Consider the following 123,289-nt stretch of genomic DNA (forward strand, 5'->3'; position numbering starts at 1 on the left):
GCAACAACAGGAAACGCCAGCTGGAGACAGTGGCGGCAGCAGCGGGACAGAGTGGTTGGGGACATCGGCAGTGGCGGCGGTAGGACACAGGAGGTGGGGATACGGGAGGAGCGGAGGCCAGGGGAGGTTGTGGGGAGGAAATCGGGGGATGGGGGGACCCTATTTTTTATTTTTTTTAAAAAAACCTTACCTTTCTGGTGGTGTGCTCCTGTGCACGCTGACCCCTTTAACAACAACAACAACAAAAATGGCAGACGCGACAGGACTTCGTCACATCTGACATGTAGATAGGCGCGACGGCCTGTGCTAATTGTAGCACGGCCTTGCCACACCTGAAGCACCAATTTTCAGGTAGGTCTAGCAAGGCCCACAGTCTGTCTCCGCCCCCACTCCCACACAAGGCATTCTTATATAAAAGTCAGGACTGAAATGCAACTTACTTTCTTTGACCAGCTGTGCAGATTTGTATCTGACGTTTGTCAGGCTGGCCTCATGGAAAGCCACACCATTGTGACTTCTCTGAGGATACTGGGAGGAAAAAGAGACAAGCAGGCATTCTCAGGAAGGCTATTGTACACTGAAAGGGGATTATCACACTAATGCTGTATTTGGATCAGCAATCGTGTGCTGTTAATATGCAATAAAATAATACATTGTGGATAGTGGGGGCTTAGCCAAAAATATTGCAACTAAACATTGACCTATTAATGAGTGATGAGTACCAGCAGAATCTTTAATTCAGAGTTTCCAGTTATGAGTTTCAGGTTTGATACAATAATAAGAAACTTGGAGACTGCACTGTTAACTAATTCACTATTGTGCATATTTAACTTGCTATGAAAAGTAGCAGGTCTTCCAAGGGGAGAAAAATAATTTAAAAGTATCTGTTCTAACCAGATCTTAAACAAATTTAGGAGAGCCAGTGTAGTGTAGTGGTTAGCACCTTGGACTGGGACTCAGGAAATCTGGGTTCTAGTCCCCACTCAGCCATGAAGCTCACGGGGTGGGTGACTTTCGGCCAGTCATAGGCCGTAGCTAAACCTAAGGTTTATCCCAGGATTGTCCTGGGGTCAAACCTGTTCATCTAAGTGTCACACAGGGCATCTAGTGCTCAGGCAGGGGCGAACCCGGGATGATCCTTGGTTAAACCTTAGGTCTAGCTAAGGCCATTGACTCTCTGCCTAACCTACCACTCAAGGCTGTTATGAGGATAAAATGGAGAGGAGGAGGATTATGTCTAAGCTGCCTTGGATTACTTGGAAGAAAGGTGGGATATGAAAGTAACATACATACATAAATTAAACTCCATTCATTTCAAAGGAATTTACTTCCAAGTAACATGCTGCAGGTAGAAATCTTGTATTGGAAGGAGAATAAAAATGAAAATCCCACTAACTTTTCCCCATCCTCTCTCATACAAATAATTGGCAAAATAGATGCACAGTTATCTTAGCCAGTTATCTCTAGCTAGAAACCATTTTTCCTGTACTAAACCAACACTTGCTGCCTCATCCAGAAATCCACCTATACAACCGGCATTTCAAAGGCCTATTTATTTACATCCTCTGCCCACATTAGGAAGCCAGAGGGATAAGGAAGTGCTGAACTGAAATGGGCAAAGATTCAAGCACCAGCATCTGTTTGCAACAAATGTCAGTCCTTTTGGTAATTTAGAGGGAAAGCTATTATTTCAGGAAAATATTGTCTCATGGAAGAAAGCAGTGCTTTTAGGACAGAGTTCCTTGAGTTTTCCCAAAACACTATCATCAGAGATGAATGCTTTTGACTTCATTACACTAAAATGAATTGATTACCTCACTTGGTGATGATGAATGGCATGCATTTGAAATCCCCTAGAGAATCTTCCTGTGAGGAGATTGCATGAGCAATCTGAAACTAGGAGAAATGGTAATTGCAGAATTTGATCAGACTCTGTTAGTGAAGATGTGGTAAAACGTGACATTTACACAGGCACACGTCTTATTAACATTTAATGGTGCACAAACCTGGATATGCTTGACAAGGAATCACAACTATACACTTGACAAGGAATCACAACCAACCCCAGTTGTCAGACAAATGTATTACATGTGTGCTTGCAAATGTGTACACTTTTAGGAACACACTTTTTTAAACCCATTGATTGACACCTAAATGAAGCACATCTACGAGAACTCCTTCCCTGTATTGTGTTGCACATTTTTGTGGATATGGAACCACTCCGTTCAAATACTCCAGGGCCTAATCTACACCAAACAGGATATAGCACTATGAAAGTGGTATGAAAGCGGTATATGGTATGTGTCAATGGGCCCCAACAGTTTAGTGCACTTCAATATCACTATAAATCAGTAGTGTGGATCCTGCCTTTTATATACTGCTTTCATACCGCTTTCATAGTGCTATATCCTGCTTGGTGTAGATTAGGTCTAAGGACCATATGGAGGAATGTGATGTATGTAACTGTTTATGTTTTGAAAAATATTTTTGTGACCTCTAATGATAAACCCTCTCACTGTCAGGTTTTGAGGCCTTGTGAATGGTAAACCCGCAAGGATGTGCTTCTGAATGAACAGAAGAATTGAGGTGGATGTGTCCAAATTTCCCTGAAATATATGAAACTGTAGCTCCTAAATCTTTCCCATTTTTTTTCATTTCCATGCAAATTGTGCAAGAGAACTGTATATTTAAATGTACATGTGCCATTCACAATTGACAAACCATACATTTATTTTGAGCATAGCTATTCATAACTGAATACCAAAAGTATGGCCCCGTTCAGACAACACGCTAACCTTAATGCATTCCATTAACCATGTTGTGGTTAAGCAGCATGGTTTAACATGTTGTCTGAACGGGGCCTATATGAATTAGCCCTAGGTGTGCTGCCTTACTCTGGGTTGGACTATTGGTCCATCTACTTTATTTGTGTAACATCTACACTTGCCTTGTAATGGCTCTTCAGGCTCCCAAGAAGAGTTTTTTCACTGCCCTAGTACATAAAATTCTTGTAATGAAAAATGCCAGGAATGTTCTAGTAAATGATCTACTAAAATGATGCATTTGAAAGGGAAGATCATTATTGGGTGGAGCAATCCTATGAGATTTCTCAGATTCCCCTTTCCAACGCCATAGACAAGTTTAGGAGGGGGACTACACAATTGGATTCCCCCCCTCCCCCCGGCCATCCCTTTGAGGCTGCCATGGAAAGAATTGTGCTGCCTGCATTCCAAGGTTGCAATAACAGCATTGAAGAACATCATGCAGGTCCAAATGTGGTTTTTCCAGTAACAGGGGAGGGGAGAGACCTGGATACAAAATATTCTATAGATTAAAAATTTAAGAGGGGGACAGAGAGGCAAATAATAATCTTTGGTGTACATTTACTCCAAAATAAATCCCAGTATTCAACGAGGCTTACTTTCAAGTAAGTGTGTATAGGACCTGGGTACATATCTGGTGTTCTTCCTGGATTACAGTCTGATGTGCTGTTTACATCGATTCTTATCTATACATTAATTCAACAGACATTGTTTCAAAAAACATTGGCAAAGCAAAATCCATCTTTTCAACGAAGTATTTGCTTAAGGACATTTTCTCTGGGTCTGGGATCAGTGAGGCACATATAAGGCAAGCATCCTCTCTAAGAAATTGCTTTAACAAATGATGTCAGATTTTATGTTAAAATGGGGCAAAAAGTGGGGAGGCATGGTTTTGTGAACTGCCCAGAGAGCTTCGGCTATAGAGCAGTATAGAAATGTAAACAACAACAACAACAACAATGGCTGCAGACAGCAGTTTCATAGGATGTTTTCATGCAGAGATATTTCAGGTGCACCAAAGGCCTGCAAGCCATGATAGTTGCTTGTGCAAAACCTGCCCCAGTTTTCTGCCTTTCCGTGCAACATCTACAGGAAATTGGAGGTTGTGCAGTCTGCAAGGGAAAGCCAGCAATGCGTGCAGGAAAACCCCCATACCACATGATATCTGTTTTTGAGAGTGCTGCTTTCTATGCTTTCCAGTGTATGCGTGTGCTAAAGCACAGGCCAGGAGAACAGGAAATTCCTTCTGTGGATGCACTCACAGACTAGTCTGCTTGGAAAGAAATGTGTAGCTTTCAGGAACACTAACATCAGGTATGATGATGATGATGATGATGATGATGATGATGCCAAACCCAAGTTGGCCTGGCTTGCTCCTTTGCTTTTCACAGCAGCTTTGTCTGCAGATGGTAGAGGAAGCTCTGAATGACAGCAACCTTCTATGCTGGGTCCTCTTCAGGTGCATTAGACTACAACTACAATCATCTGAACCAGCATAGCCATTGGCTAAGGTGGCCTGGAATTATGGGAGGTGTAGTCTAAACCTGGAGAGGTCAAAGCTGCTATTAAACCAGGGGTGTGCAACCTCAGGCCTGGGGGGCAAATCTGGCACCTCTGGGGTCACCAGTTGGCCACCCCCTTTCCCCAACCACCTATTATGTAGCAGCTTCCTGTTTTTTGTGCGATCCACTCCCCCACCCCATTCTAAAAGTTTGAAATGCATCTCTTAAGGTAGTGGTCTTCAACTGGTGGTCGTGACCCATTGACATCAATCGGATTTAAATTAGTCATGACTTAAGCCCCATTGATTTCAATTGGTCTGCTCTAAGTGTAACTAAGTTTGAATCCAATATATCGTATTTTTTATTGTCAGGGACAAAGGAGAGGTGCTTGTGGGATTTTCTGCCTCAGGTGCTAAATCTGTTCCTTATTATCAGGGAACTGCCTCACCCTGCCTGATAATAGGGCCGGGCCCTGATGGGAAGGGAAAGTATGGGATGCTGGCGGAAATGTTGTATTTCTGCCTGGACCCAGGGAGAGCACTGCCTTAGGCAGCAAAATGTCTTGGGCTGGGCCTGCTTCCCATATAAATTAGGGCTGTGCAGAGCCCTGCCCCCGCCGACAGCTTATAAAGTTGTAAAAATATTCCAGATGTCAAGAGTCCCACTAAAGTCATGAGGTGTTCTGCTAGACAGAGGCAGTGTTATGTCAATCAGATAAAGAAGAGTAAAAAGTTCGAGGGACATCCTGTACCAAAAAGCAACTGGCACACAATTTAAAATATAAGCACAGGTACAGTACCTATTCAATAAATAATGTTTGGAACAGACATATAATGCTGCAGGTAGATATGGCAACTCAATCGTTTAAGACTGATATAAGAACAGCAGATGAGATCTGCTGGATCAGACCAAGGGCCCATCTTGTCCAGCATTCTGTTCCCAGAGTGGCCAACCAGATGCCCCAATGGGAAGCCCACAAGGACATGAACACAATAGCACCCCTCCCTCTAAGGTTGCAATTTTACTTGGAAGAAAGTTCCCTTGAACTTTGTGGGACTTATTTCTATCAGTTTGCACAGGGGACAGCAGACATTCCATTAAGGAAGAAAAGATGCACAATGCCTTTTCACAGACCGTGCTAGGAGCACCCACCATTGCTTCCAGATGAGGCATTTAACCTACAATCATCCTGCCTCCTTCAAAGAATTTTATAGGAAGGGACTGGGGTGGGGAGATGATGACATCTTCCAGTTTTCCCATTGCTTCTTCCAATTTTTATTTTCCTGCACAAAATCTGTTAAGAAGAAAAAGACCATAATAGTCTTCAAGCTGGTGTCTTAAAACCCTTTGGCTGTGTTTAAGAAAAACCTCTTTTGTACCACTGGTGGCATCACCACCGTTTTCCTTTTGTTATTTGAGATTTTTAACAGGAGAGAGATGGAAGAATGAAAAAACACCCAAGAGCCTCATGGCAGTTGAAAGACCAAGACATTTATTCTGACAGAAGCTTTTTGTGGAGTGGATTCCAGTCCAGAAGAGCTTCTGTCATAATAAATGTGTTAGTGTTTTAAGGTGCCAGGAAGCTCTTTGGTGTTTCTGCTGCAACACAATCTACCACAACTACTTCTCTTGGAAAGAGAGAGAGAGAAACATAATACGTAAACGATTTTAAGTGAGTTCCATGTTGCACAGGTGGGGTTGGTCATGGGACTTGGAACATTAGAATGTTTTTAGGATGTTTTAAGGATGTTTTAATCATGTATACTATGTTTTTAATCAGTTTTTATGTGTTTTATATTCGCTGTTGTTCCCTGCCTCGATCCAGGTGGAGAGGTGGGTAAGAAATAAATTATTATTATTATGGGTTGAAAAAGTTAATGGCTATGGCACCACACAACAGTTTGTGTAGAAAATGCTCCATTGCTCCCATCTAGCACAGAAAGGACTGGACATGTCTCCATACAGGGAGAAAGGTGACATGGCAACCAGAACAAGCACAGTGGAGGCTGATGGCTCTGATGCCAGTGGGGCCATGAATCCGCTCTGGCGTTCAGTCAGAACCAGAAAGAACTTTAATGGAGCTATCCAAGGTGCTGTGCCTGTTTTGGGGGTTGGGTTCAGCACCTTGGGCGACTCCTTTAGAGTCCTGGCTGGTTCTGTCTGAACCCCAGAGCGGATTCACAGCCCAACTAGCATCGGAGCCACCAGTCTCCATTGACTGGCGGAGGTGGGACGACACTTCCAGGCGCTTCAGACGTTGGCACCGAGCAGAGAGGCAAACGCTCCTGCTGCCTACACGGCCCTAGTGGGAAGGGGCCAGGCAGGACGTCGATTGGAGGGCGCGACCCTCCAGCACTCCGCTGCTCGACTCTCGGCGCCTGGCTCCCGAGAGACAAACCTCTCCTCCTTCCCCAGCCCCACAGCCAGCCAAGCAGCGACAGCGGGTCACTTTTGTTTTCTCAGGACTTCCTCGTAACTTCCTGCCTACCCTGGGCTAGTCAGCGTGGGGTGTGCGTGTGTGTGTGTGTGCGTGTGGGGTGTGTGGAGGGCGATACCAAGTGCCGAGCGGCAGCGGGAGGCGCCAAGTCCCTCCAAGCCAAACCCAACCGTCTCAGGGAGGCACCGTCTCTCTTCCTGCAGGCGGCTCGCCGTCCTTCCTCGCGGAGGACAGGTGAGGAAAGCGCTGGGGGCGCGGAGCTGAGAGCCTCTTTCCCGGGCAGGCCACCCCTTCGGTGCTGGGCTTGGTCCGCTCTTTAATCCCATATGCGCTCGCAGCGGGGTGAGCGCCGCTTCTTTCCGCTGCGGGCGTAAACCGGAGCGGAGGTTGTGCCGCTCGCGCTCGGAGCGTTTCCTGGGGACTCGGGGTAGTGAGTAGTTGTGGTTGTTATACGCGCTATGGGGCAGTGAGCGCCGCTCATTTATAGCCGTCTGAGGAAGCTCCACGCTGGCCGGCTGGAAACTTCTCACACGCTCTCTGTGTCTCTCTTCTCCCCCCCCCCGGCACCCCCGCCGCCTCTTTCTTCTGCTTCCTCCCCCTCCCTTTGCTTGTGTGACTCTGCAGCTCGTTTCCTCTTGGGCTGTTTCTCGCCCTTCCCGCTCTCCCTCGCTTTGCTCCCTCGCCAGCGTTGAAGCGGAGCCGCTGCCACTGTGAGGGAGTACCACCACCACCACCACCACCACCACGCCAAAGGCGGAGTTCCTTGTCCCCAACACACGAACCTGCTCTTTGCAGCCGCACTCGGTGTCCTGCAAAAGCGGCAGCTCCTGCGAGAGGGAGAAGAGCGCGCAGCCAGGAGACTGGTAAGGGGGCTTGAGCGCACAGCCGGGGTGGGTGTGAGTGGGCTCTTGGACTTATTCCACCATTCGCTGCACGGTTCCCTCCCTCCCCCTTCTCTGGAGTTGGTTGTTTTCTTTTTGTTCCCCTCCACTCGTGATCCAGCACATCCCTCGCCCAAGTGAGTTACTTAATTTGACTCGTGTCCTCTTTAAATCTAGAGAGTACAACTTGACTATCCAGGTTTTTGCAACAGTGTCGTCATGGGGCTTCAAGTGCAGGCACTGACACACACACACACACACACACACACACACACCCGTTAGAAAAGAAAAGAAAGTAAAGCGGCAAGCATGGGGTGATGAGTTAGGATCGAACACTATGTAGCGAGGTATGTTGACTTCTTGGAAGCCTCTGGCCTTACCTGGATTAAAGTGACGAGTTTTGACAGGGAAGAGCTTACACTTTTCCGGCTGACTTCGAGGGTTCCTGCCAGCAGCATTTAACCCCCCCCCCCAAAAAAAACCCCACCACCCACCACACGACTCCTGTGAGCCTGCTTTCCATTCATTTTGCAATAACGCTGTTGTGGTGTCTTTGCTTTTGGGGGGTTGCTACTTCGTGATTCGTGGTTGTTTTAAGTAAACTGTAACTTCCTTACATGCCAGAGAGACCTTTCTTGCTAGCGACAAATACCTCTTCCAAATAAGTGCCCCTCCCAGCCACCTCCCAAACGCTCAGGTACTTAATGCTGTAGAAAAGGTGATGATCCTTTCCTTTGGACTGTAGAAAACAAGAAGTTTTTCAGTCTTGTAAATCTGAGTCTGGGTGTTTGGTGTGTTGTGATTGTGAGTATGCAAGATCTCCAGTGCAACAAAAGAATATTAGGGCAAAAGTTATTCAGAGTCCACAAAGCTTGCATTAAGGGTAGTTAATATTTGACTGGATGTTCAAATGCATAAATATTAAAGCTGCTACAAACTTTAAAATGAAGTTCCTAGTAGCTGCTATTCTCTAAATTGCCCTGTCAAAATCTTTGCTTCTCTTTTTCTTTGTCTTAAGTAGTTTAGTTTCTTTTCAGATAGAGAACTTAGCTGGATGTATATCAATAAATGGAAATAGTTTTTAAAATCGAGGATTTGTGAAAGGGATTTTAATGGCCCCCTTCCTGGAAAGTGCTTCTTGTCAGAATTGGCTAGATGGCTTATTGAGGCAGTATACTTGCATCTCTGGAAGGATTTCTGACATTTTGAATTTCTTGGGAGATGACATTTAAAATAATCCACTTGTTCTTTCAAATGACTTTCCATACGAACAAACTTATAAGCAACAAAACCTAATCTGTCAGCATTTGAAATAACACGTACCAGGTGCTTCCAGATGAGACTTCTTTTGTGCAGTTGCCCTGCCTCAATCACGGAATTTTACAGGGAGTCCAGAAAATGATCTCTCCCGTTTGTAACCCTCCCATATGTTCCCTTCACTCCTTCTGTCTTTTTCTCCCCCTTGCAACAGAAAATTCACTAAAGTGGGAAGGATGGAATAGCTGCACAATTTCTTTTGTTCAATGGAGCCGTCTGAAAGGACCCACAGTCCCTTTTTGGTTTTCATCACAGCTAGATAACTTTATCTCTCTTTTCCTTTTTGATGGATAGCTTACACCTCTAGCCTAAACGCATCTGCTACTTGTAAGTGGCACTGATTTCACCAGAGTTTACTTGCACGTAACTGCAGGATCACAGCTATGAAGCTTGATGCTGTTTTTGTTTATTTATTCAGAAGTAAGTCCTAATGCTCTCAAGTATAAGTGTGCACAGGACTGTATCATTAATATGTTACCCGAACATGAAATCTTAGCCCCCCAAAAGTTAACCAATGGTATATCAGGCGGTATAAATGCTTTTTGCAATGGATTGGGCTAGGAAAGAGATACATTGCTCAGTCTCTACACTTTGGGCCCTTTCTGCACCTAAGAGTTATCCCAGGAAAATGGAGGGATCATCCCTGCCTGCTCTTGGGATCCCCTGTGTGGCATTTGGATGCACAGGAACAATCCAGGGATGATCCTGGGGGAAAAGGCAGGTGTAGAAACGGCCATATTCACGTTAAGGGGCCATCTTGAACTCAAATCTTCCTATACTTAAAATTAAGCTATAATGAGAGTGCAGAGAGTCTTCTGTAAACTACTGTTGTGATGTGGCTTGCCTTGCATGGGTTCTTGCCAATGTCCCTTCAATGCTTCCTGCTGTCAGTAAAGAAAAGCTGTGACAACAGTTAATCTGCAGTGACTTTGAAGTGCCCTGCCTATTGGTCTTTGCAATCTGCTTTCCCCATGGGATGTTGGTTTGTATGATTAACCCATGCCTGTTGCCCTTATATCTTTGTTTGCATATTCCTGGGCACATGCCAATCAAAAAAAGACTTCAAATGGCTAACTTCTTCCTAGGCAACCTGAACCACAACCTCCCTCCCTCTCTGTTACTTGATGCTCCCCTCATGATCCCTAGTCCCCCTCATAAATTCCTAATCCAGCGTTCCCCAACCTGGTGTCCCCCAGATATTTTGGACTACAACTACCACCATCCCTATTCAGCATGGACTGTGGTCTGGGATTATAGAGGTTGTAGTCCAAAATATCTGGAGAGTACCAGGTTGGGTAAGACTACCCTAATCTCTGGCCAGTTCAAAGTTAGATGGACCAATGTAAATGGAAAGACCCTCTAGGAAGGGACTGTGCCACATGTGAATTCTGTACAGCATCATTGAGCATGAGAGGCATGAGGGGAAAATGAAGAGGGCCCTAGTTTGCCCTGACTTAAGACATGTTCAGTTTTTGTGTCTGATTTGCTTTGTACTTAGTAGTTTAGATGTTTGCGTGCTCTGACAAGCAAATTTAAGAATGACTGAATTCTCATCTCCAGCAAGAGATAAATGATTCGTTGGATGGAGTGTTCCAGAGAAGTGGAATTTCAATTGAAAATAGAAATCAGGTTCTATCTTATTTTTCATCGGATTAGTTAAAAAATGCTAGTAGAGACATTTGTGGGCTATGCACTCTTATTAATATGGTGCTGCTCAGCCTTTTCAACACTACATTTTTTTCTTTTTGCAAAGTTAAAGAAATACATTTAAGCTTAGTGAAACAGAAGTTGTTTAATATTTCTTATGGACCAGTAATTTATTTGCTGAAATAAGAAAAATGTTTATCTTAAGGCAATTTAAAACAAAGTTTTGGTCACTAAAAGAGAGAGAATAGCACAGCAGGAGGAATATTTGTTGTTTATAGCTCAACAAATTTGGAAAAGTCAATTTTACGGAAAGGATTGGGAGTTGCTTTGCTTTTGCTTAAATTCTGTTCTGAATTTCTAGATTTAGAATACTTTGAGAAACTCTTCTTCGGATTTGCACCCTTAATGTGTTTTTATGGAACTCTCTTAATTTTGCAAATGCATCCAGCTCTCTATCCACTTAATCCCACCGATGCCAATAGGTTTTATGACATATAATTGAAAACAGAATTCCATCTAAAATCTACTTTGTAGAATGTATTCTTTACAGAATCATTTGTGCCTGTGTTGTGCATTATGAGTGTGAATTAGTAGTAATTGCAATTGGTTTTTCAGTGAATGGAGCTGAAACATAAATTCTTGGTTGTTTTGTTTTTAATTTGGCAAGCTGTTTAGTTTTTATACTTAATAAAATACTTCAACTCTAGTCTTGTTCCTTTACATATAATATACATCAGAAATATATATTGTTTCAGGGCATATGAGGCAATGAGGAGGGAGGGAGCTTAACTCACAGCGGACTTAATTTCTGCTGGCAAGGAGTCATTTATCTCTTCCTCAGAGTGACCGTATTAGTAAGGTAATGTTGGCTGCCCTGGTATCTGAGCTATAAATTCTTTGACTACTTCTGCATGCAGAAACCATTCAGTTAAACTTTAATGAATATTATATGTTTTAAATAAATTTGAATTCCTCAGTATTCTGCTTTTCTGAATTTTAAATAATGTACAAGATGACAAATTATTTTAACAGTTTATTGCTTAAAAAAAAAAAGTACTAACGTTGTGTTCCATATAGGCTTGCTTATTTGATTATTGTAATTCAATGTCTTCCTCCAGTTGTCATGCTGCACTCTATAGAGCTAAAATGAAATAAAATTTGTAAAATAAAATTAATAGAGTGAAACGCTCTCCTTCCCCCGCAGGAGAAAGGAAACAGCACATGCTAAAAACACATGTTTAGAAAACTATCTTATTTCAGGTAGTGTTTGTTATTGTATGTGGGCCATTGGATTTGTAGGTTCGGACATCCATTAATTTTGCCTGAATGCTTTTCTTTGTAATATATGAATTCATTAGTGCTGCAAGGTTCATATTTGGAAGCTAAGTGGCTTTTTAATCAGAAGTACATTAATTCCCCTAGAGTGCACTATCTGGGGCATGTAGTTCCTACTAAAATGTTATGTATAACTTCTAATTAGACGAGTGAGGCCTACAAGTTTTCCTGGCAACTGAATGGTCACCCACAAAGTCTGATCTGTGACTCCTGCAGTAATTTCTTTCCTAGACAGAAAAAAAGACACTTCAGCTTTGTCTATTTATCCTCTAGTGTCTAGAGGAATAATAACGTCAATCTATTTTTTAAAAAAGTGTATCCTGTTTTTCTAACTGGAGAGGCTCCAAGTGCCTTTTGTTAGAACTAGGAGGAAATGGGTTTCTGGGGATCCAGTGGACAGGAGTAGACGTGATGGGATCCTATGCACACATTCCTTAGTTCCCCTGAGTGGATTTCCATATCCCTGTAATTATCCTTTTCTGTGTTACATCAAAATTAATATCTGAATAACTCTGAAGTAAAATACATAGAAGACTCTGCAGGCATTGGAATTCTGAATAACCCAGGGCCAAAAAAACCCCCAACAACCTAAAATTAGATTTACCTAAGAAAATAAGGATGCAAATTAATATATATGAAAGTTTTCTTTTTTTAAAGAAAAAATACTATATGATACTTTATTGCATCCGCAGTTTTACACTCTACTAAGAAGGATGAAAGGCATGCCACTCTAATACACATTAACAACATAAGTTACCTCAACTTATGATTTAAGAAACAAAGTTTTTACCTTCAACTCTCTAAGAGATTTGGACTGGTGGCTGTGGCTGGTGGCACATTCAGCTGGTGGCTGTGAAAAAAACACACCATGTTGGCTGAAGCAGGAGCATTATTGGGGAAACACATAAAGTAACTGACAGTTGGATTATGTATTGCTCTCTCATTACTTGGCCTCTTCCATTGCACCAGGAGTGCAATTGGATGCATGCCTTAAGTTGTGATTGTTTTATTGTTTAAGCAGAGAGGCTGTAGCTCAGTGGTAGAACACTTGCTTGGCATGCAGAAAGTATCAGGTTCAGTCTCCACCTTCTCCAGGTAGGACCATTTTTGCTTTGTTGTTATTGTATGGGAATTATTACAGGCTGATTACATATGTCTTTCCCACATTCACCTCCCTGCAAGAAGGCAGCATACTTAGTGGCTGGGGAAGACCTAGATGAAGTTTCCTGTTCACAAAGTGACATTATTAGTGTGCTCATCCATGCACGATGGCATCACGTCATGCAGAAGCAGCTCCCATGCTGCTGACTGAATGTGTGAAGGTGCCCTGAAAGTCTGATATTTTGCCTGAAGAACTCAATATTGAGTGTGTATATACAAATCAACTGTTAACATATTTCATTTTAACAAATGTTAAAATCTCTGAAAAGCAGATGACAAATCTGGGCTCTGTTCCAAGAGAGAACATGTGTGTGTGTGTGTGTGTGTGTGTATGAGTGAAGAGAGAGAATAAATCTATGTGATATCTAGCGCACATGATTTCTTTATCTTACTTACTTATTTAAAATATTTATAAGCCATCTTTTAGGATAAGCCTTCCCAAGTCAAAACCTGAAACTACAAAACACAATAAAACAATAATAAAAATGATGATCAAATAAAAATTAACAGCTAAAACTGGAACAGAGAGTCCCATATACACAACTACCCCAGTAGAATCCTAATTTAATTATGGGCCAAGGCAAACAGGTGAGTCTTTAGGGCTCGCTTGAAGACCTGTTTTGATGGAGCCTGGCAGACATCCCTTGTAACAGAGTTCCTCAAGCAGAGGCCCCACTACCGAGAAGACCCAATCCCTTGTGCACACCAGCCTAATTGCTTTTATATGTGGGCATTCAAGTAAGCCCCCTAATGCTGATCTCAGAGTGTGGGCAAATTGGTATGGGTGAAGATAGGCTGGACCTAAACTGTCTAGGGCTTTAAAGGCAGGGCTGGAAACATACTGGCAACCAGTGTAACTGATACATTATAGAAGTTTCATAATCCAACTGCCCAGTGCTTACCAGTACTTGAGCAGCTGCATTTTGTACCAGTTGGAGTTTCCAACCATCTTCAAAAAGAGCTCCATAATACACATTATAGTAATCCAGTCTGGATGTCACTGGAGCATGCATAACTGAAGCAAAGTCTGTCCTCTTCAGATAGGGTCTCAATTGGTATGCCATCCTAAGCTGGTAAAAAGCACTTCTGGCCACCATTGCTACCTGAGCTTCCCCAGTTAGCAATGAATCCAGAAGAACACTCATATTTTTAGAGTGCAAAGCCCTTTTTATCTCAGTAGTGGCACTGAATTCCTACTAAATACTTTCTTCTCTATATACTTTCTCTAAATACTTTCTTGCATTTCCAGTGCTTCACTTTGAGCTAAGGAAAGCAATGTCTATGGAAAGAAGGTAGTGCATAAGACAAGATATTGAACACTATTCTACCAACCTATCTTTGAAGTTCCTACAGGCTACATTGTATAGACTAGAAATGGAATTTTCATTTGTGTGAGATGCATCTCCTTTGCATGTCTTACATTTTGCTAAGCACTCTTGTGCAGATCAGCTGTAGTATATACTCTCTGTTTCTGTTAAACAAAAAAACCTTTGTGGTGAGCAGTCTTGACCTATTTAAGTTCTCATATAGACAGTTAGAATTACTGTCAAAATACGAAAAAAAAAAAATTTAAACAAAGATTGATGAAGTGCCTGGGATGAGGAAATTCATTTTGCCAGTGCCTTAGATTTTTGGCATCTTGGCTGTGTAAACTCAATTTATAATTGTTAGGGAATGGGGGTGGAGTGGGAGGAGTGTGTCTTCTTGAGCCAGAAATCAGGTATGTGCGTGGGTGTAAAGCAAGCTGACCTTTCCATGGTCTTTATTTTAGTTCATTTCAGGGCTGAATGTGCTGTTTTACTTCCGGATGCCTTTGCCTTATAGTTATATGCTTGTATTTTTCAGTTTTATAAAAGTGTGCTAAAGAGAACCGCTCTACATATGGTTGAGGTCCCATCTGCTTGTGGGAAAGAACCCTGGTAGTTTCCAGCTGCTCTAATATCTGCAATCCGTCTTAATTTTGCTCAGCTGTCCATAATTTACTTTCTGTTCTTTAAGCAGCTTTGCTGTAATCAACAGTGTGTTTCCTAGAATTGCCTGCTGAAAATCATCGATAGCCTTGCATTATATATTTGCGCATTGTAAAGAGCAGAGGTTCTCACTTCCCTGTTAATGCATGTCCTTCAATCCACCAACTTGTGCATGTAGGCGAGTAACCTATCATCCCACTTTGCTGTGCACTGTTCAAGAGGTAGAACTTACTCCAGCTTAGTGTCACAGCTGTATTGTGGTTGCCCAACCCATCCATATAATTATAGCCAGATTTGTCCGGTTTGCTTCAAGCCTTCAGCATCAAACCTCAAAGCTTTCCATGCTTCCCTGAGGTATACAATGTATATATTAAATGCATTATAGGATACAGAATGAATTCGACTGTGAGAGTTGATTAGTATACATATTTGGGAAAGTTGCAGTATGTTAAACATATTCAAGTTGCATTTCCACTAAGAATTTCTTATTATGTATCTTGGGGAGGAGTCTGGTAGCACAGAATAGAAGTGGAAGTGAGAGATTTTGAGGGGGAGACAACTGCATTTCTGGGTTCATCTACACCTGCAGCCCTTTGGGGTGTGGGAAGGGACGATCATGGAGTTTTCCATTTCCGGGATAGTTGCTCAGGGGCCACATGCCAGTAAGTTGTCCCAGAAGTAAAGAAAGACGTTCTGGGGCTCCATTTAAAAAAAAAAAAAGAGAGAGAGAGAGAGGAGACATTTGCGCAATTGCGCAAACGTGATCCTGTGCAAAGTTGAGATTTAAAACAGTGCTGGAAGACACCAAGGCCTTAGCTAGACCTACTGTTTAGCCCGCAACAGAGGGGGGAAGATCCCGTGATGTGTTTATCGCGAGATCCCTCCTCTGTTTACATGCGACGCGCAATGACCTCAGAAGGAGAGGCATCGTGCCCACCAGTGTAAAAAAAATTAAAGGGGCAGCAGCACATGAGCGCTCATGTGCTAAAGGTAAGTTTTTTTAAAAAAATTAAAGTACTTTCCTTGCTTCCCCCACCCTACCCCCGATGGGCGCAGCTCCCAGCTCCTCGCGAGGAACCACACAGAGCTGGGTCACTCCACGGCTCCCGCCTACATGTTCCGTGGTCTCAGGCTCAGCCCAGGACCGTGGAAAACATGGGGCCAAAGGGGAGGGCGAGATCCTGGGGCAAGGGAGGGATCATCCCTCCCTGATCCCGGGATCCCCTGTGCGTCATGTGGATGCACAGGGACGATCCCGGGGATTACCCCGGGATAAAGCCACATCTAGCTATGGCGCAAGTCCCATCCCAAAGATGGCAAAAATGTTCACCCCTGATGCCCACAGATTCCCCTTGCACAGCCCCGTGCTTGTTTCCACTTCATGGGGAAGAGGGAGGACCCTGGGAGGAGGAGCCTCACCACCTGCAGAGCTCGGGATGGTCCTGGGATGGCAGGAAAAACTGGGGAAAAAGCAGTCTCAGCTATCCCAGGAGAACTGAGTGGTCGTCCCTGGTTCACCCTGGGATCAGCTGTGCATCATTTGGATATGCAGGGGTGACCTCGTGACCACCCTGGGGTAAATGGCAGGTGTAGATTAGGCCATTGTCTACTGCATGATCCTTATTGACTTGAAAATAAACCCCACTGTGTTAAATGGGACTTACTCACAGAAAAGTGTGCATAGGATTGCAGCCTTAATAGGTAAGTAGGAAGCAAAATATGAGATATTTTCCAGATTGATCTCTCCTGTTTTTCTGATTTATTGCAACAGGCATTCATGCATACACTTCTTCAAAAAGGGAGACACCAGCATATGTTTTCCTTAAAAGTAAAAAATAACAACAACCCTGCAGTGTATACAGAATGTGGGCTTGTGTGTGAAATGTAGATACTTTTGACAAATAATAGCATTCTTTTCTGACCCCTTTTCCTTCCCATCCCCCCAACCAGAGGTGGTGAAGTTATTCAGGACTGTGAATGGGAAGGGCACCACAACCAATTTATTGCAAAACAATCCCAAATTGCCTTGCAGAAAAAGCATGAGTTGGGAACCCTGAACTTCAGGTGATGCAACTACAGTAGCATAATCATTTCCACTTCCCCATAGATGTTGAACAAAGCACTCACAATGTTCTGGGCTCTGTCTACCCCTACCTCCCAAATGTGTAAGCATGCAAAATCTTGTTAATCTCTAAACTAGATCGCTTGCTTGTTGAAACAATATTTTATGAAAACAAATCGGCCAAGGGCTGACTGTTTGGCAGGCTTCCATAAGTAGAAGTGAATAGGGGTCCTTGGCTTGCCTGACAAATAATAGCTTAACATTGGTCTACCACCACAGTCTCCCAAGGGCAGTTGGAAGACCATTGACTGTAGGACTTCAGGTCAGCCCTATTCACTTGCTTTGGATGTCCATTGTTTGAAGTCAGTGAAAAAGAATGAGAAGACACAGGGCATGGCTAGACCAGGGGGGTGGAGGGGGATGATCTCTTGATATGATGATTGTGAGATCCTCCCCCTCAGTCTACACATGGCACGCGACGTCTCGGGAGGACGTAGGACATTGCGCCCACCATTTTTTAAAAACACACACACAGGAGCTGGAGCACACGAGTGCTCCAGTGAAAAAGTAAGTAAAAAAAAAAAAAAGGCCCGCCCCCGCTCCTCCCCACCCCCAATGAGCACAGAGAGCTTGAAGAACTCCATGCCCTGTGCCTGCTTCCCGACTCCTCGCGGTTACTCACGAGGAGCCGGGAAGAAACAGGAATGGCTGCCCACACGTCCCGCAGTCTCGGGACGATCCCAAGGCCACGGGAAAAGCCAGGATTAAAGCCGTCCCGGCTATCCCAGGGCAAGGGAGGGATCACATGGATGCACAGGAACAATCCCGGGATGATCCCCGGTATATCACCTGATGTAGACATGCCCTTCATCTAGACATGCCCATAAATATGCTTTCCTTTCCCCCTCCCAAATTGCTTTCTGAGTTCTGTGACTGCTTCTGAATGAACCGGACTCTGCCTCAGCCTGCTTCATCTTCTTCTGTTCATGTATTGTTGCCCTTTGCCTCTTTCTAGATGCCTTTAAATACATGACAGAAAATATAATAGCCTCTGTGTCTCCCGTAGTGTTAAAAATGTTTTTCTTTTTAACATTTGAAGGAGAGATACTTGCATGTAAGCATGCAGGCACATCCATGTAGGAGTTTCAGCCAAATGCAACTCTCAGGTGAAGATGAGCATGTTCTGTCCACGGGTAAGGGCCATAGCTCAGTGGTGGAACATGTGCTTTTGATGACAAAGACCTTATATTCAGTTCTTGACATCTCCAGGTAGGGCTGTGAAAGATCCTTGCCTGATACCCTAGAGAGCTGCTGTAAGTCAGTGTAGACCAGGGTTAGGCTACGTAGTGTCCTCCAGATGCTTTGTAATACAAACAATAGCCATGCTGGCTGGGGTTAATGGGTGTTCTAGTCCAAAATATCTGGACGACAGCAGGTTGCTTACCCCTGGTGTAGACAGTGCTGAGCTAAATGGACCAATAGTAGAAGTCATTAGAAGTCATCTTCTGATGTTCCAAATATTGCTGTAAAAGGTATGGTTGATGTGTGCAGTGGAAACATAGGGACCCATCTCCTCCTTCCATGTGTAAATCTGTCCTTTGGTTCAGTATTGGATTCCTTTGCACTCCTTGTGCTTTGCGAAGTTCTACTTAGAATTGCAAGATGTCATTTATTTTAAACCCTCCCCCAGTGTTCCTTATTTTAGAACGGCATCACAAAAATGTTTGTGGACTTTAATCATGACATTGGCAATTTCTTAGGGCAAACTAGCTGATGGACAAGCAGAGGGGAGCTGGGGTGGGTTGCACCCAGTTCTTACTGGTTAAACTGGAAAATTCATGAAAGCTGCTGAGTCATTTAGTCGTTTCCTAAGTTTAATGAAAGGAGTGTTTTAAAATTAGTTTAATCTTGAACCTCAAGGTTCATGCTACTTGGCATCCTTGAACAGAAACTGCCCCAGTGGCCTGGAACATTTTCCTGCAGCTGAACACAGTTAAGTGACATGTGTAAATATTTCTGCATGAGAAAAAGATAGAAGACCAACTGACCAGGGTCATGGCTGTTTGGGGAAAATTCTTGGATTTGGCAGAATCTACTGTCTGGTCAGATGGCTCTTGGAAGGAAATTCCATATAAAATGGGAATGCTTGTTTGGGATTATAGCCTTTAGCACAGATGCAGGAAAGGACAAACATGGCTAGGAAAGGATGTGGAAACTTTTACAGAAAGGCAGAGCCAGGAAAGTCATTGTTGCTGGTGTCAAAGGCATATTCATGTATTATGATCTGACTTCAAAGGTCATACAGATACTACTTTATTGCCAAGAAATAATAAATCGAGGCAGGCCTCAAGAAGGAAAAGTTTGTTGTTTTGGCTGCCATGTAATAGGAAAATTGAATTTAACAGAAGATAATTGATGGCATTAATGCCTTAATCTAGGGCAAAATATTTTCCCCTCCCCCACATTGGAGCAAAACTTGTTTTTCCTTGGAGTGGTCAAAAACCACCCTGGTAAATCCTGTGCTGGCCTGCTTATTAACCTTACTCACCTTAGAGAGCTATATTCTGCAGTGTCTGATTTCATTTTGTATGATTTTGATGTGGTAATCCTAAGTGTTGTGCTACTCTTGTTCTTGTGAAACCCACCTTGCTTTTTATATTATTTTCATCTAGGATAAAAATGTAATTCCAATAAGCTCAAACTGCATTTATACTGTTAATGTAGGTTTCCATGTGTGGCAGCTTTTTTCTTGCTAGTCTGCTGATTGAACTGACCAGTGTGTGCATCAGGGTTGAAAACTGTTTTGCTGCATGCCTTAGTAGTCGTTACAAGAGTGTACTTTTGTTTTCCTAAATGCATATTTATCTCCCTCTACCCTTATTCATTTGGAAGCTGTTTTACCCTCCATTTACCCTCCACCAATCTGTTTTTCTTTAATTATGGGCAAGAACTTTCCACCCCCCAAAATCTCAGTGTTTAGAACAGGCTTAGCTAAAACAAATTACATTTTATAGTGAAGATTCATTATTTCAGTGTGTGTTCTGAATATTAGACCTGTTGTGCTTCCAATTGATAGCAGAAGTGTGAGAGCATTTGAGCACCTAATTCCAGTGCCTCCTAAGCCTTCAAAGGGGGCCACCACGTCCACCCTTTTCTCGAAAACTTACCAGGCAGTGGTGACAAGTTAGGCCATTGCTAGACCAGGGTTTAGCCCCGGGGTGAACCCTGGGCTCGCCCCTGTGTGTCCAGACGACGCACAGGGGATCCCGGAGTCAGGCAGGGGTAACCTTCCCTTGCCCCGGGGTATTTGGCTACAATTGTAGCGCGGTATTTCCCGCGGTCTTGGGCTGAGCCCGAGACTGCGAGCATGTAGGCCGTTCCACCGCTTTTCCCGGCTACCGCAGTTACTCGCAAGTAGCCGGGAAAAGCGGCGGACAGGGCGCAGCGCTCCACAGGAGCGCTGGGCCGATCTGGGGGGGGGGAGCCAGGAGCCAGGGGAGAGCGGGGAAACCTTTTTTAAAAAAAGAAAAACTCACCTTGGTCGTTGGTGCGCTCCTGCGCATCCGGCCCTTTAAGAATGAAAAAAATGGTGGACATGTAGACTGGGGCAACAGCCTGCGCTAGCTACAGCGCTGGCTCGCCCCTCCTCCTGACCGGACTTTCAGGTAGGTCTAGCAAAGGCCATAGTCTCACAATGAGGCAGGTTGGCCTAACTTTTCACTTATGCTGTACTTTGCAGCTGAGGCAACATCCCAAATGTTGGGATTCCAGAAAGTATAAATTTTCTAGGGCATCCTGTTAAACTATATTTTTCAGTGATCACGACACATTTATGTTGCTGTGGTGGCATGCTAGGGCATAATGGATACATTGATGCTAGCCATTCTTGTTGTCACTTCTATATAAACTGTGGGAAAGAGTAGAGTTGGCTATGTGATGGTATGCAGGACCGAGCCCATTATGAAACTCCGCAAAACTTTTGGGGAGCTTGAGTTCTGTTCATAATCAGATTGAGGGTTCTGGTTTTAAAGATGTGTTTCTATACCTCCTTACACAATTTGTCACCATCCTTCTCCCCCCCCCTTTCATATCATTTATATCCTTAGTGGAATGATGAGAGATGTAAGGGTCTGAAAGGATGGAATATTCTGGGGGTCATCGTCTCCGTCACTCTATGGCTGCGTTCGGACAACACAGTAGTCAATGATGGGTTAATAGTCAACTCCACTGTTGGTTATGGAGTGGATACTCCCCATGACATGATTAAAATCAACCATGCTATGCAGTAAGGCCAACATCAAGTTGACTGTTAATCAACGGTGTGTTTGATTGACACATCCCCCACCCTCTCTCTCCCTTCAGCCCTCCTGCTTGTATCGCATCAGCTATTGTGAGTTCTGCCAGCTGGATTATAGCGGCAAACACTGCTTTGGTCATTCTTGCCAGGGGACTCTGTAGTTACTGAAAATAACCAACTGTGTGCGACAAAATAGCCAACAGTGCCCAACACACAACACAATAACCAACAGTTGTTCAAATAATCGACTCTGCACAGCGTTGGTTATTTGCGTTGGTCATTTTGCCAAACTGTGGTGTGAAAAAGTCCTGACAGACAACACAGTAACCCCCCATTGACTATTTAACCCACCGTTGACTATTTAACTCACCATTAGTTATCGTGTTGTCTGAACCCAGTCTTAATAATCCCAGATATTTTTTGTAGCTGCAGTACATTGGTGTGATTTCAGGGAAGCATGTATAACTGTACACACATCCCTTACTGGATGTTATTTCAGCATTGTGCAAAAGTAATTGGAGTTACGTTCATTGTGGTGTGGATTGTTATTGGCACTGGGATTCATCTGCATTTTATTGTTCAGACTTCGTGCAATGTAATTGTGGTGCTTGATAATCTGCGTTAACTAACTGTCTGAACAATTTGGTATAATTGATCCTAAACAAATGCCTGAAATATTTTGTTGTAATTTGCAAATTGAACTGCTTTAAACAATTCATTCATTTTTCCTACATTGTCATTAAAGGGGTTAAAAAAATATACCTCCATACAGGTTCTGAATGTATCCTATAATTTTTCTCTCCTAATTTAATTTGGTTAAAGCAGTGTTTTACGACCTTGAAAGGCATTTTTTGTACTTTGTGCCATGAATACAATTTACATAAATTACTTGGGGCTGAAAATAAAATTGAATTTAGTGCAAATGTTTACCAACAATTTAGCTTTCATTTAAAAAACAATGTTTCTCAGCCCTAATGGTTGGCAGCAAGAGCTTGAAAGTTACTGTGAAGTACTTCCTGGGAGCTCAAATCACAGGGCTCTGACTAGGATTTTCATGGATCAGGTAGTACAGATTCTATATTTGACATCTCTGGAGAGAACAATTAGGTTGCTGGGCACAAGGGATACAGCCTTCTTGACAGTGGCCCCACAATGACTACAGGCCTTTACGCACCTATTTGCTGCCTCTTAAAAGCATACTATTGTGCTGCTGGTTTGCTTTCTTGACTTTATTATTGTTCTGCTGGGCTGAATGTTATTGTACTGCTGTTTTTATTGCTCCTTCGTTGTTAATTCCACCATTGTTCTAGCATGAAATATAAGTGGCTTTGATACGTTGGAAGCCGCCTTGTGAGGGTTTTACCCTAAAAGGCAACCTAAAAATACCTTACATAAATAAGTACTTTACAGAGTATCTCTAGTAACTCTAAAATCAATTGTTACCATATTTATTTATTTATTTATTTATTACATTTCTATACCGCCCAATAGCCGGAGCTCTCTGGGCGGTTCACAAAAATTAAAAACATTCAAAGTATAAAACAACAGTATAAAACCGTAATATAAAATACAATATAAAAGCTCAACCAGATAAAAACAGCAGCAATGCAAAATTACAAATTTAAAACACCAAGTTAAAATTTATTTATAGACTGTTAAAATGCTGGAAGAATAAAAAGGTCTTCACCTGGCGTCCAAAAGCATATAATGTAGGTGCCAAGCGAACCTCCTTAGGGAGCTCATTCCACAGCCGGGGTGCCACAGCAGAGAAGGCCCTCATATGTTGTCAAACCTGGGGGCATATGTGGCGAGGGAGTGGGATTGTATCTGCTGGGTGTACTGCAGGCCTCTGTGGATGCATACAATTATTCCTACATGCTACAGTCACCTTGTGGCGCCGTGCCTGCAAAGTGGTGCACCTTTGTTTACATGACGCAGCTGCCAATTCACATCCACATCATGGTTTTCATCACGAAACTGTGCATTTTCAAAGTCTCCTTTTACCGCTTATTTTTAGTTTCCTCCACTGTTGCCACAGTTGTTTGCGCCTGTGTCAGTGGTGGCTTAAGTATGGCTTAGGATGCCTCACCTGGACACACCTCAGTGCATGAGTGAAGCATTGTGAGACTGAAGGGTAGGGGACAGGTGAGTGTTTTCAAATGACAACATTCAATTGTGGAATGAAAGCAAGGATAGTCCATGAACTGTAGCTGTGTAGGTGCACAGATAAAAGTTTTTAATGCTGCAAAGTTATGCAGAGGTGTTTTTAAAAACAAAAAAGCCTTAGACAGTTCCACTGTCACTAGATCATGATTGCACATTATCACTATGTGACAACGGTGCTGCAAATTTTCTGGGCAGGATAGTCTATGTTCAATCCTCTCTGTATCGCTGTCATTGCCACTTCGCAGCTGTGATGCTGTGAGTTTTGGGTGGGATCAGCAGTGAAAGCGGCACTGTAGAGCCTGCCTCCCTGGGATGACTGTGGTTTCCCACTAGTGAGTACAGGCCAAACACATAGGTGTAGAACCTCTCTTGCTTTCAATCTAGCCTGTCAAGATCAGGGTAGGGGTGCCAGCCAGAGCTATCCCAACTGCCCCTCTGCCCATTCATGTCAATAAGTGAAGATTAAGGTGGGGCGCGTGTGTGTGTGTACTAACCATTTTAAAAGGCATCCCTAAAATCTCTCTCAAACGGCAAAAGATAGCAAAAACAAAAAACAAAATCAGGACAGTTGGAGACTGCCTTTAATTGTTTTATGCATTGAGCTTCTCTGAACAAATAGCTCACTACTTAGATCTACCTTAAAGTGGTTGAATTTAATCGAGCCCGCACAGGTTGCTTAGCCAAATAAACTGGCTTGAAGCATGTGATTGAAAGGGTTTTGGCTCTCTCATATTCTGGCCAGGCAAGAAGGATGGCTCAATGTGGGATTACAAATGTTGGATGAGAGTGCTACGGAAAGGTCAAGCCCTGGACAGTCAAAACCTCTGGAAGCTTCCTCTGACAGATGCTACAGCCCTTTCCCCTCCTTATTCCCTTATTAAATAAATAAGGCTTCTATGGATTTAGATTGAACCCCTGCACAGGGAAGAGAGGACTCTCTTCATGAAGATGTGCCCACTGCTGTTGCAGCTGCCACAGGATAAGCAGTACAGCATGGGCATATGGCCCAGTTCTTATATCGTAAACAACCCAGGGTTAACAAAACATGGGTTGCTGAACATGCAGTGGGAGCAGCTGTACTGGTTCCTGTGTGTTCTTCATCCACCAAAAACCCAGAGTTCTGGGTTTGGACGCTTGCAGTGGGAGTGTGGGAACTAGCATGTAAGCTTGCTTCCTCTGCGTTTGTTCGTGATGTGTGAACCAGGTCTATCAGTCTGTCAAACATTTTCCAGTCCTGCCAGTCCTTTTGTCATGGCTGGCCCCGAACATTATGTTGTTGGAAGTAGAACAGGTAATGGTGGCCCCATCAATTATGGAATGATCTCCCCAACGAGGCTTGCCTGGCGCCAGGTCAAGACTTTTCTCTTCTCCCAGGCATTTAACAGCATTTAGCAACATATGCTGAGTTTGTTTGTTTTTAACGGACCCCAGAACTGTTACTTTTAAATGGATATTTTTATGCTTTTGATGGTTTTAAATTTTGTATACTTTTTAATGTTCACTGTTTTAAACTTTTGCAAACTGCCCAGAAAGCTTTGGCTATGGGGCGGTATATAAATATAATAAATAAATAAGTCAAAGTGTATATTATTCAAGTCTGCCTACATTGTTTTGGCAACTGAGGCAGAAAATTCCACAAGTGCCTCTCTCTAGGAGTAAAAATACATATTTTTTATTTATAATAAAGAAGTATCAGTTTCCTGCCTTTCCATGACACCCTAAATCAGCTACCTGAGGCAAGCGCTTCACTCTGCAAGATGCCATTCCAACTCTCTGGCATGTGGAAGCATTACCAATTACTGGTGTGTATGTCCACAAATGGGATTTAATGGAATAATCTCAGGTACATCACCCTAAACAAGAGTTTACAAAAACCAGTAGGATGGTTGAAACATTTCAAAGATGCATGGTTGCTTTAACATTTCTATGGATTTGGGAATTTTCTAAGTTTATTTTGTATCCATACAACTTGTTTATTCTTTTAAAGAAGAAAATATCAAGATAAAATCAAGATGGTAGCCTCTACACTAAGAGTGGGCAACTTAAGGCCCTCCAGATGTTTGGCCTACAACTCCTATCAGACATAGCCAGCATATCCAGTCATGAGGAATAATGGGAGTTTTAGGCCAAAACATCTGGAGAGCTGCTACTTGAGTCACCAGTGGTCTACAATGTATAACACAATGCTATTGCAAAATTATGGTAGTGGCACTGTGAAAATATAGTACCCACATGCTATTATACACATATGCTACTATCTGACAGGTGAATAACATGCCACAAATATTTTCTTAAAACCTGATTCTGTCTTTTCTCCAGTAATTTTTAATTCCCAGATGTTCAAGGCTATAACATTGCTTGCTTTTATTACTTTCCTACTCTTGTTAACAAAAAAATCAGTTATACCTTTCAATCTAATTTTGCAAATGTTTTTAATTGAGATTTTACCTGGAAAAAAAATTTCAGCAAATTAATTTCCTACTTTCACCCATTTTCTCCCTCCCTCCCTCTCCACAAAGCTGTTATTACATTTTGTGTTCGGAAGAATTAACTTTAACAGTTAGCTTCCTGGGCAACTGGAAAGTGCAGTCAGTAGAAAATGATCAACTTCCTGAGCAATTAATATATATAAATATAATTCTGTTAACTTTATTGGAAACAGTTTAGCATTAAAAGAGGAAATGAACTAAAGCAATGGGTAAAATTCTATCCTTTGGTATCTGTATACTCATTTTTTTCTTTCATTGGTTTCCGACTAACGAATGTATATTAGAGGAAGAAGGAAAAACAATAAATCTCATGTGTGTCCTTCAAAGGTTGCAAAATTTGACTGAATGAGAACTAATATAATATTGCAACATTTCCTCTGATTCTCCAAGTTCTTCTCATAAAAACATTGACATTTAGAGAGACTATCTCTAAAAAAAAATGTTCTAGGGACGTTTCAGCCTCAATTTATTCTATGCAAGGTGTGTCTAGAAAGATGTGTAATGTGGTTTATAAATGTAGAAATGGGAGGCTGCCGTGAATTGTATTGAAGCTGCCTTCATGTTAAAAAGCAGGTAACAGAGTTACTGTTAAATACTTAGCAACTGATGGGAAGGGTTGGTGAGGAAAGAGATCCGGTTAGTGGCAATATTAGCTTAGGTTGCTCCCTCTATGGCTTTGCTTGGCATATGAATGTATGAACTTGACTTGGAGTTCACCCCTAGCCTCCGTACTGGCTACTGAGATAGTGAGCTGCTCTCTAAGGCTTTGGGCAGAAAAGTTTTTCCCTACACTGCTCCTTGCGATGCCAGGGATTGTGCTGTATTGTGCAAAGTATGTGTTCTATTGTGCATGCAAAGTATGTGCTCTATTACTGTGCTATGGGCTCCATGAGAAAAGAATTCTGAGTATCAGGTTCCCCAGTGAACATATTTGAAGTTGCTGCCTAGGAAACTAAAATGTCTTTTCAGCCCATGTCCCCACCATTCCTCCCCACTCCCCAGATGCTATGAAACTGAAACTGAATTGCAAATTCTGCAAAAGTGCAACCAAAACGAAGTATGTGCAAGTTCTATAAAGATGCCTAAATCTGTATAATGGAGTCAACTAAATGGATTTGCTAATAGCGGTGGTATTTCAAAATTTGTGCCACTGTTGCTTATGCCACGCCATTTAGTGTATGTGGCAATTCAGAGTATCAGAGAAAGGTCCCATACCCAAGGCACTTAAAATATAAAATAGATATGGGGAAGGGAGAGGCAAACTAGGGAATGGGGTGGGGTGGGGGGAAGTCAGCAAATTTCATTATGCATGATGAAAGCTTGCATAGAGTTTGGGGAAGGGGATTTAAACCAAAAGCCATATAGAAGAGGTGGTATTTGAGTAGAGAGTTTATGGAAGGGGGGAGAGGTGGTAATTAGTTCGGGTGGGGGAGTTCCATGCTTGGGGCACAGCAAGGGAGCAGTGGGCAGAGTTCCTTAAATCTATATTGCTTGGTTATTTTGTCAATTGAGCAGTACAAAATGTTACTACGTAATGGGTAGGATCAGGTACATGGTAATCTGGAAGCTCGCTTGTTTTTGAAGCATAAGTAGACCACAACAGAACTGTTTGTTCGTTAAAAATGTGTGTGTTGAATGTCAGATTTCCACTGAAAGTCATGTATTATGTGTTGAAGGAATAGTTCTTGTTTAAACTTGGCTAACTCCATGTGGCTGTCTTAAAATATTAGCTGCTGTTCACTTTACTAAAACTTATTGCAATAGTTCCTAAGACTGTGTCATCTTACATGTCTGCTTCAGAGAAAGATCCCATTAAATCCTTGGGATAGACATCCAAGTTAATGTGTTTTAGCATGTGGGTTCTTCTTATCAGTAGAAATTTTAATAATGTACTTATTTTTAAAATGGATTGGTTCCTTGCAAATACAAAATGACATATATAAAAAGCATCCATTAGTAGTGTTGAAACAAATTATCCTACAGTAGTTTAACAAAGCATTCCAACCCCTTAACATGAGGGATTTTACTAAGTTGAATGTTTTGATAAGCACAATACGCCCTTTTTTGGTTTGCTGCAATCTACTTAAGGGCTTTATCACAACAGAATTCTTGCTGGTTCTTTTCTATGTAACATCTCTCTTCACCCTGTAGTTTGATACTCTGTGAACTTGTCAAGGATTGTGGTAGTTCTTTGAATTTTTTAGATAGTACTGTTTAAAAAGCACTCGTTGATTTAAAATAGTCTAAACTTTGCATGAAATATTTTGGGATTTTCTTAGAGCCCTGTAAGCATCATACCTTGGTTTGTATCCGATAGTGTCATTTCATGAGTGCAAAATCACAACCATGCTTACAGAAATCTTGTTTTTATCCATGCAGAAGTGCAAAATCTAATGCTTTGATTCTGTTTGTGCAAGCCATAATAATAATGACAACAACAATAACAACAACAACAACAATGATTTATTTCTTACCCGCTCTCCCTCTGGATCAAGGTGGGGAACAATACAATACATAAAACTGGTTAAAAGAGCATATAAAACGGATACAATATTAAAATAACAATCAACATTTTAAGCCATTGAATAGGCTGTTGCACAACCTAGTATGACTTCTTTAGACTAGGGCCTTAGCTACCTGTTAGTCCGTGACAGAGGGGTGAAGATCTCGCGATGGTTTTATCACAAGATCCCCCCCATTTACACGTGGCGCGCGACGACTTCAGATGGAGAGGTGTTGCATCTGCCATTTTTTAATTTTCTTAAAGGAGCAGTAGCGCACGAACACTCGTGCGCAAAAGGTAAGTTGTGTTTTTTTTTAAAAAAAAAATACTTTCCCTGCTCTCCTCACCCCACCCTCGATGGGAGCAGTGCTCCTGAGGAGCGCTGCGCCCTGTGCACGGGTCTCAGCTCCTCGTGAGGAATCGCAAGGAGCCAGGACAAACCGCGGCACCCGGCCACAACCAGGCCTAAAGGGGAGGGCAAGATCCCGGGGCAAGGGAGGGATCATCCCTTCCTTATCCCAGGATCCCCTGTGCATTATGTGGATGCACAGGTCTAGCTATAGCCTAGATGTTGCTTACACTAGTTTTGGTAACGCAACTGCTAGCAGAACAATGCCAACTCTTGTAATTTTTCCACTTACATAACATTGGCTATAATCTAGAACTGGCACAACAAGGGCAAGCAACACCTAGTCTAATGAAGTCGTAATGAGTTGTGTAACACCTTGTGCAAAGTCTTGTGCAACAGTTTGTGAAACAGCTTGCACAATGCCTTGCACAGCAGTTTTCATAATGGTTGCACAAGCAGAATCGAAGTATTGGATTTGACACTTATGCAAGGCTAAAAACAGTTTCTGCAGGTCGTAGAAGCTTTGCGTTAGCAGAACGTCATCATTGGATACAACCCCTTGAAGTTAGCGTAGCTTGGCATTTTGTGCATGACTGCCAAAGACTTGATATGGTTGCATGAAAAGATCCTTAAAGCAGCCATGCTTTTGCAACCTGAAGGCAGTTCACTATCCATTTTTAGATGCTTTGGCTTAAATGGAAAAATTCAAAATTATGACAAGTTAATAAAGGGCAAATAGACTGTAATGGTGTCTTTTGGAAGGAATATATTTGTGGTACTGTAATATTTTATTAACTACACTGTTGACTTTTTAAAAAGCATATATAGTAATTACACTTGGCTTTTCCATTCAGATCAACTCAACAGGGGGGAAAACACAAATTAACCGAAAGGCATTGTGAAACTGCAGCTCTTATTCTCAAAATGGGGCATAGGAAGAAACATGAAGCCAAGTAATCCTCAGATTTACCTTCTTAGATTTATTGAAGAGAAGACTTTTGTCATGTCACTTCCCCAAGACCAAATGGAATGGGAGTCTTCAAGCATCTGACTTTCTCACTTTTGGCAGGGTGTTGGAAGGAAGGAAAGAAAAGAGACAGTAGAAAATGGGCCCATGAGCCACAGTTTGGTTTGTTGCACTTGGGAAAGCTCTTGGTCTTTTCCACCTTCCTCCTTTTGTCTGAGAATGCTCATGAGAGCTAGGTTTGAGAAGAGTTTGAGAGCAGAGAGAACTATCTACCTGGCATTTGTTATTTTTATACAATTATAATTGTATATGTGTATCAACAAGTGATAAGGGTTTTCTGGATTTTTTTTGCAGCCCAAATTCAATTGGGATCTCTGATGTAACATATTTAGATTACTTGGACTTTTATTTTAACATTCCCTGTTTAAAAATATGGATCTGTTCTGTGTTCATGTGTGTGATTTTATTATATATAATAAAAATATTCTCCTAGGGATAGTCACATAAAAATATTAATTACAACTTTGAAACTTCCCATTTTAACTGATATAAAACCCATTCTTTATATTACTAATTAATTTTATAAAACAATATATTTTTTGAAAGGGGAGAACTTCCACAGAAAAATATAATAGCAGAAAATATTCCAGAAAATTTCCTGAGACCCATTTCTAGTGTGAACCTAAACATTTGACAGTTGGTGTAGTTTATTCCATTAGTTTAGTTAAATGCTGAATAGCCAGACAGGCTTCTGCATATACAGACTAAAAACACAAAGCAGGAAAGATAAAGAGTATCAATATATCATCCCCTCAAAAATTAATCTAAATATAATAATAGCAAAATAAATAATAATTTCACAAACTGTCAACAACTGTTTGTATACTAAAACTTACTAGATTAGCTAAAATAGCTTAATTGCCTATATTATCATATGCAGAGATAAAAGAATGCATCTTCCTTAGAGTCAACTGAACAACTTTAACAATATGGTATGTCACAAAATAATCTGTCCCTGTCAATAAAAGTAATGTTTTGTTTAAAGGGTTTTCTCTAATACCCACAGTAGGGAGCTCAAGGTATTGAGTCCTCAGATCAAGATACAATGAGCATTCCAAAAAAAAAAAGGGAGCCAGATCTTCTACCTTCTGGCATTCAACTGAACAATGACTATTTGCCCTAAATTGGTCACTATAGCATCCCTGACCCTCCATTAACTACAGAGTGTTTAATCTGCATTTAGTTAAGAGCCCTATGGGCCAGTAAAAGTCATACCGTTATAGGGTTGCCATACATCCTGGAAAACTGGGAATGCCCCAATTTCCAGGAGATTCTGAAATGTCCCGACCGGCTGGGCAAGAATCCCAGATTCCTGGTCCAGCTGGCTGGTGAAATTCTGACTTCCAAAATGGTGCCTTGAGCCTGTTCAGCGAAGCGGCAGCAGCAGAGAAAAAGATGCATCAATCTGGTGCTTTTTCCAGAGCATCACTGCTCCTCCACAGGCTCATCTGAGTCACTCACCGAGACTCACCTTATTGCGCCTGTGGCTGCATAGAAGAGGAACAACAGCGAGGAAAGGTGCACGTGCTCTCCTCAGGCTACCTGAGTCCCATGCAATGCAAAGGAGTTTGGTGAGCTTGGCTGGTTGTGGTCAGACCTTTAGGGTAAGTGCGGGGTGGAGCTGCTGGGTTATTTGTCGGAGAGGAAAGAGAGTTTTGTGGGGGACAGGAGGGAGGGAGCGAGTGGGGGACAAGGGGGTGAAGGAGATGAAAGGAGAGAGGGGAGAAAGGAAAGGAAAGTCACTCCCTCCAAAAATTGCCTTTCAGAAATCCACCTCCTTAGATTTCGGCTGCAAGCCTCAAATCTGTTACTTGGAAGTAAATTGCAGTGAATTTAAGATGTCTGGTTTTGCAGTAGTTGATGTTTTAATTGAAAAATTGGGCTTGCAAAAATAAGGCTTTCCCTAGACCTTTACATATTGCTCAGTTTTTTTAAAAAAATCCTAGCCCCTCCCCCCAAAAAATTGTCCCAGTTTTGTCGATTCAGAATATGGCAACCATTTTCCATTAGCAAATCCAAGTGATAGTGTAACGAAGTCATAGAATCTTTATAGACCAAGTTGTAACTCTTCAGTGGGAAAAAATGAGTATTCAGTCTGAGACCGAGGCCGTGCTTACACCAGCCATTTATTCTAGGATAATATTGATGTTGTCCCTACCAGGCCATATGATGCACAGCTGATCCCGCTGTGATCTTGGCTCCACCACCCAGTTATGCAGGAATATCGCTGATTGGTTTTGTAGTGTTTTCTCAGCTCTCTCACTACAATCCCAAAGTCTGTGGCTGGTGTGACCCGCCTTCATGAAGCTGTTGCTGGTCGGCATGAGCTCCTCGCTCAGCAAACAGCCAACCCAGTGTGAGGGGCGTGTGCATGGGCATCAGCGTGTTTTATCACCAAGTGTTTTTTTAAAAACAAATATATTGCTGCGCAGCAGCACATTTTTGACACAGTACCCCCTTGTGTTGCTACGTGTCTACGCTGGTGCGCATCTCTCAGGAGTTATTATAAAAAAAAATGCCCCATACCCATCTGCCTAGTCCTGCCTGCTTCTGCTGATACACATTCGGAACTGCCATCACAGGGCACACGTTCTCCTGCAACGGCTCTCCCTTACTTGCATGAAACTTCCCCTTACGTGTGCCCTGTGAATGGCGATTGCGTATCCAGGAAAACTCGCAACCACCCCTCCTCCCTTGCAAAATGGCAGTAGGTGTAGATGACGCTTTAGTCAAACAGGCACTTGATCATCTGTTCTAAGTTTGAGGCTTAGTTGTTTGGTCCTAACAACAGTTGATATGGCTGTCAGTGCTAACAGGTTTGTTTCTGGCTAGAGATAGGTTGTTCATGTTGGTTTTTGGTTCATGGAATTGGTGTTTGGAAGATATCTGTGCACCTAGATTGTGAAAGACATTTAAACTTAAGGAGAACATCTGGGGAAGCCTATGTATGTGATAATAAGACTTGGTTTTCTTTGGGAAAATGCTATATTGTTTTGACATCCTTTCCAGGCCATGACAATAAACAGAAATTGATAAACAAAACCCCAATGAAGCCCTGTCTGATCCATGAGAGGGGAAAAAATCCAAAATCCACAGATAAGCAATATCTTTATTAGGATCAACATCACAAAAATTGCAAACTTTAGGTAGGCCTTGTAGCTACGAGGTCTGCAATTTAGATAGAAATAGTCTCAAAATGGAGATCTGCAGGCTGAATGAATTAGCTAGTGGTAGATGTTGCAGGTTTCTGATTATTTTCAGATTGCAAATCTCCATTTTAAGACTGGGGCCTTAGCTAGACTTACCTCATAGTGCGCGACGGAGGAGGGAAGATCTTGCGTTGTGGTTAATGCAAGATCCCTTCTCCGTTTACACGTGAGGCACAACGACCTCAGGAAGAGAGGTGTCGTGCCCGCTATTTTTTATATTTTTAAACGAGAAGTAGTGCACGAATGCTCATGCGATTAAGGTAGGTCTTTTTTTTAATTTAACTTAATTTCCCCGCTCCCCTCACCCTACCCCCAATGGGCGCAGCTCCTCACGTGGAGCTGGGTAAAACCACGGCAACGGGCCACACGTTCCGCGGTCTTGGGCGCAGCCTGAGACCGCGGAAAAACCGGGCCCAAAGGAGAGGGCTCTATCTCGGGGCAAGGGAGGGATGATCCCTCCCTGATCCCGGAATCCCCTGTGCGTCATGTGGATGCACAGGGACAATCCGGGGGTTCGCCCCATGATAAAGCCCGGTCTAGCTAAGGCCTGGGTCTGTCTAAACTGCAGACCTCATGGCCTGGCCAAAGTTTGGACTTTCTGTTTCTTCCCCCATCCCCTGCTTTTTTGGACCACCTAGCTTGGTGAGTTCTTGAGAACTCAAAAGCTTGCACAATCATGTGGAATTTGACTTGGTCTTAATAAAAGTATTGCTCAGTTGTGGATTTCAGAAATAGATAGTTATGGAAACAGCGTGCCTGCATGCAGAAAGTATGAAAAAAAATCTTTAGACAGTACAACGGTGTAGGTAGAATGTCTGAAATTAGCATGGGGGCTTTTTCAATAAGAGCATTCCCATTCAAAGATGCCAATTCCACTGAGAAATTGACTTATAACTGGAGGAAATCATGAGCACAGAGCTAACATTAATAATAGTATTGATTTGCACTAATACTCTTTTACTCTGAAAGTGGACTTTGAAGAGCAAGGTTATGTTTTGTTTATTGTTGATTATATGGCTATTGATCTGGGATATTACCAGCAAGCAGAAAATAAATGGATATAAGACTGATGATAAAGCAAAAGTAGGTAAAGAACAAGACATCCTACTCTTTCTCTCTTCCCTCTCTGCCCCAACCCCCGGTAGAGCTGAACTGATCAGAATGATGGAGCATTTTCTTACAAAGGGAACTTTAAAACTTTCTGGCTTACTATTTAAAAGTAAAAACAAATGATAGATGGGGTTTGTGGTGAAGAGTAAATGTTGTGGAGAAACAGCTTGATCATCCAATGAAGTTGGTAAGGCAACACTGTTATACTGTTATACAATTAGCCTATTCAGCTCATTGCTACAGAGGTTCTGATGGACGCCAGAACAAATGCCTTTTGTAGAACAGATATATACCCTTGGAAAGTTAATCTTCATGATGAAAGGTCACATACTGCTGACTACTATATTCTGAGATCAAGCAACCTGGTATGGATAACACCATAGTTCTCTACCCGAGAACTTCCCTGTGTCATCTGCTCTCTGTCACTCTGAGGGCTGAAAATGTCTTATAAAAAATGAAAGCTGAGATTCCTAGGATCCCAGATTCCATGGCACACTTTCAGATCTGCACACATACAGAAGACCTTGTCTGGATGTGCAAAGACATTCCACACATCTTTGGAGAATGTCCATTCTCAGTCAGATAAGGTAGACTGTACTATGATAAAACACCAATGAGAATGGCTATATTAGCCTTCTTCAACTTGGTGCTCTCCATATGTTTTGGATTTCAGACCCCATAAGCCCCAGCCCCATTAGGTCAGGAATCCTGGGAATTGTAGTCCAAAGCACCTGGGGATACATCTTGATGAGGGGTTTGCCCCGGGGTGGATCCGCAGTGGCGGCAGGTCATCTATATGACGCAGCTGCCATTGCAAAGCCATCCAGGGCAAACTCCCTAAGATCCAGTTTTAAAAAGTACTTACCATGATTTTTTCTCTTAGAGCGAGGTGACCGCAGCATCTACCGTCTGTTGCCTTGCTTTGGAGCAGTGTTGGAGGTGTGTCCCGGCCGATGGCGACCCCTGATTGGTCGCCCGGCAGGGACAGGGGGCAATTCAGCGAGCTGAATGGCTGCTGGACCACCTCCACGCCTCTGAAGGCCAGTACAATTAAACAAAAGTTCTTAAAATAACAAATACCTGGAGCTGAACATGGTGAGGGGGCCACCGAGCAAGCTGCCCGGCCGCTGCACCACCTACGTGCCTCCCCGGGCCAATGGAGGAGCATGGTTAAAGAAAGAATAAAAATAAAATAGCACCCAAGCAAGCCGCCCGGTGGCTGCACAACCTCTGCATCTCTGCGCATTGACCCAAAATCATCATCATCAACAAAAAGGAGTGGCAACTTTCCTCCTTTGTTTTGGGTGGGGGACGAGGAGGAGGAGGGAAACAACGGTGGGGGGGGAGCTCCAGCGCCTGTGCAATGACACGCTGTAGTGTGCAGGCGCGGGCTCCTTCCTAAAAGCCCTGCACTTGCCATGCAGTTAACGAGGAGGAGCGCAAATGCGGGGGATCGAGGACCCGTTGTGCAGATGCGCCGCACAGATGTGTGTTGCAGATGCAGCCTGGATGGTACCATGTTAGGAAAGGCTGATTTATGTATTCACAACTCAGGGCAGACTTCACACACACAAGAACCCATCATCATGTGCTGGTTGTTTGCTGAAAGTGCAAATCCTTTCTTGCTCCCGGGGACTCCTCTCCCAAAATGCCTGGCTCTGAGGAAGGACCCATCAGAGGCAGGCATTTTCGCCTGGTTGGCTCCCTGCAGAGCCGCACTGGCCACTTTTTACAGCCGATGCAGTTCTTCAGAGAGCAGTGGCAGGGAGATGGGAGTGTGTGTGCGGGGGGAAACATGGCAGGTGGTGGGAAGAGGTTGGTGAGGAGACATGGAAGGTTGCTGGAAGATACAGTTCAAGGGCCAGGGGGAGACACAGCAGGGGGCTTGGACACACTGTGGGGACAGCAGTGTGGGGTGTGTATGCGGGTGCAAATGTAACAGAGGCACATGTGTACTTTTTTTGTCTACGACAGTGGGAGACCTTGTGCTGGCCCTAAGATATGCTCTTTTTAACCCTGACTTCATTGACTCCTTCCATTTATGTTTACACCTCTGCCCTTTTTAAAGGCCTGGAATTCTGGAAAGGCAGCAAGTGCTATTGATTAGTAGTGGGTGGACTGGGATCTGTCTTGAAGCAGTGTGCTGAGCCACTGTAGCGTAGTGGCTAAGGTGTTGGACTGGGAGTTGGGAGATCCGAGTTCTAGTCCCCACTCAACCATAGAAACCCACTGGGTGACTTTGGGCCAGTCACATACTCTCAGCCCAACCTACCTCACAGGGTTGTTGTTGTGAGGATAACATGGAGAGGAGGAGGATTATGTACGCTGCCTTGGGTTCCTTGGAGGAAAAAAGGCAGGATATAAATGTAATAAATAAATAATACATAAATATAGGTCAGTGTCCTTGAGCTTCCTATGTCAATAGGCAATGCTTATTTTTATTTCCAAAATCTCTTTCTGGTGTGAAAGCCTAAGTAAAGGTTCCACACAAAAAAGTCACAAAATGGGGTTACATTTTGAAACCCCGTATATATAAAATCTTGAATGTAGTACTGATGTGGTGGAAGGATGTGGGTGGAAGGAAGATGCTGGTGTATCTGAAGTCCCTCAATAGCAGATAGAAGACCTTGGTTTATTTCTGTACTGGATATTTTATTTCTATTTTGGAGATAGGCCAAGTTGTGCTTAATTTTTTTATCCATTGAAGAGAAGAGGTGCTAGAGTCTAAACTGAATGTGGATTTATTTGAATAAGTTTCTATAGATAGTGAATGTTGAAATATATTTTAATGGTCAGGTTAATCATGTTAACGTGCTCTGTGCGCGTGTGTGTTCATCTTTTTTCTGAGAAGCATTATGTATATTACCACCTTTGATTCCTTTCTTATCAAATGTACTACCATGTTGCATAATATGAATACATTGAAAATTACTTACCTGTCATTCAAAAGCATTGCATATACTATACGAGCAAGAATAACCGCTCCTAAAACTATTGGTCCCAGCAGTGATTTTATAAAAACTTTAATCCCTTTTCAGGAAAGTGTTATCTGTGTGGTCTGTGGCATCATTCTAAACTTTAACCTGTCCCAACATTCTTAAGGGGAGAGGACTGTTATTGCTGCTGCACCTGAAATTTGCTTTCTCTGCTGGGAATGCTGAAAGGGAACAATGGAAAAAATAATCATAAACTTATTTGCCAGAATCAATATGTCCTGCTTTCGTAAAATTTGAGGTGCTAAATGAGAAAACTTCTTATAGCCGGTACTGCTCTTTAATAGCCTCTAAGTTAGCAGTGATTATTTTTTACATGTTATAAATGATCCCTACCACCATTTTGGATAGCAACCGGATGGAATTTTAAATCTGAAAGTAGGGACAAAGTGGGGTTTATGAGAAACATTTTAAGGTCTTGTTGAGATTTGTTCAATCCTGTTGGGTTGTATATGACAGTGTTCCCCAACTTGTTGCCTTCCAGATGTTTTGGGCCTCAACTCCTATCAGCCCCAGTCAGCATAACTAATGGTTGAGAATGCTGGGACTTGGAGTCCAAAACATCTGGAGGTCACCAAGTTGGGGAATGCTAGTGTGGGACTAACTGCTTCACAATACCTAGAGTACTTGTTCTCGTGTTATGGAGAAACTGTAAATTAAATGGTTAGTATGAAGTCATTCAAAGTCTGTGACTAGAATTAGCTCCAGGTCTCCTCACCCACATACAAACACCATGTGTTAGAGAGCAAACTGTCACAGCTTTAAAATAAATTAATACAAATTTCAAATAATAATTTGGAATAATAATCTCATTAAGCCTAATGAGATCCTTAGGATACATTTTCAGAAAATAGTGGCATGATAGTTGCAGATTTTGGTTGAAAGCCTTCAAGATGGTTTCATAGATATTCTTGATATGGTGTCCCCAATGGAAATGGAATTTGAACTGGTTGGCATAAACTTTCTGTGTAATATTCCTATGATAACATACATTTGTGAAAAGGTTGAATTAAGACATCTCTCTAGCTTCAAAAACAGAGGCCTTAGCTAGACCTACCTTATAATCCAGGACGGAGGAGGGAAGATCTCACGTTGTGTTTAACGCGAGATCCCTCCTCCGTTTACAGGTGAGGCGCGATGACCTTAGAAAGAGAGGCGTTGTGCCCGCCATGTTTTATTTTTTAAAGGAGAAGTAGCGCAGGAACGCTCGTCCCCTGAAAGTAAGTGTTTTTTTAGTGTAATTTACTTTCCCTGCTCCTCCCACCCTAACCCCGATGGGCGCAGCGGCTCCGCGTGAGGAATTGTGTGGGGCCGGATCAAACTGTGGCAGTGGGCCACATGTTCCATGGTCTCGGGCTTAGCCCAGGACCATGGAAAATGGTCCCAAAAGGGAGGGCTGTATCCCGGGGCAAGGGAGAAATGATCCCTCCCTGATCCCGGGATCCTCTGTGCGTCATGTGGAAGCACAGGGACAATCCCAGGGTTCGCCCCGTGATAAAGCCCAGTCTAGCTAAGGCCTCAGTCTGGAGCCTGACTTGAGTTAGGACATAGTAAATCTGTTCCACAATTGTCCTACATTTGGAACATTATCCCGGTGTTTGTTTTCGGTATGATGCTATATTCTGAAGAGGTCTTGGTGGATTGTGTGTCGTGTCCTAATAGCTGGTTGCTGCTACCTTGCTCAATAAAATTTTTCAGGAACTTTTATTTTCCTATAGTACCTGCTTTGGAGATGCAACACGATATTTCAATCTCCTGTGGAATGGCTTCCTTAACCGATGTGATCGAAGCCATAACTTGCACTATTTTTATTTATTTTTTTCATTTATTGAGGTGGTTGGAGTAGGTGTTTTTGCCTTTGGGTGCATCGGACATGATACATTCGTCAAAGTTGTATTAAACTTGTGCAAATGAGATGTGTAAGTGGCATGTTCAACTCAGCAGTTATTTTCGGGAATAATATAATTGACTCATTGGTCTATATGCAGCTGGAGTAAAGTCTTCAATATTTTTGTTTCATTCCCAGGCAATAAAGTTTGTTAATAAGGCATACTTTTTGTGAGATCCATGGTGGATTTGGAATGGAGAAGTGCACTGATGAATTTTAACATTAAGGTGTCTTCGGTTAAATGATAAAACATAGCCTTATGGAGTTTTAGCAAGATTAATTTTGTTTTGCTGGAACTATTCATGTTTATATCATTGTTTGTCAAACTGTTTAGTATTGTCCTAAGTTAATGCATTTTAAAATAACATATAATTGAACTTTGTGCCTAAGATATTCCCTTACTTCCTGTTTTCTTGTGATTTCCTTTGTAATATTCCTCTGTAGCTGGATGTAAACAAAAAGTGTAATTAGTATGTGCCCTTTGAGTCTTTGTAATTTGTTTCAAGGAAGAACTTTATAGTGTCATTCATACAGTTAGCACTTATTAATGTGCAGTTAATGAGGCTAGCCAGTAATGTGAAATGTTGTGAATAGATTCTGGGGACAAGTTGAGGGAATCAGAATATGTAAAATAGAGTAATAATAAAAGTGATACAGGTTTAAAAAGTTTTTATTTAATAATTTCATATTTTAGTTTTCATTGTGGTGAGAAGCAAGTAGCAAAATGAATTTTAAGACATTTAAGCTGCTGGGTAGGTTGACACAGCTGTTGAAATAGTTTATCTGAGACTTCCACCAACAGAATAGAGGAGTAGGTTGACAAGTGATAAAATAAAATAAGTTCATGAATTTGCAGTGCAAGAAATAACTTGGAAGCTAGGGATGAGATGTCAGCAAAGCTGAAGGCTTAGAAAGGAGGAGAGTGGTTTTAAAGAACATAATACTGAAGAAATTACAAACACTGGAAATTGGAGTGATTATTGCTGTCATATAAGGAGCAAGTAGTAGGTAAAATCTGAGGCATGATTTAAATATGTTACTGAACATTTAAGAAGCTTAACTGTGGGGGATCCTATGCACCTGAAATATTGTTGTAAACTACTATTATGCCATTGCCCCTCCCACTGCATCCCCTTCCATCTGCTGTGGAAGGTTGAAGGCACCTCAACATAAGAAGAGCCATGCTGGATCAGACGTAGGGTTCAACTATTCCAGCACTCTGTTCACACAGTGGCCAACCAGCAGTCAACCAGGGACCAACAAAGCAGGATATGGTGCAACAGTACCCTCCCACTATGGTGACCATATGAAAAGGAGGACAGGGCTCCTGTATCTTTAACAGTTGTATTGAAAAGGGAATTTCATCTTGATAAAATAGTTAAGAGCAGAGACACCACACTGACAACAAAGGTCCGCATAGTTAAAGCAATGGTATTCCCCGTAGTAACCTATGGCTGCGAGAGCTGGACCATAAGGAAAGCTGAGCGAAGGAAGATAGATGCTTTTGAACTGTGGTGTTGGAGGAAAATTCTGAGAGTGCCGTGGACTGCAAGAAGATCAAACCAGTCCATACTCCAGGAAATAAAGCCAGACTGCTCACTTGAGGGAATGGTATTAAAGGCAAAACTGAAGTACTTTGGCCACATAATGAGAAGACAGGATACCCTGGAGAAGAGGCTGATGCTAGGGAAAGTGGAAGGCAAAAGGAAGAGGGGCCGACCAAGGGCAAGATGGATGGATGATATTCTGGAGGTGACGGACTTGACCTTGGGGGAGCTAGGGGTGGCAACAGCCGACAGAAAGCTCTGGCGTGGGCTGGTCCACGAAGTCACGAAGAGTCGGAAGCGACTGAATGAATAAACAAACAACATTTGTATATATAGAGAACCTGGTGAAATTTCCCCTTCATCACAACAGTTAAAACTGCAGGTGCCCTGCTATCTTTAAAATCTGGTCTCTCTAGTATAGCTCCTACACTATTGTGATGAAGAGGGAATTTCACCAGGTTCTCTATATATACAAATGACACCTGCTGAAATTTCCTTTTCAATACAACTGTTAAAGATACAGGAGCCCTGTCCTCCTTTTCATATGGTCACCCTACCTCCCACCCATGTCCCCCAGCAATTGTTGCACACATGCTTACTGCCTTGGATACTGGAGGTAGCACATAAGCATCAGGACTAGTAGCTATTGATAGCCTTCTCCTCCTGGAATTTATCCAACGCCCTTTTAAAGCCACCCAAATTGGTGGCCATCACTACATCTTGTGGTAGTGAATTCCACAATTTAACTATGCGCTGTGTGAAGAAGTTAAGTTTGTTTTTAATGGACCCCAGAACTGTTGTTTTTAAATGGATACTGTTGTTTTTATACTGTTTTTATGTTTTTTAAATTTTTGTATACTTTTAATGTTTACTATTTTTAATTGTTGTAAACCGCCCAGAGAGCTTCGGCTGTGGGGCGGTATATAAATGTAATAAAATAAATAAATAAATAAATAAATAAATTTGTCCTGAATCTCCCACCAATCAGCTTTATGGGATGACCCCAGGTTCTAGTATTTTGAGAGAGAGAGAAAGAGAAAGAGAGAGAAATGTCTCCCTATCCACATTCTCCACGCCATGCATAATTTTGTACACCTCTATCATGTCTCCCCTTAGCCTCCTTTTTTCCAAGCTAAACAATCCCACTTCCCTCATAGGGGAGATGCTCCAGCCCCTTAATCATTTTAGTTGCCCTTTTCTGCGCTTTTTCCAGCTCTATAATATCTTTTTTTAGGTGTGGTGACCAGAACTGTACACAGTATTCTAAGTGTGGTTGCACCATAGATTTGTATAAAGGTAGTCTGATATTGGCACTTTTATTCCTTTTCTTATAATGCCTAACATGGAGTTTGCCTTCTTTACAGCAGCTGCACTCTGGATTGACATTTTCATTGAGCTGTCCACCACAACCCCAAGAACTCTTTCTTATTTGGTCACTACCAGCTCAGATCCCATCAGGTTATACTTGAAGTTGGGTTTTCCCCCCCCCAACGTGCATCACCTTACACTTGCTTACATTGAACCGCTTCTGCCATTTGGATGCCCACTCTCCCAGCTTGGAGAGATCCCTTTGGAGCTCTTCACAACCACTTTGTGTTTTAACACCCTTAAATAATTTGGTGTCATCGGCAAACTTGGCCACTTCACTGCTCACTCTTAATTCTAGATCATTTATGAACAATTTATGATCATCATTTATGGGCATTTTTAGCCTGGCGAAGAGAAGATTGAGGGGAGACATGATAACGCTCTTCAATTACTTAAAAGGTTGTCACACAGAGGAGGGCCAGGATCTCTTCTCGATCATCCCAGAGTGCAGGACACGGAATAACGGGCTCAAGTTACAGGAAGTCAAATTTTGGCTGGACATCAGGTAAATCTTCCTGACTGTTAGAGCAGTATGACAATGGAACCAGTTACCTAGGCAGGTTATGGGCTCTCCCACACTAGAGGTCTTCAAGAGGCAGCTGGACAGCCATCTGTCAGGTATGCTTTAGGGTGGATTCCTGCATTGAGCAGGGGGTTAGACTCGATGGCCTGTTAGTCCCCTTCCAACTCTACTATTCTATGATTCTATGATTCTAAGTTGAAAAGAATTGGTCCCAATACCGATCCCTGTGGGACCCCACTATTTACTTCCCTCCATCGGGAGAATTGACCATTTATTCCTACTCTCTGCTTTCTGTTCTTTAACCAGTTACTGATCCATAAGAGCACCTCTCTTCTTATTCCATGACTGCTAAGTTTGTTCAGGAGCCTTTGGTGGGGGGACTTTATCAAAGGCCTTTTGGAAGTCCAGGGGCTTGTCTTGATGAGGGGGAAAGCCCTGGGTGGATCCGCAGTGGCAGCAGGTCATTTATATGACGCAGCAACCATTGTGGAGCCATCCCAGGGTATTCTCCCGAAGCTCCGCTTTTTCCTTTGAGCAAGGTGCAGTCATGTGTTTGCCATGTTTTTCCTTGCTCCGGTGTTATAGCAGAAGCATGGCCCAGCCAATGACGACCCGTGATTGGTCGCTGTCGGCCTGGACATGGGTAAGGGGCGGGCCAGCGGAACTTGCAATTAAATAAGTTTTTTTAAAAATTTAAAAAACTAAAGCCAGGTGCGGGCATGCCAGGACAGGGGGAAGGGAGTGCCCCAGTGAGCCGAATGGTCACCAGGCCACCTCTGCACTTCCGCAGGCCATCAGGGCTGCGAATTAGAACAAAAAGGTAAAAAAAAGTAAAAGAAAATGGAGCAGGGAGCCGACTCCCCCTTCCACGACTCAAGTGCGGGATGTTGGATCACGAGGCGCCAATGCAACCTTGTATAGACATGGCCCAATTAAACAATGTCCACCTGATCACCACTGTATACATGTTTGTTGACACTCCCAAAGAATTCTAGAAGATTAGTGAGACAGGCCCTGCCTTTGTGGAAGCCGTGTTGCGGTAACTTAAGATAACACACTATGGCAAAGGTTGCATACAATTCAAGTTGCTGCAAATCTCTTAGATCAAAGATTCAAAGAACTAAATTGTTGTGGTGGTTTGATTGGATTTCTAAACAAGTAACACACTTGATGTTAGAAAAGTACTTCCAGAAGTTGCAATATACAGAACAGGGATTTGTTCCAGAAGTGTAATCTCAGAGAAGAATGTATATTGCTTCTGCAACATAATGGAAGCATTCCATGTAACAGAGTGGCCTCTGCCTTCCCTTGCTTCTATCTGCTTCAGGTTTTACCACCTTCTGAATCAAGTAAAATAAGCTAAGCATTTTAGTTTGTTTCTTCACTGAAAATGCAAGAGTGGAGAAGCTTCTTTCAATCCATGCAACTGTCTATATACTGAGTCCCTAAAGCTCAAAATGAACATTCAGAATCTGAGGCCTTAGCTAGACTGGGCGAAATCCCGGGGTGAACCCCGGGATCATCCCTGTGCATCCACATGATGCACAGGGGATCCCGGGATCAGGGAGGGATCCCTCCCTGGTCCCGGGATCTTGCCCTCCACTTTGGGCCCGCTTTTTCCATGGTCCCGGGCTGAGCCCAAGACTGCGGAACATGTGGCCTGTTGCCGCGGCTTGACCCAGCTCCGTGCAATTCCTCACGCGGAGCCGTGAGCTGCGCCCATTGGGGGTAGGGTGGGGGGAGTGGAGAAATTAAGTTAATTTTTTAAAAAAACTTACCTTTGTGCACGACCGTTCATGCGCTCCATCTTCTTTTTTTAAAAATGGCAGGCATGACGCCTCTCTTCCTGAGGACGTCGCGCCTTACGTGTAAATGGAGGAGGGATCTTGCGTTAATCACAACACAAGATCTTCCCTCCTCCATCGTGGGATAGATGGTTGGTCTAGCTAAGGCCTGAAAGTTTGGATCATTCCAACATTGATTCCAAATGAAGGACATTTCCAGGAGTTTTTTAGTTCAGCTGCAGCCAAAATAACAGAGTCTTGTGGCACCGTGGGAGGTGTGTGGGCGCCCGTCCCAGCTTCGTCCTGCCTCCTCGTGAGTAAATGCGAGGAGGCGGGAACCGGGCATGGAGACGGAGCTCTTCAGGCGTTCTGTGCCCATCGGGGATGGGGAGGGAGTGGGAGAGGGTGTTGGGTTTTTTTTACTTACAGTTTTGTTGGAGTGCAAGTGTGCTCATCTCTGTTAAAAGAAAAAATAAAATGGCGGGCACGACATCCCTCCTTCCTTCCACTTTTATTGCTCCATCCCTTCATTACATGGCCAGGATACAATGAGTTATCTTAGGCACACCTAAGTGTTTGGGCATACCCAAAGGGATTATTTCTTTGAAGAGTAAATATTAACCTGGTCCCCAATGCCATGTTACAGATCCTTTTCTTAAAGTCTCCGTTCAAAAGTAATTTGCCATGTGAGAAGAGGAGGTGTTGTTTGAGAGAATGAAACCAAAGCCCCTTTGGAGGCACAGAACTAGTGTGGCTCTTTGGATTTCTGACATTATACAGATCTCTAAAAGATATACTGAACAGAGCAAGTATTATGTGCATAATGCATTTCTTGTTATTAAAGTACTGGATGTATTCGCAACTTCCCCCACTATTTCTGTCCCACCCACCCCTTTTTTAAAAGGTTTATTTTCCATAGATTGACATTTTTCTAGAAATTTTACATACCTAGATCACTGACATAATATGTTTTCCACAAGAGGTTTACCAGTAAAGGTGAGAACTCAATTTCTGGAGAGTTTGAAACAACAGATCTGTGCATTTAGAATGTTTCATTAATAGCTTGCTGCTATGATCCTAAGCATGTTTACATAGAGGAAATTCTTATTGTTCGTGAAGGGACTTGTTAAAAGAGAGAGAGAGAGAGAGAGAGAGAGAGAGAGAGAGAGAGAGAGGGTGTTTATAACATAATCTGTTGGGGGTTGGGTTTGCTATAAGAGCTCTGAGGTTGGGGAAAACCCTGATAAAATATTTAGTTTTGCCATATACTGAACGTCTATATTATATACATTGCTCTTGTAGAAATTTGATTTCAAAACTGAGCATTTAAGAAGGAAGAAAAAGGATGAACTCTGTCTTCCTGCAAGCCTTTGCTGCTGTTTCAATGCTATTCCAATGTTCATCCTTTAATAGCATGGGATTACACAGCATTATCATCTTCAGATTGACTCAGGTGGCACTATTTTTATTTAATCTGTATTAAGGTATCATTGTGCATCTTTGGTCTTGCAATGTAGTGGTAATGCGATTTGCTATTTTTATAAAAAATCTACATGGCTGAATAAATCCCATCACTACCATGAACTACAATGCTTTCCATTTTCTTCCTGTTGATGAGGAGCTGCGCTCTGAATTTTTATTTACAATTAAACATTGATTGTTGGTTTCGGTATAGTCCAATCTCTTTTTAAACTTGTGGCGCAGCGTTTCCTCATTAAGGTGCACAAAGAGATCTGAGAGTATTGCAGTACGATATCAAGGAAAAACTAAAATTTTCAGCAGTGGGGAGTTCTGGTCTCCCAAGGCGCTCCCTATCATCCCCAACTTACCTTTTTATTTTCTCTGAACATATTTCAAAAGAAAGGGCCAAGCTGTAGCCACCTGCCATTTTTATTTTCTAAAATGCCCATGTGGCTCACCTGGGACTCAAGATATATTCTTGGAAATAAACACAGGTGCTAGAGATGATCACTTCATTTTGCAGCATGCCAGCTTCCCCCTTTTTTTTAATGATTTAAAAATATTTAAAAATTAAAACAGGAAGAGCAGTGAGTCTGGCAGTTGCCAGGGGAGATGTCTGCCGTCACAATGATGCTCTCGGACACCACATTAAAAGACCCAGTTTTAGATGCTGGCCAATTTAAGCAATGCAATATCTTTTGTTGGACCAGCTTCCATTTATATTTTAACAATGGCTGTTTCTACACCTGCCTTTTTTCCAGGGATCGTCCTGGGATCATCCCTGTGCATGCAAATGACACACAGGGGATCCCGGGAGCAGGCAGGGACAATCCCTCCATTTTCCTGGGATAATCCTTAGGTGTAGAAAAGGCCAATGTGCATTTCTGAGAAATGCAGCATGCCTTGGAACAAGAAGACAATTAATTTTCATATATGTTGATATTTTATGGCTGATGCTAAGCACATTCATTGCATACAAATTCCATTCCCTGTCTCTTTAATTAAGCTTACTTTTACTAAAGCATTAAAGATAATTTGTTCTGATGATTTTTGATAATTAATCATCTATGGGTGGTATCCAACAGGGACATTGCATGAGTGGAAATGCTAATTTCTGGATCGGAACAGTTCACCGAAGCTCCCTTATCTGGTGTCCACCAACCTGCCCTGTTCCAGAAATGATCTTTTTCTTAGTATCTCGTTTCTCCCAGAAGCACTCTGTTGCGCAAGTGGTGGGTGCCGCTTGTAGAACTGAAGCGGCAGGGGGCACAACGGAATCGGCAGGGGGTACAACACGAAATGAGAAGACATGGCTGCAGGTGCATTGGTAATGTGGCACCCATGAGTGCTGCAACCCACCATGCCTAATAACCTATAGTGGGGCTGCAGTGATCATGTGAACCACGTCACTTGTATGTTCTCATAACATAGTAACCTTAATTTTGCTTTGTGTTTAATATTCTGTTATTATTTTTTTAGCTTCCATGAACAGTGATAAGATAAAATGATAATGTAAACCCTCTAGTTAGAAGAATTAAGGCTGTTGCTAGACGAGGGTTTAGCCCGGGCTGATACCCAGGCTCACCCCTGTGCATCCAGATGACGCACAGGGGATCCCGGGGTCAGCCCAGGCTAAACCCTCCCTTGGCCCGGGATAACCAGTTGTGGCCTGGTACTTCCGCAGCCCCGGGCTGAGCCCCGGGCTGTGGAAGCCTAGCTGGTTCCGCGGCTTTTCCCGGCTACAAGGCTTACTCGCGAGTAGCCGGGAGAAGCCGCGCTGTGCCCATCGGGCCGGGGGGGAGGAATCGTGGTGGGAGGGAGATCAGGGCCATGGGGGGGGGGGAAAGAGCAGACCCAGCGGGAGAGATGGGAGGAAAAGCGGAGCCTCCCCTGGGAATTGCGGCCCAGGGGCGATGGGGGGGACATCGGACATGGAGGGTGGGCAGGCAGGGGGGACATTGGACGGGTTGGGTGGGGGTGGGGGGAATCGGACATGGCGGGCAGGTGGGGGGACGGGGGATCGGTCATGGCATGCGGGTGGGGATCGGATATCGTGGGAGTAAATCAGGAGGAGCGGGGAACCCTGTTTTTTTTTAAAAAAAGGACCTACCTTTTTTGTTGATGCGCTCCTGCGCACATGGCCCCTTTAATGCAGAAAAAATGGCCAACGCAACGGGGCTTTCCTTTACCCCGTCACGTCGACGTGTGGACAGGAACGACAGCGTGCGCTACTTCTAGCGCAGGCTGGCCCCTCCACACGCCAGGAGTTAAAGGTAGGTCTAGCAAGGCCCTAAGAATCTAAGGGCTGCTTCACATAAGAAGAATTTCCTTCATGATATCCTTTCCATATAGTAAACTGCATGTACTCCAGATTGAAATGGATCTACATAATCTATTTCATACAAGAGAAATGCCAATTGATCCACTTTACCCATGAGTGGAATGTTTGAGGTTGGCATTTATTTCCCCAATCCCTATGGGATCCAAGAAGGGCTTCTTCAAAATGGGTTTCATACAAACACTGTGGGGCTATGTGCTAGCCACCTATGACACCACCCTATTCCTGGGCTTTAACAGAATAGTCAGTGGTGGCAGCAACAGAAAAATATCCAAAGGTAGTCTGAAAACTAACTGATGGACCAAACATAGCCTCCATACAGAGAATTTACACTGCAGGGACCCTAGCAGTCAGAATGCCTGTTCTAACCTGAATAAAATTCTGAGTTATGTGAATGGTAGCAACCATGGACTCATATTATTGGGGAAGTCATGTGACTGTCATAATGTACATGAAATCCTGAGCCACACCAAAAAGAGAAGGTCTCAGGGTTGGATGTTAATTTTTCCCAGGACTAGAAGCCTGACAAGATCCAAAATCACTTCCAGCAGCTTGGTTAGGGGATTTCTTCAGCCAGAAAGAATGCAAAATCTGCAACTTGTCCTTATACCCCAATAAATATGCACTGTCTCTGTGTAGCATGATGTTTAGAAACTGACCTAGTTTTGAGCAGCACTTTACAGGACAATGGACAGATGGTGCCACAGCTATGGTTGTGGAGACCATGTTTACTTGCCTCTCTTACACAGGACTACATAGAAACAACTTGCATGCCTGCTGTCCTCTAAAACAGGGGTGGACAGAAGGTAGATCTCTAGATATTTTTGACTTCAGCTCCCAGCATTCCTATCCATTTGGCCATGCTGGCAGCTGCTTCTGGGAGTTAAAGTCCACAACATCTGGAGTTGTACTTTCTGCTCATCCTTTCTCCAGAAGAAACTAAAACAGGAGCTAAATATCCATATGAACCATTCTACTTGTATTGAAAGTAGCTTGCTAAGATGTGTTAATAAGTCAGCTGACCTCTGTGGAAAACAATGCTTCTGGGATATGGTATTGATTACAGAGCTGAACCATGACAGCTATGATATATGGCATTTGGGAAATGAGAAACTATGGTAATTAAGAAAACAAATGGCCTCTTAAACTAATTGCAGCTGCCTAAAATGTTTTGAACTGAAATGGATTTCCATGAGGGACCACTTTTCCAAGTATGCAAGAACTATTGTGGAAGTAGGCAACATGGTGCCTGTGGGCACCAGTACAACCCTGTATACCAAGAAAGGTGCAACCCAATGAGCCTTTCTTAGCACTCTTTTTTATTATTATTATTTTTAAAAAGATATCCTTTTTTTTTTAACCAGGATCACTTGAAAGCAAAGTGAAGTCCTCCAGCAGCTGCCATCTTAATTTCCCGCGAAGGAAGAGGGGAAGAGAAAAGGTTTAAGGTGGGATTTTGGAGGGATCTTGAAGAAGAGTGAGTGTGGTTTTGTGTGTGCTTGCAGTAAGCAAAAGCAAGGGACATGTGTATATGCATCCATGTGTGATGTATGTAAGTGAAAGAAGAGAGAAAGGTTTGAGTATTAATTTATAAGCTGTAAATAAATAAATAATAATAATAATAATAATAATAATAATACTACTATGATTTTATTAGATTGTAAGCCTATGTGGCAGGGTCTTGCTATTTACTGTTTTACTCTGTACAGCACCATGTACATTGATGGTGCTATATAAATAAATAAATAAATAAATAAATAAATAAATAAATAATAATAATAATAATAATAATCAACCTGGGACTGATACTTAAGAGGGTATCACCTGAGATCACAGAGTGAAGAAGCTCTTTTCAAACAGTGAAAAAGGTACCAAAATATTAGCAATGGCTGAAAAAGAGTTTAAGGTAGAGGGCCTTTTTGTGCATCTCACAAACACAATATTTTGCATTGAAGTTTGAACCTCATGAAAAGTTAGCACAGTACTATTCTTTATTGTCCTTCACAGGCCATTCCTGCATTTCACAGTCTGTTGTTTCTGTGCACACTATGTATTGCTAATACGATGCATCTTGGGAGTGAGCAAAGGAATATTTACCAGATCATATGTATCTTCCAAGGTTCTGCTAATCACCTTGGAATTATAGAGGATTTCAGAGCATAGAATCATAGCATAGTACAGTTGGAAGGGGCCTAAAAGGCCATCGAGTCGAACCCCCTGCTCAATGCAGGAATCCACCTTAAAGCATACCCAAGTTACTTTTATGTAACACACATGTTCCCAAGTTACTTTTATATAACACACATTCCTTGTGAGAAGGTTTTGTGGTGCTTGGCAGTGCTCTTACTTGATTTCCATATCTGAAATATAGTGCAAAAAGAGTTAAATCAAACATCTACTTACAAGGGCCTTTTCGGTGGTGGCCCCCAGACTATGGAAAGATCTCCCTGACGAGGCTCGCCTGGCGCCCACGCTGCTATCTTTCCGGCGCCAGGTTAAGAGTTTCCTCTTTGCCCAGGCATATAGCAGCATATCTTAATTACCCACATGTTTAGTTTTTAACAGCTTTTAATGCTTTATGTGTGTATGTTCTGTGTTTTAGAATTTAAAATTTTGTATACTCGTTTTTATCTTAATTTTTTAGAATTTCTGTAAACCGCCCAGAGAGCCCTGGCTATGGGGGTGGTATATAAGTGAAATAAATAAATAAATGAATGAATGAATGAATGAACATGCCAGTAATCTTCCCTCCTGCTGGAGTACTACCTAAAGGGGTCCTGGATTTGAAAGGCTCCTGTCATTTTAGAGAGGTTTCAACAACCAGCAGCTTATTAAAATCTCTCAAGGCTAAGTGGAAGCAGCACTTCATAACAATCCAAAGGATGCTTGCACATCTTTTGCCGGTAATACTGAGTGGTGTACTGCCAAGTTTTCTGCCTCTACACCTGCCAATTCATGGAGTGCTTCTTCTCTAATATGTCGTAGTTAGAACACAGTACCAACTATATTTTAAGTTGCTCTTACTATCTTATTTATATAATGTTATGTGCTGGGTTTTCCTCCCAGTTATGATTGTTCAGTCTTCATGTCTTAGTTTGTTTTTTTAAAAGATGCTCTAAACTCTTCTGATAATTAAGAATAGAAAATAGATTTTCCCAGTTTAGGTATTTTTTTCATCATTGGAGTTTGGCAGGCAAGCTCATTCTTGTCAAAAGAAACTCTAATGTAATCTGAACATCCCAGTGATGAGGATTGGGTTGATTTCAGATAATCGCTTTGCAATTGTTCATATTCCATTATTCCTTGGCGGTATTTAATAGATGAAATGCATACTTGAGAAAACTACAGAAAATTCAGAATAACGCCCTGCTTGCCGCATTGTTCTCAGGTATGTCTCGGGGCAGGATTTCTAATATAATCTGAGATTAGACTGGTTGATCTCTTTTAAAAACAACAGCAACATATTGCATGTTTTACCATCCTTCCACTGAGGCCTTAGCTAGACTTACCTCATAGTCCGTGACGGAGGACGGAAGATCCCGCGTTGTGATTAACGCGAGATCCCTCCTCCGTTTACACGTGAGGTGTGACAACCTCAGGAAGAGAGGCGTTATGCCCTCCATTTTTTAAAAAAAGAAGACGGAGCGCACGAACGCTCGTGCACTAAAGGTGGGGTGTTTTTTTAATTTAACTTAATTTCCCCGGTCCCCCCCACCCTCCCCCCGATGGGCGCAGCTCCCGGCTCTGTGTGAGGAATCACACGGAGCCGGGTCAAACTGCAGCAATGGGCCACACGTTCCGCGGTCTCGGGCTCAGCCCGGGACCGCGGAAAAAGCGGCCCAAAGGGGAGGGCGAGATCCTGGGGCAAGGGAGGAATCATGCCTCCCTGATCCCGGGATCCCCTGTGCATCATGTGGATGCACAGGGCAATCCCAGAGTTCGCCCTGGGTTTTCGTCCGGTCTAGCTAAGGCCTGAGATTCAGGCTCCATTTTGCTAGGTAGATGGTAGGAATCTAGATTTGGAAATGAGTCACAGCTGAGTGGTGGGAAGAATACTCAGGTTCAAGAAGGCCCAGGTTCAATCCCTCACATTTCAATATAAAAAGATATTGGGCTGGTAAAGGCCTCTATCTGGATCCTTAGAGAGCTGCTGTCAATCAGAGAAGACAAGGCTGGTCTATTTGGACCAATGGCCTGATTCACTAGAAGGCATCTTCTTGTGCTTTTGATACAAAACAAAATGGCATCACTAGTATTTCCCCGCCTTCACCCCAGCAATGTTCATGTATATCAGCCTTTCCCAACCCAGTGCCCTTCAGATGTTTTAGACTTCAACTCCCATCAGCCCCAGCCACTGTGGCCAATGGTCATGAATGCTCAGAGTTGTACAAAACATTTGGAAGAAGGCTAAAGTATATGCTTCCAGAGGAGCTAATCCTAACACAAAGTAATAACACTGGTGTTGGCAGTAAGTGGAGTTATGAACAGGAAGTTCTACAGAAGTTAGTACTGGAGACATTAAAATGTCCAAGATTAGTACTTCAGCATATACTTCTTTTTCCCTTTCTCTGAGGGCAGTATGGGCACTTTTTTGACATTCAAGTGATATCTCAAATATAGCTCTATAGATGAGGCCAGAGAAGCTTTGTTTCAAACAACCTTTATTAAAAAACCAAACAGCAATAGAAAAAGTACTTTAATCTCTCTGCTGTTGAAGATTACAGCAAGAACTCATACTTGAATAAAAAAATAAATCGGTCTTTCTCCAAGACATAGGGACGTCCTCTTCGCCTCTGAGCACCAATTTCATAATCTCCATTTAGCTAAGGCTAATGTTGATCATGTAAACTTATTGAGGTTAATATTCCTGATCTGATGATCAAGAAGAAAAGGCGTTAAAGTACTTAAATTTATAAACATGGTATCTGTGTCTTCACTGGGTAGTTTTGAATCTTGCAGAGCTACTGAGCCTGCAGCTGTTGTGGGAGTTTGCTTTGAAGAGTTTGAATTCTGTGGCCTAAGACCTTGAGCATGTACTTCAAAGGCTTTTAGACTGGCTCATCAAATTCATAAAGTTTCGATAATTGAAAGGTTTTGGTTGTTTCCTGAAACCCCTAGGTAGTTCAGGACGGTGGTAATACGTTACACAGAATTCCTCTCATTTTTTTTTAACTTTAGTATTCACTTCTTTTCTGTGTCCTCCAAAGGACACCATCAAAATGAACTGTCTCTTGGAAAAAACAGAAATTTTAATGGCTTGTTCTGTGCTACTTTAAAAGGAAAAAAATAATGTGCTGACACCTGAATTGTACATCAAGAAAAGATGGATTCGTGTATAAATTCTGCAAATTCAGAAAATTCACATCTTAATATGCTTACTTAATATAATTTAGTATATTTACTTATCTAGTATAGTTCTGCTTCTAGTTATCAGACAGAGCAATATACTAAAGTCCTGCCTTCCCTCCCCAAAACAGAAGAAGTCCTGCTTAATCCTCTAGTTCTGACATTTTAAAGCCTGTGGCAAGGGTTGGATGCTAAATTATCTGCCCAATATGAAGCTTCATACTTGTGTGATACCGAACAAAATGCACACAGCCAAGGAAAACCTTCACCTTCAGCGTGATGCCAGAATGGTCCTCATTCTCCAATGGACAGAAGCCAAACAACCCAAATTTTACCCATGCTGTTGCGACTACTCATGCAGCACTAGTAGCACATGGTAACGTTGCCATGGATGTAGGGTATGACCTTATTGGAGAGGGGATTAGTCCATTTGCCACTTCTTAAAAAGAACAGGGGAAATGTGACCTTCAGATTGATGTTACAGGTATTAGGAAGGAGGTGCCCATGGCCTACACACAATCACATTCTACATAGCACTCCTAATGAAACTCATGTTACCGTGACCAAAATACGATGGTTTGAGTGCTGAGGAAATATAATGCTGTCACAACAAGAGAGGATATGTTTAGGGAAAAATGTTTGGAATTCCCCTGTACAACAGATTAACTACTACTGCACATTTATTACACATCAAAACAAAAATTAACTGTGACAGGAATGTTTCAACAGATGGTTGATATTTTGTTTGAACTAGAATTTAATTTTAGCATCTTGGATGATGACTGAGGCATAACCTGAAAGAAGACTAGTCATCAATCTCTCTTGTTGTAAATGTTTTGTTCTTTGAGGGCCTTTTTCTAGATGACTCTGTTGCCTTCTAAATTTTGCCTGAAAGAAAACACACATTAGCTTACTCAAGGTCCTGATACAAGGCGTGGGCAACCTGCAGCCCTAGCAATGTGGCCCTTCTCAACTGTGATATTCAGGAGGACCCCCCCCCAAAAAAGGGTTTTTTTAAAAAAAAATCATACCAAATGCCATTCGGAATAGCTGCAGAGTACTAGAATAGTCAAAATTAGCCTGTTTGCAAGCTAATTTTTGGACCATTTCATGTTCTGTAGCAGTTCAAGATGCCATTTTGTTTTCATTTATGTTTTATTTCCCCCCATTTTCAGATCTCATGGAGTTGCCCATCCCTGGTCTATATATGATGTTAGAATTGGGCACAATCTTTTAAAAAAAACACCTCAGATTTTAAATGAGCAAGGAGGTTGGTTGGTTTAGCCCTTGGGACTGTCGTAATAGGATGGAAATGCTTTCTAACACCTTTGGGAAATTTCAGGAGATGGGAATACAATTTCTAGCGACAAGGTGGGGAGTGGGGAGAACCTGTGCCCTGCATAATCCTCTTTTTCGCTCTTAATGATAAGAAGTAGGATCAATCAAATGTGTCAAATTTACCTCTCTTTGCCCAGAGTCAGAATACACAGTTTTTCTTTTGTGCAGAGATGCTGTATTTCCTTCCCACACCTTTCCTTAAAAGTGGAGAGTACACATAGATCTGTTTGCATATCATGGAGATTTTTTTTTAAAAAAGAAAGAAAGCCATGTTGGCCCATGAGGGGAAAAAACCCCAGATAGGAAGATCTTTAGGGTCCTTCCTGCAAGGCAGGGGGTACATAGCATAGTTGTGCTGTGAAGAGAAAAGCAGATCAAGGACAGCTACAGCACAAACTGGGATTTAACAAACTGGTAAGTCGTAGGCTGGGTTCAGATGACACAATAGTCAATGGTTGATTAAATATTCAGAATAGTTAACCATTGCTTAAATAGTTAACCATTGACTATTGTGTTGTCCGAACGCACCCTCCTATGAAGCCAGACACATGAACAAGAGAAACCTATTGAGCTTGTTCTAATCCAATGAAACATGGCTGTCTGCATTGGGCCATTGTTTCGTATGAGCATTAGAGATAGGAACAGGGTGGCTCTTAGGGCAGATTCCCCACTACAGGTTCATTACTTCATTTAACATGAAGCAATGGTAGATACATCAGATTAAACACACTAGGCAGAGTTTAATATCCCCAGGAGGTCCTCAAATACTTCTCAGTGGAGCCAGTTCATACATTCAGCTGTGAGCTTTCCCTTGCTGAGATGTTCAGTATCAGGCTCAAGTTCCAAAGCCAGTTTCAGTATTGTTAGGTAACAATACATTAAAATTAAATTTTGTACATGCTACATCTGTTCTTAATGTACAGTTTAATGCCTCAAAGAAAACAATACTAATTTGTTTGCTTGCTTTCTCAGCCAATAAGTTAATACACAGCCATTTAAATAGCTATCTCATAACATTAGAATTGTCAGTTCAGTTAACAATCCAGTTGCGTACAATAAGTCTTCATAAATTATATTACCTGTCAGCAACGGAGAAGTCAACAAGAGTTTTAAAAGACAGATATTATGTACACCAGTATTTTTTATTTGTTTTCTAAGTACTCCCACTACACAGAGGCAGTGAAACAAAAATGGAGATTGAAAATAAATTTATAAAGATAAAACTCAAAATAAGAGATCCATTTTCGTGCTTAAAGATTTGTTGGACATGAAAGAGCACGATCCGCTATATAGATATGCGTAGAGATACTATTCTAACCAAGTCTGGAGATGCTTAATTAATGGAAAAATCGTGGTTATCCTCAATACAGTATTTCTATGCTAAGTTCCCCTTCCCCGCATCCATTTATGGTGATAAGTTAGGATGAACACACATTTTTGGAGTGTGTTCCACAAACTCAGAAAGCCACAAACTTTGTTGCACCAAGAAAGTGCTTAGGACATGAAAGTTTGGGGAGAGGGGCACCAACTGCTGTGCTATAAAATATATTATTGTGTTGTTTGTAGTAGGTTAAGACAGTTTTTATTATAGGTATATCTGATAAATTAAGTTGCATAAATTCAGTTGAATACAGAGGAAGTGAACGCAGGAGGGATCACTGTTTCTTGTTGATTTGGGTACAGTTAATCGATTTATAGTGCAATATCTACTCAGCAGTAAGCACCAGCAAGTTCAATGGGGCTTATTCCAAGGCAGATGGGTATAGTATTGCAGCCTCAATAAAATTTTATATTCACTAGCTATAAAGGGGTGTATGGCTGACCAAGTCTTGGACAAATTGTTGGATGTACAAGCTGTATTGGAGATGGGGAGTCCTGAGAACTCTGGCCGTTGGACATGCACTCCTTCTGGACAACATTACAGGGCAATTTGTGGCCGGTGAAATGCACATCTGGAAAGGGCTCTCTGATTGGAGCCAGGCACATTATTTTCTAGATCAGGTATGGTGGGTAACATATGGCCCTCCATATGTTTTGGTCTACAACTCCCAAACTCTCTCACCATTGGTGATGCTGGCTAGGACTGATGGGAGTTGTAGGCTAAAACATCTGGAGGGCCACAAGTGGCCCATCCTAGCATCTAATTGGTCCAGTAGGATATGTGACCGAACTCCATGCCAGCCATGTGTATTCACACTTTTGTGTGGGCTTTGTGCTTTGTTGTTTGGTTTTGTGCAAGTACTGGAACAAAACTGGAATTTAAGGAGATGCATTGGAGACTAACTGCCATTTTTCCAGATCACCGTTTGAGATTTATGGAAGGAAAATTATACATACATGTGGATGAGAAGCTGACTGAAATGGAAAATGTGTTTACTCAACAGTTTTATTAAATGGAAGCCGTAATGAAAAGAAGATGTAATTTTAAATTTTTACGGGTACTAAGAAAACAGGTTGCCAAGCAAGATCTGTTTTCTTAACAAAGGAACCTCTCTTCACTGTTGACTTAAGAGACCATAAATGGATATAACCCTAACTTCTTCATTAAAACACAGATCTTTTATTCCATAAATTTAGAAGGAACTGAAATCGGATCAAGCCAATTAAAAAATGAGAATCGCTTCCCCTCTACATTGTGACCTTTATAGAATGAAATATTATTTCAGCATTTGCCAAGGCTGGGTGAAGAGTTTGGGATGGCTGGATCTTCAGAGTGATTATTTCCCATTAAAAAGAGAGATGTTAAATCCTATTTCTACTTCCAAGATGTATACATTAAGCCTGCAAGTGGGTTATGAAAGTAAACAGAGCACTTAAAATTTCTGGAAGCTGGCTGGTTATATCTACTGGTGTCTAAGTTATCTTTGCTAACTTACATTGTTTAGGTTAAAGTGAGTATGCTTATCAAGTGTTTAGTGATATGTTTGGAATTAAGAACATGGAAGATAGTCAGTTGTTTGGTGGGATATGAGGAGCCCGGTTTTTCTGGAAAATGAGATGTGTGCTCAGTGGAGGCTACAATTTTCAATGGCATGCCAGTGGGTGGGTGGGAATGGGCACATAAACAGCCTTGGTGTATGGGCCTGTATGTGGTCCACCCCTGTTCAAAAGCATCAGAAATGGACAACACTAGAAAGAGGGTCTGGTTTGGGGGAAGAGTATTGTTAAGCACCAAAAAAAATGTAGAGGAAAAGGGGATATGGGGTGCACTTATTTATTTATTTAGAATATTTATATACCGCTCCCCATTGAAAAATTTCAGAGTGGTGTACAAGGTAAAATGAAAATAAAAACAGAATAAAACCGTTAAAACCAAATTTAAAAGAATCAAAAACAGAAATCCAAGGCTGCATGTTAAAGAAAGGCTTCTTGGAATAAAGATGTTTTCAGGAGGCGCCGAAAGGAGTACAAGGTCAGAGCCTGCCTGACCTCCAGAGGCAGGGAATTCCACAGGAGGGGAGCCACCACGCTGAAGGCTCTTCCCCTGGTGGATTCCAATCGGAGGATGGATCTAGGTGGAACCACCAGGAGCAGGCCCTCGGATGACCTCAGTGACCGGGCAGGTTGGTAAGGCAGAAGGCGCTCTCTCAGGTATCCTGGTCCTACTTATGCAATGTAGGTGGCTTGTTTGCAGGCTAATAGTCTGATAGATTGTTAGGAAGTTCCTTGAAGTAAGTTCAGTCTTTTTCAAGTATGTATGCAATGCAAATCATTTGCTTGAGGAGTCTAGGGTGGTTTTTTCAAATTTGATTTCCTTGGGTAAATGGGGATTGTGCCCCAGTGCAAAGACTGAACAAAGTTGTGTTCCAGCCCTACAGAATTGACAGATGATATAACTAATGCTTACTAATAGATACCCTTTTTTGCTATAGCAGTGAAAGAAGAGCTGCCAAGCGCACACCGATGTATTTAAAAAAGAAAGCAAACGTGTTGAGCTAAATGCGATCTGCAACAACTATGACACATAAAATACAGGATTTAGTGTCCTGGTACACCAGCTAATCATAAATAAAGATACTAATCTTTTAATTAAAGTATTACATAAAGAATTCCCTGCCTGTGGAAGTCAGGCAGGCGCCAACTTTGTATTCCTTTCGGCGCCTCCTGAAAACGTCATTATTCCAGGAAGCCTTCCCTTAATGGTCAGCCATGGTTCACTGTACATTTTGCTTCTTTTAAAATCTATTTACAGTGTTTTATTCTGTTTTTATTTTATTTCATCTTGTACACTGCTCTGAAATTTTCAATGGTGAACAGTATATAAATATTATAAATAAATAAATAAATAATATTGGAACTATATAAGGTATTCAAACCATGCGTGGGCACAAATGGGCTGCATGTACCAGCATCCAGCTTGATCCAATATCTGTGAAAAGCTTTAAACATTCTAGAACACCATGCAATTGATAATGTATTAGTAAAATTGCATTTTTTTTCTTGTTTGTTTTTTGCAGTGATCTTCTGTTTAGGTCATTGCTTCTTCCGTCTATATTTTACTCAAACTTACCCTTCCTTTTCTGTATGTAAAACTATAAGGGTGTTACAAATGTTCTTAATGTCCAAGAAATGTTGGTTATATTGTTTTATTAGCTTAGTTTCTGGAGGTGTAACCTCCAGTAGTAGATGATTTAGTCCCTTGGGCAGAATACTCACTCAGAGGGAGGGCTAAGAGAAAAAACAACTATAAAAGAGAGTCAATTTGCTCTGCTGAAAGCTGAATGTTAGAGGATTGCTGTATAATTATGGGCTCTTATCACCTCGTATAAGGTAAATTGAACTATTATTGCATATAGTAGAATTTCAACAGGATGGAGAATAATTTTTTCATCCTTGATATTTGTCATAATTATTTTATTATTGCAAGGCAAATACGTTGAACAACAATGTTGAGTTACAACTTTCACCCTGTGAGTGAAAGTTTAAAAAAATCTACAACAGAGACTTCCAAAATACTCAGCATCTGGAGATACGAAAACACTTGGGACTGGGCTACAAGCAAAAGATGCATATTTTTTGGTTTGGACTAATTGTGGCATGTTCTGTAATTTGATGTTTACTAAAGACATACAGCACCATGTACATTGATGGTGCTATATAAATAAATAATAATAATAATACTTTGTTCAAGTTATATTTTTTGCAGGTTTATTCTAATTAAGCCCCGTAGGACCCACATGACTAGAAGTTATAGAGACAAATGTACTAAATAAGAAACATACAAACCCTGGATCCTATTAACCTATAGTAGGTGAGTCTGAAGAGTTTGTGCTGCCTCTTGTACATACATGCAAGACCAGAGAACATATTGCTTCCTTGTAGCAAGCTCCTCTCTAACTGTGGCTTCCCACCTGCATACTATCATTTATCAAGCTTATTGGGGCTCCTATAGTCCCTGTTAGTAGTAGAATCCCTTCTTAATTAGTTGAGTCAGAGTGTATGCTTGGCTTATTTTTAATTTTATTTTGGCTATATGGCTGGTTTGCCTTTGTTTTTCTATATATTTTTACTAACATTTTCCGTAAGGATAATACAAGAGGAAACAACCAAAGAAGACAGTATACAGATTGTCAATAGCAATACAATTAATTATTGATTGATAAGAGACAGATCACATCTTTTGAAAAGAGTCCTGCCAGATTGTTCCATGTATATTTAGTAGTTTTCTTTTGATGGCTTCGTTTCTGATATAGACCCTAAAACTATACCAGGCACTATGAATTTTTTTTTATCAGAGAAGACTGAGATCCTGCAATCCAGTAGGTTCTGGGTGACCAGTCATAGCGATCCAGTTTGTGCAAATTGGATCACTATGTTGAAAAGACATGTAAATGGCATGCTACTCTTCTGCCTTGTTTCATTCCTTGAACAGAGGCCAACCTGAAATCTACTGTAGCTGGTTTGGACTACTTAGCAAATCCTATTATGCCTGAAGCGACTTGTATAAAATGTATAAAACTTATTTCAGTTGAGTCTATTTTTAGCCCTGTTTTAAGACTATTGCAGACGCATGGCTTGCCCATCATTTACACCTATACCCAGGGCATGTGGAGTCTTGTCCTTTTAACAATTCAGGCATTTAAGTATATCAAAAGTTATTTATGAACTGCAATGAAGGCTGTGGGTCTTCTGTGCCAAAAAGAGGAGAAAAAATATTTTTCTTCCTAATTTTGAATTTCCTAAATATGTGACTTGAATTTTAAGCCATGGAGCATGAAGTCTAAAGTGCTTATTGTACTTATTCATTTATTTAAAACATTTGTATCCCACCCTATATCATTAAATTCTTTTAATTTTCGAAGAACATGGAGCATTGAAGAGAAAATTCTGGCACAGTTGAAAGGCAAGGTGATGGACTATATGTCCACTAAGCATAGATAGAACGGTAGCCATGTCACCTGACCACTGGAAGCCCTCCCCCAGACCCCCACTTTGGTTTCTGAAGTTTTAGTAGAGATTACCCACACATTTTTTCAAGACACACACACACCTCCATATTTGTGAGGGCTAGCAACTTTGTTTAAGAACAACAACCCAAATTTCCTGATGACAAATTTGCATCAAATACCAAATTCTATACTTGCATAACAAACTTGTGGAAAAGGAGTTCATAACATACCCCTAAACATATAATACTAGTTCGGTAACTGCTGAGAGATTTTATTATATTCAGCAGTGTATAAATCCCACAAATAAATAAATAAATGGCTCTTTAAAACAAGTTGTAAGAGAGAGTCCTTTGGGTAACATCCAACATCATGTTAGCGGATTTCTGCTTGCCTACCTCTTCTCGCAGTGCAGCTGCTGCAACACTTATATCTGTGACAGACAGTCCACCAACCCGCCAGAGCAGATCTAGGGAATGCCCAAGGGGCTGTAAGTGGGAGGGGACTCTTCCATCAGTGGTGTCCATGCCACTGAGCAGATAGACAATGTGAATACAATCCTTCGTCTTTCTCTTTGATATGAAGTATGGCAGTCTAGCTTCTCTGATAGGGCATCTACCGACAGCCAGATTGCATTCATGCAGATGTGCAAGGGGACAAACTAGCACCTCATCCTTATGATTGCTGTTGGACTCTGACATTCTTGCCGTGTATCCCAGGCCTACGTTTTCATAGAATTGTAGAATAGTAGAGTTGGAAGAGGCCTACAAGGCTATCGAGTTTGCCATTGGGCAAACCCTTGTGGTGGCGGGATGGTGGCTATATGTTACCTTCACCAAGTATTCCTAGATCAATTCCCTCATTAAAGATTATTCCCATATCCTCCCCTTTCAGCTGGAGTGCATGTCTGTATGTGATGTTGTTGCACTAATCCTTGCCCTCTTCTTGAATTGCAGTACTTTTCTCTAGGGCCAGCTCTCTCCCTCATCCTGCAATGGACTTTTTAGAAGGCTTTAAATCCCCATTGTGATTGCATTTCACAAAGGTGCAATATCTGTATCTGTGACAGCATCTGACATTCCAGGGGAAACTTGGCTTCATTTGTCTACCTAGACTTATATTCATGCCACGTTCCACCTTTCACTTCTATAATGAAGGCAGTGCAGGAAAGCACCCACATGATGTAAATGCAACAAAAATGGTGAGCATTATTTAAATCCAGTGTGCTGCTATATCCAGAGAGGGTACAGGATGAAAGGATAATACTCTGAATGCCAGTATTTTAGCAATCTCTCCCCAGAGTGTCACATGGGAACAAAATATGTGTAAACTTCCTGCTTCCTTAGAATATGCAGCATGCAGATAGCATGTCCACGTCCTGCTTCTCCAGTCTAAATTCTGAACGTTATGCTTTTTATTTTTTTAAAGTCAACTGTATATTGCTGTCTGTTACAATAAGTATTTTCTTCCTAAAGAGTTCACTCTTGGGACAATAGCATAGCAGGAGAGGCTGAGGGAAAAGAGATTCTTTCTGTAAATTGCTTTCTGCCCAAGGGGCCTCCTTGCGAGTTTAGGCCTGTAGACCTGTCTACAAACAATAGTTTGCTTTTACTTTTAGAACAGTGCTGGAAAGTTTAGGAATTGCTGCTGCGATTGTTATAGACAAACTACTTCGTTTCATGCTGCTTCATTGTGCTAAGAAAGCAAAAAGAAAAAGTTCTTCTTTAGGGCTACCTTTTCAACAATTGCTGAATTATCCAGAGTTTCTACTTCTTCTGTGTGGCTGGTAGATTTGCCAAGGCAACATTAAAAAATCAAGGAACACTTTATGGAATGTGGTACTTCCTATGGGAGGTAGAGATCCAGTGAAAATAGAGGTGAATTGTTTTCTTCACATTCTTTAACGCAGGTGTTCCCCATCCCTGCTTCAACTTTTCTGAATTGCCAATAATTGACAGCATATTTGACATTGGTTAAGCATGTATTTGATTCTTGAAACTACTGATATGGGAAATACTGGACCTTTTCAGATACTGACCTGTTATGCTGCCTAGGGAAAGTCATTTCCCCCCTCAGTCTTAGTTCGTATTTGTTTATGAAATAATAAATACTTTACCTCCAGGATGTTTGAAGGGAAAGCATGTAAAGATTAAAGGAAGCACAATTTGGTTGCGAAAGCATTGCTTTTTATTTTGAACACAGTTTACTTTTAGATTCTCGTATCTGCAGTAGGTTCTAATCCCTACCTTTAAACTGCTATATGGTTCCTCTTTCTCTGTAGATTCGACCAAGTATAATTAGGATTGCAGTCTTAAAAATATTCACCTGAAAACCAGTCACTTTAAACTTAGTGGGATATACTTCTGTGTTGACATAATTATGTTCTAAGTGTAAGGGATTGTCTCCCAGAGAGATCTTAAGAAGGATTTCTACTTCTTACCCAAAAAAGAAAGGCTGGGAGGGGGCGTGGCAGTGGGTGGGGACCCAACTGTTCCTGCTTAATGGTATTTTAGCATGCTTGGAGTGTTCATTAATAATTCTAGGTAGTGCCCTGTTACAGGATTTGCCTCCTAGGCAATGTTGTTCTGAAGTGGCTATAAATATACATAAAAGCAGTAGAACAGTTCTTTGAAGAATAGTATTAGAATGAATATATATATATATATATATATATATATATATATAGTTAACTGTTTTGAGTGTGTTACTTTTTTCCCCTTTCCTTTTCTTGGAAATAGTTTTTAGTGCGTATAGAAGCCTGGTTAGCTGACGCATACCATTTGGCATGAAGTGAACGGTGCTGGAGGCATGAAGCATCTTCCCACACCCACATAGCATAAATAGGCAGATGAGTTGATCTGCTTCTCTCCTAACTTGGATGTGGTAAAAGTCATCTACAGCTTCCTACTTTAAAATATTGGCCATCAGTATCCCTTTTTATTTCATTTCATTTCATTTTCTAACTTATCCAATGCCTAGGTTTGGATCTTCAAAAGACAGACATTGCACTTTTGTGAAATCGTGGAGTTTTGCAAAATCATTAATAGTATGGAAAGTGTAGGTAGAGAGATTTTTATCCCTCTCCCATAATACTAGAACCTGGGGATTACCCAGTAAAACATGCTTAGCAGTAGTTTCGTGACAGTTGTAAGTATTTCTTCACACAACATATGGAATTCACGAACACAAGATTTGAATGATAATGGTCACTAGCTTAAATGGGCATTAGATGCATCACCTCTGCCTTAGGCCGTTTCTACACCTGCCTTCCCCCCCCCCCCCCCGGGATCATCCCAGGATCATCCCTGTGCATCCAAATGACACACAGGGGATCCCAGGAGCAGGCAGGGACGATCCCGCCATTTTCCTGGGATAATCCTTAGGTGTAGAAAGGGCCTTAGTCTCATACACACGGCTACCAATGTCTACCCAGCTTTCCAGCTGTTGTTTCTCAAAGCTGATTTACACACTTTCCCCAAGAGAATGTAATACTTGCATCAATTAAAGCTTGTGCAATGTAATGTCAGAATAGCCATGCATAGGTATACTGAGTTAAGATGGGTGCATTAGGAAGGAGATGTTGGCTGGCTTCCTGACATTACTGGTTTGAGGACTGAAGTCATTGCACCTATTTCTGACAATAGATAAGCTTAGTGTAATAATCTTTTACAACCAAGCCAAACATGAAGCTTCCTGAGATAACTGGTTGTTGTTTTTAAAGGAAGCTGTTTCTTTTAGCATATGTTGGATGCGGGGCTTATTTCCCCAACTGAAATAGAGGAGAAATGTGAGCCCAAAGCCCTGCAAACTGATTCCTACAGTACGATTTTATCTCTTCTGCATATCTATTCATGTATCTCATTTTCTTTAGCTTTCAGACTAAAAGGTGTTCCAGGCACATGTGCACACACATTGTAGCAACAGGGGCAATTGCTCAGCTGTGAGAGGTCATGACAACTGCTCTTCTCATAGTTACTGCATACCTTTATTATACAGAAGCCAGGTGACATCAATAGAAAGTAATGGCTCAGTTGCTCCAATATTCATCTGCTCTTGGATATCGAAAAGGTACTGTGTTACAGATCCTGGTAAGCAACTGAATAATTTTCTTAGCTTTCCAGCAGTTGTTTCTCAGTGCTAATTCACACACTTCCCTAACAAAGTTTTAATATTTGTGTCATTTAAAACATGTGTATTGTCTACTGCATTTAGATACATATTAGGAAGGAGACCTTAGTTGGCTTACTGACAACCAGTATAAGGACAAGTATTGACTGCAGTCCTTGAGTAGCACCCTATTTATCTGAGCAAAGAAGACTATAAGCAGTGCACATAAATGTACTAATCTAAGAAAAGAATCAGAGGCCGTTGCTAGACGAGATGTTAGCACGGTGTGAGGCCCGGTTTCCCTCCTGTGCATCCAGATGACGCGCAGGGGAATCCGGGGTCAGGCCGCGCTAAAACCTCCCTTAAACTGGCATAAGCGAATTTGCTTATGGCTCAGTTTTTCCGCAGCCCCGGCCTGAGGCCGGGGCTGCGGAAGGTCTAACAGGGTCTGTGGCTTTTTGTGGCTGCTCGCTTACTCGCAAGTAGCTGGGAGAAGCCACGGACTGGGCGCAGCGCTCATAGGAGCGCTGTGCCCATCGGGCCGGGGGGGATCCGGGGGGGAGATAGGGGCTGCGGGGGAAGGCCAGACCCAGCAGGAGAGAGGGGGAAGAAGGCACGGGGCATCGGGTGAGGGAAGAAGGCAAGGGGCATGGAGGGAGGGAAGAAGGAATCGGGCAAGGAAAGAAGGCACGGGGCATGGGGGGAGGGAAGAAGGCATCAGGCGAGGGAAGAAGGCACAGGGCATGGAGGGAGGGAAGAAGGCATCGGGCGAGGGAAGAAGGCACGGGGCATGGGGGGAGGGAAGAAGGCACAGGGCATGGAGGGAGGGAAGAAGGCATCGGGCGAGGGAAGAAGGCACGGGGCATGGGGGGAGGGAAGAAGGCACAGGGCATGGAGGGAGGGAAGAAGGCATCGGGCGAGGGAAGAAGGCATGGGGCATGGGGAAGGATGGGCGAGCGAGGGGGAAGGAGGTCATCAGGCATTGGAGGGGAATCGGGCAGGGGGAGCGGGAGGGGGCTTTATTTTTTTAAAAAAAACCACTTACCTTCTCCGGCGGCTCTCCGGAGCACATGGCCCCTTTAACTAAAAAAAAAAAAGGCCGACGCTACGGGGCTTCCCATTGCCCCTTCGCATCTTAGTGTAGAAGCCGGCGACGGCGCACACTAACTCTAGCGCGCCATCGCCCCTCCTCCCTGCCGGCTTATCCGGCAGGTCTAGCAAGGCCCAGAGTCGCAATGCATTTTATATTATATAACATACTTTAGGGGAATATTTTATTTAATGCCACGTGTAGGTAGGTTGGAGGGTGGGGAAAATATTCAGCCAGGCTTAACTGCCTTAGATTGAAAGGGTCTGTTTAGACAACATGTTAAGCTATGGTTAAGCCACTAACCTTTTTACTGAAATGGTTAGTGAGTGTGTTTCCAAGTGTGCCTTGGAAAGTGAAATTAGCACGGTGGAATCTATGATAATCATGTACCTTGGGGCTCTTAACTTTGTATGGTTGCCATCTCTTGTTCGTAAGTTGGCTGAGATGTTCAGAACCTGGCTGTCTTCCACCAAGATCTGAAGGGAGCCATAGTAATGAATGGCATGTTTCCAGCGGTATTTGTAGGAATAATTTCCCAGAAAAATAATGAACCTCAGTGTACCTCTGCCTCATCAACGTGTGGATAAACTGAGGATGGGCATTCTGCCTCAGCCAGCATCACTGGAGAAGTTGATTTGAAGTTGCTACTAATACAGCAGCTGCTGCTTCTCCTCCATGTTGTGTTTCTGTACCACTGGGATGAAGGTTGGAATATAGGAACCACATGGGCAGGAAAGGATCTAATGAATGGCCCCATCCCGTGGCTCCTACATTCATCTGCTCACCACAGCAGTATGGAGTCTGAGCACAGAGACATAGATTCCACATTGCTAGTTACAGTTCAAATGGTTAAAGTGAAATACTAGTGATAGAGCGTCATCATGCAGGGGGAAATCGCATTTGCTTACCATCGCTTCTCCACTAGCACATTTGTCCCTCATTACTTCCCCTTTTGAAAGAGGAAGTAAACAACGTGCACGTGGCCCGTTCAGTGGGCCGTTTTGATCCTGCTGCTTCTCCTGCACACAGCAGGAGATAGCGGCAACTTTCATTTTAATTATTAAGTCAGACTTACTAGGGTATTTTTTGTGGCATGAAGAAGGCAAGAAGGGGCAGGAGGCGGACAACATGAGAGGGACTCACAAAAATCTGAGTGCCCAGTAATGAGCGTGCAATAAAATGCTCATCTGATGGAACTCATAGTCTTTGCCTGTGGAGTAAGTAGGAACACCAAGTTGGTACCTTTTGAGCATTTTACTCTTGTCCAGCACAATCATAGTACAGAGTCTGGGCAATCAATTGCTCTAAGGATGTCGATATATCACGTTGTCTTACCCTGGCTTTGTGCTTCCCATTTCTTTTGCACGATTGTAATAGGCTGCATTACACAGGCAGAGAGGAGCGACCACATAGTTGAATTGTTGACTATGTGGTCTGTAATTGAAAATTTCCCCTCCTCTCAGTGCTCATACACTTGAATGGGACAGCACACTCTAGTGGGTGTTTTGTAGTGCAACTTCAACTGCACATGTTAGGATATCCTGCAATATTTCAGAGGAATGAGGATATCTGGGGTGGGGGGTTAGAACGGGATTGCCAGGAGAAGGTGTGGGAGATGTCTTGGAGGTTGATGACATTGTGAAATGGACCTGCAAACATCTGTGAATGGCCAATTAAGAGCATGCAATAAATCGCTCATGTAGAGGCAGCCTAAAAATTACTTAATTTTAAGCTAAGATATTGGCACACAAAGGGTTTTTTTTCCAAAGGTCGGGTACCACAAGCTGCTCCTGTTAAAACATCCTGCCTGCCTGTTGTCTTAGAAAACCTACGTGACCAGATGTGCTGCAGAGACTACAGCTGTGAACATCCCAAACATTCTGGAGCTTTGGATTCATGCCAAGTCCAGAAGCTACACTTTAGCTCCTCCCATGATTACAAAAAAGACTTAATCCCATCTTTAACCATGAGGATGCTAGAACCAAAGAGCTTCACTGCCTTGAAGGGCCACCTTACAGCTGACAAGGGTGAAATTAATCACTTGTAGCCATTCATACAAGGACATGTCTTTATGTTTTTGTTAATTTGCTCATTTCCTCATCAAGGGAAACTGTATATATATGGCAATAAATGAGCCAGTTGGCAATCTTTGCATTTAAAAAAATCCTGACTCCAAGTGAAGTGTGTTTTGCAATGCATTTTGGGGACCGGTATTTTTTGTTTATTTTTAAATGTTCCACACCAGCCAGAGGATATAGCAGGGGGCAAGAGAAGATTCAAAATGGAATAATGCAGTATCTCAAGTAAGGCGTCTCAAACATTTTGCTTTATCAAGGAGAGTGACCACTTCCCTTCTGTTTGTACTGACTAATTTAGCATTGTATTTTGTTCTGTGTCACTTTTGATACTGCTGAATTTGGCAGCTAGCCACCCTGGGACAGATGGGCTCTGTGTGACATGTGCATAATTAACATGACAAAGTGAAATTTGAGCCAGGGAATCAGACTGAACCTTGACTAAAATGAGGACTGTCTGAAATTATATTTTCTTCCTCCCTCCTGCTAATCAGTACAATGATTTGAAGGTCTCTGTTGAACCAAAGCTGGAAGGACATCTTACCCCCCCCCCCCAAAAATGAAATAATATTTATTAATTTTATTTATTCATTATATTTCTGCACCACCTGTTCAGAATCAGGATTTTAATAAAAAATACTGATATTGTGGTATACTTACCGACTCCAACCTGGTTGGTTCATGCATGCACAAAAACTAATATTTGGAAAGAGGTTTCATTGTTTTAACTTTATCCAGGTGTTTTGCATTCCACCGTCTTCAAGGGCTGGGAAATGAGTAGACAGGATGGGGATCTGTTGTTCTAAGGTTACAATCCACCATAGAGCAGATTGTAAAGGTAAACAGCATGATGGAGAAAAGGGGAATGGAGAGCATCTCTGTGAATTAAGAGTCCATCAACAATGCTGTAATGTTCAGCCAGTCTCTGTAGCTGTTTTCCTTTTAACTATTGGGAGAATGGTCAGCATGTATTTCATTTATTTATTTATTTATTACATTTATATCCCACCTTTTTTCCTCCAAGGAACCCAAGGCGGTGTACATCCTCTTCCTCTTGCTCTCCATTTTATCCTCACAACAACAACCCTGTGAGGTGGGTTGGGCTGAGAGTCTGTGACTGGCCCAAAGTCACCCAGTGGGTTTCCATGGCCGAGTGGGGCCTAGAACCTGGATCTCCCGACTCCCAATCCAACACTTTAGCCACTACACCACACTGGCTCTCATGTATTATATTCCCTCACAAGGGAGGTGGTTAGACCTGCAGAGAGGAGCAGCCTCCCCAGTACCCATGCTTTGAGGAAAGACCTAGGAGAAGATTAGGTAGAGGGAATCTTGCAGCAAGCAGTTGCATGATGTGTGGGTGAGCAAGAGAAGAGATGTAGCTACCTTTCTACTCATCATATTACAATTTTTGAGCATCAAACTTCAATTCTCCAAATTGTTTGGGACCTAATGGACAGAGTGACAACAGCAGCCCCTGTCTGTTTGTCTGTCAGCCAGCAAATATGCTTCCAGAAACATCCACTGTATTCCCTAATATAAATAATATAATACTTGGGTGTCCAAATAGGTTTATCTACATTATTTCCATAATCTTTACAATTTACAACCCATAATTCATGGGTTAATTAATTAAGTAACCCATGAATTGCTGCCATTACATCCAAACACAACCTTAGTGTGTGGTGGCTACTTGAAAGTTCACCCATGACAGCTCTTACTTTAGTTAAGAGATGAATGCAATCTCATTCCCATAATAATCACTATCCACCATTTAGCCAAAGATGGAAATGCTCAGCTTGCTACGGGGATGAAGAATACAAATTACAGCTACAACAGGTGCCTGAATAAACACTAGACAGTGAGTGATAGCATGATACCATTGCGAGACAGATGTAAGAAATGAAGAGACGACACACAGAACTTTGGGTTTAAACAGGGCCACATTTATTTAAGATCTGCAAAGGGGGTAAATCCTATCGGGCATCCAGCATGGCCTATTTATAGACCTCTCTGAATACGGGCGAGCATTCTTGGCCAGTGAGTTGGCGCTGCCTCATTCGCTCTCCCACTGGCCATTCCCCTTGTGGGGTAGGGAGACCTTCCTTTGTCACCCCCAAACCCAGGCCACTGGGCTCAAGGTGGGGTGAGAAAAGTTGGCCTCAGAGGTAATCCTTATCTCCCAGCCCGACCACAAGGCTCAACACTGGGAGCCCTCAGGAAATTACTTGTCACTGCAACAGTGCCTATTAAATGCTCACCATTAAGATTCCCTTTGGATGCCCGATCCTACCTGCCACGGGGGGCGTCAAGCCACTTGGTTAGTCGCTCCCCCCCCATCTAAAATTATGCTTTTCAAACCTGCTTGCAGATCTCGCAGAAATAAATCGTTGCCAGCAGAATGGTCATTCTTGGTTCAAGGGTAGTGAGTGATATGTCTGAAATAATTGTTCATTCTACCTCTATGTTCAGAATGTTGAAAGCATTGTATTGCTAAAAGTAGTTTTGTTTCTTTATTCAATTCTTTCTTTCTTTTGGTTTTATTTCAAAATATTTATTTCAAAATATTGGTTTCTCCGGGTTTTTAAAATAGGCTTTCTTGGCTCATAAAAATGTAATGATTTCCATGTAAATGTCTACAAAGATCCTTAATTGGATCAAATAAGAAATAAAGTTCATAAGCCACAACCTCAATTACATGTGGCTGCAGAACTAGCGAAAGGAATCTCTCTTTAATGAGTTTGTTGTTGAAGTTCTGCCAGCAGTTATTTTTACCTCCTCACATGACCAAAATATTTTCAGTGAATGTGGCCAGCTTACTATTAGGCAGCTATTATAGTTAAAAATGGGAGCAAAGTTCTAATGCGTTCAGCTTGATAGACGTAAGGCCATTTCACGTGCTACATTCCACCCCCCACCCCCAGGTCAATCCAGCAGGTGATCTCCCTACTCAGATATGGAAAAGAATGTGTCATACATAGAAAGATTTCTTCATTACTAACCAGTGTAATATGGTTCTCTGAATTGTGTTTTTGGAGTTTATGGTAATGAAGCTATTTGTGCCTCTTATAGATTCACTTTGATATCCAAATAAAGCAGGGATAGGGAGCCACTGGCCTGTGGGCCTACTCTACCTCACAGAGGTTCCCCGTTCCCACTGAGATAGCAGTGGGGCTGCCATGTGGCTTTGCCTTGATTCGCCCGTGCAGAAGGGAGGGCAAATGCTCTTCCCCATGCATGGCTGACTCTTAAACCCTGCTGCCCCTCAGGCCTGTTGCTATCTCCAATCTGAGATCAAAGATAGCAGAAGAACAGGGGGCAGCGTGGCAGGACTTGCTCATGCCAGGGAGTGCATCTGCTCTCCCCACCCCACAGGTGGACATGTCCCAACAACCAGGCTACCCCATATCCCCACTGCCATCTCTGATCCCAGATCAGAAATAGCAGGGGGGTTTTAAGGTAGAATGGGCTTTCTCCATGCTGGGAGCAGTCATAGTACCATACTTACTTCCAGCACAAAGAAAAAAGGTGGAAAAAACAAGAGATAAAAAAGATGATGATGTCAGGGGTAGGGGCACGCCCCTGATGTCATCGGGCCCATGAGTTGGGGAGAATCCATCCCCCTACCCCAAAATAGTTCTGTACCCCTCTTCTACTAGATGTATTAACACAATGTTTTATTTTATTGTTTGACTTAAGTAGTAGCCATGGTTATGAACTCCTAGCAAAATGCCCATCATTATGACAGTGTGTTTGTGTGTGGTCTATATATTGCGAAGAGCGCTGCAAGGTTTAGTATCTTTGCACACAGATCAACTAGCTCAGCTCTTCCAGACCCTGTCAGAGGTTACTGGATGGAAGACAAGTTTTCCCTTTCTGTTACATTGTTCCCAAGCCCATTGCTTTATTTTTTTCCCATTTACCTCCATACAAGAAGGTAAACTGTACCTGGGGAAGATTGTGGAGTATTGTGCATACATAGATTTTGCCTACTATGTGAAAATAGCTTTCTGTAGTGGTGCCTTTTGTATGAGTGAGTGATATACAGAACTATATTCATTTTTCAAGTACAGTGTAAATACAAGTGCACAATATAACATACACCATTAAAAAGTGCTACTATAAATGCTCATACAGTTTCAATGTGGAAAACTTTTCTCCCTGTTAAAATAATGGATATAATCTGAAATACAGAACTGCACAGCCAGCAAAAAGCCATTATCCCATCTATACAAAACATACATACACTACACATGCATGTATGCTCAGCATTTGAAAGAACACATAACTTTATGCTGGTGGCTTTGAGTAGAGCTTTCTGGGTGAGGAAATAAGCCACAGCCTCCTTTTGATGCTCCATTATTTAAGACATTAATGTGCTGTTGTGCATTTGCCAGTAACCTGATCTCCGTGCCACACAATGATGATTGTAGAAAGGTCTGAACCGCCAGACAAATTGTGTGGGCATGGCTTCACTTTCAGGCTTATTCCTGCAAGACTCCTCTGGTTCCAGTAAAAGCTCTTTATGAGCTTTTCAAAGCTCACACACTTTAGCTGCTGCTCAGATATGTACTATGTGTGATTCTCTTGCCCTTTTACCCTACAGCTCCTTAGTTACATAAGTGACTTAAGCAGTGCATTTCATCATTTGGAGATACTTTGCACTTGATCTCTTTTTTCTCTCATTCTTGTTGAATATGTACTGTGCGTGAATGCAATTAAAAATATTGCTTTATGAGAAGGATATTATACACTTAAAAGAATAAGGATAAAAGTGTAGTCTTGTGCATTTCTTGCAACAAAAATAAGGTTTGATGCACTTTACAGACTTGCGTCTGAAGTAGGCTTTTACCTACAAAAAGTTCAAGCATGCTACAGGTCTTTTTTTACTTTTAATAAGAATGAGATTCCAGCTGCAATTGTATGCATGCTTACTTGGAGTAAGTCCCAGTGGACCCTGTGTGAATTACTTCTGAATAAATATGATAGAACTGGGCAGTCAATTTGTAGTAAACATCATTATGTATGAGTCTCTGTGAGTGAGAGAGGGTAACTGCACTTCTCTGATTATATATATATATATATATATATATATATATGTGTGTGTGTGTGTGTGTGTGTGTGTGTGTGTGCGTGCGTGTGTGTGCATTATTTGCTAGAAGTGGTTCAGTGTCAGACATTCCCATTATTTTTAAATAGAAAGGTTGCCTTGAATATCCTTATACAATAGGCTTAAAATACTTTTTTTGCATCCAGTATCTTCCTGGCCTTAACTGAAATTATGCATTCGGTTGTTTTGAGTACATTTCTGCTTCAGTGCCTAATAAATTTGTTAATCTGTCATTTTGTAAATCTTTGAAGATGATTGAGTGCTAGAGTATAGTACAAGTGTTGTGCTATTAGCAGAGTTTAGTAGGTGGAGCGAATACATTTCTTGGTACCGAATTTGTTCCTAAGGGCAGAATTTGGTGTTACGAGAGAAACTACAACGGTGGTGAGGGCTGGCAGGGGAGCATCCGCAAGCAGGAGGCATGCTTAGCCCTTCCCCAGACCATTGATTCTCCCCTGCAAATGCCCTTCCTGGCCATAATACCAGCTGAGCCCCCAAACCAAAAATAAGCCCGACTCATGGAGGGGCAGGGAACTGCCTCAGTTGAGAAGGAGAAGAATTGGTGGGTATGGGGTTAAGAACGCCTGCCTGCCTGCTGACCCTCCCCTACAAGTATCCCCACTTACGTTATCAACACAAAAATTAGTGTTTGAATGTACATTTTCCAAACTAATACACAGTTCCACCCTAAGATTTCAGATGTAAAATTACTGTTCTTTCCAAGAGAGCTGATACCACTGAAATGTTTTGAACTCTGTATTTGTAAGATTGAGGCCATAGCTAGACCTAAGCTTTATCCTGGGATCATCCAGGGTTCACCCCTGCCTGAGCACTGGATCCCTTGTGTGTCACCTAGATGAATAGGTTTGACCCCTGGATGATCCAGGGATAAACCTTAGGTCTAGCTATGGCCTCAGACTCTTTACAACTACTTTTTCGTCTACCTTAGTTCTCCGCAAATGAACTAGATTTTCAGTTCCACTTCTTCGTAGGCTCTACAAAGGAAACTCTTAGTTGGAATCCAAATGTTTATATCTATCACTCTCTGCTTTCCAGCTACTTCTATTCTGCCATTCTCACCCTATTTACTTAAAAATAGTCCTTGTGAGATCCAGAAAGTTTGTCTTGGAAGCCCTACTATGTTCCAGGTTGCTGTAACCTGGGAATGTCGCCTAATAAAGGATGTGCAATGTAATCTGACCCAGAGAAGCTGTCAGAAGGCAGCCGAACTTTCCAGTATTAACAATGTCACAGATAACTGGACCCAGGGATATATAAATAAGATACACACACCCTCTAGATCAGCCTTAACCAACCTGGTACCCTCCAGATGTGTTGGAGCGTAAATCCCATCATAGATTATATGTCAGTTGTCATGCTGACTGCGAATAATGGGAGGCTCGGTGAGTCCAATATATTAAGAGGAAGTCAAGTTGAGAAAGGCTGCTGTAGCTGCATCTATGTATACCTCCCTTTCACCACATCATCTCTGTTGTCACCCAGACAAGATACAGTGGCCTAATCCACACCAGCCATTTCTTCCAGAATAGTATCGAATTCGTCCTTACATGACACACAACTGATCCCGCGGTGATCTAGGGATGACCCCTCAGTTTTCCCAGGACATTGATGACAGCTTTTGTCCCGTTTCCCCCCTGGCTCTCGCAAAAATCCTGAGGTGTGCGGCTGGTGCACCCTCCCCTCACGAAGCTGTTGCTGTTCCTCGCAAGTAGCGTGGCTCAGCAAACAGGCAACCAGCTGTGCGGAGTGAGCCCATGGGTATCAGAGCTGAGGGTGAGAACATTGTCGACAGGTTCTGGATGGGCCTCAGGGTCTTTCAGTGCGAAGTGTGTTTGTGTGTGTGTGTGTTTTAAAAAAACTCATTTTCGCGCAGGATCGCAACTTTGCCCTTGCACAAGAGTCAAGAGTCATAAAAAAAATGCCCCAGAACAGCTCTCCTTAAATTGTGGGCAAACTCACTGGCATGTTCCCTATGAGGGACGATCACTGAAGTAGAAAACATTGCGATCAACTAGGGTGACCATATGAAAAGGGGGACAGGGCTCCTATATCTTTAACAGTTGCATAGAAAAGGGAATTTCAACAGGTGTCATTTGTATATATGGAGAACCTGATGAAATTCCATCTTCATCACAACAGTTAAAGCTGCAGGAGCTATACTAGAGTGACCAGATTTAAAAGAGGGCAGGGCACCTCAGCTTTAACTGTTGTGATGAAGAGGAAATTTCACCAGGTTCCCCATACATACAAATGACACCTGCTGAAATTTCCTTTTCAATACCACTGTTAAAGATACAGAAGCCCTGTCCTCCTTTTCATATGGTCACCCTAGATCAACCCTCCTCCCTCTCGAAAGGGGTCTAGGTGTAGATGGGCCCAGTATCTATTGCACTGAAAGCTCTGTTTCTTCCCTAAAGAAAGTTGCTGTTCCATCATATATTTTAGGTGTTCTCTTGCTGTTAGTCTTTTCGAAAGATGATCTTAGTAATCTTTTTTTTTTACCAAGCTTTGGGAAGTTAGCTTTAAGAAAAGCATAAGTAGCTGATAGATGGTCTTTTTTAAATTACTTTTTTCTTTATTTAATCTTGAGGCCATTACTCAAATGTTGCAAAATTAGATCTTTTCTATCGGTTCTTTTTCCTCTCCAGAAAGGCAGCAGAATGACTTAACTATTGGCTATGTAAGCATGGATCTTAATGAGCTGTAACTATATAACCTAATCTGCTCCTCAGAAGAAATTGTATATATTAAAACAGCCTTCCCCGACTGGTGACCTCCAGATGTGTGGGAATACAAGCCCAACATCCCCAGGCAGCATGAATAATAGTTGTTGTCCAGCAAATCTGGAGGGCACCCTAACAACATTAGCAACATTTGAAAGTGTGGTATATAGGCACCATTTATGAATGGACATAGTTGGATATTTGGTCTGCCTTTACTGGGGTTTATGTATAATTTAGTCCTCCCCCCTTTTTCATTTAGAACATTGTAATATTTGAAACTGGGGCCTTTATAGTTACACTTGCATTTTTTATTATTGTTTTGTTTTATTAAAACTTACAAAAAAAAAATTTTAAACATTGGTGAAGACTGAACTAGAACAATTCCATTGACTCTGTGGTTCAGGTCGTGCATAGCTCCTGTCAGTTAATTAGTGTTAAATCCTACTATCATACATGCCCAGTTCAATTTTAGATTACTGTAAAGTATTGCCTGGTACTGAAACTCAGTTGGGGAATTGGGGTTGGGACTAGTTATGATTCAACTTCTTTCCTTTTGGAAAGAACTCCGATTTCCCCCACAGTCCTGATCATACGCAATGGGCTTTGTGCTTTTTCAAATCTTAGCTGTTTCTCAGATATCTTTAATCCCAATGTTTTTGAAGTAAAAAATGGGTCACCCTGTGAATGTCTGAGCTATTGCCAGGGAAGAGGCAATCTCTGCCATCTCAAATTCCCCCCAAGGCCAGATTTTTGCAGGGAAGTACTCTAGTTCAAAGATGTTGGGAGGTGCTGGGTGGAAAAATATTTGCAATTTCACTTTGAGCAACTGTTCTGGAAACCTCTGGAGTAGGTCAGTCACTGTGGGCTGAATTTTTTTAAAAAAAAATGCCAAAAGAGAATCCTCAAAATGTTCTCTGCATAGTTCTCATCAATGCTCGAATATATGGATAAGAGAGCAGTAGCTACTTTGACTTTTCAGAATGGGGAGCATGCTATGTAAACTCTACAGAAGCAAAGAACTATTCTTGCTAGAATTAATGTAGGAGTAAACTAAAGATAAGTGTGAAACCCAAGACACTATAATAAAACCACAGGCAATGTGTGTATTTTCATGGAGTGGCTACCACAAATAAAAATGAGGGGAGGGGATTTCGGACAAAAGGAGAAAGGTAAAAAATACAGTATGGAGTAGGTTTAGCTCATGCTGGAAAGAATAAATGATTTCTATATGGAAAAAGTAGCAGTCATGAATCTTTCCCCTCAGACTATCTGGCTCTAGTTTCAATGAACTGATACCTGATAAGTAAAATTCCTAACTTTCCTTAAGGTCATAGCATGCTAATAAAAGTGGTGAGAGCATATGGGTTGAAATTATGGGATTGGCTGAGTGAAAGCTGGAAATGGCACCATAACAAGGGTTCTTGTCAGTTCCCAGTGGATAAATGTCTACCATAACTTGAATGCTACTTTTGTATATACCTGTATTCTCTGCAGAATTGGGTTGGAAAAATTATAGAAAGGATGTTTGTTTATTCAGATCAAAGAAGCAGTGGTTAATTAGTAAATACTGTGGTTTAACTAGGGATGTATATCAGGTTCGGCTGAAGCCGAGCGAAATCAACATCCTTCAGACCATTTCTGGTGCTTCTCAAGATGAAGCGGGCTTTCCTCCAAAGTGACTAAAATTGCAGCTGGACCTTGTACAAGACTTTGTTCACAATTTGGCTTCAGAAAGACAAGCAGTATTTCTCCAAAAATAGCATCGTTTGGCTTTGTTTCTCTAAATGCTGATGGGCAGCACGGGAATGGAGTTGAGTGACTGATAAATCCACCTTCTGATCATAGATTATGTTTTACCAGGGGCTTTCCAATCACTGTGCTTTGGGGAAGGGGAAGGATGGGACTATGAGATTACCAGTCTTCCAAAGCCACCAGTCTTTGTTATGAGAAAAGCCTTAAACGGGTTTCCAATCCTCATAATTCCCTAGCGTCTAACATCTCTGAAAATATTCAACCATTTGTGTGTGTGGTGTGTCTAGTTGAAAACCTCCCAATAAGGAACATGGGGTGATGGGGTGGGGTAGTTTTGATAATTGATATTGACATCTATGGCTAACCAATCAGGAATTGCCACAGCGCTTCCCCCCCCCCCCCCCCGGGTTCCTTTCTCCTCCAATCACAGTGTTTGGTGGAGGGAATGCCAATTTGTCCTTGGCTTTTCGGTCAGAGAGAGAGAGAATTTTCGTGTCTTTGCACACACAGTGCAAAGTGAAATTAGGGGGCCTTTGTTTGCAAAGTGAGATTTAGAGAGAGAGAGATCTACAAGATCTTCTGTTGCGTTGTTTGCAAAGCAAGATTACTGTTTCTTTGCAGAAAGAGAAGGAGAGAGAGAGGGACCTATTTTGCTTCGTTCATTTCATCTGTTCCACCCCCAGTGTGTGTCCAAAATCTTAAGAAATTTGTGAACTGCCCAGAAAGCTTCGGCTATTGGGCGGTATAAAAATGTAATAAATTAAATAAATAAATACTTTAAAAAAGCCTTTTCTTTGACTTGTTCCTTCAAATATTCGTTTAAGTCCATTCAAGGCATAGGTTGGTGGGTGTTCTTTAACTTAAAAATCGTGGGGGGGAAGCCGTTTCAATTGAAATCCTTTTGGAACTATTGCCTGCCTGTTCTGTTAAAGTTTTTTCCTCCAGTGAGGAAATCCTGAGCCTTCCTGGCTTCAAAGATATAAGTGTCTTCTTGTACTTGTATGTTTGTGTGTTTTAGGGTTGTGCTGTGCACACAAGCAGTACACAATTAATAAAGCACACTTTGATAACATTCCATCATAAGGTGTGGGAAACATTGCTGTTGCTGGTTCTGGCCACGTGGGGAGAGGGAGTGCAGCAGGGCTAGTTGGTTGTGTGTCTGTTTGGATTCATAGAAGTCAACCACAGTGTGAAAGTGCTGCTGGGCTGGCATCATGAGTGAGTAAGCTTGCTTCTACACCTGAGTCAGGCAGGCTCTTTATTATTCCAGTTAAACCATTACTATTGTTGGCTGGCTGGGCTTCCAGTGCAGGGGACACTCCTCCTCATCCTCATTGTCCTCTTCCTCCTCCTCCTCCTCCTCCTCCTCCTCCTCGCCATGTAGCCTAGCCTCCTATGGGGAAGCTGTTGTTGCCTTGACTCAACTCGCTCCAATGTGCCCAACTGACAGTGGGGGAGGAGTGCCTCCTCTTCCTCGTCATGCAAGCCTCCTGTCCTCTGTGAGGTTGGGCAAGCTGTGTGCTGTTGTTGTGGCATTTATTAATATATTTACTTATTATTGCGCTAAGTGCTTTCCCGCTGCTTCGTTTCCCTCTCCCTCGTCATACAAATCAAGACACGAGAGGTGCCTAAGAGAAGACATTTGAGATCGGACTTTAAAAATTCCCTATCAGTTACAGAGTAGAGAGATATGAAAATTTCAAGGCAGAGCAGGGAGTGTGTTCAGTAAATGTATGTAAATTTCATGGCAGAGGAGTAAAAGAGGGGGAAATTATACAAATTTCATAGCAATGAATTTGTGCTATACCGATTTTAAAAAAGAAGATTGCAAACACATTTGGGACACTCTCCGGTGTCCTTTCTTCTTGATTTTTAGGAGCATGGGGTGGAGGGCACTGACAAAGGATGAGGGGAAATGGTGGCAGACCTAGCAAGATTACAAGGACTGGCAGTGATTTTCATTGTTCTTGTCTGATGTCTCTCTGGCTGTTCCTGACAACCCACGATCAAGTTGCCTTTCCAGATTCCAACACCCAAACAAGCCACCCTGAACAACCCAAGAACAAGCCATGGGTTCTCAGGGTAGCATTTTCATGGAAAACAACCCACAATTTAAAAAAATCTTGTCTCAGACATCACAACAAGCTACCCAGAAACAATCCATGATGTCACCCCTCCATGGCTTGTCATGTTATATGAACCAGATCTGTGATTCTTGTCATGTGTAACCAACAAGCTACAAAAAGCAGGAATTTCTTTTACCATTGCAGAAGAAGCAAATGAGAGGCATTTGATCAGATTTACGGACCTGGTGTTCATTCATTAAAAATGAATAGCCTGTGAAGAGCTAGAATGGCTACTAAAACGTGGGGGCGATGGTTGATATTGTGGTTCTGTTGCATTTGAATCTCAATTCAATAATACTGACCATTCCATAATCCACTATGCTTTCAATGACTGGTCTTTATTAATCTTTTTTTTTGCTATGAATATGCTTATTCCTCCTACCTATATCCTAACAGTATGTTGTGCGATGTGTGTATTTGTATGCAACTAACATGGAGTTTAAGAAGAAGAAATGTTCTAGACCCTTAATTTATGTATGAAACATTTCTATTTTAAATTGTCAGTCAGAGCAATTTGTCTTTCACCAGCATTGATTTAAAAATAATAATATGCCATTGAAGTAGCAAGAACTACTTCCTCCCAATAGGTTTTTTTCAACCCAAATTCCATTAATGTTTTTCTCTGTTGCCCTGTCTCCTACACCCCTGATGTTCTCTGTTGCTCCACAGTTGGACTGTGTGAGTAGCTTGTCCTAAGAAGTATGTCTTTCCTTGTCTAAAACAGAATGTTTCAGAATGCCTGTTGCAGCATGGGGCTGAACTATTTTGAATAGCTCTCTTAATTCCTCCCTCTGCTTCTCCCCTTTCCAAATTAAGGAGTCAATACTCGTTTGGAATTTCCCTACATTACTTTGTGTGCATTGGAGTACTGCCATTCTTGAAAGGAAATGTTCTGTTTCCACTGAATCACTATTTCTAAATCTTTGTTTTCGCTGTTTTTGTAATACAATATTAACATCCATTAGGATTTTGAACTAATGTGTAGTGATAATTAGTAATATCTTCATGCTGGATTTGTGCTTTGGGGACCATAGTTAAACTGGAGATTTAACATTTTTGATACAGAACGGTGGTTTAAGAAGGTTTTGGCTGAGTAGATTGTATTCACCCACACTTTTTGTCTAATTACTGCTGTTCCCTTTTTTGATTAAAGCTTTATGAATGGCTGTTCCTGTTTAATTTATTTCTGGGGTTATGATGTTAATTGCTGTTTTCCATGATTGTTTAATGTACTGTTGACCTATACGTCTGATGTATTGTTTGGCTGCTTAAATTTGTGCATTGTTTACCTATTTATTGTGGGGGTTAATTGGGGAGGTATTACTTTTAAAAATAAATGTCCATCAACATAACACGTGTCTCCCTATACAAGGGTATCCACAGGATTTGTTTTGCAAGATAACCACAACTGCTGAGGGATAGGTGGCTATCATGGCTTTGAATCTGTCCTAAGTTTAGAACCACACTTATTAAATATTTGTTTTTAAACCACTTTCCCTGGATAGGCAAGACCATGGAAAGGATAATTTTGTTTTGTGTGCTGCCCAGATAACCTGTTTTATGGGCTGGCTATAAAAGAAAATACTAAAAACTTTTTAAAAAAAAAGCTGTGTCAAGAAAGAAAAATTAGTAACTAGTTTTGCAAACTGGAAAAAGGTTTTGAAGATTTTAGTATGGACATCACATTTTCTAAACCTGAAATTGGAGTAACTGCAAGTTGTACAAGCCTTGGCCTGAATAGATGATCAAGGAAAGAGAGAGGAAATGTTTCCTTTTTCCTATCAGGATTAGTGAACTTGGACCATATTTCCATTGTGGTATGTAGTAAGCTCAATACTGGGACTCTGCAAATGAAAGCGACATTTATATCCCTACTTTTGGACCCTCATGTGGTCCTCAGCATGGGTCCAAAAGATCAGCTAAAAACAACACACACACAAACAATACACACACAATAAAACAGTTTAAAATTACCATCACTTGGGTTCTCGTCAAGATGTTAGAAGCTATCGAAGAGGCAATGCATTTTCAAATGAAAGGGAGAGTCAATACAACTTTAAATATCAGAAACTACTTACAGAAAAGGGGAGGTTATTAATTGAATGGTGGTTAGATGTGGGGGTGGAAAGAGCTGGCACGTTTGTATTCAAGTGCCTATTTGTGCTGAGTGAATCTTTAGATATTATTTTAGTTGCCGAGTTCATGTTACATAGCTGATAGTGGCGTGTCTGTTCCTCCTTTGAGTTGGGGTATAACTCTAACACTAACTTTGAGCATCTTTACATTAGGGGAAAAGCACGCTGCCTTACCAGGGCTACTCCTTTGCACGATTTTGATGTGCTCCATTACATGGGCTGCCATTTTAAAAACAGCCTGGAAACATCACTTAGTTCTGAATATGGGTGCAAGACTGGTAAGTGGAAGAGGGCAATATGAGCACTTCACGTCAGTGTGTGGCCATCTTCAAACTCTTCCAGTCTGTTTCCAGATCCAATTCAAGATGCTGGTATTGACCTTTAAGGTTTGGGACCAGAGGGCAATATCCAATGGGGTACAATCACTAACAGAATTTATGTTATGTTGTGTACTACTGTAGTGCAATGCCAATAGCCTATGACATTTCTGTGTGTGCATGGGTTAATTCATGAAAGCCCTTGCCAGGAATGCATGTTTAAAGGATGGTACTTCCTGAGCTGAGGCTGGGAAGGATCTTATGAGACTGTGGGTTACCAGGAGTTGGAGACTCTTTGGGCCTGGTAGTCATGATTTGGATCTGGTCCATGGCACTTCAGAAGAGGAGGGTCTCCCCACCCATTTTAGCCCTAAAATTCCACCCTTCGCCCCATGAGAGATTTAGGAAAAAGAAAAAGCCCTCCACTGATTCCAATAGATGCTTTTCCCTTCCCCCCCCCCAGCACCTCCCATGGGAGTGCAATTTCAGGACGAAAACAAGTGGGGGGGAGCGTTAAAGCCTGCTCTCCTGAAGCATCATGGTCCTGATCCGAATTGGGGTGGAAAGTAAACATTTGCTGGAGAGTAATAATTTAAAGGAATGTTTAGTTTGGCTCTCAGACCTTGCTGTCTGACACAGGACAGTTATATTTGAAAGAATGGGAAATTAGAGACAACTACTTAAAAAGTATTCCAGCATTTGCACCATAAAGGCCCTAATCAGCCTGCATGCATCTCCTCATGACTGCAATGACCACTCAGCCATGACTTATTTCAGGATTCTTAACTTTGCCCTAACTTTCTTTCTGAATAGGGCAGCATATCAGTTGATTACATAGTTCACATTCTGGTTTCAGTCTTGCTTGATGTGTCCTAATTTACATATTACTTCAAAGTCCCAAATTTCTGGGGCTTGTTATCTTTATGTGGGATCCAGCTTTCTGCTGTTGCCTTTGTGCTTCTTCAACCTAAAAGGCTGGTCGACAAGTTCAATACTGAAAGGTTCTAGTTCTTGATGTACTCATTGCTTAAAGCTTCATGGTGTCTTGTTTAAGTTGCTCCGTAAAATCTTCTTTAGCTCAGTCCTTCTCTAAACTGCCTTAGGCCCTTTCTCCACCTAAGGATTATCCCAGGAAAATGGAGGGATCGTCCCTGCCTGCTCCCGGGATCCCCTGGGTGTCATTTGCATGCACAGGGATGATCCCGGGATGATCCATGGAAAAAAGGCAGGTGTAGAAATGGCCTGAGTCTCACTTTCTCCTCCATTGAGTGATACTTCATCTCCTCTGAACTTCTGTCAATCCTTGACCATTCATTCCCCATTTAATTTAATTTATTTTCATTTATTTCATTTCTATACCACCCCATAACCAAAGCTCTCTGGATGGTTCACAAAATTTCTTCTCTCAACCCTTCTCTCGTCTGTCTCTTGTATATCATGTACAGCAGCAGGCATGTTGTGGGTGCTAAATAAATGTTTGATGGTGCTGTGTTAAAAGTGTTTTTAATTTTAATTTTTTTAAAAAACATAGCTGCAAGACTATTGTAACTCTGTTATATACCTGGCACAGTACGAACATAAAGATTCTATGATGTGGTCAAAGTGGGCTCACTTGCCTATCACTTTCTTAATGCAATGAAGATTTTTTTCTTGCAAAACAGCGTTAAAACTGTAAGACAAAATAGAGTGCAAGTCAGCTCCACTTAACTGTGAAGACTCTTTAGACTGACAGGAATTTAGAAGGAAGGCAAAATATTTGTCACTGAAGTCTGGTGATAAGACTGTGTAGACATGTAAGAAGTAGATTCGAGGAACTACTGTGCCATAGTCATTTTATCATAGTCAACACAAAGTCTTTAAATATAAAACACTCCTTTTAGAACAAAGCAGGAAGAAGAACTAATATATTTTATCTGCCTTCATGCTCCATGGTGCGAGATGCTGCGGATCAGCGCAACACAGCAAATCTCTTACTAATTCACAGTGTATTTTGATGTGTTTTGCTGGCAACTCCTAGATACGGTATACACAGTAAGCAGAATTCTTCCACTGACCCCGTACACAAGAATGCTAAGCCCTAAAGAGGCTTTGATGCTGACAGTTAAAGGACATCTGGCATGGAAAGGCTATGAACACTGCCATGATCTAAATGAATAACTCAAACTGAATCTTCCTGAAAAGCAGAGAACAGGACCTTAATTCTGCTTCACTTTCTTTTTATTGTGCATTTACTTCAGTTCTGTTCTTTTTCTTGCCCTATCTAATAATGTCAAAACCAAACAGAGACTGATAAGATCATATGCTGCCGTGTTTGTATTGTGAAACATTCACGTATTTCATGCAATGACTTTTTCTATTTTTGAATAACACTTCACAGTAAAATCTTTAAATTGAAAGTGTAAATGCTGAGGGGGGTGGAATATCCTTGACAGGGATGTGTGGCAGAATTTTTTCCAGTGGTTAATTTTTCTGTGGAATAATTTCCATTTTATATGTTCATTAGTAGCAATGAATGGACCCCAATTTATAAATACAGTATTAGGCAAGCTTTGGCGTTTCAGACTTGTAGATGAGTGTCTGTATATCATGCACAGTTTTTTGTGTTGCTTAAATTTATTAGTGTGTCAGCAGTTTTTGGCAAAGTTGGGTTGTTGGCGTGGTTGACAAGCCACCCATAACCCTAAAATAACCCATGGGTTCTGGCAGGGTTGTCAAACACCCGAACAACCCACCCTTACTGGATTTACATGTAATGAGAAGCTAAGGCATGCCTCCGCCACACACCAAATATCCAGAATGGCAGCACAGTGGCTTCTTGTTACATGTAAACTAGGTCATTGTGTGACCTAACTAACTTTTCCCCGTCTAAGACTAATTACACTGCCTTAAACAATATAACCATAAAATTATGATAACTTCTCAATTTTTGAAAGCTTTCAAAGAAATTAATTACTTGTTTATTAATTTCTCTTTCATTTCCATGTATTGTCTTGGTGGGTTTTTTCTAGCTTTCTTTCAAAATCAGTTGTTCTTGATCTAACTTCTCTTCACCGCACCCCTCTCCTGTGCCCCCCTTACCGAAAAACTGCCTTTTCTTGTGATAATTCAAGTAGCTCACAAAACGAAGGTAGAAAAAGGCTCTCTGTTTTAGGTAAATGCGGTACGTGAAAAGTTAAGTTGCTTGCGGTATGGATATATATGCATTGAATACATCCATATTTGTGGAAATTGTGCTGAAAGGTGGGAATATGTGGTTTTGTTCTTTTAGGAGTTACCATGGTAAAGTCAGAGAATAAGCCTCTGGGAAGCGATTTGATGAAAGCCGTGTAGAGCAATTGACTGAAATGTTATAGAGGTGCTAGCAGCAAGATTTCTTTTCTTTGTCATGATTAATGAGAGATTTGGCCATTTAATTTTGTAGCAACTACCTGAAGCACAAGTTCTGTTTAAGGGCTTCCCCATTAGATGTGCCTTAATAAATTAATGTATATGTCAGTTACTTAATTTCTCATAATAAATTGATTAGACGACAGAAGAGTTATACTGAAGCCTATTACATTTGAGAAATCCAGTATTTTAAAACAAAATGCTTCATTGAAATTGAATAACTGAAACCAATATTTCAAGAGTACTTAAAAATTATCTAAACAACAAAAAGTAGGTCAGGAGTTGTTTTTAGTTCTTTAGAATGCAAAGCTTAATTTGACAGCTTTTTTAAAAAAAGAATTGTGTCTTTTGTAAGAACATAAGAAGAGCTGTGCTGGAACAGACAAAGGGTTATCTAGTCCAGAATCCTGTTTCCTACAGTGGTTAACTAAATGTCTATGGGAGCCCACAAGCAGGACATGATGGCACCCTCCCACGCATGTCTCCCAGCAACTGGTAGACAGAGGCATATGCTTCTCACACTGGAGGTAGCATATTTATTTATTTATTTATTTATTTATTTATTAAACTTATATAGCCAGGGCTCTCTGGGCGGTTTACAGAAATTCTAAAATTGAGGTAAAAACAAGTATACAAAATTTAAAACTCTAAACACAGAACATACACACATAAAGCATTAAAAACCGATTAAAGACTAAACATGTGGGTAATTAGGATGTGCCTCCATATGCCTGGGCAAAGAGGAAAGTCTTAACCTGGCGCCGAAAGGATAGCAGCGTTGGCGCCAGGCGAGCCTCATCAGGGAGATCATTCCACAGTCTGGGGGCCACCACCGAAAAGGCCCTATCCCTTGTTGCCACACTCCGAGCCTCTCTCGGAGTAGGCACCCGGAGGAGAACCTTAGATGTTGAACGTAGTGACCGGGTATATTCACCGGGTATATTCATATAGCCATCATGTAGCCACTGATAGCCTTATCCTCTATGACTTTGACTAATCCCATTTTGAAGTTGTCCAAATTGGTGGCCAGAACTACATCTTGTGGTAGCAAATTCCATAGTTTAACAAGGTGCGTGAAGAAATTGCTTTTTTTTCTCTTTCCTGAATCTCTCACCATTTACTTCATCAAACAATCCAGGATTCTAGTATTATGCGAGTATCCACTTTCTCCACGCCATGCATAATTTTATACACCTCTATCATACACCCCCTTTTTAAGCCAAAGAGCTCCACATGTTGTACCCTTTCCTCATGGAGGAGTTACTCCAACCACTTGTTCATTTAATTTATTACATTTATTTATTTATTACATTTATATACCATAGCTAAAGCTCTCTGGGTGGTTTACAAAGGTTAAAAACAGTGAACATTAAAAACAAATATACAAAAATTTAAAACTATCAAAAGCATAAAAACAGCAATATCCATTTAAAACAACTATTCTGGTTGTTGTTTGGAGCACCTTTTCCAGCTCTGTGATATGCCCTCTGAGATGCAGTGACCGGAACTGTACACAGTATTCCAAGTGTGTTCACGTCGTAGATCTGTAAAATGGGCATTATAAGATTGAGGGGAGACATGATAGCACTCTTCAAATACTTAAAAGGTTGTCACACAGAGGAGGGCCAGGATCTCGTCTCGATCTTCCCAGAGTGCAGGACACGGAAAATGGGCTCAAGTGAAAGGAAGCCAGATTCCAGCTGGACATCAGGAAAAACTTCCTGACGGTTAGAGCAGTACGACAATGGAATCAGTTACCTAGGGAGGTTGTGGGCTCTCCCACACTAGAGGCATTCAAGAGGCAGCTGGACTACCATCTGTCAGGGATGCTTTAGGGTGGATTCCTGCATTGAGCAGGGGGTTGGACTCAATGGCCTTGTAGGCCCCTTCCAACTCTGCTATTCTATGATTCTATAATATTAGCAGTTTTATTTTCAAAGCCTTTCCTAAAAATCCCCAACATGGAATTTGCCTTTTTCACAGCAGCTGCATGAAATGAGCTATCTATCACAAGCCCAAAATCCTTTTCTGGCCCAGTCACTACTAGCTCAGACGCAATAACATATATATATATATATAGAAGCTAGGGTTTTTTGCCCCAATGTGCATCACTTTGCATTTGCTTACACTGAACTGCTTTTGCCATTTTAATGCCTATTCTCCCAGCTTGGAGAGATACTTTTAGAGCTCTTTGCAATCCCTTTTTGTTTTAACCACTCTAAATAATTTGCTATAATCAGCAAACTTGCCCACCTTACTGCTCACCTCTAACTCCAGATCTTTTATGAACAAGCCCTGACCAGTGGTGGCTCCTGGCCAATGAGACTGGTGGGACAGAGAGTAGGTCAGCTGAGGCAGAGCCAAGGGGCCAACAACCTCTGATCTTCCTACACAAAAGCAGCAGGGCGTCCATTGCTCTTGTGCCTTTCAATCACAAACCCAGTGAAATCATAAAAGCAACAGAGCATCCATTGCTTTTCTTCCATGCAATCACAAACTCTTCTCTTTTTTGGATAAAAAAAGTCCAGAGCTATTTTCTTGCAACCCCAGATCCACCTAAGCATGTACACACAAAAACACACAGTTTTCTTTCTTTCTTTTTGAGCAAGATGTGGTAGTTGTGGGACAGTAGTATTTTTTTCTGAGCACGCTATGGCAGTGGACTTGGAGGCAGGAAGGAGAAATGAGTCTGATAAAAAATAATAATCCCAGGACCATTGCAGTATCTTGCTCAGAAAAAAATGCTACTGCTCCCCAACCATCAGATCTTGCTTTAAAAAGAAGTGGGGGAGAAATGACCCACAGCTACCAGATCTTGCTCAGAGAAAAATAAATGACCCACAGTCCCCAGATTTTATAAAAATTCATGCCCCACAGCAATAACAGTCAGCTACCCCCCTCACCCCATCCCCCCCCCCAAAAGGGGGGAACCTTTACATATGGTTTTGGCTGTTTCTTCTCAGCTGGGCAGAAAACACAGAAGAAAAAATACTTCACTAAAAAGAAGGGCTCTCTCTGAGCATCTTCACACGGGGGGAAATCATGTTTGCTTACTGTCACTTCTCCACCCGTGTGTTTGTCCCTCATTGCTTCCTCTTTCGAAAAAGGAAGTAAACAATGTGCACATGGCCTATTCAGTGGGTCGTTCTGATCACACCGCTTCTCCTACGCACAGCAGGAGATAGCGGCAACTTCTGTCTTTAAAAGTAAGTCAGCTTACTGGGATTTGGGGGGGGGCATGAAGAAGGCTAGAAGGGGCTGGAGGCATGTGGGAGGCAGGCAGTGTCGTGAGAGGGACCTGCAAAAATCCGTGAATGCCCAGTAACAAGCGTGCAATAAAACACTCATCTGATGGAGCTCTCTGTCTCTGTCTCTCTCTCACACACATGTAATATTGTTGCTTTGAATTTAATGAAAAAATAAAACTCGGAGGAAGAGAAAAACCCGATCTATGGAGTTAGAAAAGAGAAAGTGAAAAAAATCACTTCCTGAGCCAGTCCCACAGTCATTTTCACTGGATACCTGGCTGCCTGGCCCATCCCTGAACTATTCTGATTGGCCTAATCAGTGCTCTTTCTACTTCACCCCTACAGCTCTGTTCTGATCAGCCTAGGGGCTGGTGGGCAATGTGGCTTCCTCTTTCTCCCCACCCCACCCCCGGCCAGAACTTCCTGCCTGTTGGGAGGAGTGCCAGTAATCTCACCCCAGACAGGTCTCTCCAGTTCCTTCCCTTTCATGGGGAAGTTGTTCTGCGATCGTGTGCCTTGCATGTGCACACATAAATGAAGCTAGTGAAACTGGGCAGGAGAAAATATTTGGTAGCAGCAGCTGGCAGGATGCTACGGGAGGCTTGAGTTGCTAGGCAACATGCTACTATAATGTAAGTTTTAAAACAGGTGGCAGGGGAAGGGGGAATGCAGCCAGGTTTGGGAGTTTGTTGCCTCTCCTACTCTGGAACTGAGCACTTATTCCTCTTTTTTGCTTTTTATCCTTAACTAGTTACAAATCCATAAGAGGACCTCTCCTCCAATCCCATGACTGCTATGCTTGTTCAAGGTGATAGAAGTCCTTTTGAAATCCAACTCTCTCTCTTGCTAGAAAGTATAATTCTCAATATTGAACTAATACGGCTTCCTGTGGGCATTCAGGGACACAAATAGCACTTGAAATGAGTAGTTGGAACATCCAGGGCTCCATCACACCTACTTTTTCCCCCTGGTTTGCCTCCTCAATTTCTAGCTCTGTTTCATTAGCGTGTCAAGCTAATGGTCCCTTTCATGTGGGTTTCTGGTATCTCACTATACCGATGAAACCTCCCTTTCCTTTGTTTGCTCTTCCACCCCACCCCACCCCTTCTCCTTCCACCTCCAGTTCATTGGTGGTAACATTGTGATGGGTGTGGGCTCCTCCCACCCCCACGCTCTGGCTTTGTTGTCTAGTGATTTACCAATTTAACATTCCATTTCTGCGGGCAATGAAAGTGGGCTGGAGCAGTAGAAGTCCATTCATCTGACTCAGCACAAGTCCATTGGTTCAACACAGTGCTGGAGGAGGAGAACCTGCCCTTCCTCCCCTTTTATCAGCAAGCTCTCCCTTCAAAGTACACACCCCCAACAAAAGAAATAGTGAGAGGATGGCACTACACAGGGGCTGAAGGGCATATTAATTCCATTTGGGGAAAATAATCCAGACTTTCCTCGCTCTAGGAAAACATGAAAAAGGGAGTGGAAGAGGCTGGGTGTCTGCAGGACAGACACGACATCATCTGAGTTCTGTGCTGCAAAACCGCAAACCAGGCATGTCGAGAGTGCGATAAAATGTTGGTGTGATGGAGCCCCCAGGGGACTAGGAAGAATGCAAGAGTATTGTTAAAAGTGCCCCAACTCAGTAAGATTGCAAGGTGTTCATAAGCAATGCAGAATACTTTTTTTTCTTTTTCTTTATGTATTAACATAGTTGCGTCTGAACTTGTAAGTGTGGCTGATTCAGTATCTAAAATGGAAGACAGCCATTTTAGATTCAACTTGCAACCTTTCTCTGCAGAACTGATTAAAATGATCTAGCAGAGAAACATTTCCTTGAAAGAACAGATGATTTTGCTAAGGTACATTAGCGCTGTTACTGCAAATGAAACATTTGAGGCTGCCTTCTTGTAGATGTGATTTCTTCCCAAGCTAAAAGATTACAATGGAATAAATTAGGTGTGCAAAAAAAATGATTGCGCATTCACAGTACACAATTCTCTTATTTATTTATTTATTTATTTATTTATTTATTTATTTATTTATTACATTTCTATACCGCCCAATAGCCAGAGCTCTCTGGGCGGTTCACATGCAGTTGTGCTGTTTTGGAATTACTCCACATAGTGCAATGATTACAATAGGTTAAAAACAACAACTGTAAAGGGTATCTTGGCAAGGTGGCAAACTCTGACCTCCAGAGGCATGGGATTACACAGGAAGGGAGCCACCACACTGAAGGCTCTTCTTTTGGTGGATTCCATTTGGTCCATGTAAAACCACTGGGATCATACCCCCTGATGATCTCAGTGATCTGACAGGTTGGTAATGGTCTCTTTCTCAGATATCCTGATACCATGATGTTTAAGGTTTTAAACACTAGAACCAAAACAATAAACCTGGCCTGGTAGCAAATAGACAACTAGTGCAGTTCCCTCAGCAAAGGAGTTGCATGTTGAAAAGGGGCAGCTCCCAATAACAGCTGCACTGCTGCATTCTGCACAAACTTCATCTTCTGGAGCAGCCTTAAGGATAGCCCTACATAGACTTGAGGTTAGTAATGCTTATACCACTATGGCCAAGCTATCCCTGTCCAGGAGAGGCCGTATCTGGTGAACCACCTGAAACTGGTAAAAGGCCTCTGAGCCAGCATGGTGACAGTGTTGGATCTAGGAGTACCCCCAAACTACAAACCTTATCTTTCAGAGCGAGTGCAACCTCTCCCAGAATAAGCAATAAGCCTATCTCCCAGATCTGGGAACCACTCATCCATAGGGCTTCCATCATGCCAGGATTCAGTTTCAGTTTATTGGCCCTCCAGCTCATCACTGCGTTTAGGCAGTGATCCAGGACTTACGCAGCCTCGCCTGATTCAGATGTCACAGGGAGATAGAGCTGTTTCATAAGCATACTGATTGCACTTGGCTTCAGATCCCCTAATGATCATTCCCAGTGGCTTCATATAGATGTTAAACAACATTGCAGACAGGATGGTACCCCATAGCTCAATTGCCAATGGTCACCCAATGTTACTCTTTGACATCAACCTCACATGTAAGACTGGAGCCACTATAACACAGTGACTCCAGTGCCCATCACACAGAGTCAATCCAGGAGGATATCATGGCCAATGGTATAAAAGCCAATGAGAGATCAAGCAGAATTAGCAGGGTTGCATTCTACCTCTCGATAAAGGTCATCCATCAGAGTGACCAAGGCTGATTCAGTCCTGTAATCAGGTCAAAATTCAGACTGGAATGGTTCTAGATTATCAGTATCCTCCTAAGAATCCTTGCAATTGTTCCACCACAACCCTCTCCAGTACCTTCCCTAAGAAAGAGGTATTTGCATTTGGGCAGTAGTTGCCTAAAACCATTGGGTCTGGAGTGGGCTTCTTCTGGAGTGTCTCCTGAAGGACAGCAGGAACCACCCCTACACATAGAGAAGTATTGACCACACCCCAGACCTACCCAGTCATACGTGCTTGAATAGCTTTTATTAGCCAGGAGGGGCAAGGATCGAAAGGGCACGTATTTGGTCGCATTGCTGCAAGCACTGTGACCATGCCATCAAGCCACAGCAACTGAAAATGATCCCACAAGATCAGGCAAATGATGGTGTCAGACACCTCAGCTGGAACTGTGTTAATAACAGTGTCAATTTTGCTGCAGAGGTGCATAATTTTGTCCTCAAAGTGCAATGCAAAAAGGTGACAGTGGGTCCTTGAGGGGACCAGGATCCCATTTGTTGGGGAGAGTGATAATAGCCCCCAGACAGCTACTTGAGGAAGTAATGGAGGCAGCAAAGTAAGCCTTCCTTGCTGCTCTCACCCCTGCGCAATAGGCACAATTATGTACTGTAGTGCATGCTCAATCATCTTCACTTCAACTCTTGCCCCATTTGCGCCCTCGCTAATGTCCAGCCAGTTTCATTAACTGTATCCCCGTAGTATACCAGGGAGGAGAGCAAGCTCCACTCCACCAGAGAGGGCACTCAGGCGCAAACAGTCGATGGCCCTCTACATCTCACTGTTCCATTTATTTTGGGGATTCTCTCTTTTCTTCCCCCCCATCCCTTGTTGTATTCTCTTCCCCCCCTTTTTTTTTGGATTCTCTTTTCTTGCCCCATCCCTTTGTTGGGTTCATTCTTTTCTTGCCCCCTTATTTGGATCTCTCTTTCCTTGTCTCCCTTGTTGGGTTCTCTCTCTTTTTGCCCCCCCCCCCCGTTGGATTGTCTACTGCTTACCACACTTTCCTTTCCCACCTGCTCCTCCTTCCTACCCCACCCTTAATGGCCTCCCCAATGTCATCCTTCAGAGGTTGACCCAGTTGCTGACTGTGGGGTTTATGCTGTACAAAGATGAAAAATAAAATAGCACTTTCCTTAGTGAGTAAAAAGGGACCAAAAAAGATGGAAATGATTTGACTTGTAAGACTAGTGTGTGATGGTTAGATCTTGTCTATGGCTACATCTATGCTTCTACTTTATAGCGGTATTGAAGTGCACTGATATCTGTTGGGGCACAACCTTAATTCCATATACCACTTTCATAGTGTTATAGCCTGCTTTTTATTCCACATTCATAGTGATTTGACACAAGGTGTAGATCTGGTCTGCGTTTCCACTGTGAGGTTATTAATTCTAGCTGCCCTTTTAAAAACAACAACAGAGAATGGGGGGGGGGGACAGAGAATGGAAAGGGTTTGGTTCCTTTCTTCCCTTTCCCAGATCCCTTTGCACAGGCAAGACGTTTTGAGTAGCATTTTGAAATGAAGATGGAGAGCGAGTATTTGCCTAGCTGTCAATGTGTGCAATTAGCTGGAGAGTTCCTCTGTGCTCTTTACATGGCTTGCAGCTCTACCAGCTGGGAGCTTAGTTTAAACATTACAACATTTGGGAAGCAAGCAGGGCTCTATCAGAGCAAACAGTGAATAGGAATAAAGCTAGGAGGCTGGGATGTTTATGGTATCTTCCAACACAGAAGTAGCTAATGATATAAACACAGGTTTCTGTTTAAACCTGATGTGTTCTATTAAGGAGCAGCTGGTTGCTTTTTTTGGGTCTCTGAGCAGGATAAGGATTTCATGTTGCCAAGGCTGGGTAGACAGTAAATGGAGTACAAATGGCACACAGGAGAGTGTCATTTCTGATTAAACCTCTCCAGTTATGTCATTATATCTTCCTCACATGCAAGGTTTAAATGCTTCTATGCAAATTGGGCTGGGAAACAGCTTGCACATTAGTCTGGTAGTGGCGCTTGTTTTGTTTGGTTACATTTGCAGTGTTGTTAGGCCACAGTACGTTACCAATTCCACCCCCCCCCCCTTGCATTAGTAAATGGAAGTGAGGGGAGGAAAAGGCCAGAAATGTGTTTCTACATAGCAGAGAGATCACTGATATATGTAGAAGAAACCATGTGGTGATGGTATGTTTTAGTTTTTAGAAATTCCCCCCTCCCCCACAAAAAAACACACATCCTAGTAGAAGCCAAAATACACAACAGCGCTGCTGAAATGCTGCTTCTGAATTTTGGCAGGGGAAGAAGCACGCAGGTGCAAGGTCTCAGAACTGGGAGGTGGGGGTGAAGAGAAACTCATGGCTTGCTGCTTACTTCTCTTTCAACCTGAGGCATTCTCTAAGCCCAGTCTCTCTTCCTCCTTCCAGATACTTCAGAGCATGGATAGAGAACTGAATTCGGCCTGCTAGGCCTCTCTCCATCCAGCCTGTGAAGGCCTCAGATGAGGTCTTTCCCCAAAACTCCACCCCGTCAAGGAGGGAAAGGAGGTGGGAGAACAGCTGGGCCATGACTTCAAGGCATGCAGGGGTGTGTGTGTGTGTGTGTGTGTGTGTGTGTGTGTGAGAGAGAGAGAGAGAGAGAGAGAGAGAGAGAATGAGAATGGTTTGTGTGTGTATATGTTGGTGTGAATGAGATTAGTCTGTTGGTGTGAATGTGTTTGTGAAAATGTGGGGGTGGGGTATATCAGCAGTGGCTCTGTCCACTGTTGGCATGTGGCCCTTGATACCCTGGGGCCAATTTGGCCTTTGGATCCTAACTAGTTCCCACCTCTGTTTTAGATTGTGAGGGGGAATGACCCCCACACCACAATATTAAAAGACTGGGCAGGGTGAATTGACCTTGGAAAATGTATGTCCTTCAAGCCCAATTCCACCCACCCACTGAAGCCTCTCTGCTTTGGCTGGCCGCTTCCCAACTCAAGCTTAGGGAGATGTACTGCATGCAACTTCTATGCCCAAGCTACATGCTTTCCAGCTCAAACGCATGGGCTAAAGGTGGGTGCATGTCCCCCAGTTACCTATCATGAAGCAGCAGAGTTTGCTAAACATCATAGACTTATAAACTATGATGCTACTTGGAGTACGATGATGAGCACCAAACAAGCTAGCCTTGCAAATAAGTCCACAAAAGTTATTACCATCCTACATACATATCCCTGTGTTAATAATTTGTGGCCCAAGACTGAAAAAGAACAAGCTTCTACAAAACCTCCCTACCTGGTGGAGATCTTACCACAGCTGACCAGACAATTCCCTATTAATAACCCAAAGTTCACCCCTAAATTAGTGTAATACTAGTTTATACTACAACAAAATCATGCAAAATAAAACATTTTTATCTAATCATTTACCTTTTAAAAACCTGCCTCAACTCAATATATAGGGAGTTGCAAATCCAAATGGGTTTTAGCATTGCTGTAAGACACTTTTAGGTGTGAAGATTATGTAAAGAATAAATTTGGCTAGAGGAGTTCTGGGACATACTTACTTTTTTGCATTGAGTTGGAGTATTATTTAGTATTGCTAAAAGAAAACTCAGCTCAAATTCTGGACTGAGAATTTAAATCAATTTAAAATGTGCAAACTTGATTGTTCTGCAGATCTTCTTCTGTACTTTACTGTTCTTAGTTTTTTGAAAATGTTTGGTTTTGTGTGTGGGTGTGTGAAAAGTAAGTTGCAGGAGTTGGTATTTGGCAAATTATGCACAAACACTATCGGCAGGTTTCCAAATATATTAGAGCCAGAATAGCATACTGGTCAGTGTCAGATCAGGATTGGGGAGACCCAGTTCAAATCCCCACTTGGACGTGAAACTCACGGCCACCAAGTCTCAGCCCAATCTACCTTGCAGGGCTATTGTAAGGAAAAATTGGGACAGCGGCGGTGGGAAAGAACCAAATATGCTGTGCAGAGCTCCTTGGAGAAGAGCTGGGATTTAAATGTAATAAAGAAATACAATTGGAAAGTTATATTTTCTCAGTAATTCCTTTCTTTGCCTCTTGCATTCCAAATCTTTTATTATAATACAGGTATAGTATATTATTATTATCATATGATATCATTCTACTTCATTGGGGACCACACCCATCATTGCACATGCTGTTTAAACAGAGTTGTCTTCTGATTGCAGTGACTTGTTAAAATTATTCTTGGATGTATGAAGGTTTCTCTAATATTTGGTCAAGGCTATGACCAAAGTACAGAGAGCCCATTCCATTTGTGTGTGTATGTGCCCAAGGACTTTTGTGTGTGCATTCATTTTCTATAGTTTTCGCTTTCCAATGGTAGCTCCAGGTATTCCATTTGATGCTGCTTATCATGCAACCATCCTGCCTCATTCATAGAATTTTACAGAGGGTCCAGATGCCACTGTCTTCCAGGTGTAACCCTCCTTTGGCTTGCTGCCACTTTTTCCATCATTCTTCTTGGCACCGAAAATCCATTAAGGGAGGGAAAGACAGAATGGTTCCACTGTGTCTTTTGACTGGTAATCCTGACTAGAAGTCCTCCATCGAGAAGCAGAGCCAGTATTAAGGGTAGCCATGGTCAAGCACCTGCCAAGGGCCCACACCCCAGCAAGGGGCCAATAATAAGAACCCCCTTGATTTGCTCCTCCTCTTCACCCTTGCAACCTGCTTGCTCACCTGCCTCTTGCTCTGGACCAGACAAAGGTGTACAAAATTATGCATGGTGTGGGGAATGCGGATAGTGAGACAATTTTCTCCCTTTCCCATAATACTAGAAACTGGGGTCATCCCATGAAGCTGATTGCTGGGAATTTCAAAACAGATGAAAGGAAGTAGTTCTTTACACAGCGCATAGTTAAACTATGGAATTCATTACCACAAGATGTGGTCATGGCCACCAATTTGGATGGCTTTAAAAGGGGGGTGGATAAATTCTAAAGGAGAAGGCTATCAATGGCTACTAGTCCTGATGGCTAAGTGCAACCTCCAGTATCCGAAGCGGTAAGCCTGTATACGCTAGTTGCTGGGGAACATGGGCGGGAGGGTGTTGTTGCACTCATGACCTGCTTGTGGTTCCCTGGTTGACAACTGGTTGGCCACTGTGTATGAACAGAGTGCTGGACTAGATGGACCCTTGGTTTGATCCAGCATGGCTCTTATGTTCTTATGTTCTAACAGTTAAGAGGAGGAGGAGCTGCTACTGCCGGCTTGCTCACTCATTCTCTGCTTGTCATGCAACGAGGAGAAAGAGGAAGAGGAGCAAGAGGAGCAGGTGACAATGATGATAGACTCATTGAGAGAAGGGCCCATTGAGGGTGTCTAGCCTAAGGACCCAAAAAAACTTGGAGCCAGCATTAAACACCCTTAATCTGTTTTTTTGTGGAAACTGTCAGTTTATAGATTTTCTTTATGGGAGGAGTTAATTGAATGCTAGCCTATACTTCCCAATCCAGAAATCCCCCTATTTTACAGCGGGGAGTAGACCTTCAACTGTGCATACAGCATAACATCTGCAGCTAGGTAGGTGTGTGTGTGTATAGAAAATTCTAGGATTGGGTAGACTGGGAGAGATTCTAGGAACTGGGTGGCAAGCACATACATCTGATGCAGACATTTACAACTTACATGCAGGGAGTGGCAAGGGACAATCATGGCCTTGTATTCCTCTACTGTGTTTACTAGGTTTCTTGCTTGGGGTGATCATGAGCTTCTCCACTCAAGCAGTTTCTTGCACATTCATGATTGTTCACTCACAGAAGTTTGCGGATTTTTTTCATGACAACGTCGACTTCCAATGCCTCTCGTGCTGTTTTCAAGTGGAAATCCGTTATTTTATAAAACTCTGAAAATGCAGTAATAAATGAAAAAATGTGCTATAAAACAGCACCATCTGCTGGTGGTAGAATTGAAATGTATGGGAAAGAACTGGCAAAAATGGGGGAAGCATTTGTATTTTGCTGATCATTAAACCCACGAAGACTCTAGAAGGCACAGCCCTGGTAAGGCTACGTGATTTTTGCTTAATGTGAACTGGCCCTAAAAAGCCCAGTGGGGAAATCCTTGGTCAGTTGTTACTGGTCTTTTTGACTGATCAAGATCACTGCTGAAAAGCTGTTTAGACAAGTTACTGCATTCCAAAAGTGTGGGCTACTATTTTTTTTAAAGCTTTCTTAGAGTGACAGCGCACAAAGACTGAACAAATTATCAGATTTGCAAAATTCTCCCTTCAGATGCTTGTGCCAAAACCACAAACAAGGTGGTGGGATCTGCTTAATGTTCACTTACTTCACTGCTCAAGACTATCACCTTAGAATGCCAGTTTTAGTTTTACTCCATACATTTCTAACTGCATAGTGTGTCTATTATTTACATGTTAAACATATACATGTTAAATTGGCTGAATCACTTGAATGCTCACAAAGACATCTTCCTGGGTAACATGCTTGTAACATGTGCTAGTGAGTGGGAGGGGCAAGTTCCTTTAGAGTGCTCCTAATTAACCTGGAGATGGCTTCCCAGTAGTGTTTCATGCTTCCTTCTGTGCTTGTTATCTTTACATCTTGCTTATTTTGTTTGGAATGCCTGAATCAACTTTCAAAGCACTTCTAAAATCTTTGGCTATGCAACTGTGTATATTTAGCTAGGATGGAAGACTGGGAGAAATGAAAGCACCATATTCAAAGTCTTAATGAGTCGGGGAGGAGCAGAGGAAACTAGTATGTTAAAATGGGAAGTACATCAGGATGAAAGCACACCCCTTTGATAGTGGAATTATCTGTGCAGCACTATATATTGTCTATGTTTATACACCCAAGAAAAACATCTTTATAAAACAATATTTGTTGAAAATTATGCTCATGAGTTGGTGCCGCCTTCTCTCCAAACCCACAGATTCCCTTAACCGTGGTGGCGTCGAGTAATCCCCACACCAAGGAGGGAGCGCAGGGTTTTCGGTGGTCATCTTGGTACCGGAGCCACCACACCACTCCCTTCCTGGTTTCTAGAGACCAGTCACTGGTTGCCTTCCACCAGGATCAGCCCCAGAGTAAGGTCAGATGGCGGAAGAGCCGTACTGACCTCGCTTCCACCGAAATAGTCAGGACAAGTCCCCGACTTTTTCAAAGTGCAGCTTCGCGGGAAAGCCCCACGTTGGCTGCAAATCTGCAGCTGCATCATACAACTGACGCAGCGTGGATTTGCAGCCACTGTGGGGCTTTGGCCATATGTAGACTGGCTGCATATGGAAAGGCCCCATGACTGGATACAAGTTATAGTTTGTATTATATGTTTTGTACAAACGAAGGGGATCCACATTGCCTTTCTCTCTTCTCACATTCTGTCAGCAGTGATAAACTTGGACAAAGGTGGGAAACAAAGTGTTGGATATTTCTTCTCAAGAAATTATTGGTCAAACAGCCCCCTCCCTTGTATTGATCAAACGGTTTGAAATAAGCATTAAACTCTTATATTCAATCTGTATGTTTAATATCCCTAAGTACTGAATGTCAGCAGCGGGTTTAAAAGTAACTTAATTTGTGTTGTTGTTGTTTTTGCAGCCCTGTAGAGATTAACAAAGAACAGAATGGGGAAACAGAACAGTAAATTGAGACCTGAAGTTCTCCAAGATCTCCGAGAGAATACTGAATTCACAGACCATGAGCTTCAAGAATGGTACAAAGGCTTCCTAAAAGATTGCCCAACTGGCCATTTGACTGTTGACGAGTTCAAAAAGATATATGCTAATTTCTTCCCCTATGGAGATGCCTCAAAATTTGCAGAGCATGTGTTCCGTACTTTCGATACCAACGGCGATGGGACCATTGACTTCCGGGAATTTATAATTGCATTGAGTGTCACTTCTCGAGGGAAGCTTGAACAGAAGCTGAAGTGGGCATTTAGCATGTATGACCTTGATGGCAATGGCTACATCAGCCGTGCTGAAATGCTTGAGATAGTGCAAGTAAGTAAATCAGTGCTGGAACGGTACATTAAAAAAATAATCCAGTCCAAGGCCTTTAAATATTAAATTGCATATTTAACATGTAATAGTGTACATTGAGCTCCTCTAAACGAGTGATTTATTGCACAATTGTGACTGGGCACTCATGGACATTTTCAGGTCTATTACATGACATTGTGAATGACTGCAGTATCCCCTGGAAATCCACTTTTAAAGTGGTAATATCTGGTTAAAAGTGAGATCTTCTGCCACTAGATGGCGATGTATCAATAGATGTGAAGGAAGGGGAAGTATTCAATTCAAAGCATGTCGTCCCCCTCTCCGCCCTCTCAATGTAACAATTGTGCCAAAGGGCAAGGAAATAAAACGACAGAGTAGTCAACACAATTTCCCTTAATGCAGAGATGCTGACAGATCAAGCTTGGGAGTCTACAAGTGTAGATTGTCTTGATTTGTGTGCCACAGGACTCGAGCATATTCCAGATGAAGTTCTTCCCATCTTGTACCAAACAGCTGATCCAAAAATATTTGTGTTCATATGTGTGTTTGTGTGTGTGTTTACACACACACATACACATACACACACGCATACATCATGTGCACATAGAGCAGCAGTCTTTGCTCCAAACCCCTGTAGTGTCCCCAGATGTCCATCCATTTACTTTCCCCCATTTTAATTTCTCGGGAGGGGGATAATGTTTGTCAGTGCGGTACATAGAAAAAACAGCACCCCATAATAGTCCTCACAATAATCGCAATATGTAAACCTATATAATACTATCAAACTGATGGACATTGTCTAGTAAATTATAATACTCTGTATTTGTTAAGACTAATAATAAATGCTCGTATATAAAACAGCACACGCAGTATATGGGGAATGTATTGTATGTAAATTGTATGTATGTATTGCATGTCCTGATTTTGCTTTTTAAAAAATGCAGAATGAGCTCTTTCCCCATAGCTTAAACTATAAGCTTCCTAGGTAATTTCCTATCTGCCTTGCTTTAGTTTGGTCTACAATCCTTCAAATGTATAAAACATGTTCCCTGTTTTTTACTGTCCTTGTATAGGCAATCTACAAAATGGTGTCTTCAGTCATGAAAATGCCAGAGGATGAATCTACTCCAGAGAAACGAACAGACAAAATCTTTAGGCAGATGGACACAAACAATGACGGTATGATTCCTGCAGCAAGCCTCTGTAACAAACCTGGAATATTTTATTTATTTCTGTATTTATTTATTTACAACTTTTATATATCAGTCCATTTCTAGAAAGATTCCAGAGCTGTGAACAATAAAAGATAAAAAGTCAAAACAAAAGAATAAAACTCTATATTTAAAATTATTATTTAAAAAACCCAGAAAACTGATTAAAACTGCGGCTGGTCAGTCAAGGAAGGCTTCCCTGAATCAAGATGTCTTCAGGGGGCACCAGAAACATTGCAGTGTTGGTGCCTTCCTAATGCCCAAAGGCATGGAGTTCCATAGGAAGGGGACCTCCACACTGAAGGCTCTTCCCCGGGGGGGGGGGACATCAATCAGGCCATAGGTCCATGTGGAACCACCAGGAACATGCCCTTTGATGACCTCAGTGACTGGGGAGATTGGTAAAGGAGAAGGCACTCTCTCAGGTGTCCTGGTCCCAAGTTGTTTAGGGCTTTATACACTAGAAGCAAAACCTTAAACCTAGCCCAGTAGTGAATAGGCAGTCAATGCAGTTCCCTCAGCCTATCTCATGGATACAGGACATGATGGACCTTATTTTCCTCCAGTAGCGATCTCTCCTTCTTTCTCTCCTTCTTTTCCCATGGAAAAAAGTACCTCTTTTTCAACAAACTGCTTTGGGGGGCTGAGTTTTGCTTTAGAACTCTTGATCTATCGATCAAGCTGGTAGAAGGAGATGTAAGGGGGTTTGTCTGACCTGTAGTGCTAAGACCAGTCAGTGGTGCCATTGGAAGCAGATTCTTCCAGTTGGCTAATACAGTTATTAGTGAATAAAACAGTTGCAACAGAACTAAGAATAGCTTGGATTTACTTTCTGGTATACACTAGTTCTCTAGTGATATAAGAGAATGCATACATATGTAATAGTAGTTGAAACTGGGAGTAATAGTAATAAGGTAAGCAGAACATTACCTAACAGGTGTTATTATATTTAATGAACATCTTTCCCCACAAGGATAGCCTATCGAAATGTCCTAGTTTTACAAGGATTTAATATCTTGGTTGAAGATAATGGCATTCACGAAATATGAATGAGACCCTCTTTTCAGGTTTTTTATAAGACGAAAAGTAGTACACATCTCCAACATGAAAAACCTTCCCTCCGGCAAAATACATGTGATGGAAGTTATTCTCATATTAGGAACAATGGAAACTGGGTTAAGAATTGTCTTGGAATAGGGTTTGTTTGTTTTTAATAAAATACTGTCTCCTATGACAGCAAATGTAAATGGGATGTTTTTATGAAGTGCTGCCTATTAATCCTGGAATGCAATAACCTATATATCAAACAGCTTTCACAAAGGAAGAACATTACCTGGTGTTGTAAGTAGTCACTGTCAAGCAATAGTTGCTTCTAGAGATGGAATGAGAATTGGAAGGTGGATCCCTCAACAATTCAAGCACCCCTGTTCAAATAACTCTTAGATGAATCAAGGCAGGCACAGCCTCCCTCAAGTAAGCCCAGTTTCAATTCTGCTTGCCCCCCTCACAGCTCTCCAACTTCTACTCTGTCTCCATAGGACAAAAAAATCCCTCACCACGAGGAATGGAATACGGCTTAGCAGCTGGTAGAGGATTTCAACAAAAACTGGAAAAACCCAGAGGTTCATCAGACAAGTGTTTTATCACACGCTCACTACTGCCCACTTACGGATGGAGCCTCCCGCGCTCCTCCCGCGCTCCTCCCGCTCCTTTTTCCATAGCAAAATAGACCCCTTTTACTCTGACTTTTTTTAAAAAAAAACAATGTGCTGCAATTTCCTGCTGTGTGCAGGAAAAGCGGTATGATAATAATAATAAAAAAGACAGCCTTTGAATGGGCCATGTGGTCTTTGAGGAAGTGCAGAGAAGGGACTGTAAGGAAACGCAATTTCCCCGTGTGATGACACTCCCAGTGGGCTACCCACCAGCAGCAATGAAATGCAGAGTGTCTTTGTGTATTCTGGCAGGAAATTATGGGCTGGCCTACAGCCTCTATATGATTTCGTGGCAGGAAGCCATGCTCTGTGTGTCATTTGCCCAACTCTCCAGATTTCATTGACGCTCTCTGCTGGCTACTATTTAGCCCTAGGAAAAGAGGGTAGCAGCTGGTGGAAGATTGGAACATGTGCTCTTTAAGCATTGTTGAAGGCTTTGAAAGTCTTCTTGAGGCATCACAAGCATTTGATTTTAAGGCTTCAAAAGCCTTCTTGAGGCGTTACAAGCATTTGATTTTAACTCTCGAGACACATTGCACTTTGTGTCAAACACAGGGCAGCTCACCCATACTTACATCAGTTGTGGGAGAACTTAAATAAACCGTTACATGTGTATAAGCCATTTAAGTTAGGACACTGTTATGAATGATGATGATAGGGCACAAGGAAAGTTTTACTTTATGTTATCTGGGATTATGAGGGAGAGGGAGAGAGTGCTTGAAGATGCTATGTTCAGTGGCAACATCGTGATTGTCAGAATGTATACATACAGTGTTCAGGGAAATGTTTTGTGTTGATTCAGACAGCCAAGTCTGCAAACCAGTTCAGCTAGAGTAGTTAGACAACATGTCTAGTTAGTTTCAGATATTTTGGCATCACTGAGTGCAGGGAGGGTTATGCATTTGTTTCAAAAATATCTCTGCCTGGGATTTGGCTATCTGGATTTGTTAAAGTTCACACCTCGGCAAGATGTCAGTTCAAGGAAGCAATGGATCACTAGAGAGGTTATACATGTTTTCCATGTCAGTTCCATGAAATGTTTTTGCATTTATCTTGAGTGTTTCGGATTTGTAACAGGATGTGAGAATCTTGTCTGGTTCATATACTGGTTGTTCTGAAGTCTAGATTATATCAAGATTTCTGTAGACGGCCCCTCCCAAGAGCAGTCTGCTAGGTTCTGTTGAATAAGGATTACTGGATGAGGATGGATATATTGTTACTACCATAATACATAATGTGGAGTACAAATAACTATATTTTACCAAAATTTTATTCAAATGTGCCCTGAGCTGGGAGTTGTTTGAACTGTCATAATAATTGCCTGACTCATCTGTTCAGGATTATGTTTCACCTTAAAACTCACCGGCAGCAGAATATGTATGTTTAATCCTTCAATAATCATTTTATTTGAGTTTTGTAAATTACATTTGGCTACCACTTTTTGGCAAAGAGAACTTTTTTTCTAATTTTGTATCTTTTTTTCTGTTTCCCTTCAAGGTAAACTATCACTCGAAGAGTTTATTAAAGGTGCCAAGAGTGATCCCTCGATTGTGCGGTTGTTACAATGCGATCCAAGCAGTGCAAGTCAGTTCTAATTGAACTCTGGACAGTTTGCAAAGAAAATTACTGGCTTGTTCAAGCTTTGCTCGTAAATTGATGCCTTCTCAACCATTCCTCAGTGGTTAGTGGATGCAACTCCACTGCCAGATTGTCTGTATATCCAAGTGAAAGAGGGCCCCACTCCTCTCACCAACATTGATGCAACTCCTCCTCCTTCCATACTTCCATTTTTTCTCTCTCTCTCTACATAATATTATGACTCGCTCTTCACATCTATCATAACTTAAGGGTATGTTTACATGCAGGTTAAAGAGGGGTTATTACACATCACTTGGTTAATATGAATGGGTGACCTTCCAATAGTCCCTAAGAAGAGATGTGGCATGAACCTTTTGCCTGAAACAGCAACAGTAAAAGACAGGCAATGTCATTTGCTTCCCAGAAAATGGCTATGTAATGTGGAATAAATTGAGTAGAATTTTTTTTTAAGAGCATGAAACCAGTTTCCTTTCTATGAGGAAAATTGCTTGCACTTACGTAATGGTCTTTCCATTCTTTTAAATATATGTATATATATACTATATATTATATATACTATATATATATATGGTGATATATATATATATGGTGAGGTAAAATTTTAATATTTAGGTCATATTTAATATATCAAGTAGAACTCATGCTTCATTTCTTCTAGTTGTCTGTGATTATTCAAAACTTTTTTTTTAAAAAAAAGGATTGTGATATTTATGCATAGCAAAGTTGTCGAAAAGGCATTGCATGACTAGCTGTTTGTGGATATAACACTTTTAATTACCAATTGCAACACTTCGTTCATTTTTACTGTTGATTGTTCAAGCGTTTTGCTGTGTTAAATGAAATCTAAAAAGGAATAATTCTACTTCTGTGTTTCGCGGTGAAGTGCCACTTACTGTGGCTGCAGCATTTAAAATGGCTTTTGAGTGAGGTGAGGTGTTTTGACACGCACTTGCTATGGCCCTCTGACCTTGTTGCTGTCCATCTCTGTTAATAGTCTTGTGCATTTCAGTGTTATTTAATATCTGCCTAATGCCAAGAAATGTTAATTGAAATAAAGACAAATTTTCTTGTCGGCCCGTGTCATCCTTTAATCGCCTAATGCTTCAGGTTTGCACACGGCACAATTGCTCTGTGGAAAGCAATGAAATGGTCAGTTTAAAACACTGTTTACCCAAACACTAAGCAAATGGATCTTTCCCCATTCTTCCACGTCTTTAGAAGAGAGCTCGGCCTATTCACTCGAGGACATAAGAAGAGACATGATGGATCAGACTAAGGGCCCATCTAGTCCAGCATTCTGTTCACACAGTGGCTGGGAAGACTGCAAACAGGACAACAGGACAACAGCACCCTCCCTCTCATGTACCCCAGCAACTGATGAACAGAGGCACACTGACTGGGTTCACACAACATGCTAATCCACACTCAGTAGGTGAATGTGAGTTGTTCATTGAAACGTGGGTTAGCGTGTTGTCTGAACCCAGACATTTTCCACAGTGTGGCTTGATAACCATGCAGTGTGGCTGATTTTTCTCAAACAAGCCACCTTAAGAAATCATGGTTTGTTGGGTTGTTCAGGGAGGCCACACTGCATGGTTAAGAAGCCACCCATTGGAAAATACCTTGGGTTCAGAAAACATGCTAACCCACAGTTCAGCAACAACCCACACTCAACCACTGAGTGTGGGTTAGTATGTTGTGTGAACAGCTCCATTGTCTCTGATACTGGAGGTAGTATATAGCCATCATGGCAAGTAGTCATTTATAGTTTTGTGCCGACTTGCCATATGCTGACTATTTCCTTATACTGTAGAGGGGAGGGGGTGGCGTTTTGAGGCTGGATTGTGGCAACTCTGTCCATGCCTGAAACATAGGGCAGAGAAAGAAGGGGAAAGCCAAGGTACAGCTCCTACTACAACCACTTTTCTTTTTCTTAAAGCTTTTAAAACTTGATTTTGTTCTGACTTTATACTGCTAGTTTTACCCTTCCCTGTGCCTGTTTGGTGCATTCTCTTCCCCTCCTTATTGTTTTATTATGATTTTATTAGAATGTAAGCCTATGCGGCAGGGTCTTGCTATTTACTGTTTTACTCTGTACAGCACCATGTACATTGATGGTGCTATATAAATAAATTAATAATAATAATAATAATAATAATAATAATAATAATAATAACCACTGGGAGGCTTCTTCTACATGATGTCTCATTAAAGCAAATGCAAGAATGAAGGCAGGATTAATTATTAATTACATTTATATCTCACCTAATGGTGCTCAACAATAATCAAATTATGTTGGTTCTAAAGGACAGTAGTGTTTAGGAGAGTTATGTGAGTCTTATGGAAACCATAGAGAACAGCCTTCCCCAACTTCGTGCCCCCCAGGTGTGTTGGACTGCAACTCTAATCATTCCCAGTCAGTTGCAGCCCTAGAGGGCCCTAGGTTGGGGAAAGCTGGTATAGAAGCAGCTGACAATTATTTCCTTATGTTGGCCAGGCCATAAGGGCACTTCAAAGATACATTTGCCAGAAGTTTCCTCTGCTCTTGGTTCAGCAAATTGCTTTGGTGAATCAGAAATAACCCCCTTAAAAAAACACTACATCCGGTATGAAGTAGGAGGACACATCCCAACATGGTCATGATGCAGGCATGCAAATAAGCACAAGCCTTGCTAGTATCGTGATTCTGCAGTATGGATGGACAGCAGAAGATTGCAAAGTGAAGACGAGCACTAGGCGATGGTGAAATAAGTTTGCACGTAGGAACGTATTTCATCCCTAAGGTGTGTTAAGGCAATCCTAATCATATTTTCTTAGAAATAAGTGCCAATTAAATAAATCAAGCTTGCTTCCAATTGCACGCTATTTTGTGACCATAAAGGAATTGCCCTAATATGGATTTTGTAATGGTTAGAATTTCTGTTTCATCTGATGAAGCATGTTTTTGCTTACAGATATGATTGCACATTGGTAGTTTTAAGTTGCATTTTTCTTCATTGAGTTCAGTTTTTTTTTTATCTTGAGTGTTACCCTGAAGCACAATTCTAAGTCTTCTATCCAAAGCAGGCTTCTGATCCAACAGAGCTTTTCTACTTGCTGAACGGCAGGGAGGTGAACTTCACTGATTCTTCCTGCAGTCCATTATGTGCCCTGAAAATGTGCTTTGGAACATTGGGGGACCCTCCAGAATAGAAGGGAAGCTGAGATTGGAGAGAGAGGGGAATTGGCAAAAATCATTTCCTCCTCCCATCCCTTTTCCATCACTATGAGTGTTGTGAGTGAAACTCCGCTCATGGGGCAGGCACTTCCGCCACCACAATTAAAGCTCTGGATCCAATTCTGTGATTACAAGACTGGCATTTTATTTTATTTTTAAAATGTGATGTTTTGAATCTGTCTCTAAAGCTTGAACTCGTGCTTTGCCCTACTTAAAACTCAGAAGACAGGAGATCAACGTCCCTTTTGTTATTTGTTCCCTTCAGCTTTTGTAAGAAGAAAACACTGCATTTTCCTTGCTTTTTAATCAACCTCAAGTGTACACACAAGAATAAAATGTAAGGGACCCTTGTTTTAAAGTCCAATATAAAAAAGGTCTTTGGACAAACATTGGAGAAATCAACAGCAGCAGCCCCATCTCCAGGTTGCTTTGGATTGTATTGTTTACTCTCTGTTGTAAACTGCCTTGGGGATTATTTGATCAAAAGCAGGGTACACATTTTAAAACTACTTAATAATAATTTCATCTGAAAAATCACAACATACTTCTGAATAGTTCCAAACCTCCAAATAATTTTAAAAGAACAAAGGGTTAAAGGAAAAAAGAAAACTTTGTTGCATTTTCAGCCAGAAAACCTTCATTCTTCCCCCCACAAAGATGCAGATGAAAATCAGCAATTTGGAAGAGACATTAACAAAAATCGGCACAATAAAATCGCTACAAATGCCACAGGCAGCAGAAATGGATGGCTGAAGATTTTGTAGCTAACTGTGTAAACAGCACTCTCCTCCTTACTTTGTATACCACAGGAGACCTGTTCTCTCCAGTGCTGGGAAGTAGTGCTATATAAACAGCGGCCTTAAACAGTACCACCTGTTGGCAAATGATTTTAGTTAACATAAAAGCTATTGTCTAGTATATAAACACTGCACCTCCACATGTTCATTACCAACGTTATATCTATATGAAAGTAAGGAATATGTGGAGTGCAGTGTACTTTTAGATAGCTCTCAGCTGTAGCCTGTGCTAAACACATAGCTAAGTAAGGAAAATTGATCAGGTGTGCAATAATGGGGAAACATCTGCTCTTGATAAAGAGCAATCTAATCCCTGCCTATTTGGGAGCACTTAGTTTTCCATTTTTGAGCAGTAGAATTGTTCGTACATAATTCCATTGTATTAAAATGGAAAGCCGGTGTGGTGTAGTGGTTAGAATGTTGGACTAGGAGTCGTGAGGTCCAGGTTCTAGTCCCCACTCAAAGTCACCCAGGGAGCTTCATGGCTGAGTGTTGTGATGAAGAGGGAATTTCACCAAGTGCTTTATTTATTTATTTATTTATTTATTTATTTATTACATTTCTATACCGCCCAAAAGCTGGAGCTCTCTGGGCGGTTCACAAAACCTGCATGTATACAAATGACACCTGCTGAAATTCCCTTTTCAATATAACTGTTAAAGATACAGAGCCCTGTCCTTCCCACATGTTCACCTTAAACATATCCCGAAATTCTTCTATCTTGTACAGGTTAAGTTTCAATTTGTTTGCCCTTATTGTGGTTTGTCCTCAGACATTGGATCAGGGTCTCCCTTGTCCCAGAAGTGAGTGATGAGCATATAGGATATGAATCCCTCCCTGCTAGTGTTACCAGGATCAGGCCAAATCAGTGACTTTTTCCTATGGTATTTTGGCAAGATTTTGTCTATTATTAATTATTATTATTATTATTATTATTATTTGCATTTGCATTTGCATTTGCATTATTTCCATAGCCAAAGCTCTCTGGGCAATTCACATAAGATAAAACACTTACAACAATATACAAAGATTAAAAACCACAAAAACAAGCAAAATACACATACATTTAAAACCACTATAACAACTTTAAACGATGTGCCAAAAAACAGACCCAGGATCATTACATATTGCTAAATGCCTGGGAGAAGAGAAAAGTCTTGACCTGGTGCCGAAAAGATGACAATGTTGGCGCCAAGCAGGCCTCATCAGGGAGATTGTTCCATAGTTGGGGGGCCACCACAGAGAAGGCCCTCTCTCTTCTCGCCACCCTCCGAGCTTCCCTCGGAGTAGGCACCCGGAGGAGGACCTTAGATGTTGCACGTAGTGTTTGGGTAGGTTCATGTCGGGAAAGGCGTTCCATCAGGTATTCTGGTCCCAAGCCGTGTAAGGCTTTATAGGTTAAAAGCAGCACTTTGAATTGGGCTCAGAAACATACAGGCAGCCAATGCAAGCGGGCCAGAGTGGGTCTTAAGTGCTTCTGGTCCCAGTTATCAATTTGGCCGCTGCATTTTGCACAAGCTGCAGCTTCCGAACTGTCTTCAAAGGCAGCCCCCACATAGAATGCATTGCAGTAATCTAATTTGGAGGTTACCAGGGTGTAGACAACTGCAGCCAGGTTATCCCTGTCCAGATAGGGGCATAGCTGGGCCACCAACCGAAGCTGGTAAAAGGCACTCTGTGCCACCGAGGCCACCTGGGCCTCAAGTGACAGACATGGATCTAGGAGAACCCCCAAGCTACGGATCTGCTCCTTCAGGGGGAGTGCAACCCCCTCCAGAACAGGTTGAACACCCTCCTGAAAATGAATTATGAAAATGATTAAAAGCCATTTTAATTGTGACAGCTTGCATAATGTATTTCTTTGGTTTGGTAATGACAGAGTTTTTCTTGTAAAGAGTCACATCCCTTGAGATCCTGTAGGGAATTCTTAAATTATCAATACACAGTATGCTGGCACACTGGACATTTTAAAGAACACTTCTCAAAAATAAATGTGAACTCTTGTTCACATACATTGGGACTGATACTGAACTCAAAATGTGACTGACCAAATAACTTCACTATGGGAAGAAAGGTGCTGATGGTTCAGTAAAGAAGCATTAATAGGCCCTAGTTCCAGCACACTTTCATGGGAAGCCAATAAGATATTTGAACATATAATATATTCGGGTTAAGGCCTCTCACTAAGGGCATTATCACTAGTCTTTCACCAGGCTTTTATCAAATTGTGGTTCCACCATTTTACTATCAGACTGTTTACTATGAAGATTGCTGGGTTTGGTTTAGGGTGACCAACTGTCAGGATTTCCCCGGATTTGTCCTGGTTTTTGTTCTTTCCATGGTGTCAGGAGGGATTTTCTATAATTTTCAATAATGTCCTGGAATGACACACCTTCCCCTTTAAGGCTGCTATTAGCATGGCAGGAGGGAGTGACATGCTTTCTTGAGGCACATCATTCCCCCACCCCGAGCTCCAATTGAGGTCTTAAAGGGGAAAGTGGGTCATTCGTGGACATTATAGAAAAGGCCCCAATTGGAATGGATGGTGGTGGTGCAGAATGAAATCCTTTCCCCTCCTCCACTCCAATCGGGTTCTTTAAGGTGGCGGGGGAATAACGTACTTTCTGCAGGACTCAGAAAGCTGCTTCCCCACACACACACTAGGTGTCCTCTTTTTTGGTTTCCCAAATATGGTCACCCTAGTTTGGTTGATTATTTCAATCTTGACTACATAGTAGAAAATTATTTGGAGAGCAAAATAGTGAAGACCGAAAACAAATCCATTGGTTTCATCTCTTCACCACCCCCTGAACTTCAGTGTTTCCTCCAAATGGCAAGCTATATTTTATTTATGTATGTATTTAAGAAATTGACATTGCAGTGCCTTCTCTCAGATAACCTCAGATCAAACTAAGCAAATGGGACACCATAAACAGGGCACCCCCTCTCAAGCTTAATATCCAGGTGGGTACATATTGCAGCCTCCCTGAACCTGGTGTCCTCCAGGTGTTTTATTTATTTATTTATTTGTTTTATTACATTTATATACCGCCCCCCAGCCGAAGCTCTCTGGGCGGTTTACAACAATTAAAAATAGTAGACATTAAAAGTATACAAAAAATTAAAAAAACATAAAAACAGTATAAAAACAACAGTATTCATTTAAAAACAACAATTCTGGGGTCCATTAAAAACTTCACCTCCCAACAGCCCTGGCCACCATAGCCATAGGGAGCCATCATCCAAAACATCAGAAGGACGCCAAGCTGGGGAAGGCTACTATATAGGAACTGAACTTGTAAAGTGTTTGAGCAATGGTAGAAACCCCTGAACACACTACTGCAAAGCAGTAGTGTGAGTACTCACACTAACAGTTTGAGTACTCCTAACACTGTGGTTTCTCGCATGTGTGAATGAGCCACACTGAAACAAACCCTGCAGACAAAACTTTCATTGCAGCTCAACCCTCAAGGCTTTGCTGCTGAGCCAGGTCACACATTCCGCTATGAGTCACCAAGTGAGAGCCGGCCTACAGTCATAGATAAATAGTTAATTTTGCCATCTAATAGTCCATAAGGCACAGGACATTTGGGCATAACCAGAACATGCTAAGTAATTAGTTCTGTCTATACAAAGAGATGGCTAGTTGGCTACAGAACAATGCTCTCATTTTCAGCATATAGGGTTGATTGCATAAGGAGCAATTAAAACTGACAAAGCCTTGCTAGTTGAAATAGCGTTATCCTGCTAGCACACCAAGCCACATCCAATAAAGTCAGCACACAAGCTTGTGCTTTCTTACTTGACATGTTTATGCGAGCATTAATTCAGTTTAGCGCATGTACTGAAACAAATTTTCTTGGAAATGAGTAAGGATAAAATCTGCAGATCCTCTCCAGATTTGGCAGTGACTGAGTTAGTGGTGCCATCAGGGACCCCAAACACAACTAAGGGTTGTCTATATGCCCTATTTACCTCATCGTAGCAGCGCAGAGGCGCTGCATCAGTTATTTGACGCAGCCGGCTGCCAACTCGCAGCCACCACGGGGCTTTTCCCCAAAGCTGTAGATTTTAAACGTTGGGGACTTGCCCCGACTTCTTGCTTTGATGCAAGGTTACCACTGTCTGCTGATGACCTCGCTTTGGATTCAAGCAGAGGGTGTTCCGGGGGTGACCACTGATAGGTTGCTGGAAGAGTGGAAGGCCAGGCAGGGGGCCGACAAGCCAAAGGCCACTGGAAAAATCACACATAGGAGATCATTTTGCTCTAGAGAAAATTGAAATTATGCTCTTATTTGAATTGCCCTGAAAAGGGACTTCAAAAGTCCGAAACACGTTGGCAAAAACAACAAATATTTTCTAAGATATATCTTTGGTTCCACCACTTGCCCTTGGCTTTTTTCCCCTTGTGTGTCATATTGGTGGCCTTAAAGAGAAATATAGAACAAACCCTCATTAAGGATTCAAAAACTTCCCAGCCTGGTATTTTAGTCATGCTTATTTGCCATCGGCCACCAGGCAAGTAACTATTTAACTTTTGTAATCCGCCCAGAGAGCTTTGGCTATAATAATATTTATAGGTGTGGCCTATGCAATATTGCGTGGGTGATTGGTAATATTGTTGTGCTGTTTCTCTAAAATGATGGATTAGGGTAGCCTGGCTCAGGAGCAAAGAGGCCTTCATGGATGGAAATCTCAGGTGATGCTGTTTCTCCCAACACTGCAATTGGGGAAAGGCACAGCTGGTATTGGCAAGGTGAGAGGGCATCGTATGGGTCAACAAAGCTAGACGCTCTATGAATGATTCAGCATAGCAGCCCCCATGTCTTTTAATCCATTTCATGACCACCCACCTGGAGAATATGGATTTTAAAATATTCATTACACACCTGTAAAGGACACAAATGCATAATGCATCATTTAGATTGTTTTTCTGTGCTCTTTCAGCCAGAAGCTTGTTCAGTGGCCATTTTGGCTTATTAAAGAGGCGAGCTCTGCTGAAGACATCTGAACAAAGGAGACAGAAACCACAAAGTGCTGATTCCCATATAGCTTTGGAAATTGAGATGTTTATGTTTGCGAAGTACATCAGACTGGCAATTTGGTGGCATGGACCACAGCGAGGGGCGGGGGGTGGGCAGCAGAGGGCATGGTTTAATAGTGCTGTGGTCCAACATTATTTTTTGTAATAAAATAATAAAAATGTAATAAATATTTAATACGTATTTAGTCGTGGTTTGGTGAGCCAAACCACTATTAAACCACATATGTCTTAAGCATAAAGGTTACACCATATATGGCTTAAGGCAATGCCAACGTCCTTTCTTTTTAACACAGACAAGGCTGGTATCATCTGATTGAAATGTATATATATTTAAAATACTCTTTTTCCAGGTGCCTTATCCAAATCCTTCGAAAGATATTCTTAGCTCCTTCCTATGTGGCGGTATAGTGTCATTCTACGCGGTTAAATAATGAATGCTTTTCGCTCCAATGCTGATTGCATTTCACCGGTCAGGGGATCATATAGTGCTGGCTCAGAGTTTTACATGTACTTTGGGTCAGCATCTGCACGCACACGCACACGCCATTCCTAGCCCCTGATTGACTTTGCCTAATCCTCATCCCAAACCAGGCAAGTCTTACTTTGGATTTGGGTCTCAACCAAGCCCCAAGTCAATGCTGGGAGTTGTGGGTCTTTTTTTTTTCCTGTCTAAACATGCATAGGATTGTGCCCTAACCCACTAACCTTAACCTTCTCTGTCCCGTGCCTTCCTTTCCTGCCATGAGGAATGGGGCTTTACAGTCTTGTGTCAACTGATATGCAGGCGAAGTGATGCGATGAGCATGATACAGCACTCCAAAAATGAAACAAATGGCCACAAGTGGCACATGAAGTTTATAAATCTATAAAAATGTATAAACTGGATGCACTAGTTGTGTTCATTTGTTTCGGTTTTGGAGTCTTTCTTGTATTAGATGTGTCAGAGGGCAGGTAGAAGAGGGTTAGCTGAAAGACCGTATTCTCCCTTACGAGCCTGCCTGACCTCTGAGAACTTCAGGGGAGGCCCTTCTCTTGGGCCCACCACCATCACAGGCACACCTGGTGGGGACACGGGAGAAGGCCTTCCCAGTGGCTGCCCTGGGACCCTGAACACCCTTCCAAGGGAAGCTAGACTGGCTCCCTCCCTGATGTGTTTCTGGAGGCAGGCTAAAGCTTTTCTGTTCCATCTGGCCTTTAGGAGGCAGTCTGGACCTCTGTTTATGCCTTATTTATATATTGGATTATTATTTTTAATTATTTATATTTCAAATGTTTAAAATGTTTTAATGTTGTAGCAGGTTTATTTTTTTAAAAAAAAATGTATATCTCTATCTGTTTTAACTGTACATGGCTGGACATCAGGAAAAACTTCCTGACTGTGAAAGCAATACGACAATGGATCCAGTTACCTAGGGAGGTTGTGGGCTCTCCCACATTAGAGGCATTCAAGAGGCAGCTGGACAGCCATCTTTCAGGGATGCTTTAAGGTGGATTCCTGCATTGAGCAGGGGGTTGGACTTGACAGCCTTATAGGCCCTTCCAACTCTACTGTTCTATGATTCTATGCTTTAATTTGTAAAGCCATCTTGAGTCCCAGTATTGGGGAAAGGGTGGGATATATATAAATAAATAAATAAATAAATAAATAAATAAATAAAATAATAATTTTAGTAATAACAATAATATCATTGAACCCCTCATTCAAAAAGTTCTTAACATATAACCACCCCTACCCTGAAAATGTCGGAGGGGGGAGTGTCACCTTGGCCTCCTTCATGTCATGCTAATTTTCTACATTTGGGGAGTTGTTTCTTTACATGAAGAGCATCAAAACAGATGATTCCCCATCTGTACTCTTCAAATGAGAGCAAACGAAGCAACTGTTCTAGCCATCTGGTCTTGTCTCTACTGTTCTGTTTCTCCCAGCAAGAAAGAAGACATAATGGATGTAGCTATATCACAGAAAAGCAGAGTCAAGTGCTCCATTTTCTGCACAACAGCCTTTCACATATTTGACAACTGCTATCATGTCTCTGCTTAATCTTCCCTTCTCCAGGCTAAACATAGCCGAGCAATTTCGACCATTTCACTTAGGACAAGGGAGTGTTTATATAGCCTATTTACCCCATCGTAGCTGCGTAGTGGCACTGTGTTGTTTATATGATGCAGCCGTCAACTTGCAGCCACATCAGGATTTAACCCCAAAATTGTGCTTTTTTGCGGTGTGGTTTTACTATGATTTTTTTAGTTGCTATGAGGTCACCTTGTTGTTTCTCCATCTGTCAGTAATGGCCTCAGTTTGGATGTTGCTGGGGGTGGATACAAGTCCAGGTAAGTCCAGGGTAAGGGCAGGAAGGCAACTTCTTGCATATACAATGCAAGTACAGCAAAGAGTTTTCAAAAGTTGTTTGTTAAGTCCATTTTGTCTTCCATAACACAGGCAGGACTGAGAAAGCAAACATGTGTGCTCCCAGCAATGAAGGAAGTCAGAGAGGGAGAAAGGGGAGGAGCAAAAGGAGGAAATCACATTGTAAGCTATAGAGATTCTCAGCCTGGCTGTGGTCCAAACTCCCATGAACTAATTAACTGCAACACTGCCCCCTTCCAGTAACTTGCAGACAAACAGGATGGCTTCCACTGCACCAGACGGCAGTAGGGGAAGCAAGGTAAGCCATCTAGCCCACACAGCTCTATAACACCTTGCTGCCCCAAGCATCATGTGCTGTGCTCCTACAGGCAGCTGCCTCACCCTGCCTAATGACAGGGCTGGCCCTTTTTCAGACAACAGTCTCCCTGTGTCATTACAGGCACTATGAAGCAAACATTTTGGCTCCCAGTTTTCTGAATCTATACAGAAGGGAAGGCTATTGCTGCTCTAGTGTACAATAATCTAATAAAAAACTAAGAAATCTAAATATCAGCCATAGCACAAAGCTATGGAATATATTGTCCTTGATGTTCCTTAGGGCAAAGCTAAGGCTATCGCGTGAGGCTGTGGGTATTTCTGGAAAGAACACACAGCTTACCTTCTGCATTTTTAATATTTAAAAACCATGCAGTAAATAGCTTTCACCTTTTACCAAAACACAAGATGATATATTGCATATTAATGCATCAAGTGTGTTTCTGCATTAATGTAATTTTCTTTCTTACCCACAGAACCACACTTCTACAGATGGAAGAAATATTCCACAGAGAGGCAGTTGGCAAACAGTGTATGAATAATTTGAAATGTTTTATGTATATTTTTCGGTGCCCGAGGTAGGCCTCGAGCCTAAAATTCTGAAGTCTCCCATTTGTTATCTCAAATGCATGTGTTTTATGCTATTCGTTTACTACATCACATGAACTGACCTCAGAATTGGGTCTTAAATTTGAATCATTGGCCTCCAGTGAGCTTTAGTAGGAGCGGGTTCTTTTGCCCAGAACTGAAAAGAATTTAGCTTAATGTTAGGATTCAGCTGTGTATCTGGAAAGCCTACTGTGGACTCTGCCTTCATTCTGCAGATTATCTGGGGATTTAGATAATCTGGCATTGTTTCATAGACGTGAGTCGTACAGAGCTGGTATAAATCACCTCCAGGCTCAGCAACTGGGATGAGACAGTACATGTTATCCTCTCTTGCTCCAAGCAATTCCTAGTATTTATGTTAAAGAGGTCTTGTAGGCCTACCTCCTGCACTTGGGTCTGTTGCGCTTTCAGGGGCAATGTAACACAGCCCTTTTTTGGCTAAGGCTTCAGTGGCCAGATATGGGCTGGACAGTGATATTTGAGTTTAGGGAAATACATAAGAACATAAGTGTCTTGCTGGATCAGACCAAGGGTCTATGTAGTCCACATTCTGTTCACACAGTGGCCAACCAGCTGCCCACAGGAAACCCATAAGCAGGACATGAATGTAACAGCACCCTCCCACCCATGTTCACCAGCAATTAGTGTATATAGGCATACCACCTCAGGAGGTAGCATATAGCCATCATGACTAGTAATCACTGGTAGCCTTCTCCCCCATGAATTTGCCCAATCCCCTTTTAAAGCCTTCCAAATTGGTGCCCATCGCTGCATCTTGCGGTAGTGAATTCCATAATTTGACTATGCACTGTGCAAAGAAGTACTTCCTTTTATCTAAGGTGACCATATGAAAAGGAGGACAGGGCTCCTGTATCTTTAACAGTTGCATAGAAAAGGGAATTTCAGCAGGTGTCATTTGTATATATGGAGAACCTGGTGAAATTCCCTCTTCATCACAACAGTTAAAGCTGCAGGAGCTATACTAGAGTGACCAGATTTAAAAGAGGGCAAGGCACCTGCAGCTTTAAGTGTTGTGATGAAGTGGAAATTTTACCAGATTCTGCATATATACAAATGACACCTGCTGAAATTCCCTTTTCTATACAACTGTTAAAGATACAGGAGCCCTGTCCTCCTTTCCATACGGTCACCCTATTTTATCTGACCTGAATCTCCCACCAATCAGCTTTGTGGAATGACCCTGGGTTCTAGTATTATGCGGGAGGGAGAAAAATGTCTCCCTATCCACATTCTCCACACCATACATAATTTTGTACATCTCTATTGTGGATGTACAAGACCTAAGGTTTATCCTGGGATCATCCAGGGTTCGCCCCTGCCTGAGCACTGGATCCCCTGTGTGTCACCTAGATGAACAGGTTTGACCCCTGGACGATCCAGGGATAAACCTTAGGTCTAGCTAAGGCCTGTGTCTCTCCCCCCACCCCACACACACAATTACTTGCCTTTTTTCCAAGATAAACAATCCCAGCTGTTGTAACATTCTCACATAGGGAAGGTACAACAGTTGCTCTAGCCCCTTGATCATTTCAGTTGCCCTTTTCTGCTCCGTGGTAACCCACATTCAACCCTAGCAACTCTAGATAGGCTGGGAAAGACTCCTGACTAAAATGTTGGAAAGCTGCTGTCATCGCTGGAGTACAGAATATTGACTTAGTAGGACGAATGGTTGGACTCAGTGTAAGACGACTTTCTACATGCCGGAGTTTGATGTTTACCTTTTTCCCCCATTCTCATTTATAGGTTTGAGATAGGCTAGAAATTTATACCTTTTAGTAGATTGTGTTCCACTGCTGTAGTGCAAGTTACTTGCAATAAGAGTTTTAAGAGCTACAATATGCTGGTCTTTTGTTCTTTCTTTTTGTAATTTTGGCCCCACCCACCACTGGAATGTGGCTGCTGAGAGCTTCGCTGAAACTGAATTTGGCCCTCGGGTGAAAGAGGTTCCTCAGCTCTGGTTCAAAGTGTATCAAGGCTCAAGCCCTGGAACATGGAAGTATGAATACAGGCGAGTGTTTGCTTATTACACTTACGTCCCACTCGCCCTTTGGGACGCTCATACATAGAACAGCCATGCTGGCTCTAGACCAGCACTCTGTTCAAACAGTGAGCAACCAGTTGTCAACCAGGAACCCCCAAGCAAGGCAGGAGTGCATCAGCACCCTCCCACCCATGTTCCCCAGCAACTGGTGTTTATAGGCTTACCTGCCTCTGATACTGGAGGTTGCACATAGCCATCAGGATTAATAGTAGGGGTGTGCACGGACCCCCCGATCCGCCCCGCGGGCCAATCCGAAAATTTCGGATCGGCCCAATTCGCTCCACACCGCTCCGCCCATAGTCCGCTCCTCTTCGCCGTGGAGCTCCGGCTCCGAATTGGAGCTCCGCAGTGGAGGGGAGTGGCGCCAGGTAAGCCCCCCCTCCTCTCCCTTACCTGCAGAGCCCGGTAAGGGACCAAGGGGGAGGGGGGCCTTACCTGCGTCTGCCCACAGTCCCTCGGCTTCTTCATTTGAGCCCGTGGCTCAACCAGGAAGTCTGGGCCGCAAGTGCGGCCTAGACTTCCTGGTTGAGCTGCGGGTTCAATTGAAGAAGCCGAGGGACTGCGGACGGACGCAGGTAAGGGAGAGGATAGAGGGGTGTTTACTGGGCCCCGCCGCCGCCACTTGGGCGACAGCAGCAGGGCCCGGTAAACCCCACTTACCTTTCTTGCGGAGCTCTGGATCGAGGCGAAGGATCCGCCTTCCCCTCGATCCTCTTCTCAACGCTCCGCCGGCCCCCCAATCCTCTTCGCCTCCGCTTTAAGGGGAGGCGAAGCACCCCGCTCCGCTTCTAATTCGCCGGTCCGATTAGAAGCGGAGCACATCCCTAATTAATAGCCATTGATAAGCCTTCTCCTCCAGGCATTTGTCCAACCCCCTTTTAAACCCACACAGACTCTGAGTCCATATCTGTTTAATTTCAGCTATCAAAATCTTTGTAGAGTGTGCTTCCCCCCCACTGACTGTGCTCCATCCATCTGGGATTAGGACACTCTTGGACTTCCAAGCAAGATGTATATGCCTTCCCATCCCTTTTCCCTGTTCCTCTCAGCGGAGAACACACTAACCATCTGTCACCACTCTATCCAGATTCCAGAAGAAACCAGAAAGGGGCAGGGAAAACAAACTACAAAAGTTGACAGTCTTCAAATGTGTTGTTAAACTGTTATTCTCTTATCTGTCACCATAGGTTGGCTTGTCTGACAAGAAACATCAGCCTTGGTTCAAAATATCAATCAAGGTATAGCTTTGATACAAGAAAAGTAGATCATTTCGAAGGGCGGAGCAGTCAGGAAGAAGTGAATCATGGGATACTGCTGCCATCTAGTGACTTCTGAGGTAAAAAAAAAATGGCACAGCTAGCCTTGAAAGTTCAATGCAAGGGTTCTCAACCAACCTCCCGTTATAAGGCTATTTTTTGTATGTTAAGCTTATTCTTTCTCATGTTCACCCTTAGACACTGATGTAACGCCTATAATTTTGGGAGTAGCTAAGTATCTCTGATCATACTGTCACAAAAACAAAACAAATGAAATTAAGGACTAATTGCTGAACCTAATATTATTCATTATGATTTATCTCTGAAATGTATATCCCAGCTTTCAAGGACCAATTGGCATTCCCAAAGCAGGTTACAAAAGAACAAGGGGGAAATTACAAATCTCACCAGTGGTGAAACATCTCTCCTGCATTTCCATGACAATTTAAGATGCTGGTGCTTACCTTTAAAGCCCTAAATACCAGTCTTACTCAAATGGCTGCTCTCCAGATACATTGAACTGGAGAGCATGACCAATATGGTCCTGCTGGCTGGGAATTATGGGGGTTGCAGTCCAACATACCTGGAGGGCACCCACTTGGGGAAGGCCGCCCTATACATTGTGGGATTAGGGTACCTCAAAGACTGCTTGCTCCCATACAAACCTGCCTGTACTCTAAGATGTTCTGGAGATCTTCTCTGAGTTCTACCTCATACTAAATTTTTCATGGTTTTAATTTTTGTGAACTGCCCAAAGAGCTTTGGCTATTGGGCGGTATAAAAATGTAATAAATAAATAAATAAACTGTGTTGTGTGAAGACTAGAGAACATACTTTTTCTGAGTGGCATCCTAGTTGCGGTCTGCCTTTCTTACTTCAACACACCAGGCACCTATGTTCATGTCTTTTCAGCATCTGGTAGACACTTTTATTCACCCAGACTTTTCTCTTAGAGCTTTTCTACACAAGTCATTTATCATGAGCTCATCATTCCCTACTCAGTTATTTGTGACTTCTGTGTCCTTCGATAGGTTTTTTTTAGAGCAGGGAAAATGCAGCATTTATTTATTTATTACATTTATAGCTCACCTTTTTTCTCCTTAAGGAACCCAAGACAGCATACATAACCTTCCTCTTCTTCGTTTTATCTTCACAACAATCCTGTGAGCTAGTTTGGGCTGAGAGTCTGTGACTAGCGCAAAGCCATCCAGTGAGCTTCCATAGCCAAGTGGAGACTAGAATCCAGATCTCTCAACTCCTAGTTCAACACTCTAACCACTGCACCACTCTGGCTCTCACTGGCATTTAATTGTGAAAGTGAAAGTTTTTTTCACATATGTATTTGTGTTATTTAATTATACCACAGTGCCATCTAGAGGTTATGTTGTGGGAAAGCAGGAAACACTTTTAGTGCTCAGATCTCAATTCTGCGCTGAAACAAAAAGTAGATACAGCAGATAAACAGCCAATTAGCAGCATCCTGTAGAAAAGCTCGCAGTATCTTAAGGGGTTTTATTACTGCTGTTTTATTGGAGTTTTATTTGGGCCGTAGCTAGACCTAAGGTTTATCCCAGGATCATCCTGGGTTTGTCCCTGCCTGAGCACTGGATGCCCTGTGTGGCATCCAGTGCTCCTGGGGTCATCCAGGTTTGACCCCAGGACAATCCTGGGATAAACCTTAGGTCTAGCTACGGCCCAGGTTTCTGTTGTAAAGTTGTAGTTTAAAATGTAGTTGATTTTATTATGTATTTTATCTTTTCTTGTATTTTCTTTTTGGTTTGTCTTGCTTTTTTGGTAACCTGTATTTGACATTTTATGGAGAGGCAAAGTATACATTTAATTAATTTAAATCCTTTAATTAATTTAAAAGAATTGCAGGAGTGCAATTCTTTCTGAAATATCTCTCTCTGGCCAAATCTACACCAAGCAGGATAAACCATTTTGAAAATGGTTTAAAAACTGTATATGGAGTGTTGCATGGGCCCCAACTGTTGTTAATACTGTTATAAACCATTTTGAAGCAGTACTGTAGATCCTGCCTCTGAAATACAGGATCATCCTGATATTTTGGCACCCTACACATGGTACAGCTACACATTGCTGTTGTTAGTTCCTGAACAGCAGGAAATGGTTTCATGGCGGAAAAATGAGAGCTTCCTGGAATATTGATTTCTTCTATTTGTCATTAATTTAACATTACAACATTTATCAGTGTTGATGTAACAAGCACTAAATTTGGACTGTTTGTGGGGGTTGAGGCAGGCAGTTTAAATAGATTGATCATGGCTGCAGTTTGAAAGGAATGTCACAAGAACACTTAGAAAGTTGAGGGTTTGCTTAGGAGAATACTAATGACACAGGTAGGGGACAAACCCCATAGCCAGACACAAACACAAAGAGATCTGCGGCTGGATTAAAATAGGGCAAAGCTTTCTAAAAGGGGAGGAGCAGACTTCACATTTTAAACCTCCCCCATCACTAACTTTAACTATATTGCCCTCTGTCTTAACGATGACTTTCTGTAATTCAAAG

General features: G+C 42.1%; 1 protein-coding gene across 2 annotated transcripts; it reads left to right on the top strand.

Moving 5' to 3' along the window:
• The first annotated feature begins 6,869 nt into the window (after positions 1–6,869).
• Positions 6,870–106,162, top strand: HPCAL1 (hippocalcin like 1). Of its 2 annotated transcripts, XM_063125164.1 has the most exons (5): positions 6,870–6,995; positions 7,386–7,624; positions 100,161–100,564; positions 101,638–101,743; positions 104,988–106,162. In XM_063125164.1, the coding sequence occupies exons 3-5, from the start codon at positions 100,187–100,189 to the stop codon at positions 105,083–105,085; spliced, it is 582 nt and encodes a 193-aa protein (XP_062981234.1). In that variant the 5' UTR covers positions 6,870–6,995; positions 7,386–7,624; positions 100,161–100,186; the 3' UTR covers positions 105,086–106,162. The 2 variants fall into 2 exon arrangements, with proteins under 2 accessions (XP_062981234.1, XP_062981233.1); XM_063125163.1 differs by lacking the exon at positions 6,870–6,995 and having other exon boundaries at positions 7,065–7,624.
• The last annotated feature ends 17,127 nt before the right edge of the window (positions 106,163–123,289 follow it).

Source organism: Elgaria multicarinata, chromosome 4, assembly GCF_023053635.1.
Source record: "Elgaria multicarinata webbii isolate HBS135686 ecotype San Diego chromosome 4, rElgMul1.1.pri, whole genome shotgun sequence".
NCBI lineage: Eukaryota > Metazoa > Chordata > Lepidosauria > Squamata > Anguidae > Elgaria > Elgaria multicarinata.

What these genes read in the sequence shown, in the direction of transcription:
- HPCAL1 (XM_063125164.1), top strand. Translation starts at nt 100,187, where the DNA reads ATGGGGAAACAGAACAGTAAATTGAGACCTGAAGTTCTCCAAGATCTC. An exon ending in AAATGCTTGAGATAGTGCAA is followed by an intron (nt 100,565 to 101,637) that starts GTAAGTAAATCA and finishes GTCCTTGTATAG; the next exon opens with GCAATCTACAAAATGGTGTC. An exon ending in GATGGACACAAACAATGACG is followed by an intron (nt 101,744 to 104,987) that starts GTATGATTCCTG and finishes TTTCCCTTCAAG; the next exon opens with GTAAACTATCACTCGAAGAG.